General features: G+C 34.3%; 9 protein-coding genes across 15 annotated transcripts in view; 4 read left to right on the top strand and 5 right to left on the bottom strand.

Moving 5' to 3' along the window:
- LOC145945979 (uncharacterized) overlaps positions 1–3,835 on the top strand; it is a 138,726-nt gene extending 134,891 nt beyond the window's left edge. The window contains exons 5-6 of one of the 2 annotated variants that reach the window (XM_083055306.1): positions 809–1,070; positions 2,244–3,835. In XM_083055306.1, coding sequence (XP_082911432.1) covers positions 809–1,070; positions 2,244–2,314 — 333 coding nt within the window. In that variant the 3' untranslated portion in view covers positions 2,315–3,835. The remainder of the gene's footprint in view (positions 1–808; positions 1,071–2,243) is intronic. The other variant, XM_083055305.1, reaches the window with a different exon arrangement.
- LOC145945978 (uncharacterized) overlaps positions 1–5,589 on the bottom strand; it is a 216,783-nt gene extending 211,194 nt beyond the window's left edge. Inside the window, exon 1 of the mRNA XM_083055304.1 lies at positions 5,553–5,589. The gene's annotated coding sequence lies outside the window, so the exon portion shown is untranslated. The remainder of the gene's footprint in view (positions 1–5,552) is intronic.
- Positions 3,910–6,345, bottom strand: LOC145945976 (ribonuclease H2 subunit A). Of its 2 annotated transcripts, none has more exons than XM_083055299.1 (3): positions 6,210–6,345; positions 5,553–5,916; positions 3,910–5,044 (listed from the first exon to the last, which is right to left on the bottom strand). In XM_083055299.1, the coding sequence occupies exons 2-3, from the start codon at positions 5,706–5,708 to the stop codon at positions 4,196–4,198; spliced, it is 1,005 nt and encodes a 334-aa protein (XP_082911425.1). In that variant the 5' UTR covers positions 5,709–5,916; positions 6,210–6,345; the 3' UTR covers positions 3,910–4,195. The 2 variants fall into 2 exon arrangements, with proteins under 2 accessions (XP_082911425.1, XP_082911426.1); XM_083055300.1 differs by having other exon boundaries at positions 5,553–5,776; positions 6,210–6,335.
- Positions 6,346–6,528: 183 nt separating this feature from the next.
- Hmgcl (hydroxymethylglutaryl-CoA lyase) lies at positions 6,529–8,370 on the top strand. Its single transcript, XM_083055460.1, has one exon. It carries the CDS (start codon positions 6,800–6,802, stop codon positions 7,802–7,804), a length of 1,005 nt encoding a protein of 334 aa, XP_082911586.1. The 5' UTR covers positions 6,529–6,799; the 3' UTR covers positions 7,805–8,370.
- A 243-nt stretch (positions 8,371–8,613) lies between these two features.
- On the top strand, positions 8,614–11,184 carry LOC145946065 (PSME3-interacting protein). Of its 3 annotated transcripts, XM_083055464.1 has the most exons (6): positions 8,615–8,866; positions 8,945–9,019; positions 9,186–9,284; positions 9,573–9,792; positions 9,955–10,022; positions 10,113–11,184. In XM_083055464.1, exons 2-6 carry the CDS (start codon positions 8,971–8,973, stop codon positions 10,448–10,450), a joined length of 774 nt encoding a protein of 257 aa, XP_082911590.1. In that variant the 5' UTR covers positions 8,615–8,866; positions 8,945–8,970; the 3' UTR covers positions 10,451–11,184. The 3 variants fall into 3 exon arrangements, with proteins under 3 accessions (XP_082911588.1, XP_082911590.1, XP_082911587.1); XM_083055462.1 differs by having other exon boundaries at positions 8,614–9,019; positions 9,958–10,022; XM_083055461.1 differs by having other exon boundaries at positions 8,616–9,019.
- A 28,979-nt stretch (positions 11,185–40,163) lies between these two features.
- Positions 40,164–99,841, bottom strand: Acj6 (abnormal chemosensory protein 6). Of its 2 annotated transcripts, XM_083055342.1 has the most exons (4): positions 98,890–99,841; positions 68,300–68,356; positions 56,697–56,903; positions 40,164–50,768 (listed from the first exon to the last, which is right to left on the bottom strand). In XM_083055342.1, exons 1-4 carry the CDS (start codon positions 99,049–99,051, stop codon positions 50,004–50,006), a joined length of 1,191 nt encoding a protein of 396 aa, XP_082911468.1. In that variant the 5' UTR covers positions 99,052–99,841; the 3' UTR covers positions 40,164–50,003. The 2 variants fall into 2 exon arrangements, with proteins under 2 accessions (XP_082911468.1, XP_082911469.1); XM_083055343.1 differs by lacking the exon at positions 68,300–68,356.
- An 11,550-nt stretch (positions 99,842–111,391) lies between these two features.
- Y-f (yellow-f) lies at positions 111,392–117,629 on the bottom strand. 2 transcript variants are annotated; one of them, XM_083055413.1, is made up of 6 exons: positions 117,487–117,629; positions 114,684–114,948; positions 113,267–113,472; positions 112,794–113,007; positions 112,338–112,673; positions 111,392–111,842 (listed from the first exon to the last, which is right to left on the bottom strand). In XM_083055413.1, the coding sequence occupies exons 2-6, from the start codon at positions 114,943–114,945 to the stop codon at positions 111,589–111,591; spliced, it is 1,272 nt and encodes a 423-aa protein (XP_082911539.1). In that variant the 5' UTR covers positions 114,946–114,948; positions 117,487–117,629; the 3' UTR covers positions 111,392–111,588. The 2 variants fall into 2 exon arrangements, with proteins under 2 accessions (XP_082911539.1, XP_082911540.1); XM_083055414.1 differs by having other exon boundaries at positions 114,684–114,967; positions 117,487–117,539.
- A 962-nt stretch (positions 117,630–118,591) lies between these two features.
- Positions 118,592–131,869, bottom strand: LOC145945972 (organic cation transporter protein). The gene is made up of 10 exons (XM_083055294.1): positions 131,699–131,869; positions 128,090–128,160; positions 123,547–123,872; positions 123,308–123,411; positions 123,070–123,224; positions 122,430–122,740; positions 121,497–121,809; positions 120,824–121,005; positions 120,516–120,652; positions 118,592–120,256 (listed from the first exon to the last, which is right to left on the bottom strand). The coding sequence occupies exons 2-10, from the start codon at positions 128,115–128,117 to the stop codon at positions 120,202–120,204; spliced, it is 1,611 nt and encodes a 536-aa protein (XP_082911420.1). The 5' UTR covers positions 128,118–128,160; positions 131,699–131,869; the 3' UTR covers positions 118,592–120,201.
- Positions 131,870–136,007: 4,138 nt separating this feature from the next.
- LOC145946041 (beta-galactosidase) lies at positions 136,008–143,400 on the top strand. Its single transcript, XM_083055421.1, has 10 exons — positions 136,008–136,221; positions 139,640–139,812; positions 139,940–140,090; positions 140,218–140,281; positions 140,644–140,738; positions 141,368–141,598; positions 141,697–141,868; positions 142,048–142,169; positions 142,261–142,662; positions 142,796–143,400. The coding sequence occupies exons 1-10, from the start codon at positions 136,147–136,149 to the stop codon at positions 143,210–143,212; spliced, it is 1,902 nt and encodes a 633-aa protein (XP_082911547.1). The 5' UTR covers positions 136,008–136,146; the 3' UTR covers positions 143,213–143,400.
- Positions 143,401–144,179: the final 779 nt, after the last annotated feature.

Genomic DNA, 144,179 nt, shown 5'->3' with positions numbered 1-144,179 from the left:
GAATCGATAATCTTACGATTAAAAGATAATCTCTCCATTTGTAATACGCGGAGCGGCGAATGCGCACTGCAAATTACGAGCCGTTAACGCGTCGAAATTCTTGGTTCATTGAGAGAAATTGCAAAATTTTCGACGTGAAAATTATTGTGATGCGAGAAATAAAACATTGTCAATTATGCTATTAATTATGATTGGATGATATGTTGTACGTAATATACAAGGCTTTTTAATTTTTGTTGCAAACGTTTATAATAAAATGTAACGAGAGAGAGATAGCAATCTTCTGCTATTAAAAGTTTATGTAGTGCTCTCAAGGAGCTCGTGGGTCAAGAGTCAATTTTCCAAGAACGAAGTAGATTAGACAGATAATGTGGTATTTAATTCGCGGAGCACTGACGACGTTATTACATTTCGTAGAAAAAAAAAAGAAAAAAAAGAAAAAAGAAAGAGAGAAGAAGAATATTAATCTTTAATTAATCGTGACTTTGCGCATCTAGGAAGTATCGCTCATTTATTATCCTGTGTAATCCTTTACGGTCATCAAAGTTATTAAATGGAGCATTATTTTCGATCCACTGTTTTTCAGCTGCTTTTCTGTCTCATTGAATAAAACACGTGTTTCGAAAGCATAAATGACCTCTTCAACTTCGCCGGAACATTATATATGAAAATTTTGGAAAGTTATCAGTTTACCGTAAAGGATTAAAAGGGCGAGGACGACAACATTCGCGAATATCTCCGAGAATGTCGTCGTCGTCGTTCAAGCCGAGAGAGAATATACACTCCCATTTTCCCGCTCTTCGATTAGGTCGAAGCGCAGTTCTTGAAGCCGCTCTTAACCAACGTAGACCGGGAGGGTCTAGAGACCGCTACGCTCGGTCTAGAATTCCGTCTGCGCACGAAACACTTCAAGAAGGGAGACTTGAAGATCAAATGCCTGGCGACGATATATATGCTATATTGGAAATCGAATGAGCTCAGCATAGAGGGCGAGAGGCCCCTGAAGATACCGGTAATGGAGAGCAGGGAGACAAGGGCGCAAGGGCACACGCACGCCGAGCATATCTTAGGTAAGAGAAAAAAAAGAGAAATCTCTCCCGGCCAGCCCTCGACTAAGGATAGATGACGTAGCAACGCGAAGGGCGAGACGTCTACCCTATACCGCACGGATTTCTTTATCGCGTGTCTTTCAATTTAGCTGTCGCTTATTTCATATGTATAGGAAACTACCACTAAAAAATTCTCAGATTAAAAATGTTATAAAATTATTATCGAGAAAAATAAATAATTTATATTTACAATTATTATAGAATATTATCTTTTTTCTTCTCTCCATCATAATTTAATTATCTTTTTTGACGTTTAAGAACGGCGAGGGAATAAAAAGCTGAGAGAAATCGCGAATGAAAATTGAATAAAATGAGATAACAATAAGTAATAATAAAGTATAACGAGCAAACAACAGGGGGTTTACTTTATTCGAGTTTATTCCGAATGCCTTAACATTTTTTCAAGCGACGTAATATCGCGGATATTGACTCTCGGAATGACATTTTATTTACATCAATCAGAAGAATTGGGACGCGAGGGTCTATCTCGAAGAATCATTACACGTCTCTCTGTTATAAAGGGGGATAAGAATCGCTTTTCAAACCGCGAGAAAAAAACTGACGTTTTTCATGGTTCACGTCGTTAATATTGATTGCGAGTCTGCAAAAAATATAGGCTTTGTGGCCGTGTTAGAAGGGCTTAGTGGCCGAAATAACGGATCCAGCCCTCTCGGTGTTAACATCTCCAACTCGAAGCTCGCGGATAGTTTAGCAACTCGACGTCATTTTCCACCCTCAATACGTTGCATCGGTTCCGTCTGGCTTAAGCCAAAACACGCAACTCGTTTTACGCGAAACATGTGTCTCGATGACAGATCTCTTCCTCCAGAGGAAACACAGGAAGGAATTTTGAAAATTGCCGAATCACACCGATCGTTTAAGCGATCGAAAGAGATTGGGAATCCAATTTCGCGGACACGAAATCTCCGTCGATCCCTCTTAATTCAGCCGTCTCTTATAGCGCGCCTGAGCAACAAATCGCTTTAGCTAAACTCGCTTAACTGGGCTTCAGTTCCCGCTCGCGCAAAGTTTAAGCCTTGAATTTTTCCCGAATATTTATGAATTTGATCTCTCTCTTCCTTTCGGGGGAAACGGCACATGTATATATTTCTATCTCTTTCTTTTCTTTTTCAGCGAACGGAAGTGTAACGCTGGCCCGACCGTGCGTCGTTCTCGTGATCATGGGATTGCTGATGCTACGGTAAGGATCGAGGATACCAATCGCCGCCCTTCGTGCTCATCCTCTAGGCCTCGAGGAGAAGCCACCTTCACGATGTGACACGATTACGTAATAAATTACCCGTGTTGTTTATATTTTTTATAATTGCAATTAGAGTGGAGCTAGAAACCACGTAAATAATTGTAGGCAGACGACACACACTATCAGTACGTTAGACTTTACTCGGATATGCAGAGAGAATGGAGAGAGTGGAGGGGTGAAATTTCATTTTGTAAAGAAAGAAACGATGGATTTTTTTTCTCTTTTTTTTTTCTCTTAAGATACAATCCCCGTTGAACGTTGCGGCGACTTGGTCGTTTAATTTTCGCGTTATAAAATTACGTATTTCTCGTGTAGTGCGCGAGGGACACGACGAACCATGCATTATTCTCGGTGTGTATATTCATCGAAAGGGTATGCACGTCACAAATCGGTAGTTTATGTCATGGAAATTCAGAGTCGCGACTCTTTACATCGTCGCTCGCGGCGACTCGTGCGTAAAGTGCATAAATCGATTTCTTCGGATGCACACGCACGTTATACACACGCGCTTCGTCTGAATATTGCCGCTGCGCGGCTAGCAGTACAAACCGAGAACGTGACAAATCTGCATTTCATCGAATTTTTATTAACTGCCCTACGTACGAATTATATAGAGATGATAGAGTACAAGTGCACTTTATTCAATTTGCAAGACAATGTAATATATTAACGATTTCAACATATATGTATGAAAAATTCTCCACAGATCCTCAAACTGATCAAGATATATAATTCATGATACATTTTAAAATATTTCGTTCGTTACTTTCGAGCTAATTCTGTTAAGAATTTATTGAATATTTGTTTGAAAAATTTATGTAAATGTCTAAAAGTATTATATATCTAAAAATGTGTTTTGTCATTTATTCAATAAGATTAATTATCGGTGTTTTACATGGCATTTCGGACAGCGAGATGTTTAGTTAAGAAAACGAGGACGACGCGCTGTTAATTATTACACGCCGCTCCCGCGCGTATAAATCAATAAAATAAACACGAATCGGCCTAGCGCATACATACCGAGAAGAGGCAGTGAGACGCGGCGCAAACAAATCGTCGTTTCTGTTTCGCCACCATCATCCGTAGCCCTTAACGATCTAGTCGCTATTAATCGTGCGTTAACGAGATAATGTCTAGGAATAATTGTACGACATGTGTGACTTGTAGCGTGCGTTTACCAAAGATTTTTCGAACTTTTCACGCTAAGCATTCCTAATTGTTAATTATATCACGGTGGCACGGTACGTAGAGAGAAATTTCATAAGTAAAACTGCCACGTTCTTTATCTATGGTAGCTATAAGGGCACACTCATGTAAATATGTATATATTATATATATATATATAAAATTAATAAGCCGGAAGATATATATATATATACTTGTCTTTAATTTAACGTTCCAAAAGTTAAACGCGTGATGTGAAATATCGATTTATATATAAAAAAAAAAAGTATTTGAATTCTAAACGTGAGGGATATTCTCTTCAGTAAATTGCAAGTCTTTCTCGAAAAATGTATTGTACATCAATCTAAAATAAAACCTTAACGAAAGATATACAGAGAGAACAATGTTGAATAATTAAATATCTTTGATAGAAGATATTCAGAATAAAGTACATTTATCCAATCCACTTTTATTCCAAATCTCTCATATATGTGTCCCGATTAATTATAAAAAATATCGCTAAATATATTAAAGAGATAAAGTATGTACGTCTATTAAATATATAATTCCTATAAATTTTTTTCTTTCCTCAATCGTATCTTTAAAACGCAATTGTACGACTATAATGAGAAAGCTATAGAATTTCAACATGAAACATGTATCATAAGACAGTCGCGTTTGATAGACAGCGTTCCGTAAAGAAAGGGTGTTTTTTTGTGTGAACGTTAGACGATTTGGTCGGAGACTTGGCGAAAAACTTCAAAATTTTCTGCTCGTTGGGCAACTCCGTTTCCTCGGTCTCTTCCCATTCTACCGCCAGCGCTTTCGACTCGAGAATCTGCTCGGCGGTGGACCAGCTGAATCGAACGAGCTGCGGAAAACCGAATACCCCGTCCACGTTCCCGGACAGCCAGTTCTTAGTCACCGGATCGGTCGGATAGCCGCTACCGTATTCCGCTCCGATAGAGTCACCCTCGCGAAATCGCCACGCTCGTATCGCGTGATCTCGCGATACCTTGGCACAGATACTGGCCGCACTGACAATCGGATAGGTCGCGTCCGCCTTCTTCGCCACGACTATCTTCACGCCGGGAAATACGCCCTTCAGTCGCGCCTGGTAAGACTCTGGTTTGCCGACCGTGTCCACGTAAATCTCGGCGACGTTCACGCCAGCTTCGATCGCCCTCTCTATCAGTTTGGTGGCCGAAACCATGGAGACCTCGTTGAGGGAGACTTTGGTACGACGATGCATGCTGTTGGCGATAACGTTCGGCGATATCGCCTCGACTGCCCAGCCTATACTGTCCTTGTTCTTGCAGATGTCATCGAATATTTCGTCACGCTTCTTTTCCGTCAGACTTTTGGAATCGGCGCAACCTAGATCGACCAGCAACTGCTTACGCGACAGCGGAGCGTACGAGATCCCGTAAACCATCGGACCTAAAACCGGACCGCGACCCGCCTCGTCCACCCCAAGCTGGCACGGCTCGTCCCTACAGATTTGTGGAACCTACGATGAATCAGTTCCTGCGATTACTTTCATGCTTCTATTCCATTCCTCTAATTCTCATTGCTTCTTCGATATCACTTGTAGTACAATAAAATTGTTGTGCGATTACTTTCTTGTTTCTTTCTTCTATTCTTCTAATACTTATTTGTTTTCCAGTATTATTTGTAATTATGTTATGTTTATATAGTAATTACGTTTATATATGTTTAGATATTAATTATATATTTATATTATTTGTTAAAAAAACAAATATTACTTCAAAAATATAATTTCCTTGTACAGTGATATTAATATTCAGCTTATAAAATGGGAGATGTTCATAAAAAAGGAGTTAAATTGTTTTAAAAAAATGCACATAGTTATTTGTTAAAATAGCAAAAATATATCCATGTTTGTGTGTTTGACGTAGTACAAAGCTATTAGATGTACATTGTATTTTCGCATCGATTATTACTTTATTCGTATACACAAAAAGAGATTTTTCATATTTATAAAACCATGTATTTACCTCCGAAAAGTGAACCTTATTGATGCTGTGGTCGCTCTGTTCAAAAAACGGACTTAAATCTTCTTCGCAGGTGATGACCTTAATTGTCTCTTCTTGCGAACCTTCTTCTTTTTCTCGATTATCCTCTTCCGTTCCATTTTCGTCCATTTTATTCATTTTTATCGCTTTACACTCGCGTAAAAAGCTCGATTGAAACAATAAACCTCACATAACCTGAACCTGAACTTTTTGTTTACATAAATAACATGCCTTTTTTAGAAAAGGACACACCAAGATTTTACCGTCAACTCGAACTCTCGAACATTTGCGATACTCTCGCGAATAGGGAATTGATTAGGGTGCATTTTCATGTGGCGCGATGACACTAGTTGCATTGTCCAATCAGAACAAAGGAATCTTTATCCCTTTTTGTCCAAGAGTGTAATTACGTGCACAATCGAATTCGATCAGTCGACTTCTAATGCGTTTCTGCTCTACAGTTTTCTTAGTTCATGCTTATTTATCATAGAATTTTTCTCATCAAAAATCCAATGATAAATAAACATGAACTAAGAAAACTGTAGAGCAGAAACGCATTAGAAGTCGACTGATTGAATTCGATTGTGCACGTAATTCCACTCCTGATTGCTCAATCAAATGCAGTACATTTCTAATTACTTTCATATCCGGAAAACACTAGCAGTTATTATTACGACCAGTGTTGCCCAATTTCAGGTCGCGCAACACGGGACGGAAGACGAAAGAGAGAGGAGAGAGCGCGTGTCGATGTGCGCGGCGCGTTCGACTTTTAACCTTCAAGTGGCGCTGCGTCGCGCATCGGAATTCGGTGCGCGGAGTGGGGGGCGTGGTGGGGGCTGGCTGGGTGGCGCGCGCATCCCCCCACCACCCAGCCTCCCACCACTCTCCCCCCACTCCGCGCACCGAATTCCGATGCGCGACGCAGCGCCACTTGAAGGTTAAAAGTCGAACGCGCCGCGCACACGACACGCGCTCTCTCTCTCTTCAGTCTTCAGTCTTTCGGTCTTCCGTCTCGTGTTGCGTGACTTGAAATTGGCAACACTGATTACGACATCTTCTGTCTGCAATTAGAATTAGAAAGATAAACAATCTATCTCTCTTCTCTGGTTTTGTGCAATCACCTCAATTTATAAGTTGTAAATAGTGTAACATATTGTTAAAAGCACAGTTTTAATAAAGTTTTTACATACTTTTGTTATTATAAATAACTCGTGAGTTTTTTGTACATAATGATAAAAATGATAGAATTACTGCCGAAGAAACTAATATTGCAATTGAGGATTCACAATCGCATTAGAGGTTACGCATCAGGTCGATCTAGCGATTTCGTCAAAGTTGTCGAAGTTGCACCACGAGACGGGTTGCAAAACGAGAGGAAAGTGGTGCCTACCGAAGTCAAAATCGATTTCATTGACAGACTGTCGACGACCGGATTGAAGAGTATTGAAGTCACAAGTTTTGTATCCCCGAAATGGGTTCCTCAGATGGCGGACAACGCGCAAGTTTTTCAACAGATTGAGAAAAAACAGGGCACATCCTATCCAGTACTAGTGCCAAATCTCAAGGGCTTGAAGAGTGCTATCGCAGCAGGTGTGAAAGAAATTGCAGTGTTCGGTGCAGCCTCGGAGGCTTTTTCCAGGGCCAATACCAACTGCACCATCGAAGAGAGCGTGGAGAATTTCAAGGTTGTTACTGAGGAGGCAAAGAAGCACGATATCAGAATCCGTGGCTATGTATCCTGCATTGTTGATTGTCCTTACGAAGGGGAAACCAAACCAGCTATCACAGCACATTTGGCTTCAATGATGTTAGACTGCGGATGTTACGAAGTTTCTTTGGGCGATACCATAGGCACAGGATCGCCAAAGAAAATTAAACGTGTTTTGAATGAGTTACACCATGTTGTTTCGAATAACATGAGTTATTACGCATTGCACTGTCATGATACATATGGACAGGCTCTAGTAAATATATGTACAGGCCTCGAAAATGGTATAAGAGTCTTTGATTCTTCCGTTGCTGGACTTGGCGGATGTCCATATGCTGCTGGTGCTTCAGGAAATGCTGCCACAGAGGATTTATTATACTTTCTACAAGGACAAGGGCTAGAAACTGGAATAGACTTAAATAAAATAGTAGAAATTGGTGATTACATAAGCAAACAATTAGGAAGAGCAAATCAATCAAGGACTGGGATGGCTATACTTGCTAAAACAAGTCGTCAAAAATGCTAGTTGCGCGATATTGAGTCTAATAGAGTCAAGAAAAACCAAAGAATTTTACATTCCAAAAATATATTAAATTACTGTATATAATACATGTGTATATATATCTTTTTTTATCAATAATTTTTATACATAAACAGAATAATATATAAGATTTTATATATAATTAGATAAGATTTTATATAAAAATATAATTGTATATTTGATTTATAATTCTTAAAATATATATTACGCGTAATGCGTACATAGGTGTATGTGTGTGTGTGATAAAATATATGAAAGATTAATTTTTGGCTCGCTTTAAAATATTGAAAATTAATATTTTTAAACCGCGGACTCCATCGGCGCACAATTATCAGCTGATTTCTGTCAAAAAATGTTAATCGAGTTTAATATACTATAACATTTTATTTAAAACATATTATATTATAATTTCTATTACATACTATTATTTTAAAATTTAATTAACAAATTAACGCTTTAATCAGCTGATTTCTATCAAAAAATATTAATCAAGTTGAAACCAACTTTATATAAAAATATCATTTTTTTTTATGTAAAATCGAAGAATAGTGCGCACATAGCGCGCACTTGTGTGTTGTTCTAGTAATAGCAAAAAACACATCTACTTAAATATATAACCAATAAAAAAAAGCATATGTATATAAAGTGATTTCTAAAATGCTTAAAATTCCTTAATTGAAACAATATTATTCGATATATTTAATAAAAAAGTATAGTTCAAAAATGATGCTGATATATTAATTCTTTCTTCTAAAGTGTATATAGATGGCAGTCAAATAAATCCATGCTTTTCTGTATTACTGGATGCAGCTTGAGTTCTTCACTGCTTGACGGAATAATTAACATTTCTCGTAACGCTGTCAGGTCATAATAAATTTTTTCATCCTTCACAATATTACGGAGTGATTGTTATACAGAAAATGTTTTGAATACTATTTGAAATTATTATCTTTATTCAAGAGGATGCATGCGCTAGAAACATATGAGTTTTAAATTCTTCCATTGAAGTGTTGTCTATCTTCATCGAGAGGTGTAGAAAAAATATTCGTAAGTGTATTGTTCTCTGTGCTTCACATAGAAGGGAGTATTTACAAACAGTGAAAATGAGCTCGGGCTTTATATCAGAGGCCGAACTTGCCGAACAACGGCGAATGCGACAAGAGGAATGGGATCGTGTGCGAACTGCTGACCAACCTTTAGGTTAAGTCAATATTTTGTCTACATTTTATGCAGTATATATAATCATTTTTTACAATCCTATCTAAATGTTGAAAGTGTTGTATATATGCTACTTTAACAATTAAATTCAACAATCTCGAGTCTTATGAACGTTTGGAAAGTATTTCATGTGTGTAACGGTTTACAGAAGCTCCACAGGAGTCTTATGATCCTAGATCATTATACGAGAGATTACAAGAGCAGAAGAATAAAAGAGACATGGAATATGAAGAAGCGCATAAATTAAGTAAGTAGAAAAATAATATTAAGTTTGTTTTAATTATCGAGTGTTGCGTAATGCTCTCATTAGATAGCGCTTAATACAATGAATTAATTCATATTCATTATTGAAGATCAATCGTTGTGTGTAATATAATAAACAGTTTTTTGTTCTATGTTATTTATTTATTGATTTTAAAACTTACTATTTGCTAATGATCTATAATAATATTTGTCAGTATAATAGACACATTTTCCAACATTCTGAGATTCATTCTTCAGTATTACATATTTAAAAAATCTTTGTTCTTTCCAGAAAATATGATCAAAGGATTAGACGATGATGAAGTCGAATTTTTGGATTTGGTAGATAGAACTAAAATTGAAGAGGAACGTAAGAAAAATCTTGAGGAAGAAAAAGAAATGCGTGATTTTAAAGCTGCAGTTGCTTCGCTTCAAGAACAGAAATTAAATGAAAAGTTGAAACAAGAATTGAAGAACCCACCTGTCAGTAGTAAAAATGTTGTTTGTGGAAGGTATTTTATTATTACATCATCATAATTTTATAAGTTTCAAGATAATCTTTATTTATCTTAGAAGTTATAGTGCATATAGCTTCTAAGTTATAATCTTAATAATTCTTGAATAATTTAATAATTCGATAGCAAATAAAACATTCAATTTTAATTATATGTTAGTAGCCGTTCTTCACAATTAAAGCTGCCTGCAGGCGTTGTGTTAAAACGATCAGACAAGCAAAAACAAGGTAAAGATTCTAGAAATACACTGTTCATTATTTCCTATATGTATAATACATTTATACTTCCTGTATAATGTGTATAAATTTTTTGTACAGGCGAAGTACTTAAAGGAATTAAAAGAAAGTTGCCCTCATCCGATGATACAGATGCTACGAAAAAGAAAGAACTGCATGTATCTAGCAAGTCAGAAACTGATACTTCTAATCTTGAGTCAGATAAACAAAACGATAAAAATATATTAAATGAAGTTGATGAAAGTAACGAATATAGTGGACTCAAATGTATCGGCATCTTACCCGGTCTTGGAACATATGATAATTCTAGTGACAGTGATTGCAGTTCCGACACAGACCAGGAAACTGAACCAAATCCATCCATATACGACATGTTAGGCCGAAAAATAAAAACGTTGAAAGAAAAGGAAAAAAGCTGAATATCATATGCGCACACATGAACATCACATATACATATTTATGCATATACTGAAGGTAATGTTTGTGAATATAGAAAAAAACTTATTATTATGTTGCAATTATTAATTGTGTTTTAAATAAGTGAACATATTTCCACTACATTTAGCCAATATACTCGCATAGTTTATTTATATTATAAAAATTAGACACAAACTGTCAAATTATATTTAATAATTTCATAATAAGTATTTCACACAAGCGTTAATCCTGATTATCTTGATTAACCATTTCATCACAATTTCAAATTTTAATGTATATATAATTCAAGCGTAGCATAATAGGAGGATTTGTGTGAAATGGAATATTGGTGATTCGTCAATGAAATAAATAATAAGCTAACTTGCATATACTCTTTTTGCTTTTACTCGCCATTTCGACCATATTGATATTTCATCTTAAAATATGTAAAATTATATTTATATGCTAATTATTACAGTTACTTGAAATATTTCGATATACATTTTGAGAATCGTTGTATTGCTCATTACTGAATCTTTACAGAACGCTTGTGTGTTACGGTTGAATCACTTATATATCTCTATATATGTATATAATGTATGACTGTATTGTCTGAAAGTAAATTGTGCGCGAAAAGTTGTTGCGTAAAGATTCGCTAATAACATATTAATTATTGCGTGCGATTGCTATTATCTGTACCATCTTTTGTATTTCACGAATCAATTAAAGTTCTCTACACGTATATCTTTTCTACTAAAATTGAAAACAAGAAGACATGATTATTGTCAAATATTTGCATATCTGCTCTGTAATTCATTGCAACATTTGTAATTATTTGTTACACATTAGGGGCATTTTAAAAATATTAATATTTTTGAATTTTTATTGCACGTGACGTTTGCCGCTTTGACAGCGACACCTTTCGATAGATCCGTGGTCAGTTTCGCGTGGATGTATCGTGTTGGAATCGCTCCGCAAATTTCTCACGAATTGTTGTTTGAAAGCGAATCTCGTAGACGAGTGTATCGTATCATATTCATTAACATTCGCGGTATAGTTGCTGTTATCGGTATCGATGATTCCGGTTTCGTTCGTCGTGAATCGATCGAAATTCTCTGAACGCGTTCATAGGTATATCATTCTCTCTCTCTCTCTCTCTCTCTCTCTCTCTCTCTCTCTCTCTCTCTCTCTCTCTCTCTCTCTCTCTCTCTCTCTCTCTCTCTCTCTCTCTCTCTCTCTCTCTCTCTCTCTCTCTCTCCCTCTCTCTCTCTCTCTATTCTCTCTCTATTCTCTCTCTATTCTCTCTCCGAGATGCATTGAAAAGTGCAACGAAATTACCAGGTAATCGTGTGTCTATAATTAAATGCATCAATTATCGCGTCTGTAATAATTCGTGTTATATATATATATATATTTTAAGTGTTACGAATATTTCATATTAAAGTATTCCAATTTTTATTTTTTCGTTAATTATGTGAAGTTTATCGACTCGACCGTTTCGATACTTCGAGAATCGCAATATCGATCGCTTCTCGATAGATCCGCCATGTTTGCAACGTATCGTGGATCGTGTTTGCTCGCATCGCATCGTCCCGCGCATTTTCCGCGATTGTTTGTCGTCTAAAAGCGAATCTCGTACTCGAGTGTGTCGTATCATATTCATTAACATTCGCGGTATAATTGTCGTTATCGGTATCGACGACTCCGGTTCCGTTCGTCGCGAATCCATCGAAATTCTCTGAACGCGTTCATAGGTATATCGTTCTCTCTCTCTCTCCTCTCTCTCTCTCTCTCTCTCTCTCTCTCTCTCTCTCTCTCTCTCTCTCTCTCTATTCTCTATCTATTCTCTCGCCGAGATGTATTGAAAAGTGCAACGAAATTACCAGGTAATCGTGTGTCTATAATTAAATGCATCAATTATCGCGTCTGTAATAATTCGTGTTATATATATATATATTTTTTTTTTAAGTGTATGTGTATATTTCATATTAAAGTATTCCGAATTTTTATTCTCTACGTTAGCTATGTGAAGTTTACCGTCTCGATCGTTTCGATACTTCGAGAATCGCAATATCGCTTCTCGATAGATCCGCCATGTTTGCGCGAACGTATCGTGTGTTTGCTTGTATCCGATCGTCCCGCGCATTCCCGCGATTGTTGTTGACGTGCGAAAAGTTTACGTGCGCGAAAAGTGATGGCGAGTGTCTGCCGCCAAGTGTCGTACATCTGACTATATTATAAATAGTGCGTGTGAAAGAGCCCGTGTGTGCAGACAGTACATTAGACACTCTGAACTGGTGACACGAACATTCGGAGGTTAAGTTGCATCTACGTCCTGGGAAATCGTCCGAGATCTTCGCGTTTCGAGGGATTTTCTGGCCGAACTGCAGCGGAAGTGACGATGTGCAAGTAAGTCCATATATTGTCGTTGTGATTGATTAGCTACAACGATATATTGTCTCTTCTTTGGCAAAAAAATGATGTTTTTGTTATTGATATTATTTTCCGATTTAATAAGAATATTGTACAATGGATGAATCTTTTTACAATTTTTAACCTTTTGTCTATATCTGAAATGATTATTTTTTTGCCTTTATGTTTTGTCTTGGTTTTTCTTGATACTGCTGATAAAAAGCCAAGTTGGTACATAATTATCAACAATCGGCTTTATCAAAACGCTTATCCATTAAGTCGTGAAAGCTTCTTTACCCGAGGAGCTGGGTAGAGATCTGTACTGATAACATTTTATTGACAACTATTACAATTCTTGATATATCAACTATATGTGTCTATAAAAGGTGCAATAATACATAGCTACCCGCAAATATTTTTCATATATAATATGCTATATTCACAGTTTTTTTTCGGTTTTGATCAAATTCTTTTTTCTATTATATTATATTATTTATCTGTGTATTTCAATGTGTTTGAACTTCCTCTTTAGTTGATTTTGATAAAAAATTAAATTTTTTTAAATAGAAATAATATATTTTTTTTAAATAGAAATTAATTTACTTTTTCGTGTGACTTGTATGTATTACTCGAAATTTTTATATTAACACTTTTATGATAAGAAAATAAATGTCAGAGTTACTATAATATTCCAAAACATTAATTCATGTTACAAAAATCTTTTTCTTGCTTTATAAGATGACATGCGCCGATTTTTGCAAAATCCATATTCATTTAATTTATACATTCACTATATATTCAAAGATGACGCAAATAGTACACAGAGAGAATTTTCTGTTAGAATTTACCCTGAAAATTATAGTAATTGTGGGACAATATGGTACGAAAAGAATTTTATGAGAATTTCTCTGATTAATATTTTTATCACAATAAAAACAATAATATTTATCACAATAAAATATAAAATACGTTTGATTAATTTTACTATGCAGTTTAATAAAATTAATCAAACATATTTTATATTTTGATGTGATAAATATTATTTTTTTGTAATAAATATTAATCAGAGAAAGTCTCATAAAATTCTTTCCATACCATTATCCCACGATTACCAGGATTTTCAGGGTAAATTCTAAGAGAAAATTCTCTCACAAGTAAAGGTACCCAACTGTCACTCACGGATTTTAATGAAACTAGCACACTTGTAAAACTATGCAAAATAATAGACACGTATTTTTTTTATGTGCGGAGAAGCGATTTTAAGGGCAGAAACAACCCCTTGTATATATGGGGTGGTTTTCACGTTATAAATACATTCTTGACAATTTTTTTGAAAACTGAGGTATTATGGGGTTTGCGGAGAATTCGAATCTGTCATAATTTAAAAATACAAAAGGGTTGATTAAATATAACGCCCATACTTTGTGAGTACTTTGTGGCGAAAATCATATTTTTTCTTATTTGTACTATTATTGGTCGACAATTTTTAAAGGTACATGAAGTGTCTTGTTAAACAAGTTATTTGGAATTAATTTTTATTAAATTTAACAGTGCATACAATAATAGTTTCTTCAATAACAATTAGTATATTGAATTTAATTCATTAATTGTTTTTTTTGTTTCATCCCTACTACTTGTGGTATAGTCTGCCCTTAAAATCGCTTCTCCGCACATAAAAAAAAAAATACGTGTCTATTATTTTGCATAGTTTTACAAGTGTGCAAAGTTTCATTAAAATCCGTGAGTGACAGTTGGGTACCTTTCCTTGTCAGTGTACTTAATTCTCTTGCGTTGTTTTCGGAGCCGCGTATTTTCTCGCGATTGTTCTCGTAGTTTTGTGAACATTGACCTTCTTTTTTCTGTTGTACGTATACTTAAGCATCAATAATCGTACATACAAACGAGCGCAAACGAGCGTTTGAGCGATATAGAATAGCCAGAATTGTCATTAAGCCCCGTGGATGGTTTCCCATTGGGACCCGTGGGATATCCCGGCTGCGTATCGCACACTCACGCGACAATGCGTGTGGAAAATATACGCGTATGTGTCCGTGTGTACCCCGATTCCCCTGATTCTTATATCGATCCGACAGATCTGATATCATCCAGCGTTATCCCTTGGGCTCGCACTCATCTGCCGACAAAAGAGCATCTGTGCGAGCCGATCCGTAATGCTCTTGCAACCTGTTCACAAGTAGCTTGGCCCTGTACGCACAGCATGAATTCATTATCAGTCTAGTATAAACATATTGCCTGTATGGATGGGGCGCTGTCACTCAACAGAACCATAGAGTTTCTGATCCGAGTCATTTCTGTGTATCGTAACTGTGATCTTAACGTATTAGTTTTCGTTACGAACCGCGTGCACGAGTCTGATAGATTCAATGTACGCTATCGTGTTGCTTTATTTATGTTAGGCGTGAAAAAATGCGACATATATTTTGACACTTAAAAATTTTTAATATAAATAAAATATTAAGTATTTTGTAAAGTATTAATATTTTTTTATAAGTTATATATATTTTTTACACACGAGATATATGGGATAAATTGATTGACGTAAAAACACATTGATTAATTACATATTGATAAAGCATGCATCGATGCAATATATGCATTATTCAGTTTATTCGTTTTCTATCAATCTACACTGAGAGAATTTTCTCTAGAATTTACCCTGAAAATCAATCGTGGGACAATATGGTATGGAAAGAATTTTATGAGAATTTCTCTGATTAATATTTATCACAATAAAATATTATTATTTTTATTGTGATAAATATTAATTAAAGAAATTTCCTAAAATTCTTTACATACCATATATTGTCCCAAGATTACCATAATTTTCAGGGTAAATTCGAAGAGAAAATTCTCTCTGCGTATAAAAAAATAGAGTCATTAATCTAGTTTAATAGCTTCTTTGTTAAACATATAAATATATAAAAGGAAAAGATCTTCAATCTTTTTAGATATTAAAAAATATTGAAGAACTCGATTCATTTCTAAAGAAAAGAATTTATATATATATCTTGAAGAATAATGACGCGCTATAGCGAGGATCGGAAAGCGAACGCGATGAGTTTTACAGGCAATAATATTTGATGATACCTCGAGATCGTTGCTGCAACTTGTAATATATCTTAGCGATATAACGCGCGCGACTGTAATTCGCTGTAGAGACGCGATTATTTTTATCATAGGCTTAGACACGCGCACACACACATTCTTGCCGGTTGCATCTGTGTGTGTGGTCAATCCTGACCTGGCTGTGTATACAGGACTGCGGTGGCAGGTGACGGCGTGTTGTGAGCTGCATAATGAATAATGCGAAAGCCGAACCACAAGCCGTTCCTGTCCTTCCACTTGGCTGACTGAATGACAGCCAGTCTAGGAAAAACCACTGATTGGCTGTACATGCCCCCGACTCTCGTGCTTGTCACATCCTGTGTGTGTCTACCTGCGATCGAAATCAAGCTGCACGACGAGACTTGATTTTCGTATTTCTGGGACACGCTATCGGCAAATTCACGATGGATTTTGCGAAGGAGCGCCGCCGAAGCTTGTAAGGAGAGACGAGAGATGATGAGAGATGAGTATCAAAAATAACATTGCCCGATGTCTGAGACAGCAAAATTTATTAGATTTATTATCTCGGGAAGGTAGAAGAGAAATATTAAGCGCCATTTTATTATTACTGCAATGACTCGTTACTTTTATCCTCGGTGAAGAACTGCAAATAGTATACAATAAACGAAATTCTAAAAATGTGTCAACTTTTTAAATAGAAAATGTAAGAGTGATTCGTTATATTGTTAATACAACCAGAAACAAAATAATTTTATATGAAAACATATGTCAGCTATTTGTAAAAATGGTTCGCTCATTTTACCTTTTCTCGAGGTAATAATTTTAATAAATCTTGGTCTCTAGACGTCTGTGTTATTTTTAATATTCGCTATATAGTTCTTTTTTAGGATTCTTCCCGACGACGTTTTGCAAAATTTATCGTGAATTTATCAATAATGTATCCTTAAAGATGTCTCCTTAGAAATTAGTTTCGTAAGAAGATAAAATCTTTGTGCAGCTTGATTATGAGAGAGATTGTAGATAATTTTGTTTTCGAGAAAATTAAAAAATTAGTGATATGTTATTTTTCCACATTATCTTTTGTAGCTTTTTTTGACGAGTCAAAAATGACAAAAACTAAAATCGAAAAATATAATTATTGATATACTTTATACATTTAATTTGAAAACTACTTATACATTTTTTCAAACTTTTTATAATAGAAAAATACGTCGATAATCGAGCTATTTATAAAGCTATTATAAAATATCGATAGCATTATAACAATATCCATGTTATACTTAATATATAAATGTTCAAAGAGGATTGATACATATGAATTTTATTTAGATATCAAAAATTTATCAAAAATATTTTATTAAATAGATTAGAAAACGCTTTCGATATCTACAAGAAGAAAATTTGTCAATTAGAAAAAGGGAGATTATTATTCTTATTATTATTATGTATAATATATAATTCTTATTATTATTATCATATAATAACATTATTGAACAATAATTATATTTTTCATCATGTACACAACGAAGCAGTCTTTGCGACACAATAGTTTTAGGCCGATTTAAGAGGGTCTCAAAGTGTTTGGGATTTTACGAGCTGATCCCACTCGATTTAGCACTCGAAAGACATTTCTAATGGGAACGGGCAATGGGTTGTGAAACGGGTTGACCCTTTGATTGCATTAAAATAGTTTAATACTTATTCACGCGTAATCGCGATTATAAGATACATTTGGTATATGTGTTAGTACTTTTAAAGAGAAATTCGAATAGCTTTCGAAGAAAAATTGCTCCATATTTTATTTGCAAATATCTGTTTCTAACATTATCTATTTCTGTCATTATCATTATCTATTATTATTCTATTTTTTTTAATTTATCAATATATTAGTATTTTACATCGCGGATTCATTATCGGAGATTTGTTTTACGATAATCAGCTATTAGTAACCGAGAGAAAAAATATTGTGTTAAAGACATATGCTAAATCGACCGTAGCATCGGATCGCATTTAATTATCTATTCACTGACTTTAAAACTTTTCGTTCTCATCTACATAATGATGTAGGAATGCCTTTTTTGCATTCGGCTCGTACTAATCTTATCATTGTTTTTTTTAAATTGCTTTAATATTTAATTCTTTATCGGTAATTTATTAATTTAATATATATTTACATATTTTTTTAAAAATAAATTTATTTTCAATTAATTCTAACTTCTTTGTATATAAAACATTAATGTTACTTCTGTTATCAACAAGATACATTTAAAAAATTATGTTTTAATTGAATATATTATAATCTTCATATAATTACACACGCGATTGTAACATAGATTTTTTTCGCATGTTTTATCGGCAAATTTAGATTTTAATAAAATATATAAGTTAATATTTTGTTAAAACCTAAGTTGCTGATAAAATATGCGAAAAAATCGATATTATAATCGCGTGTGTAATTTATGAAGATTATAACATTCAGTTAAAACACAATGTTTTTAAATACATCTATATCTTGTTGATAACAGAAGTAATGTTTTATGCGCGAAGAAGTTAGAATTAATTAAAAATAAATTTATTTAAAAAAAAATGTGTAAATATATATTAAATTAATACATTTTAGCATATATATGTATAATTACCGATAAAGAATTAAATATTAAAGCAATTAAAAAAATAATAATAAGATTAGTACGAATCGAATGCAAAAAAAGAATGACGTAGATGAGGACGAAAAGTTTGAAAGTCAGTGAATAGATAATTAAATATGCTTATGATCCGATGATGCTACCGATTTAGCACTAATATTTTTTCTCTCGGTTTACTAGCTAATTATCGTAAAACAAATCTCCGATAATGAATCCGCGATGTAAAATACTGATATATTTCGATATCTATCCCGTATCTTACAATGGTGGATAAAAGTAGTTTTCCGGAAAGCTTTCGCGCAAAATTATTTTTCCGTATCTGCATGCCATCGTGCTTTCCGTTTCCTAGAACACTCCTTGCACGCAAATTGGGGTCAACGTGAATACTTAATGGGAAACTGTGGTCGAGCAGGAGTCAAGGTGCAGCGATGGGAGGCAGAGAGGAAAAGGCCGTTTGCCGTTCGCCCGGCGTGCCAACTTAGTTAGGCTGTCTAATCAAACGACTTCACACGGTACATTGGCGATGATGTATGCAAAATGGTTTCTCTCGTTTACAAGAATTTCTTAAAATCATTCACCTCACCCAGATATTCAAGATATTCCGCGCGGTCGCTTATTCCATTTATTGCGATATTTTCAACTGCGCGCGTGTTTGTAATTTTTTAAATACAATTTTTACATCGTAGCAGAAAGAAAAGCATTTAATATACGATTAATAAAATTGATTATATATAATTGGTTCAGTTACTTCACACAATCGAATTTTTAAAATGCAAAATTAAATATATTTAAATTACTTTACACACAACAAAGCTATTTAGAAAGCCGCTGACAAAATGAAAAATAGTTTGATGAAACAAAGACGGAATATATAAAAATGTACAGATGAGATCTCCCCAAAACTAGCCAATTAAATGAAATAAATTTGAATATAAAGTATTTGATATATATATTTTGCAATAAAGTGTACGATACGCCCAAGTCTCTAAGAGTTTATCCTTATATATCTTATATGGAGAACGGCTCTGTACACTGAAACAGAATATCAAGAGAGATTGAATTACTCGCATAATAGAGAGTCGTGAATAAATTATTTTAAAGAAGATAAAGTTTCTTTTTTACTTTAGTCAACGCCTTTATCGAATTATAAATAAGCCAACTTATATATCCTTGGCAGACCATACAACACATTACGAGGCCCCTATTAATATTTATATTAGGACAGCGAATATGGAAATAGATGCACTTCGTATTCTAGTCTTCCATGAAGATTTCGTAGCAACACTCCAGTTAAAAATGCAACATTTTTCTTCGTTACTTTTATTTCTCTCAGTTCTAACCGTATCATCCCAACATTCGAAATACTAAATTAACAAACTGCTTTGAAAAATTCAGTCTTGATGTAGTGAATTTTCCTCAAGTTACGTATATATGAGTTTTTCAATAGAGCGCGAATAAAAAAACAATAAATTATCACAGACTCAATAGACTCTTTAATTTCGTTTCATACGCTTTGCGCCTTTTGCATAAAAAAAAAGTATCCCAATTTCAATATTTATGTAAAAAGTTATTCAATTCAAAGAATATCTCATAACGTTTATAACTTATGTAAATTAATCAATCAAGAAAATGAAACACACAATTCTCGCAATTTCTCGCTAAGAGGGGATAAATGCGCGAGCTGCCTTTTTTAGACAGTTAGTTTTAAACAATTTTTAACTCTAATATATTTAATACAGACATTTTAGTATATATATCGTTCATTGAAAAAGCCGTCGAATATTTAGTTATTGAAAGAAATTTTCGGCGTTGTGCGTCGCCGGTCGTTACGAAACCGCCCATTGCCGGTGTAATCGTGAAGGAAAGATGACGCTTATCCTCTAATACAACATTCCGGCCATCCTCGCCATCGTGGTCACTGCAGTCGCATTAGTTAGGACTAACAACGCTGGCGGACAATCAAAAGCTGATGGGCCATGATTCGCTATGATAATGAACCATGAATATCGCATGAGGCGAGCGAGCTGGGGACGCCAACTCCTCGCTTCGCTCGCTAGGTTCCATACCCGTAGCCAATGGTCGGGGTTAAAGGGAACTGAGGTGGGAATATGAAGGGATGGGCAGAGAGAGAGGGAGAAAGAGAGAAACAGAGAAAGAGAGAGAGGGAGAGGGAGAGAGAGAGAGAGAGAGAGAGTCGAGGCTATCGATGCGCGGTAATGCCTCTGTTGACGCTCGGATTAAAGTCCTTTTCGACACACACGCAGAATGTCACTTCCGTGTACTGTGCAAGTATCATTATCGATATAATTTCCCGCGTGTAAATAAAAATCTTTTTGTTTGACGCATCGCTGGAACGCGCTTCTATACATATCATGTGGTTACGATTCCTAAATTGCAGTTCAGCATTATTGATCGGAGAGAGTAAAAAAAGATGAAAGACTACCTCTTGAATAATTATCTGGAATTGTTACGTTAGCGAGAGAATATGATGATATATACGTGTAAAGATAATGATTCGCGGACAGACACGCAGATCTTTATAATTTCTGCATCTCACGTGCAGCATCCCAATTATTATTTCAATCCGAGAATCGCGCATGTTCCGATCGCGAGATATATCTGGAAGCTCTTTGAGGCCGCAAATCCAAGAGACAAACGTTTCTGATTTACGACGTCGAGCCTCGGCTTTCGCGCCTTCATTATTGATCGTTCGTTTATGTTCACCCCGATGCCGGACAAGTTCGAGATATACTCGCGGCCACAAACGGACCGAAAAATTGAAGACCGCGCGCGCAAAAGGAGGGCGAGCGTTAAATAAAATAACGGGCCGGCCGAAAGAGAAGAAGTAAAGGAGAAAAATAAGGGTCAGGAAAGACCTAGGACCATCGGGTGGGTGAGGAGAGAATGAGAGGAAAGGGGAGGGAAAAAGAAAAAGAGAGGACGAAAATACGTTTACATGCGCGCGAGTTTTTGCGGATGATGAGCATACGTATCTATTTAGGCGAGGAGAGGTATTACACAGGCGCAGAAATGACATTCGGAAGAAATCACGACGTTCGCAGTGCGAGAGATGGAAACTTGGCTCTCTAGAATCTCTAAATTAGTTGTCAGGCTTAATGATAAGACACGACACGGCATGTGTTTGGAATTAAATTGTGCTGTGACATTATAAGATGAACATTATTTAAGAACAAATATAGCAGAACGAGATTGCTGCGATTCAACATCACATAGTCAAACAGAAAGATATATACATATATAGCTTGTCAAAATTTCAAATCATTATTTCGGTGTATCTGTAATCCTTTTATTATAAATATTTTTCTTTTTTAATCCATTCATCTGTTCTTTTTTTAGTTTCTGAAAAGAAGTATACTTTTAATTTTCTTGATTGAAAATGATATCAAGATGCTCTGTCTATATATTTATATGTATATTTTATTGATAAAAGCTGCGACTGGATGATTATAAATATTACTTTTTCTTTGAAAAAAAAAATTTTTTTAGTAAGAAAGCTATTTTTATCAAGCTCCATTTATTATTGCATTGCATATTCTCTTCAATTATTTTTAGAAATACGGAATTAAAGAGCAAATATATTCAAAGAAATAAGTATTTTAAATAATTTGCTGAAAATATAAATATACTTATATTTTGTAAAGATTTTTTTACTCTTGAATTTTGTAATTCTAACGCGTTGAGTGTTATATAACGGACATCGTTGCCTGCTACGATATTCAACGTTATTAAGCCGTCGATTGCCGCGTCAAATATGCTACGTATATTACACGTATAACACGTTATTAACTTATAATCTTGTAAATGTCGATTAGTAAAACTTTTCATGTTTAAGTGTCATTTATCTTCTAATCATTGTTTCTTCATTTTAATAACGTACTAATCAATATATATATATATATATATATATATATATATATATATATATGTATATATTTTAGTAAATATAATAGTAAAATATAAGTAACAGTCGATATCTCTCTCAGAAAGAAGATTAACAAAACATGAATAAAATTAAAATTTTTGTGTAATTATCGCAATATTATTGAATCATAAAATATGTTTTAATTAATCTCGATTCAAAACGGGTAACATTTTTAATTAGAATTATTAATTGAGAAAATTGCAGTAGATACACATCAGAGAGAATCTTCTCCTAGAATTTATCCTGAAAATTATGATAATTATGGGACAATATGGTGTGGAAAGAATTTTACGAGAATTTCTCTGATTAATATTTATCATAATAAAAAGTAAAAAGTAATAATATTTATTACAATAAAATATCAAATATGTTTGATTAATTTTACTAAAAGTATGGTAAAATTAATCAAATTCTTTCCACACCATATTGTCCCACGATTATCATGATTTTCAGGGTAAATTCTGTGTATATAAGAACGACATAATCGCTGATTAAAGTTAACAAACATGAAAACGCAGTCGGAATTTGCGATAGTTTACTTTGCGAAAGATGGACCATCTCGGAGAGAAAGAGAGAGAGAGAGAGATCGATCGAGGGAGGAGACGCGCATCCCTTATCAAAATATAATACAAATATGTCTTTCTCTCAGTAGTGATCCGTACTAATAACGAGACAAGTGATACGTCGAGTAGCGGGGTCGACGATGGGCTCGCGGGAGAAAAAGGGGAAAGAAGCGACGGTGGGCCGTCGCCGGCGCGGAATATGCGTGTACGCGAAGCTGCCGGGCTTATACAAAAGTGCGTGCATGCGTGCGTGCGTGCGTGCGCGCGCTCTATAAGCACCATACCACTGTTTTAGCCGCCGCGTTTCGGAGCGGCGGCGGCGGCGGCGAAGCCGAATGACTGAGCGAGGGTGCGGGCCCGCGTGGCCCGCATTGGCTGCTGAATTATATATGAATGGAGCGTAAGGGCTGTTGCCTAGCAACCGCATACACCGCGTTAAGACAAAATGGAGAAGCACGCAGCATCCGCGCGGCTGCCGCTCTGCCTCGCATCTCCCTCTCGCTCGTTCACTCTCTCCTTTTCTCTCCTTTTGGTCGAAATTTTTTTCTCTCGCTTATATCGCTCATGCGCGATCTTAGAGTGGACCTTTGGATGCCGCGATACTTGGATGAATTATCGGGATTATCAAGTTTATGCCCAAGGATTGACTCGCGAACGGTCATTGATTGCATTCTTGACTCAGCGGATGAATAATGGGTATGGTACGTTAAGTTGGCGCAAAAGATTTGTTATTCTTTCATTAAGTTCTGTCTTAAGCAAAGTTACTGATTTGTGAGTCTTGAAGATTGAAAAACTTCTTTCCAACTTTAGATTATACATTTTCTTTTTCAAGTAAAAATGTAAAATGAGAGAGAGAGGAAGAAAGAAATCTGGAACCATTACAGAAACTACTTTCTCTGCGCTCATTCGCGATTAGAAACGTACGAGTAGGTTTGATATCGGCTCGTCTTTCGCACAAATAAAAATCAAGCAATCGCGACTTAATTATCAATTATCCCGAACATAATTTTCGCGAAAGAATAATTTACTTACGCGGGAAAGTAAAATTCGCACTTCGAAGCAACGAGTACTCACAATGCATCGGTCCTTTCCTACATTAACGCGCATTGCACGGTCTTTTTTTTTGCATCCGCTATTTCTACTGTTTTACGTGCGTGACTATTAAGCTGATAAGTAGACGTATATTTGACGGGAGCAATGCGCCTCCATTAGCAAGCACTACGCCGATCCCTCCAACCCCTCTTCCCTCGCGTACTTTGCGCTCCGACCATTATATCTGAAGTTCCTATATAGCGTAGGATGAGCCAGGTATCATTATTATGCCGAAAGTGTGCATTATTCGCTCTTTTCTTCGACACACTTTTTCTCTCTTTTTCTTTTCCTGAAAAATTTATGCTAATAATCGTGAAAATATTTTAATACATGCATATATACAGATTTTAAATCTTCAGCAAGTGTCATAATATTTGTTTCCTTTCTTTGTAAAATATAAAAGAAATTTTAATCTATTGCAATTTTTTAAATATATTTTTAAATAATATTTTTTGGGGGGGCTCTACACACATATTTTTCATTATAAGTTTGCGGTCTCTGACAAGTAAGTTAAACGCACGGTGAATCACCGTAGATAAAGTTATGCTCTTTTTCGAAAGGACATTTCCTCTTACTTTTTCTCTCCTTCGTAATCCATTTGAACTGATCTTCTCGCAACCTTTTTCGCCCACCGGATCACATCACAGATCAGCGCTACGTCTTGGTGACACATATCAGAGTAGCCGGGAGTCCCATACGGCTACGCCAAGCCGATCATCTCAAATTACAAAGAGTATTGGAAACGGATTTATTTCAGCGCCCTTTTCCCATTCTATTATGGACTTAATAGTGTATAATATAAAATGCAGAGAGAGATGTATATCTCCTTAATGTCTGGTCGTCTCAAGTGAATATAAAATACTTTTCTCAGCAGTATATGTTTACGGAGAAATTATATATATATCGACAAAAATACATTTTTTTAAAATGTGTAGTCTCTAATTTTATAGGGTACGTTCAGTTTCGAAAATACGGTACACTGAGAGAATTTTCTCTTAGAATTTACCCTGAAAATCATGGTAATCGTGAGACAATATGGTATGGCAAGAATTTTATGAGAATTTCTCTGATTAATATTTATCATAATAAAAATAATAATATCTATTACAAAATAGTAATATCTATCATAAAATATGTTTGATTAATTTTACTATGCAGTTTAGTAGTGTTTTATATTTTAATGTGATAGATATTGTTATTTTTATTGTGATAAATATTAATAAAACAATGTTTATAAAATTCTTTCCATATACCATATTGTCTCACGATTACCATGATTTTCAGGGTTAATTCTAAGAGAAAATTATCTCTGTGTACACATCTTGCAAGAATAAATTTATATTAAAAAATACGTAAAGATATCGATATAATGGAACGCTTGCGCAATTACACGGGAGTATCTATTACGAGAGAAAACGCGCGTCCGCCACGCAAGTCAGATTAAAAGGGTAATAATCAAATATGGTACACTTAATTCCACTGTATCCCCACATAATTCCATGGAAAATACATTTCTCCCCCAATCTGAAGACCCCCCATCCGGGCTGTTAAATATAATCTGGTACCGCGTTTGTTACTTCTTACTCTCTTCCATCTCCTCCTCGCAATATTCCGAGTTCCCAGTTTCCTCGCGTAGGCTTTGTAGGCGCAGAACAAGGGGTTAACCTCCTACATTATTCAGCCGTTCATTATATATGAATAAATTTTCGAGTAATGCCGAGATAAAGCTGCCAAGTTTTAGGTACCTGCCCCGCTTGAATATTTAGGAGACACTGTCATGCAGTACCGTTATGCTCGGTCTTCTTCTTAACTTTCGCAGATTCATATACATATAAGACGTTTCTCTGGCCGATACGCGTTAACCGATACTTTCTATCCATATTTTTCAAAGTATATCTCGTCCGTTTATGAATATACACACACATCTCTTTATAAAATTCGCTATATATTCCATCTCGATATTTTTTAAACGCTATCTCGTCAAATCTCAAAATTGAATCTCAAAAATTAATCGAATTCTTTTTTCCCAAGATCGATTTTATGACGCATAAATCCTATTTAAATTATGTTTCTAAATTTTTCGACGGTACTATATATGTTACGTACGTAAAGCACTTGCATCCGCGCAGGGCCATGAGATACTATGTCGATAATCATTACTCCCGACTAATTTAACGTAGCGATAACGGGACGGTAGCAGACGGGGTCAATAGGAATTCGCCGATGGGAATCAAAGTGGAAACACTTAATTGTGCAGAGGGACGACAGCGAACGAGAGGTGGAACGACAAGAACGTCCGGAAGAACCGCGCGAATCGAGAGACGGAGGCGACAGGTAGGAAGTCGGGAAAGGGGATAGATAGATATACACGCGGACTCGAAGGGGATGAGAAAGTACGAGGGAAAAGACGGCAGGGATAGATGGGTCGGAGAGTCAGTTCGCGCAAGAGGACTTCACAAGCGACAGAAGTGGAAAAAGAAATCATGACTGCGAGTCCGGTGACCAAAACGGATATATTCGATGTACACACATATATAGACATTCACACACATACACAGATTCATATATACACGCGGCATCGGATAGAACATGGGCCAGGTTGGCGCTACCGCAAGTCAAGTTTCAGAGACCGAGCAACGTAGTTTTCCTTCTTCTAATGTCACGTCACTACCTGGAAAAGAAATGCGTTAATCTTTTAAGAATATTGGCTGCCTGGCCCGCGCGCAGTAATTCCCTGGGTAAACCGACGTTACCTCGTTTGACCATTCCTGCGAGTTTTATACACGTACTCCACGAGTATATCCACGTCGCGACGTTGGTTTTATTTCGGCACTGTAGTTTTTACGGCTGCAAAATTTCTCATGTGCCGCTACAGTTGATCGCTGTCATTTGAATCAAATCCATTAAAGATGTAGGGAGAGTTTGGCGTGAAAAAAATAATCTCATCGAAAATGTGTGATTATAAGAACCAAAAATTCGATACGTATTTACATCTCTATTACGCGGATATATTTAGAGGAACCAAATAAGTTAAAAAAAATATTAAAAACTATCACATTAATATTGTTGGAATTAAGTTCTCTTTCGAGAATAAATATATTTTATAATTAAAAAGAGTATTTATTTGTGAAACAATAATCGATAAATAATTATAAAGTTCAAGATTTCGATAATTATAAAAAACAATTTGTTTTCAATAATTATACATTTATATATACAATATATAGTTTACATGAAAAAAAAGTATGAAACTCAATTATTATGTGTACAGTTTAAAGATTATTTAGATCTTTCTCCATGCAGAATATCCCTATCCATAACGCGCGAAAAGTCATTAAATTTAGAATACCGTGTAATGATTATTATGGCATTTAATTGAACGCGGTTAGTTTTAAATATTACGAATAATTTTACTAACTGTATATAAATCAAGAAAGACTCTCGCCATCTATCCTACTATATCAATCAAAAGTTCAATTATTTATCCTATTATCTGTCACACAGATATCGATAGCCCGTACGATGCCAAGTAGCCTTTGACATTCGATTTCACCGAAACCAAACTTATATACGTATCGATCAGAATATTGTAAGCACTGTCAAAACCGCTGTTGACAAAAAAATGTCAATAGTCACGATTATCGCATCCTCTCTATCGATTAAAAAATAGAAATAAAAAAAAAAGTGTTAATAAGATGACGATAGGGTCGATTTGAAGTTGGTTAAAGAAATATAGGAGGGTTTTCAGCGGACATGTTATACTTTGAATACACATAAAAAGGGGGCGACAATACGAGTTTTTGCATTATACGGAGATTATCAACCTGTTCGGTCCCATTCCACGCTATTCGAGAGATAAAGGAAGGAGGAAAAAGAGGGAGAAGGAAACGAGGTAGAATATGATCGTACATGGAGACCGAGGGAGACGCGTGTGGTGAAAGTAGGGTGGATCGAGAGGGTCGCGCCGAGAAAGAAAGAAAGAGGGAGAAAAAGAGAGAAAGAACGAGCAGGGGGTTCTCTCGTCCCCGTCTCGAGTTGGCGGAACGGGGGCTCGAATAAGGCATACGAGCACGTACGCGCTGCATCCTCTTGGGACACGGCCGCTCTTTATGCTCGATATAATACCGTTCTCTCTCAAAACATGCATACTTCTCTACGGTTCTCTTAACGTGTGCGTCGCGACGCGACTGGGCGCTTCGGAGAAGAGATGGGGCGCCCCGGATCTCTCTCTCTCTCTCTCTCTCTCTCTGGTGGTGCAACAATATAAAACACTCTACCGATAGATGGATAGACGTGTGTACGACCGAGCACGTAACTCGTAGTAGCGTGTAACACGCGTGTGCACACACTCTTGTACGAGAAAATAGGCGTCTCGCACGTGTTCGATGGTATACACGGAATTATCCGCAGAAATTTATTTGACGGGAGAGGGATATAGGAGTCTTAATTCTTTAGCTTTTCGATTGCGAGCTCTATTTTTCTTTTCACGTTTCAAAGATAAGTAATTTTCTGGGAAAACACATTAATCGCGCACACACATGTGGATACTCACGGAGGATAATTAGTCTGTTTGCTTTTCGATGAGCGTTCCGGAATGATTAATCGCCTTGGTACACTTGTTAAGTCGGGAAACGAATTAGCTAATATTGTACTATATATATTATCGTCTCTCGCGATCTAAAATGCAACAATTAGAATCACTTTTAGGTCATTACGAAACAAAACCGAGCGACCGGGCTTTAGTCCGTTAAGCCGCGACATTGGGAGAAACGTCGCGGACGACCAGGAAGAAGAAGGAGGCTTGAGGGTTTTCTTGTCGATACATTATACGCTTTGAAGCGTATACTGTCAGAGAAAACTCCTCTCTCTCTCTCTCTCTCTCTCTCTCTCTCTCTTCGGTCTTATCCTATTACAGTCAAGCTTGGCACTTTCTAGCTAAGTCGAAGACAAGACCCCTTCGCTGCTCCCATTTAGTAATCCCCGACGTTGGCCGGGAGTTTACAAGGAATATTTAAGTCTCCCGCTAAGCTAGGATTAAGCGAAGGCAAACACTTTGATTAGCGAAGACGAGCTCTTGTGTTTTTACCTTACGGCGGCGTCTTTCAACCGCCACCGGCAATTGGGCCCGCGGATTAACGTTAACAATTCTCGGTAATCGTAAGAGGCGTAAGATAACGCCTTAGAACGCGCGCGGAAAAATAACCGCGTAAATTCGCCGAATGTTTAATGTGAATTATGTTTCACTCGCACGCGGATGTTTTATTAAATAATTGAGACATTGTCTTTGTTTATAAGATGGATGAATTAAAAATACTTGTGTGTGATGCATTATTTGTATTACAATTAGATTGACAAATTTTGAATAAAGAATATATATCACGAGCTATATAAATATTCTGAGATATTTGGACAAATTTTACGAATATATTGCGTGATTAAAAATTGATATTAATTCCTTTTGGCTAAAATTTAATTAAACATCCTTTTTTCACGACTCTTTAATTTTTATTAGATATTTTGGCTTTAGATAAAATATATAATTAAGATTTGAATGGAAATTCAATTAAAATCAATTGCGGAATATAATATTGTTATTTATTTCTATCCATGAAATTTAATTTGTGCTGAAAAGCTTTCCATTTTTAACTATTTGTAAAATCTGTTGTAAAATAATTATTCATTTATATAGGGCGTTTGCTAAAATGTGATAAAATCAACACGAGAAGATGATTCTTTGTGAAAAAAAAAAACAAATAAAAAATGTAGATTATTTTTTTCAGAATAACCAATGTGAATGACCAATAAAAATATTTATTTTACATTTTTTATTTATTCTTTTCACGAGCAATAACTTTCTTGTTGCTTGTACAATTTATTGGACATCTTGTATGAATGTATCTTTTATGAACATTCTGTATGAATCGAATACCCATTATTCTTACAATATAAATTGTAACTTTTCTACAACGCAGAGAATAACATTTTATGACATACTCTATGCAAATTATGCGATATGTGCGTGTGTTTTGCAAAACGCGAATCAATCATGCGATATAATTTCACAAATCTAAATAATATTGCCCAATTATTTTGCATCCGCGCGTAACCCTGTTTAAATCAATTTTTCTCTCTCGGCGAAACTGGTCTTAATTTTTCGCTTTACGGAGCTACGATGTTTTATAATAACGTGCCAACTAAGACAGCGGTGGGAAACGAGGGTGGAAGAAAGTACTCTCCTGCGGCGACAAAAAAGTTCATATTTTTTCAATTACGGGACGAGCGTGGAAGTGAGGGTAGATTCTCGTTGAGGCGAGAGGGTCTTCCAACGCCATTAACACTCTCGTAAAAATACGAAGGACCGTCATCCTCGTCGCATCAACTCTTCCATTTAAATATGAAATTAAGCACCGGTGCAAGATGGGGACAGAAAGTATCTAATAATGTTCAAAAATTCATTTTCCTCGCATTAGTTATTTAAATTAATACATGACTTGAAAATTTTCAACTATTTTTTCCCCGTGTTTTTTTTTTAACGCGAAATATAAATTTATTAAAAAATTAATTCCTTGCAAACTTGATTCACAAAATTATAATGCATCGGCTAGAAAATTTTGAATTAATTAATTTATTTTAAGCTTCCACCGATACGCTTTGTTTTAAATAAACATGATTCTGAGAGATTCTCTTAGACGGAACGCGTCAGATGTAAATGCGGTCCATTGACTGCAAACGAGCGGAGTCAACTAACGGTTCGGTGCTCCGCGATCTCGACATTTTCCCAGAGAAATCGAAGACACTCGCGTTCGGCAAACGACGAGCGACAGGCCGGGCGACAGCCGGGCATCAGGAAGGTATCCAGGAGTGTCGGCATTTGTGTCGGGCAGTTGGCGGAAGCCGGCAGGGGTGGTTTTCGAGAAGAGGGTTGTGATGGGGCCGCGTTCGCGCGCGCGTGAGAGAGAGAGAGAAGAGATATACATATATATAAAGATATAGAGAGAAGAGAGAAAGAGAGAGAGAGAGAGAGAGAGAGAGAGAGAGAGAAAGAGAGAGAGAGAGAGAGAGAGAGAGAGAGAGATGGGCGATTGTGTTCTGTACGTCATGTATAATTCACGTTCATCGCTCGGGTCTCGCGTCGGCAACTCCGGGCCCTCTCCCCGTGTGCCCGTACCCGTTATATCTGTTGCAGTGGCTCGTGGAGAACGATATATTCGACCCCTCACTGTCACGACATCTTGGAGACCCTTCCTTCGCCCTCACGTTCTCCTTTACTACTTCCCTCTCTCTCTCTCCCTCGCTCTCTTTTACGCACCGCGTCACGACGCTCTCGTTCTCTCCTCGACTCCTGCCATTCTCTCAGTGCTACTCGCCGGCCACACACATTCATTCCCTTCCCAGTCACATCCTTTTTTTTACTCTCTTTTCCTTCGGTCAATTTTGCGTGTCAGAGAGTCTTTTGTTCAGGGGTAAGGAAAGAGGAGGAGGGGCAGAAGGGGCACGTATCCGAGCGGTCGAACAATGTCACATAACTCCCGACAATTCCGCCCTCGTTTGAATCATTTATGGGGTTTGTCATTGTATCGCAATAACTTTTGTGACGTGATCGCCGGGACTAATATACTGCAGTTTCTTAGAAAAGTCGCCTGCGCTATAGTCTTCTCCACGGTTGTCATTGCCAACGGGATTGTAATGTACACTGAGAGAATTTTCTTTTAGAATTTACCCTGAAAGTCATGCTAATCGTGGGACAGTATAGTATGGAAAGAATTTTATGAGAATTTCTCTGATTAATATTTATCACAATAAAAATGATAATATCTATCACAATAAAATATAAAACATGTTTGATCAATTTTATTAAACTGCATGGTAAAATTACTCAAACATGTTTTATATTTTAACGTGTAGACATTATTATGTTTATTGTGATAAATATTAATCAGAGAAATTCTCATAAAAATCTTTCCATACCGTATTGTCCCACGATTACCATGATTTTCAGGGTAAATTCTAAGAGAAAATTCTCTCCGTGTAGGTTTAAGTATGGACGAAAGTGTGATAGAGTCTCTTATAAGTTTGCGTTGTTTAAAAATTGACCATAGTTCTTTTGATATTTATTTAGGAATCGCACTTGACAATGGCTTGAAAACACAAATTAATATTTCATATCGATAGATACAACATTGTGTTTCTAATGTAAATTATGCAGAGCGTCTCAAATTTTTCATTTATGAACTCTTTGATCAATTTGGATAAATAAAGTTTGATCGTTCAAGAATTAAGTAAAATCTTTTGTTTATGAATTATCCTAAAAATTTATAGTGTATATTATCTTTTCTACAACACACAAAACTTAATTTTTATATAATTATGGATATTTTTATATTCTCTTAGCTTACATCATGATATACATATATAAATTATTATTTATATACATATATAAATTATTAGTTATATAAATATTAATAATTTGAAAATATATAATTTGTTATTGTTGTCGTCATTGTTGGTTATTAGAATGTATATGAAATGTAGGTTTCAAATCAGCGCGCCACATATTCATAATATATTAAATATATCGTATGTGTAATATATCATTATGTTAAAGCGTCGATAACAAACAATTGTTAATAATATATAGGGATGTCTTTTTATATATAGAATCTAAATTTACCGCATCCTGTTTATTTCGCTGTGTTGCGCCGTTTTCTACAATTTCAAAGAGATTATTCTTCCTTTTAAATTTCCCGAAAATTACACTTTACACATCGACCAAGATATCACTATAGATATTTATTTATTTCAAGTCTTTTGTTACAAAATATTTAATATTTAATATACATATACAGATAAAGATATATGCGTTGAACCTTATATGCATTCAAAAGAGTAGATATACTTTGTATGAAAAAAAAATCATATAGAATTATCGACGTTTAAGCACACGACGCGCAAAACATGGAAAATGCAATTTTGTCCGAAAAGAATACATTCTGGCTGATTGGTTCTGGCGCAGACGGTTAAATGTTCCCGAATCAATATTTAACAGCTATAGTCTGTTCTACTTTTAACTTGGTTGCTAATACGGCGGTATTAGTAATTCCAACAGAGTGACGCTACACACTGAAGTAACTAATACCGTCGGATTTAAGGCCATTATACTCGTTCTTTTATCCATATGAAACGATTGCATTTCAACATTAGCGCTTATACTAGCTCAGGCATTTCACAGTGAGCGTATAATAAAATAATATTTAACTATTTTGCAAAACTCTTTTTTACACCAGGCGCGTTTATTTCTTTTTAATCTTTTAACGCAATTATATTTGTTATATATTGCTTATACGCTATCGAGATCATTTTTGACATGATATTAGAAATATCACCTTTGAAAAATATTTTTATATGTTACAATATTTTAGTATTTTAATGTTTATATATGAATATAACATTTTTATATATGTATATATCTCAGAAATATTTTATATAAACAGAAAATTATTCTATTTCACAATGAATGAACACATTGCACACAATAAATTCAACGAATGTTTTACGCATATATTCCAAAGTTAAATATTAATTTATATTCTATTCTTAATTTATACAATTCGAGATAATAAATCTACAATACGATTATATTTTCATATTAACATTTTTGTTACTTTAAACTCTTTACTCTCATTTTATCATATAATTATTTTATGTTTAATCTTATACATATGTATATGCTAAACATTTTGTATAAATTATATATAATATTTCACTAATCTATGACCTCAAAATAAAAATAAAAAATCATTTAACTTTCTCTCTTTCTCATTCACCGATATGATGCATATGTTGGCGGAATTATAGAACACAATGTTGTAAAGTACAAATCCCTGAACTTACTTCTCTTCTGTTATTCATCTTTTCAGTTGCTTTTTTATGGCACAGCACTCACTCGCGAGAACACAATTAATTGCGATTGTCCGCGCACTAATTAGTAAAATACAATTGCGTGACACTTTATACAGCATTCCTGGCATTATAATCGATACGTGACGTGAATTTTATTATATTGCGCAAATATCAAAATACTGTTAGATACAATTATTCTTACGATTATATACTTAAATACATTGCAATGCTCTTTTACTTGAATTCGGTCTGCTATTTTATTGGCGATTGAAAATGATATCGGTTATTGCTTTATTCTAATATTACACAAACCGAGTTAAAAGTTATTTAAGATGCGATTCGAGAATATATATAATCGAAATAAATAGTCATTAATAAATAGTCAATATATCACGATTGATGTATTACTTTGTCATCAAAATAATGGACAAATCATCTATATTTAAAGCCGTGTAAAATTTTCAAAGCACGACACATTACAATTATCGTTCGTAAAGATCTCAGTAAAACGATATTTTGTAACTTCTGTCGTCGCGAGTCTTATCTGAAATCTATAAGTCGCACGAACAGTCGATTTGTTTCGGCACGAAATGCACATCGCGAGAGTTAATTAATCGAGCGGATTGATAGTTGCTAATTATGATAATCAATAAGGAAATAATCACATTGTTCAGCATCTCGTAATACTTGTCGTGATAATGTTTCGAGAGATAATACGACGTCGTGAGCAAATGACAAGATTATGACGTGTAAACAATGTCGTATACTGTGCATGTCAGTGTGATTATCATTACGAAATAATGAATATTTAATATATTATAAAATAATAAAATTCATATGTGATATACTATATTTCTTGAATTTCTTAAATTAATTATAATTAATTAAATCTCATTACGTTTAAATCGGCGAAAAGTTTAATATGCGCGATGCGAGATATATTCGAATTTAAATATTATTCGACTAATTATTTGTAAAGATTTCGATAAAAAACGACAATTCATTTCGCTTGCTATTATTATTCCTAGCTCTTTTTGCGCTTTTTAAAATGTATAAATCATGCGAAATATTTACTTTGACAACAATTTTATCGCGTGTGGGTTCTGATAATCATAAATTATAATAACGTAATGATTGTAATCGTAAGGAATAATCGCGATCTCTCTCGCGAAAGTTAATCAATCATGCGGATTAATGTATAATCGCGATATAGGTAATTGTAATGATTATAGAAAAAGATTTCGTTTTTTTAGAGAACAATACTTGCTCTTGCCTGTCACCGCGCAAATGACAACAAGGTCGCGCACGTGGTATACACATATCACGCAAAATTCGCCGTTCAGGTTTTGTTATTCGAATACAATCATAATTCATTGACTTACTGTAATATGTAGTACGTATATACATATAATCAACAGACGTCAGTAGTCTCGCGCGGACTCCCGTACGCTGATTAATATTTATGACAATTTCTGATTAATATTTATCACAATAAAAATAATATCTATCACAATAAAATATAAAACATGTTTGATTAATTTTACTAAACTGCATAGTAAAATTAATTAAACATATTTTATATTTTATTGTAATAGATATTATTTTTATTGTGGTAAATATTAATCAGAGAAATTCTCATAAAATTCTTTCCATACCATATTGTCTCACAATTACCATGATTTTTAGGGTAAATTCTCTCTGCGTAAGAATCGTGTAAGATCGAGAGTGTCGCGCGATTGTTTTTCACTAATTAGTACGCGGATAATCCTAATTAACTGTCCTCGTAACTGAGTGCCATATATCGATGTTTTTCTACAGATCACAACGTTGTGTTTTATAACTTCATTATTACGTATCGTGAGTGAGAGAGAAAGAGTTATATTATTTTTTATTTTTAATAAAAGGCAATTATTATAATGTTGTTATAATTGGCGATATTTTTTTTTTTACAGATCACAACGTGGTTTCACCTCCACTATTGCGCATCGTTCCGGTGAGTGAGAAAAAGAATTGTATTATTTTTAATTTTTAATAATATATTGTTATAATGTTGTTATAATTAGCTATTATTTGCGCGATTTTTACGACGCTTAAGAATATAGCGCATTTATTCGAAATAAGAATCAAAGTGACAAATGATAGGAAATGTAAATTTGTTTAACATTATTCTGTTGCTATATTGCAATAATTATTTCTATAAATAACTACTTGAAATCTGAAATATACTAACGTAAAGGAAAAAGTCTTCTCGGCACGGATTGTGCAGAAGGTACTCTCTAAATCAGTAAAAATATCATCGGTGAAAATAAATGAGTATTTAATTCCGCTTAAAGAGGGAAATCTTACGTGCGCGCGTATAGAGTTAACATAACATTTTCTCTTCGATTCGCTTATATATACGATTAATCGACTCCTCGATTTCTCGATGACTACAGATGTAACGAATCCGAAAATCAAACTAATCGCCGCGGCCCTTGAGCTCAGTAAATTGGCTGCCTAGCCTCCTCGGGCTATTAGACTGTCGAGAATGAGTGCGCGTATAGAGCGCCGGTTAGCAGCGGCACAAGTGTAGCGATAATGTAAACATGATTTGTAACACAAAAGCTACACCGGGGGTAGGTAGGTAGGTACGCGCCTGCCACATGTTCTGGAGAACGCGCCTGTTCGTGTCAACGTGCGCTCGTTCAATACATGAACGAGCCTATATAGTCCTTCATCCTTACGCCCGACGATGTATATACAAGCAAACAAGCCTTAGGTCTCTCGACCAATGTTTACCCGCCGTGCCAATTAATCAGCAGATACCGTAAACTCATTTCCCTCGCGGCTTTTTCTTAGTCACGGACTTATCCTCGACTTATCGAGCAGATTATTCTTTCCAGATATGCAACTGATTCGCGAGGCTTTTCTTTCTTTTTTTCTTTGAAAAATAGAGAATTTTTATTTTACACAATATAAAATTTCGATATATTTATTTTATATCACAGTTGAAAAATTTGTGTTAAATTTAACAAATATCACATGTCCCAAACGGTCCACAGAAATTTTTGTGTTAATTTAACATAATACGGATATGTTAAATGATGACACGAATATTGTGTTAATATTTTAACATAAAATAAATGCAAACTTCAAGTAAACTTGAAATAAATTTTGTGTTAAATTAACATAGTTTTAATGTAAAAATTAACTAAAAAAATTGTTAATTTTACATTTTATCATCCCCACTTATATTATAAAGTAAAATTGACATTTTTTTTCTCTAAATTTTAACAGATAAATCTTGTCACTAATAATATCGAACATATTTATTGTGTAAAATTAAAAGTAAATACACATTGTGTTATTTTTACATTTTTTTTCAGTTATTTTAATAATTTAACATTTGAGTTCAATTAACACAACAGCAATATGTTAATTTAACACAAACATTTTAACGGGGATCGTTTTTAACAAGAAAACACAAATTTTCAAACTGTGTATCAATGCTTTTTCGGAATATTTGAACATTTTGTTTTAGTGATAGTGAATCTCTATAAAAGCGCTTTTTTCCCCTTGCAAGATTAGAGATGTTATAAAAATTCTCAAATTTTACACGATTTTGGTTCACGCGATTAAAATTTTTTTATTTATATTTACACGATATAGTATTCGAAGAATTGTGGCAGTTTTTCTATAGTTGAATAAAAAATTATTCAAATAAATTGTTTATCGAAATTAAGCTGGCAGAAAAAACTGCACAAACAAGTCTTGTTCCGCTTGCTTTTAGCTTCCCCTAAAATTACGTCCGTTTGTCCATTCTCAATGGACAAATATTAACCAACCGCTCGTGCCGATCTGAGTCAATAGTAGTATAATAAAGTGGTGAATGATAACTTAAGAACTTCCGCGGATCATTAAAGCTAAATTACGTCTAACGACATATAATTTTATCGTCATATTTTACGCCGCATCATTTACATAATTCGAAAAATGTAGCTTCCTTGCTTCGTCAATTTTTTTTCCACGTGAAAATTATATTTTTCCAATTATGCGCGTCGTTTGTTTTTAATAATTTTTTTCTTAATTGTTCATGAATCGCGCATATACATACGTGTAGATATTGTTGGGGCAAGGAAATTTCAATAGCTCGCGGCTATATAGGTAACTACATATCGTTTCGTCTTGCTGCCGAACACGTTGCCCCTTGTAAAATTCACTTGCAATCGAGCATGGCGAGCTGTATAATGATTTACCTGTGAAATAGATAATTATGTGATGGAATTCAATACAACGCGCTGCCACACAGCGCAACTTTGCAAATACTCGCAATTGTGCTTTGCAGGCTCAATACATGTTTGGATGAGATAAACGGATTTTGCACGCTATATAATATAAAATATTACTGTTAATTTTAATGATGCGTGAAATATTTCCTATCCACTTTTCGTTACTTTTTAATGTAATGAATTTGTTTTTCATGCTTTATATGTTGAGAGGGCTGCTCAAATAAGTCTCTAACAATATTAAGAAGAATAGAATCACGCGAGACATATATAAAGCGTAAAATCTAAGACTTATTTTTTACAAATTAAATTAATTAAGTTTTATTGCAACAACTCTTGCTCTTATGAGCTGCAACACGTTTAAAATATTTATTCGTACATGTATACATTTTTTCCCTCCGCTTTTTTATATACAGATTCATTAAACACAATTCGTCAAAATTTTGACGAAAATTGTCGTCTATTAGACAGCCATTTGATGCGTAATAATAAATTGCATTATTCGTAATGGATACATGGTATCGCATTAATTCGATATGACAGAACTGTGTCAAGCGTTGATAATGTTAGCTGCACGATTAATTATCAAAAAGCACTTTCCTTCCAGACACTTTGAACAATTCACAATTAACAGGTGTCTTACTTGGAAGCCGCGCGCGGATAATACTTTAATTTCGATTTGCGAATATATAATGTTGGAATAGAAAATTAGGCGCAAGTTGTTAACCTAATTAACGCGGAGGATGCGTAACGCGAATCACTTGGAGCGATATTTATCTCTTAGTTTTTTCATGATTATCAAGAGAAAATGTCATTTGTGCCGCGCACCATGGTATGAAATGCCACTCACGTTTTCGCGTGAAATGCGGAGTCGCGAGGAGCACGATATTCTGATTTGGATAAATAATCTTTTTAACGGCGTACACGTGCCTGCCGTATAAATTTATAATTCCACGCAACGCTATGGAGTGACACGCAATGTGCCGCAATGTCTGGATTCGGTTCAATAAAAACGTTGCATGTGCGATATACTTATTTTCCCCGGGCATAGCTATATTGCTCGTCTCGTTTGTACAATACGCATTTCACGAAACTAATAGACGAAAGGATTGTTGTACTACTGTGGATGACGCGAAAAGATGCAAATTCACTTGTGCATCTCATTAAAGTAGATTTCAAAACACTTTGCAGGCTTCTCTCCCTCTCTTTCTTTATTGATAAAGAATTATATATTTATTTAATTAAATAATTAATGATGAAAAAGGAACTTATTTGATAAAATATAATATTTTTGTTATTAAGATATACTTTATATTCAATAAGCGTGTTTACAACGAATCTACATGTTTTATAATTTATTTACATTTAATTTTTGGCCCAATTTAAATGCGCAAGTGTGCAAAAAATTGATCTTCGTATCTTTTATTTAATATACTTTTGGAATTATTATATCTTGTGAAATTTATACCTATATCTGTATCTATTTAATATTTATATATAAAATATGTATATATACATATATAACGAAAATAACTCTTAGGAACCTAATCTCTTTTTTATCGTATATAAGCTTCATTTTTTTTCTCTGCTGTGGCCGTCCGTTACTGATTTTTTATGATATCTAAAATCCTTAATATTCATTTTTCGTGTCTTTCTTCCATTCTCATTTTTTTTTTTTTTTCAACATATGCCCTTCTTCTCGAGGCAAATTTTTGTTTCCGAACGTTTAAACATTTGGAAAGTGGAAAGTGAAAGGTATATAATAAAATTATCAATAACATCAAGGTTTACTTTATTATACTATGTACTATAATATTTATAATTGAGTAGGTACTTGGAACAAAGTTGGACACAAAGTATGATAAATTAATTATGGCACATGATATGTACAGTATGGAGGAATCTTTCTCTTTCCCCTTATCGTACATTGCGCGCAATTTGGTACGTTTAAGAAGCCGATAACGCAATGATAACAAATTGATGAAAATTTTTTCTATTACACGCATTTGCGATATGTAGAAACGCACGTTATTTGTTTCTCGTTTCATTTCGATAATATGCGAAACTATGGGGAGGGGGGAGGGGGAAGGAATTAATATTGTTATTGATTAAACATTCGAGTTATACACGATACGGGCCTTAAAATGAAAATTCATTCGTTCAACGAGACCGTACAAAGGATAACGAGAACCGTGTACTTGTGTGAATTTATGCTACATATTTAGAGAAGCAAAATACAATTTAACTAACAAACTAATTGCTACATAATTTACAAATAGATTTACAATTCGTACAATATTTGTCGATTATGTACAGATCCTCGAAGGTGCCTACGAATGTAAGAGCTAGCGCAAGCGTCTGCCAAGCAAATAATTAAGAAAGATAACATCAAATATAGTTTGCTATGGGACACATGATTTATTTATACATAAACATAGCCGCGAAACATTGCTCCAAGTTGCACGCAACATATTTACATAGAAATTTCTACAATGTCAGACAATTAAACTAGTATCTTTTATGATATGTCTTTATTATATTATTATATCGTTTTTCGCGATAGTTACAGTCTTACTCATAAATAGCGTTTCACCTTTACACTGATCGCGTTTTAATTACAATTTATTTTTAAGAGATTAATGAGAATTTAATTCGCTGCGAGAGAAATTATGATTATGATTTGTCGATCGTTATTACACACATATAGATTCATTATTCTGACACTGATCTGGAGTTATTATGAGACACGTTGAATGTGTTGTACGTAGACATAGTGTAAACATAAATATGCGTTAGTACGATGTTTTATTTCTATTTCTATATAAACGACGGTTCGCGCGCGCGGGTCCGCGCGCGTTTCTCAGATTCATATTATTTTTTTTTTTTTTTTACCAGTCTGTTAAATAATGCGTTTACGCATGCTCGCGCATGAACGCGCTTGGTAAAGAGCGTATAAGAACGAATAGATGTAGAACGAAAGCGCGAAGTTCTCTCCTTAATGGAAGATAAGTATGCTCTACTTGTTCTCTTATGTTATCATTATTGATCGCTATTTAAAATAGTTTTCAAAGAGTTCGTTCTATATTATAAGTATTTACGCGTAAAAGTATCTTAACCCAACTGAAGAGCGAGGAATCGCGACGACGTCGTCTTACAAAAAAAAAAAAAAAAAAAAAAATCGGCGTATATTAGGCTTCGAAAATCGAAGTCATAGCGATTGCGATTATCAACTTTGGCAAATTCGATCGAATGGATGGAGGGAAAAAAATTTTTTTACCAACGACATCGCGCTTCTCCCTATGTAGAATTTAGCTACCTAAGCCGACCACCGTGAACACCTATGAGTAAGACTTTTAAATTTAACAATTCATTTTTTTGGCTTCTCTTCTCAATTTATATGTATAAACATTTAATCTCTAATTGCTGATATAATTATTTATACTAATTATTTTTTAATTTCCGTATTTTTCTCTTTATACAAATATGCTCCCGTCGCGTACGTGTCTTGACGTAATACTTATTCCCGATTAAACCCGACTCTGAAATCGTGTCGGCGCGGGTATATCTGGGGCGATTGTTGATGATCCGCGCAATCGCCATAAAAATGAATAAATTATACGCACGCATACATAAGAGTCTTCACACTGTTTACGCACATATCATGCGACAGTACAACGCGATCATTTTTCGCCACAGATTATCCGGTTTAGATAATTCGTGCGTTACAGCAACTCATGAAGAGATAAATCGGAAAGATTGGAATGCAATGATTGAGTCGCGTCACTTTTCTCTCAACTTATATTTTTATAAATATCTGTTTATATATATTTCTCTTTGCTATGCGCGTAAAGTATCGATTATCTCGCTTTTTGTGTAAAACTGCAGGAATCTCTTAGAACGCCTCAACATTTTACTTTTATACTCAGACTCAGGTTCTATTGCATTCGCGATTGTATATATAAATTTTATATTTATATGTATTAGTTCGTGAGGAGAAAAGTATTAAATTAAAAAATATTTTTAGAAATTGAAAACGCGCACCTAAGAAAGAGAAATAAACCATATATCTGAAATACATATACAGAAATGTATATAACACATCGCTGAATGATCGATACATAGATTATAACAAGCTATAGCGCTTGTTCTTTAAGTAATATTATATTCAGATATATTTACATTTACGCATTACATTTTTTATCATCGCGATAGTAACCGATAAGTAACCGAAAGTATTAGAGATATTAAAAAATAATTTTTATTTTTAACAATTGGTTTTCTAATTTCCAGACAGTTATATATATCAATAAATTTGATAATAAACATTTTTTTAAAAAGAGAAACACGTTCTAAAATAATAGTTTTCTCTATTAAAAGACTTTTTAAGCTAGAAGGTATACGATATTGCATAAATCTGCGCAATTTGAAAATTTACGACGTAATTTTACGTCATATTTGATCGCGTCATTTGGCAAGACTCTTAAGCGCATTTCTCGTGATAACAATTTATAAAAACATATTACGTTTGTGATATGACTTGTTACCCTGTATTAAATGTGTATATATAACATTTTGGGCCTGAGGAGCTTCTATTCCGTCTTGCAGTCTTACTCATAAATAGCCTATTTCGTTCAAACCGGGATATATATTGCAATCGAAAAATGTACGATTCGATTAAATTAAGAATCTTAAATTAAGATCCGAGATATTTTATTCATTCAATGTTTTATAATATTTCTTTTAAAGTGTCGAATATATTGGTTAACGTAAATGTTGTTCATTGAGATTCCCTTTTAAAGAAAGAAGATATATATATATATATATATATATATATATAATATATATGTATATATATTTTGTTTTTAGAGAGAATATATCTTCTATTAAATCAATTATTTACTACGAACCTGTGCATTGACGAGTTAATGCTCACGTTGCACGTGATGGCACACAGATGGGCGCGTAGTCCTTGTTTATTGCAGTATGTATCAGACTAAATCACTCTTCTCTTTGCGTATAGAAGGTCCTGAAACCACTGTCTGTCTTTTCAATCACATATTTTTTGGCTAGTTTAGAATTAAATTTTTTAGAAGAATTATTAATTGCAATAATGATTTATTACAATTATTTAATAATCTAAAAACAATGTTCTTAACCAAATAAAATTTCTCCTCGAAATGAATTAACAGAAAGCTACTAAATTTTAATATGCGAAAATCTTTTTAATTGCAGATTAAAAAACTATGTTTTAATAATGTGTTTTAACATTCTCGTTAAGAAAAAAAATCAATATCAAAATACCTAAAGAATTATTGATTAAAAGGACATTCGGTGGTTCTAGAACATCCTAATAATATAATATTGCATCGCGCAACTTTCTAAAAATTTCTTTATACGATATAGCGATGTTTGTTTAAACAATTGAAAACTTATCGTGACGTACTGTGTAAGCGTGACGAATCGTAATTCACAACCCATTAAATGTTTTATTAGTCGTTCAATGAATATATAATGTAAGATGAGAAAATTTATTTGTATACACTCGTACTCTATAACGCGATACGGTATGATTAAGTGAGAAAAGAGTAATTAATGACGCTGAGTTTGCCAAAATGCAGGAAGTATGGAATTTATTTCAGGACGTTTCTGTATTTACATCGCAATAATAATGGAATAATTAATTAATTAATTTTATGTTCATAAGTTTTTTGAATTATTTCTCAAGCTTACCATTTATCTTGTTAGTTTTTCACGAACCAATGTTATTGAAGAACGATGATTCTTTTTTTTTATATATATATAAAAAACATTAAGATTTTGGTAACAACTTAACATACGTAATAATGTGCAATTTTATATATTGTTAATTATTCACATAATACATTCCGCATACTTCCTGGGGCGTCTTATTCGATGTTCATTCTGTCCAAGTGCGTGAAACGTATTCTTAACCTAATTTATATAGAGATAATACGATCAATATTTACATAATTTCATCAATTACGTAACAATAACATTATTAAGAACGTTATTTATAATAATGGCATAATAATCGCGAGAGCTCTCATGTAACGTTCAAAAATAAGCGATATACACAAGAAAGAAAACAACATATACGAGAAACAATTAAAGAAAAATGGTAGGTTATTTCGCAACATCTCTATTTTTAATTCATCAGAGTTTGAAAATTGAAATTAAGAGAATTAGTGACTACACAAAGAGAATTTTCTCGTAGAATTTACTCTGAAAATCATGGTAAAATCGTGAGACAATATATGGTATTGAAAGAATTCTATGAGAATTCCTCTGATTAATATTTATCGCAATAAAAATAATAATATCTATTAAAATATATTTGATTAATTGTACTATGCAGTTTAGTAAAATTAATCAAACATGTTTTATATTTTATTGTTATACGTATTAATCAGAGAGATTCTCATAAAATTCTTTCCAAGAGAAAATTCTCTCAGTGTAGAAAGATTAAGACAATCCGCGTCGCCGACAGAATTGAGACATACGTTACGCAATTGAACAGTGTCGTGTAGGAAAATAAATTTTCTTTTTCTTTTTTTTTTTTTCTTCCTACGAGAGAAGAACGGCCGCGATGCAGAGCGGGTCTGCCTGCATGCGATTTTCGATGACCGTCGGTAAAGGCTGATAAAACGCGCTGATATTGGCCCGCTCGGGTGAACGCGCCATGTACAAGAGAGAAAACAATGAATAATGAACGTCTCGCTATAGACTTCTATATTGCACTAGAACTCCTTTTCCACTACCTAGGTAAAGAATGGCAAATCGGCTATTACTCTCCTATAAAATATCCTTATCCTCTTACATATGTACAATTTAAAAACCACTACTGTTTTTTTTTTTTCGTCGATTTTACCTTTAACTATTACTATAATAGTATTTTCACTTGCCTGGATGTAAGTCATCCTCCTCACAGAATAGTCTTCTAACGTTGGATACCAACGCGACCAATCATCCGGCAAACTTTCTTGCAACTTTCGGACTATATATTTCATTCTCCAATGCGGATACAGATTTCTTGCAAGACTTAAGAATTGAAATAGCGATATTTTTCTTAAATTAAATTTTTGTCAAAATAAAATGCGGAAAGAGTAACTGGTAAAGAACGATTTCGTTTAGATCTTTGAAAACTAACGTGTTTTAAAGCACTCTGCAATTAAATAAGAAGTTCCCGTATTTGTTTGAAGAAATAAAGTAAAATCGGGCAAAATAATCTTGTATGCTTTGTTGAAACACGAATCTTATTATATATTTATCACAAATTGCATAGTTTTATTCTTGATAAATAAAATGTTAAGCTAATTAATATTAGCTTAACATTTAGAACCATCTAATTAGAATTGGATAATGAAAGCACGCGCGAGGTCAGCTTGGAATCGAATTAAAATTAAACGAGGAATCAATGTCTCGAATACTTGCTCATGTCACTTGCTCGATCTTTTTTTTCTTAGCTGTCAAGATAGAGACATGTTTCTCTAATGTCAACTTTTCGGTCGACCCTCCTCGATCTGTCAATATAGAGAATGGATTTCTGATGTTAATCTAACTCAACTAAATTGTCTTTACTTTACAAAGAGTTGTGACTTAATTAATCATACTTTTCTACTTAAAAATAACCGATCTTATAAAATTTTGATAATGTATTTCTGATATTTTAAGTAACGTATATTGTCGGAAATTATCTTCTCTTTACTTATTAAAGGGAGAATTAATTCTGATCCATTTTATAAATATAAAATCTAATGTTAAAATGATCTCGAGTAATACCTAGATCAAATTTGACTTGTAAAACCTTTTTCTTCGAAACTTTTCTAGCGTCAGAGACAAAGTAATTAATAACGTTTAAGTTTACAACGCTCGTTTTCATGAAAACGAGTTCGCGTGTATCCAACTTTAGAAGGTAGTAGCGCATTTTTTATTCCAACAATCGCGACTCGCGACAGACGAGCTATTTCGGTCGTATCGAAACCGACCGCGTGCTCTCTCCCTCATTCGAGTCGCGTCTTACCTTCCGTCAAGAGGATGCGTCGAGGATCTCGCATTCGCAGAAATTTCATTGTCGTTACGCGGGAAAAACGGCGCGATATAACGACGGGGATTTCTTTTTCTCGTCGGGCGAACAAAAAGGAGAGACAGACAGCTGGATCCTCTCGATCTCGTGTCTTATTCGCGCGCGAGAGCGCGGGGTGCTGATCGCGCGAAGGGTGTATCGAGAAAAACCGAACCGGAAAAACTAAACCCTTCTTTCCCGACGTATACGCACGTCGACAGACCGCGCGTTTCCACGGCGCACGCGTTGACTCACGCGAGTGGAAACGGAGCGCGTGCAGGCGTTCGTTCCCCGCTTCATCCCTGATAACGGATCGATAAGAAGGTATCAATCGTCGGGTTCGAAAGCAGGATGTGTGTGTGTGTGTGTGTGTGTGTATATATATGTGTGGTATTGAGACTAAAACACCTCTCCCGCGACTCCCTTCGTTGCCCTCTTTCGCTGCCCCCTCCTCGAATTTTACGAAAATAGTCGGCGCATGGCGGATGCGCGGACGATCATTAAAAAATACGAACAGAGTATAATTAATTCGTTTACTACATGCTACGGTATTGCTTCAATATGATATGGTACAGTCTTTTCACTGATTGTCCAATATCACTACGTAAAACATTTTTCTTAGCTCTGTTAGTTTGTTCCTTTCTCTCTCTCTCTCGTTCTCTTTCTCTCTCTCTCTCTCTCGCTCTTTTTATCTTGTATTTCTTCCTCTCTTTTTCTAAATCTTAACCCCTTTCTGATTCTTCCTCACACGCATCTCACATTCATTCGTTCGCACACGCACATTTATTCGTTCTCTTCACTGTTTACACTGAACTGAGCGTCTCTTCATTAGGATTAATATCACTTTTTTCATCGGCGCGACGTATATCCGCGCGTCGTCTTTATAACAATACGTACTTTATATTTTATGTTTCGAGTTGTACTTTTCAAGACGCCTCGGTGGTCTTTTGCTCCTCGCCGTTCATTCATCATGGCACGCTCGTCCTCGAAGAATGAACGATGAGAAATTTCTCTCTCTCTCTCTCTCTCTCTCTTTCTCTCTTTCTCATTTTCATCCCCGTCGAGATTGTCTCCCGGCGATCGATCGTGCCTTCAATGATTATTGCTCAGTAAATTATTGCTGATGGTGAACTGGTAATTTACGAGCGTTTCCGATGTGTTATTGACTCGCCAATACTCGTCAAATATCATCGGCTGTCGTCGGAGGTGGAAAATTGTAAAAACCGTGATTTTATTAATGATACGCGATAACGTTCGCACTAATAGATAATATGACAATATTTATTGGATACATTCAATCTCATGAATATTATTGTTTTCTGTATCTAAAAAAAAAAGGTATGTAAAACGTTTTCCTTTTTTTCTTCATTTATTAATTTTTAATAATTAAAAAAACTAACGAAAATGTGATCATCGCGCAAGTTTTAACACTCAAATGTTCATGCTTGAACGCAATATTTTCAATCGATTAATTATTGACAAATAATTACAAGAGTATAATGTAATATACGCGTTGAAGGTCTTTCGTATATATCTTTATAATTTCGTATATCGTTGATATAAAATGTCAGATTTTTACATTTTACAATTTTACATTTACCCAAATTGAAGCGATATTATGGACAAAAGTTGATAAAAATATATTAAATTTTGATTTAATTTAATATTTTATAACAAAGGAATACGAAATAACATCTCTCTCTTTATTGTGGATTTATTTTGAGTCAGTTGAATTACGGGATTTCGCGTATTCGTTTACGAAAAATATGATGGTGAAATCGGCGCCAAACGGCGATTTCAGTCGCGGATGTCATACGGCGAAAGGGTCGAAGGGCAAATGGCATCGTAAACTGTTTTATCGCGATCGTTTGGTGGTGCGTTTCTCGAACTCGTAGTTTTACGGGCTGCGTGCAAGCTCGAAAGCTTTATTTCAGGGGATCGCGACAAAGTATTGTTGTAATAACGCATGTGCTATACACATTTAAATTACGAGTCCTTCGAGGCCTAATTATTCTCTTATAAAAACAAATATACTCGAATCTATACTCTTCTTTTTATTAAATCTTATTAAATCTGTTTTTGATAGTTCAGGACATTTTTATAAGAGATTATTGCTTTGTACAAAAATATTGAATAAACTTGCAGACAATATTACTTTTAATTTCTCTGAAATTTAATACTCGCGTTTCTTTCTCTTTGATATAAAAAGGAAAAATTATTTGCATTGTATTAAAATGTTTGCAATTTTTATATTTCGATTAATTGCAATGTAAGATTTATCTTAAATTTTTATAAACAGGTATTACAATGTATTTTACTTTGAAATTCACGATCTGTATTCTTAAAAGAGGTGATAAATATTGTATCCCGAATGAAACGCGCGAATATTACACACGCTATTTGTGTAATTCCATAATGTTACCGTATGTGCAATGCGAATTCGTCGTTACAACGCTTCCTGCTAATGCAAATGAAAATACGAAGAAAGCGCTGATATATTCCCAACGCATATCCTCAGTTTCCAAAAATTATACTGTTGAAAGCATCATGCATTATTACAACGACCGGTGTTTCTTTCTCGGCATTATCCGTATATATTATCCGCAGATGCGTGATTCGCGCCTTTTTTCATTACAAACAAAAATTTATCTCGCGTATTTTCGTTTGAAATAATAGAGATATATAGAATGCTTGGATTTATTCGCATACGAGTGACTCTCGACTTTGAAATATAATAAAAGTACGTGAAATTTGTTGAGGGAAAATTGATAAAAAAATTTGTCGCAACTTCTATCCATCTCTAGTCAATGATCTAATAAAAGTGAAACATCCTATGTACGAAATATATTGTCGTCAACAATTTCCGCGTTGGAGAAACAATAATACGCAATTAATGGATAAAATCGATTTTGATATCGATTTATATTTATAGGCTCACCGAGATCGCAGTACGATGATATTGTTTATCGCGAAACGTTCGTAAAATACGTCACCAGCATTATGTTGTATGCCTGCGCCGGTTATACATATACATATATGTATATATCGCCTTAACATCACATACAGCGCGATGAGAGACGTAATCGTACAGTCAAAGTTGCGAGAAAGAGAGATATTAGAGAAAGAGAATGGCGAACCGACGGGTCAAGAATAGCTCCCTGCAACCGGTGATTCCAAAATATGCGTTACACATGCATATTGCACACGCGCAGTGATAACAAGCGATTCATCCTCAGCCTGTGACAGCACGATGTACCTGATAGTGTATATCTGCCCACGATATCGAGCCATCCATTTATTCCGCGCGGGCGCGAGAAAAAACGTCCCGCGAGTGAACATCCCCGATGATGTTTCGTCCAACAACAACGACGACGACTACTCGTAATCTCTCGTCACTCGGTGTTGTCCATCAACGGTGGTGTCCAAATAACGGAAGCCCCGAAGCCTCCGACGGTTCTTGGCGCCCGCCTTACGGCCATCCCTGAAACTCGGTCAGGGGTTCGGGTTTCGGCTCGAGACCAGGCAGCTGGTACGGTCAGTTTTGCTGTCACAAGCCACCCTCGGGTCAATGTTGAGCCGCGAACTTCATGCGCTTCTGCTTCTGCCGCTGATTGCAGAACCATACGCGAACGACGTTCTTCTTAAGATCGAGCTTCTCCGCGATCGCGGCGATCTTCTCGCCCGAGGGTCGCGGCTGCACCGCGAAATACGCTTCGAGGGAGCGTTTCTCGGGCGCGGCGATGCTGGTGCGTTTCCGCTTCTTCTCCCCGGCCGGCAAAACCGAGGGCGCGTCGGGATCGCGCCGTTTGTTCTTCGCCTGCGCCTCCGCCTCCTCGAGCCAGGCCTGGAGGATCGGCTTCAGGGCGATCATGTTGTTGTGCGAGAGCGTGAGCGACTCGAAGCGACAGATGGTAGATTGCGAGAGGGCGCCGACCCCCGGTAGCTTGAGATTGGCGAGCGCCTTGCCGACGTCGGCCTGCGTCACCCCGAGCTTGATGCGTCGTTGCTTGAACCTCTCGGCGAAGGCCTCCAACTCGCGCGGATCGGTGTCCGCGTCCGGATGGAGACCCGCCGCGGCGGCCGCCGCCGCCGCGGCCGCCATCGCCGGGTGATGGTGCGCCGGATGCGGCACGCTACCGCCACCGCCGCCCAGGTTGCCGTGATGGTGGTGGTGGCTCATCATTCCGTTCATACCTCCGTACACGGACGGGCCGTGGATGCCCGCGTGGTGCCCGGCTCCGCCGCCCGTGCCCTCGGACATCGGCGTTAGGGTCGTCATCGAGTTTACTGGGTCCAGCATGTCCAGGCTCTCCATCCCCGGATGGCCCATCTGGAACACGCGAATTAAAGAATGCTCAGTTTGACTTTGAGTCCAGCACACCTCTATGTTGTTTCTTAAAGACATTTTTAAATAAGCATCTTTTTTCCGAATTTATACACTGAGAGAATTTATCCTGAAAATCATGGTAATCGTGGGACAATATCGTGTGGAAAGAATTTTATGAGAATTTCTCTGATTAATATTTATCACAATAAAAATAATATCTATACACGTTAAAATATGTTTGATTAATTTTACTAATATGCAGGTTAGTAGATATTATTATTTTTATTGTGATAAATATTAATTTGAGAAATTCCTCTTGGAGAATTTTCTCTTAGAATTTATCCTGAAAATCATGGTAATCGTGGGACAATATCGTGTGGAAAGAATTTTATGAGAATTTCTCTGATTAATATTTATCGCAATAAAAATATTATCTATACACGTTAAAATATGTTTGATTTATTTTGCTATGCAGGTTAGTAGATATTATTATTTTTATTGTGATAAATATTAATTAGAGAAATTCCTCTTGGAGAATTTTCTCTTAGAATTTATCCTGAAAATCATGGTGATCGTGGGACAATATCGTGTGGAAAGAATTTTATGAGAATTTCTCTGATTAATATTTATCGCAATAAAAATATTATCTATACATGTTAAAATATGTTTGATTTATTTTGCTATGCAGGTTAGTAGATATTATTATTTTTATTGTGATAAATATTAATTAAAGAAATTTCTTTAAAATTCTTTCCATACCGCATATTATCCCACTATTACCATGATTTTCAGGGTAGATTCTAAGAGAAAATTCTTTCCGCGTTTACGATAAATTAAATTGCTTTTTGATGGAGAAGAGTTCTGTCGACGGCGATATTTTTCAACAGGATGATACAGAAATGCACCGCTATGATTTTTGAATTTTAATATAGTACGATTATGTACGTAGGAAAATAGAACAAAGTCTTTGTAGATTAATATTTTGTCTCTTTTAATGTCGAATATTTATTCTCGTCTTTCGAATATTCTATAATATAATGAAATTTTATATGATTAAACAATTCAAGACTTCTTTCTTATCAATATTCTCGATTTATATATTTTAACATATATTTAATATTATAATTGAATGATATACATATGTCATCTTAGAAAGAAGTTTATAATTGATTTCAGTAATGATTTATAATACTTGTCAAACATTAACAATATTTGAAAATCTACAATATCTAAATTAAACACATAAAACATAAATATTTTTAACTATTTTTATTAATACATAATTTTTATGATTGATGACATTTTCAAATTATTAAATTATTAATATTATCAATTGTAACCTATAGCAAAAAGATATTTTGCTTAAAATCATATAAGCTTTATTTCCAACAATATTAATTTAATATAATTAATTGATATTTAACGTTAAAAATGCAATAGATGAATTAGGAAAAAATTAAAAAGTTAAATCATTATAACAAATTATAATAAATCGCGATAATTGTATAGGCAGTTTATTAGTAAGAAAATTTGATTTACTATTTTTTTCTCAAGTGAATATGCAAGATAGAGTGTAGAAACGTGAATACGATGAAAGGCCGCGGATACGTATCGTATTGCCGAGTTTGCGGAAATGCATTTTGATGAAGCACCATCGTGGTGTAGGGAAGGCATGAATGAAGGGGATAAAAAGCAAAGTTAGGTCGAGTGCGGCGGAGAGAGCAGGAAATATGTACAAGCTAACACGCATAATTATGCAGCACGTGCGGCCGTCGTCACGAATGCAGGACGCACCTCGCGAGCACAACTCTTTAGAAATTATATATTTATGAACTTCTTTCATATTTTTCTCCGCTTAAACTGCCATTACGTAAACGGTGTGCGTTAACTCGTTTTCTTAGGGTTAATATCAGGTGCATCTGCTGATACGAGATGTCACGAGTCGCGCGAAAATAGATTGCAAATTGCAGATAATTGTAGAGAAATTGTTTTTTTTTATTTAAATAAAAATTCCATTTGTTCGAAAAGAATGCGCGGAAAGTATTTTCTATTTTTCTTTTATTCTTCGCGGTTTTGTAATTTTTTGAAAATATTCCAATATTAGGTACGGCGATTAATTTATTCCTGTTTATTGTGTACGATCAATTTATTCGATTAATTTATTTTAATTGTAAATTTATGTAAATTTCTTGGATACATGATTTATTTGTTATGACTTTTGCCTACTCAAGTATGTAAGGTGTCACGTACACATGTAGACGATCTTGTTTGCACACATAAAATCATCTGGTCTCGCGGGAATATACTGAATTAACTAGACGCCACGGTTTCGACCGTGGGGACGGGACATGTAATTAGAATTAGTTGACGCGTATGTTTCAGAAATAAAATGTTCCTTATACACACATAGGAACACACTAATTCAACGAAAATTTACATGATAAAGGCCAATTGATAAAACGGATACGATTATATAAAATGATCGTATCGTGTCGTTGAAGAGAGGGAAAGAAAGGGGAAACGATATAAACGAATAAAGAATACATCAAAATTTATATTTGGTATAATAATATTTAAGTGCACTTTTTATATAAAGAACAAGGAATTATCTACCGAATTTATCTAAATATTAACAGGAGATAACAACGATATACAAAAATAATATACGTCCCCGAAAATCCTTCCCTAAATAAAAAATAAATTTTTCAGGAAGCATTTCCGCGCGAGTACGTTTATACCGGAATATTTTTAACAAGTGTATTGTAGTTATATATATATATATATATATATATATATATACACATATCCTTTTCAATCTCGATCTAATCCCCTCTCGTTTGTTTATACCGCACATCCGGTTACATCAATTATTCTCAGTTTTGGGATATAGGACTGCAACCACGTTCGGACAGTTCGTAATACGCGATAGCGATGAAAAAACGAAAAAAAATATCGCACTATAAAAAAATCGCACTACTCCAAAAATATCCGCGTCGTTCGCACATAACTCGGCCCATTACCTCACGTATACTACATACATACACGTGAGCGCTTATATATACGGGAACCTCGCGGGGCGCCGCCGTCGGCTTTGCACAAGTACACGTACGCGTAAGGGCACAACACGCGCATCATCTATTCTCATGAGAGCGGCAGTATAGTGAGCTAACTGGATGGCACGGTTTCGGTCGGCGGTGGTGCTATGGGATAGCGCAGTTACATCAGAAATGCAAGGGGGTGCGCGCTGCACGGACAGCGTGGAAAAGGCAGAAGGTGGAGGCTGTCGGGAGCACCACCGGCGGCAAATGTACAACGAATACGGTAGGGTGGGAAGGGGCGAAGGGTGAAAGGGGAGGAAAGCGGGGGGGACGAGGTGTAGGGCCCAAGAGACCCGCGCAATATTTCATCATTACGCTGACACGATGGTAGGGTTAGCTGGCTCCTCTATGTTTTGCTCTTTCTCCTTGCTCTATTGCCCATCTCGCCCCCTAATTTTTCTTTCCACTCTCCTTGTTGGCCTCGTGTTATTTTCCTTTTCTCTCTTTCGATCTCTCCACCTTGTTTTTACGTCAGCTCGACGCTGTTTTTATCTCTATCTTTCTTTTCTATGATATATATACGTGCGTCTAAAATTATGTCATTTTTTTGTTTTCATTCTCTCTTTTATCGGTTTCTCTTATATTTCTATATTTTATACGCTCATGTATGTTTTCTTCAAAAATGATATCTATTAAAGCTCACGGTTTCACGTTATATTATCGTTGCGTGAAGTTGCAATTGAGTAGACTCGGCTTCTCTAGCCACTGCGTATGAAATGGAGAATCATTTATACCACACTCAACGACCGTGAAATTAATCATGCGAATTCTGTTTTATCGGAATTAGATATCAGATAACTTTATTTTATTATATACGCATTTTAGCAAAAATAATCACGTGCTAACGAAAATTTTCAATTTTATGAATTTTGTGAATTTTATGAAAATGCGAAATATTTTCAATTTAATTTCCAGTTTGAAAATCAAAAAATCACAATTTTGCGAGAAACATAATCTTGGAAAAGCAGTGTCAAATTCAGTAAAGCGAGGAAAAAGTAAAAGAAAAAACATATACATATATACAACAGAGAGAATTTCCTCTTAGAATTTACCCTGAAAATCATGGTATAATCGTGGGAATGAGAATTTCTTTGATTAATATTTATCACAATAAAAATAATATCTATCATAATAAAATATAAAACATGTTTGATTAATTTTACTAAACTGCATAGTAAAATTAATCAAACATGTTTTATATTTTATTGTGATAGATGTATAAATATTAATCAGGGAAATTCTCATAAAATTCTTTCCGTATTGTCCCACGATTACCATGATTTTCATCAGGGTAAATTCCAAGAGAAAATTCTCTCAGTGTACAAATTAAAATATAAAATCCTTAAGCAACCTGTACCTCATTGTCGGAAAGCGATAGAAACGATTTATGACATATAAAATCACGTGCGCGGATCCGCGGGTGGCCGGAGAAAAGTTAAGCAAAACCCGCCTCGAACCCTCCTTATACCGCAGACACGAGTTCCCGGTACCCTTAGAATTCATCACGGGGACATTATACAAGCACACAGTCGCGACACGGAGAGATAATATACAGCACAAGCGGCAACACGCCCCTTACATTTGAGAAGATCATTCCGGGTCGATGCGCGTTGGTTGCTCGGCTTCGCCCTCGCGTATTCATTCAACGGCATCAGATTGCTCGGATTAGCATAAGGTACACTGCGGGGCAACAAATTGAAATGCAATTTGCGAGATCGTATACACATATATATATAATATACAGGGTTTCTATATAAAATCTGTCGTCACCCTTATATTTCGCAAACGGCTCAAAATTATGAAAAACCGCGAGATACGTGTACGAACGTTTCGAGGGGCTACTCTTTTTAAGAGAGTTGGAGAGGATATCCTCCCCCCCCCAAAGAATGCGTATTTCGCGGTTTTTCATAATTTTGAGTCGTTTGCGAAATATACAGACTTTATAGAAACCCTGTATAATATATATACATATATATAGACGCCTGTCTCTAACTAAGCTGTAATCACGCCGCTAAAACTGCACACGAGCACACAACGATTCGCGGTAATAAATATAATGCGGTTTATTAACCATTAAAGAGCGGGGAAATTAAAATCGTTGTCTGCATTGTTCGGGATATTAACAAATAAACTGCGTAAATTAAATTTTTCAATCCGCCGATTAAATATGAATCCAAAATTAATTGCCGCCTGTAATTAATTATTGGCAATGATTTTAACTCTGACCGTTGGATTCGTTGCATTTTATGAATGCGGGTGCGGGGGAGGGTTTACGAAACGCGGCGGAAAAGGGGCGGCCTTTATTGCGATAATTGTTCTCTATGAATAATTTTTTCTTTTTTTTATTATCGGCAATTATATTTATAGCATATAATAAGTATAAGAGAATATATGTATATGAAGAGATGCATAAGTCTTATAGAGAATTCTATTGAGGAGTGTAAAGAGTATACCCCTATTATTTTTACACCGAGAAAATTTTCTCTTAGAATTTACCCTGAAAATCATGATAATCGTGGATTTCTCTGATTAATATTTATCACAATAAAAATAATAATATCTATCACAATAAAATATATAAAACATGATTAATTTTACTAAACTGCATAATAAAATTAATCAAACATATTTTATATTTTGAATTTTATTGTGATAGATATTATTTTTATTGTGATAAAACTATTAATCAGAGAAATTTTCATAAAATTCTTTTCATACCACATTGTCCCGCGATTACTATGATTTTCAGGGTAAATTCTAAGAGAAAATTCTGTCTGTTTACACGGTTCTAATACGATAGAATAATAAATATGTATGAAAAATTCGGACTCACAAGGAGGTGTGATTGTACTTGATGATGTGGCCGGTTATTTGGATGGGGGGTAGGCATGTGTGCTCCGTGATGATACACAGACACGGGATCGTGCTTCAGTGGCATCGGCGTCCCGGCGTTGTGCTTCCCCAAATCTGCTGCCAAAGCCTCCGCTCTCGAAAGTAAGCCGTCTTGCAAACCGCTATTCAAGCCACCGAAAATATCACCCTGAAACACAAAGTACATCGTGTGTCCATTATAAATAATATATCGCTAACTACTCGACCGACTATATATTATAATGTTTGCTTTATGATTGCGTAATTGTTAGACATTTTTTAAATTTTTATGAGTTTTTTTTTATTACTTTTTCTAAACAAAAAAATTCTACATAATTAATACTGCATTACAAAGACTGAACGACTTTGGTCTTTGAATATTGATACGATTTGTTCTATTCAGTCGTCAGCAATACTTTTGATTTGTAAATAGAAATTGTCATAAATGAATAAGCATTTCAATGCTAAATTATTAAAAGATCTTTCTTATATATCTCTTTCGGATACTAAATCAATTTTTATTATTGTCTATTGCTTACTCGTTTGGACAAAAGAAATAAGAGTATATGAAAATGAAACAAATTACGCATTATAATTTGCAAGCGTTTTATGGTAAACATATAATAATTAATAATGACAGTCCGTCTCGTTCTCAATATATCAATTCTTATTGAATTTAATCCGTTCGACGCGTTGTCTGGGCAACAGCCAGTTTATGTACCGGATGGCAACATGGCTGTACGATCGATATTCCGAAAATAGTTTTGTTATCCGAGACGTTAGCGTTTTCCGAGTTTTTTTTTTTTTTTCCAATTCCGACAACATTTCTCTCACTTAAGTTGCACATTGAAGCTTTCCCAGAGTTCTCTTGAATTAGGTAAATTTAATTACGAGTCGCGAATTAAACAAATAAAGAAAGCGTAAAACTTCTTTACTTAACGAGTATTAATATCCATTAGCTGGGTATTGATTCAAAAGCAAATGCGCGACACAGAGATAGATAGATATTACATAACAAGACATTTATTATTTAAAAATATCCCTGTACGTTTTCGATTGAAATTTCAATTATAAATTGAAATAGTAGTGTTGGACGATTACAGCTGTTTAAAATTTAAAAAAATATTATTTAACGCGACGAAGTATTGCAAACGCTTTTTAGGACTAAAAATAGAAAAATTGCGCGAGTATGTAGAATAGACACGATTGTCGGTGTTGCGTATTAAACTTTACATTCGAACGTTAAATTACTTTTTGCTCGAAGGCAAGTTTACTCAAATTGCAGGTATATAACTTACAAGCGCGCCGGCCTCGTAAAGGGTTACAAGTTCGGAGAAAACGTTCAAAATACACTTTACTCGTCGTGAACTACGAACTACGAACGTGTGTCGCGAGGAAAGAGCGTTTATATAAGTTGAAAAGGGAACATTTCCGGATCTATATATGTGACTTTTTTTTTTTTTAAGTCTAAAGATGCATAGAATACGCTCCTAAAGTTTGGCCAAGCTGTTTCGAAAAATTGTCCGAAACAGCGTACGATGGAAAAATAGCAAACGCGAAACGACACTTGTGTCGTGAGACTGAAAATAATTCATGTGACCTTTTTTTTTTATGGTTTTTGGCATAATTAATACTCGACGCTAAAGATACAGATGGGGTTTGCGTTTACGAATAATTTCGGAGCGCAAAGCGATATATAATTGGAAAAACGACGATATTTGCACGGATAAACGGGCATTAAGTTACGATCCCCTCGAGCCCGGCAACGTCACTGTATTAGCGCGTACACATGCCCTATGATGTTCGGTAATCAAATTCATCCGTTACACTGGAATCGATCCGAAGGATGGATACTTGACCGAGTCTCCCCGGGGACGGTGGACAGACATATATCCGTCAGTATCGGCGGCGAAACTCGGACGAGTCAGGGAGGAGGGGACCATCCTGATTTTCCCTTTCGCGTGTTTGGAGAGAGCCGATCCCCCTCGGCCAAGTCAACATTTAATGGTAACGAAAATAGCTTAAACTACGCTACGGCGAAATTTATGAGCAACGCGGAACGGAATAACAAGAGGGGCGGGGTGTGATTCCATTTCATGGCGCGTTAAGGGGGCTTCGCTAAAATATACTTTTTACATCCCGTCGATGTAAAAAAAAAAATTTGTGTAAAAATTAGGTACTGCTCTTATTAATATTATTTTTTACTGTATTTTTGAATCAATCTTTTCCGTCAATCTTTGTCGTTTGTTTTCCGGCTCGAAGTTCGAATTGTATACATATATTGTTTTGTTAAAAAAAGGAGAGACAGGCAGATGTCAATTTTATTTGCACGCGATTGTATTAGTTTGAAATTTTTAATAATTTGTTATTTCCGATATTATATTTACACTTTTCGTTTTTTTCGGTACATACACAGAGAGAATTTTCTTTTAGAATTTACCCTGAAAATCATGGTAATCGTGGGACAATTTAAAAATATGTTTGATTAATTTTACCATACTTTTAATAAATTTTATTATGCTTTTAGTAAAATTAATCAAACATATTTTATATTTTATTATGATAGATATTATTATTTTTTATTATGATAAATATTAATCAGAGAAATTTTCATAAAATTCTTTCCATACTATATTGTCCCACGATTACCATGATTTTCAGGGTAAATTCTAAGAGAAAATTCTCTCTGTGTAGCATAAATATATGCATCATCATTTTAAAACCACATTATGTGCGATGAACCGACGATAAATTTCTATTAATGCAAACTAATTTGAATTTGCGTAACTTAATATCGATTGTTGTCAACTTACTGTGGCTGCGGTCAATTTGTTATCATCTATACTCTTCCTTATTGATCAAGGCGACTCCTCTAAGAGGATATCTTAATGAAAGCTATACGTTACATTCATAGCCTCATATCACTTAGACTTGCCTGTACACCCTGGTGATCGATATTATATGGGACATTCCGCATCAACTACATCTGTCACTTGTGCGACATGTTACTAGGTTCGTTCTACACGTTCAAAGAATATCGCGGTTATAAGCTGCATATAACTTATAACATGCCTTTGAAACCATTTCAACATGAAGGCATTTTTTAAACCTACGAACATTCAAACAAAATCTTTCAATATTAATAGGAAATGTGATTGTCAATTCATTTTATTTATTAACATTAATATGATCTTACATATCATATCAAGGAATTGTATAATATATAACAACAATCAAACACATTTAGTATAATAATAAGAGACAATCTAATAAGAGAGACATTGTAATGTGATTGTATTATCATATTAATTTATAGTAGCATAAATATGAAAAAATGATATAAATTTTTCATATAATAATTATGAAGAATATATCAGTGTTAAAAGAAAGATTTGACATTTAAAATTGCACTGCAATTAATATTTTAGCATTAAACGGTGCGATTTTATTCATTCAATGATTTTAATGCAATATTATATATAATACCTTTTATACACAAAATGAAGCGGATAAATTTGCTGTTTCTATTAGTTTCTCATTGGCGCTAATTCGATATTAATGCCGCGTAAACTCTTAATTGAATAAAGTAATTTTCAAATTTAAAAAATTTTAACAACATACTGTATAATTTATTATTATAATTATAAATAAAGAATATTGTGGTTAAGGCGAAAAAAAATTAATAAAAAAGTTTAATGAATTTTTCCCACAATAGAAATATCGAATGTTTAAGAATATTCGTGTATAAATCTCTGCGCGACACCCACGTTTTCCGGTGAAAATATACATAATATCGATTTTTAGTATTCACGTGATATCTAACATTGATTAATACATTGTTCATTAATATAATATAATATTACTATTGATGCTAATAATGTTACTCTAATAATTTTCAAAATCGGAAAATATAAAATTTTATTAAATTTTACACACAATGTACTATTCAATATGCATATATTTCGGGAAATTGAAATAAATAGAAATCTAATTATCATTAAAGATCTTCCAATTAACCAAGATAGTTTCAAAATTTTTTGTTTGGATAAAATAATTTTTACTCTTCATTTCTTAAAAATTTCTTTTTCTTTTCGGTAGTCCTTTATTTTTCGTAAACCGAGCGCGTCGCGAGATTAATCCGGGAGAGTTATCAAAATATCGTTAACCGAGGCCGAGGCGGATAAAACTAAAAGTAATTCAATGCCCACTTATTTCATTATGACCTGTAATGTCCGCATTGCCCGATCAATGTTTCATGCGGAAACCACTGGCGTGTGTGTGTTCTAACGTTTCGATTATTTATGAACTCTTCGTGTCTTCGTCGGGTACGGCTGGCTTACCCACGGCTGTCTCTAGGTTGCTGAACTGCCGTTACTCTTTTTAATCTCTAAATTTTCCTCTCGCCGTCTTGTCGCTCGACACATTTTCTCATAACGAAATACACAGCCGTATTTCCATCAAACTTGATATTTAATATACGTATATTGGAATGTTGGGAATATACACAAATAGAATTTTCTCTTAGAATTTACCCTGAAAATCATGGTAATCGTGGGACAATATGGTATGGAAAGAATTTTATGAGAATTTCGCTGATTAATATTTATCACAATAAAAAATAATATCTATCACAATAAAATATAAAATAATTTTACTAAAAGTATAGTAAAATTTACTAAAAGTATGGTAAAATTAATCAAACATATTTTTAAAATTCTTTCCATACCATATATTGTCCCACGCACTGGCGAACCCTTGCAAATTAAAAGAAACAGTTTTGCTGAATTTGTTTAAAAAATATAAATAAAGAAAAATAAACATTAAAGAGATATCGACGTCAGAATCCGCTAGTGTATATATATAAGTATAAGATACACTGTAAATTATACTCATTACGCATTCAAGGAGTTAAGTATAAATTAAGTCAGACATAGGACGAAATGATTAGATAATTTCATTGCACGAAAATAATTAGGTGAAATTCTTTATATCTATATAATATATATTATATAGATACAAAGAATTTCGCCTAATTATTTTCGTACAACAAAATTATCTCATTATTTCGTCGTATGTCTGACTTAATCTAAACTTAACTCCTTGAATGCGTAATGAGTATAATTTACAGTGTATCTTATACTTTTATATATATATATATATATATATATGTAATATATATATAAAAAAATATATATATATGTAATATATATATAAAAAAAATATATATACATATATAAAAGTATGAGATACACTGTAAATTATACTCATTACGCATTCAAGGAGTTAAGTATAAATTAAGTCAGACATAGGACGAAATGATTAGATAATTTCATTGCACGAAAATAATTAGGTGAAATTCTTTATATCTATATAATATATATTATATAGATACAAAGAATTTCGCCTAATTATTTTCGTACAACAAAATTATCTCATTGTTTCGTCGTATGTCTGACTTAATTTAAACTTAACTCCTTGAATGCGTAATGAATATAATTGACAGTGTATCTTATACATACATATTGTATATATTATATAGATATAAAGAATTTCGCCTAATTATTTTCGTGCAACGAAATTATCTCATCATTTCGTCCTATGTCTGACTTAATCTAAACTTAACTCCTTGAACGCGTAATGAGTATAATTTACAGTGTATCTTATACATACATATTGTATATATATTATATATGTATATGTATATAAAGAATTTCGCCTAATTATTTTAGTGTATGAAATTATCTCATCATTTCATTCTATGTCTGACTTAATCTAAACTTAACTCCTTGAATGCGTAATGAGTATAATATACAGTGTATCTTATACTTTTATATATATATGTATTTTTTTTTATATATATATTACATATATATATATATAAAAGTATAAGATACACTGTAAATTATACTCATTACGCATTCAAGGAGTTAAGTTTAGATTAAGTCAGACATAGGACGAAATGATGAGATAATTTTGTTGCACGAAAATAATTAGGCGAAATTCTTTATATCTATATAATATATATAATATGTATGTATAAGATACACTGTAAATTATACTCATTACGCATTCAAGGAGTTAAGTTTAGATTAAGTCAGACATAGGACGAAATGATGAGATAATTTTGTTGCACGAAAATAATTAGGCGAAATTCTTTATATCTATATAATATATACAATATGTATGTATAAGATACACTGTATATTATACTCATTACGCATTCAAGGAGTTAAGTATAGATTAAGTCAGACATACGACGAAATGATGAGATAATTTCGTTGCATGAAAATAATTAGGCGAGAAATTCTTTATATCTATATAATATATATGTATGTATATATATATATATATATATATACATACACTGGCGGATCCTGGGGGAGGGGGGGGAAGTTAACCCCATCCCTTGCAAATTAAAAGAAGCAGTTTTGCTAAATTTGTTTAAAAAATATAAATAAAGAAAAACAAACATTAAAGAGCTATCGACGTCGTTGATCCTGGAATAAAAGCTAATCATGAAACCAAAAATATTAAATAAAATAATTTTGCAAAACCCCCCCCATTATCGACGTCAGGATCCGCTAGTGGTCCCACTATTACCATGATTTTCAGGGTAAATTCTAAGAGAAAATTTTCTCTGTGTACATTTGTTCAATAATAGATATATTTTTTTGTGTAAATGAACAACATTTCTCATCATATAATAATATAATGAGGAATATTGTTCGTTTACACAAAAAATATATCTATTGAACAACGTATATAATAATGTTACTCGCATGAGAACGAAGAAAGAAGAATATTTAGAATGATAGCAAAGTAGATATTAATGGAACATTTTTTTTCTTTTCTAAGAAATAGATATAGAAATGATTTGTATTTGATTTGTAACACGAAATTTTCTTTCATAGATTTATAAATTGTTATGTGTACTATTTATTAATTATATTTTTTATATATTACGTATTCTGAATTCCTAAACAATTTTTATTAAAGCAGACTAAAATAGTTTGAATATTAAAGGCAAGTTGCTTCTAAAAAATATTACTGTCAAAATAATTTCTCTCTCTTTCTCTCTCCAATATATTTAAAAATTTATTAAACTTTTTTAAACATAATTTTAATAAAGTCTCATACACAAATGAGACAAAAATTACTCGTAAATTACATTTGATTTCTTAAAGGATGAAGAAAAGCAACAAGTTTAAGAGTAAGCTTGATAAAACAATTTGTTATACTTAGTGTGTTGCACGTGTAAGAGTAAGGGTGAAATAACTCACATATTTTTACGCGAAAATATTAATATGTGTGGTAGTAACTTTTCGCAGTGACCTGCACTCAATGACGACGTTTTTCACGCGGACGTGCTGCTTAATCGAAGCATTAGGAGGACGATAAATCACGATTCACGGCTAAGGGGCAACGCGCGCGATGGACCCTCTTTTAACGTAACACTTGAACAGTAGTCACTCGATCTTCGTGCACGTAGGTGTACGTATATGTATAAGATTGCAGGAGTCGAAGTTACTAGAGAGTTGGAAAGGTCCTAAAGTATCTCTCACATTTTATTCCTTTATCTCTATTTATAACGATGAATCGCGCGTCTGTTTTATTGATGTTTATTTGATTCAACTGAGATTATAGTTAATATATAAATATATCGAGTTTATGTATCTAGAATCACATCAATTAATCAGCCACATATTATCGCATAATACACGACTATTATAATTATTTGATAATTTTTAAAATTTCTTTCTTTTCTTTTAATTCTTGTATTCACGAGATTTTCGTTTAAAAGAAAATAAGGAGGATCCTATACATTATATTTTTATAATACACTTATATATATTGTGAACGAAGCTTAACGGAGCTACCGAGGATACGGATCGCTCTTATTAGCCACATAGTTAACACTTCCCGCTGTTGTTTAGCAAAGTTTCTTCCCCTTCGCGCGATTCTCTACGTCGTCGCGGTTAATAGAGTCATTTTTCGACGCGGCCGACCCCACACGAGGATACGTCTTCTGGAACTAAAGTATTATGAGGATTAGCCAATTACAATTGAATTATCAGACCCCACGGTCCCTCCATGTAATTTATCCGAGAGAAGACGGCGGGTGTGAGATTAAGTGGCTAACATAACTGATAACAAGGTGGCCTAGCGCAGGATCACATCGAGCGTCAGGTAGCTTCAGGATTTCGGAGGGCGATCCTCCCCTAAAAACGAACCAGCAAATGAATGGCGCTTATTAATTTACTTATTCGTCTTTTCGAACATTATATTTACCTCTTATTATAACCTTTATTGTATATTGTATTATATTAATATTATTCTCCAAAGAGAAGATATAAATTTGCCGCGTGTGTAGTTTTCTAAATATAATTCGGGTATACCTTTCTCGCGGCGCGAAAACAAACTTAAGCCGATTACGTTCGCGCGCGGCGTTTATCTTGAATAATTCAACCGTATCAGATGCGCAGAATTGTTTTGTCTATCGAGAGACACGGTTTTGTTCTCCGGGAAATTGCATTCCCAGAAAACCAATTCTCTTAATTCACTTCGAGTTTCGAGAGTGCAGACGAATGCAAAATTAGATGTCGCCCGGACACATCATCAATATATCGTACATAAACCGCCGAGCATGTGCACAAAATCAATTAGCAATAAAGCCCAGCCGTGTCTGAGCCAAGCGGTTAGCCGGTACAGAGAGAAAGAGAGAGAGCGAGCGAGCTTATCCGCGGGATTCGATCGATAAACGTCGGCCCTAAGCAGGGTCCGTCGCGTTCGATAAGATACGAATAGCATCGACATCAATACTAAGAGAGAGAGAGAGAAGCGCGCATCGATAGCGAATAAAAAAATAAATCTCGTCACGCGCGGCGCGGCGTGCGGTTCAATTACGTATCCGTCCGTATATGAGATTAATTAGCGATCGGCTAGCTCTCCTTCTCTCTTCCTCCTCCCTGATTTTTCCCTCTCTCTCTCTCTCTCGTGCGCGCTTGCACTCTCCGGATTCGAATGCAGAGTCGCACTCTCGGACCCGTCGCGGCTATCGGATATCGTAAATTGGGACAATTACGTTATTTCCGTCCGATAACCTACATCACGGAGTAGAGTCTGACGGATGAATAAGTAATATCCACCAGAAAATCTGACGTCTGACACGAAAACGGGGAGACTGTTCAAATTATCACTTGCATGGCGGAGTACCTACTGTCTAGAGTAAAGAACATTATATTATTCGCGCTCGCGCCGGCTTTTGCCTCTCCGTAAAGGCTCCATCAAATTCAGTTTCGTTCGGTAGCGCAGACGCGACACCGACCCCGTCGCCGTCGCCGTCGCCGCCACCGTCGCGGGGTATCATCGATTTATAATAGCGCTGTTATAACGCCGCGCTCCCCTTACGACGTTAATATTAACCCATTGTCGCTAATACCGTTGCATTAGCGTCTTTTTCAGCAAAACCGAGACGCATCGCGACACCGATTCGCCTTTACCTCCCCCGATTCTCCAATCTTATCAATTTTATTCACTCATCCGATATTATTTATTATTATTGCGTTTATTACACCCTCAGCAGTTGAAAGATTTGTGTTAAATTTAACAAATATCACATGTCCCAAACGGTCCACAGAAATTTTTCTGTTAATTTAACATAATACGGATATGTTAAATGATGACACGAATATTGTGTCAATATTTTAATATAAAATAAATGCAAACTTCAAGTAAACTTAAAATAAATTTTGTGTTAAATTAACATAGTTTTAATGTAAAAAATTAATTTAAAAAAATTGTTAATTTTACATTTTATCATCCCCACTTGTATTATAAATTAAAATTAACATTTTTTTCCTGTAAATTTTAACAGATAAATCTTGTCACTAATAATATCGAACATATTTATTGTGTAAAATTAAAAGTAAATACACATTGTGTTATTTTTACACTTTTTTCAGTTATTTTAATAATTTAACATTTGAGTTCAATTAACACAACAGCAATATGTTAATTTAACACATGAATGTGTTAAATATTTAACACAAAAATTTTAACGGAGACCGTTTTTAACAAGAAAACAAATTTTCCAACTGTGTTAATATACCACTCCTTTCTTTTGACGTTGTCTTAAATTGCTACATAGAGAGAATTATCTCCTAGAATTTATCCTGAAAATCATGGTAATCGGGTATGGAAAGAATTTTATGAGAATTTCTCTGAATATTTATTTCTCTTAATATTTATAACAATAAAAAATAATATCTATCACAATAAATTATAAAACATGTTTGATAAATTTTACTGAAAGTATAGTAAACTTTATTCAAAGTATGGTATAATTGATTAAACATATTTTTAAAATTCTTTTCATACCATATCGTCCCACGATTACCATGATTTTCAGGGGAAAATTCTAAGAGAAAATTCTCTCAGTGCATGGACGCACATTATCGCGTTGATTGTTGTGTGAATGACAATCTTGTACGGGAAGGATCCGTTCTCGCGGGGGTGAAAAAATGGACGAGAAGCTCTTGAGGTTCTGTCGCAGCTGCAGCGGGGGTTGCATCTGTTGCATTCGCGGTTGGGCATAAGTGACACATAGCTCTTTTTACGGCACTCGACTATCCTACATCGCCTCTCATCTCGTATATCTAAATAATCAATTTACTACTGGCCATAATCGTAACCACGAGTTAGCGAGTTTATATGCGGGCCCGCCCACCGTAACTACGTCGCTCCGTAAAGCATAAATATTATGAGGCATTTCGTATACAGCAACAGTCTCATAATCTCTCTCTCTTCTCCCTCTCTCACGTTCTTCTTTTTTTCGCTTTCTTCCTGTCGATTTTTTTTTCTCCTCTTATTACCTCTTCTTCTCTGTCTCCAGAGAGAAGAAATCTAATCAAATTTTCATTAATGGAAAATTTTCTTCGAATTTTATAAAAAGAATCGTAATATTCTATTCAATATCTGCCAAGTATCGATATAAAAATGATATTGTTTAATTTTATAATTAATTATTTTTGTTAGAAGTATAGTGTGTTATATAATGTTAATATTTTTAAAACAGAGAAACTAATTAATAAATATAATTAATTAAAACAGATATATAAATATAATAAATGTCGAAAATTTCATCATTTATTACATTCAAAATATTGCTAATATACATTATATAAGGATGGATATGCAACGCAACAAAATTGTCATACAATTATGTATCTAATTGGACAATCTAGATGGCACGGGTGATGTATAATTACATTGTCTCGTCTGAGAACGTTTCAAGTAATCGAATTGTTCTTAAAATGATATTATGGCGATGTGTCTCTCGTTTCGTAAAGATAGAATTAATTCGTTCAAGTTCTTCACATCATCTAAATAAGTTTATAATTAATAAAACGATTAACATATCGCGTGAATTGTACTGCGCATATCATTATTACTAATATCAGTCATTTATCAACATTGGGAGCAAAATCGTCGAATCAATCTCTAATTACGTGCACAGGAGAAAATGAAGAAAAAAAAAAGACAAAAAATGTAATTTTCTGTACTCACATTATGCCTCGGTGACCAAGAATTGCACATAATGGATGCATCTTCCAATATACGACTCTGCGAAAGGAAAAAAAATGCCATTTTTCATCGCAGTCAAGATTTTCTTACAATGTGTATAGGATACATTCACAATTATTTGTTTTTTAATTTTAGAGAACGTTAAATACATTTCTCTCTTCTCACATAGAAATGGCAGCGTACGCGAGGCGAAAATTTAAACTAAACTGAAAGACGAAAAAGAGGGCGAACTTTCAAGTATCGATTCCCCGAATGCAAAAATAAAATTTAAATAAATGTTATCTGTTAAATTTTATTATATATATATATAGAATCGTTTCACAGTTTGAGAATTTTGCGTTTATTTTGATCGCGCAGCGTATTTAATATTAACAATTAATACATTTTTTTCAAAAGTATTACATAAAAATTATATGATTTTTTAATATTACATACATATATATACATTTTTTTTCGAATTCAATCTTGTTCAATCCTTGAGATAAAATTCTAATGTATTCTGTCTTCTTTTGCAACAAATTAAGCGTCATCCGATAATATATTATTGCCATCAAAATATCGTTTCGGTAAATATTTGCGAAAACAGATTTTCACGTCGGATTATCGCGTTATCGAAAGTACATATATGTATATTCTCTTAGCAGGTCTCTGTTCGACAAGAGACGTCACGCGGCGATTCCACAGTTTCACGCAAACAGATCTCACAATACACGGCTAATGAACGAAGTGGAGAAATATTTTCATCCGAATGGAAATCGAACATATACGCCATTTACCTGTCAACGGCGCTTAATATTTATCTCATCTGCATAGTTTATTTTTGTGCCAATCACCGTGCGCGCAGGACACGCACGCGACAATTGCATACGATTCTCCACACGTATTATACATGTATACCTATGTACGCGATATATATACTACATGCAGATACGTATATAAGTATATATATATATTATACATTTATATTATATTTAAAGCGAAGTCGAAAGAGAGAGATTGACAGAATCGGGGCATACCGGCGTCGCGACGCCGTCGCAAATTAAATGAGTCATTTTGGGATTCGCTCGCAGAACTAGGTAATTCAATATCGTCCTTATTAAAGCGTCGGCCAATTCTGCGCGCTCGCGCGTTTCTTGATGACAATGATTATGTCATTATACTGGGCACCGAGACTAATATGAATACATCACTCTTTTAAAGCGACGTACTTTATTAACGTGTCACACGTCTCTCGATGTGTATGTATGTATGTATGTGGGGCGATACTTTGATTCGACGTATACGCACGATATATTATCAAGCTTCGATTGCAGATATACAGGCCGCTCAACGTGCATTTGATATGATTTTTCAGTCATTTGTCATCTTTCGTCTCGGCGAGAATATTCATCGGGAAAATTTTAATGGCTGAAATCTTTATGTTTTTTCGAATAAGCTTAAATGGAATCACTTAACGGAGTATCTTGAGACTCGAGTTATTAAAATATTCGTAAGAAGTGTGAAAAGATGCGGTGAATCATCAATGATTCATCGAAATCAGTGAAATATCAATGTCGCATTTTTCCACGATCGTCAAATGTTCATTATCCCGTCTCCTGATCCAGTGTCATCCGTTTGACACTTTGGACAAGATATCTCACGATTCGGTGTTGTTCGTTTGACATTTTCGATGAGATATCTCGAAGATCTGATGAGGATAATCTTCTTGGCTATGATTACCGTTATCATCATCAAATTTAGCTTTAATATTTCTCGATAACTGATAACCATGAGTAGAAATATAGTTACATATGTGTTTTGCGTCAAGAAGAAAAATGAATACAAGAAATATTTTCTTTTTCGAAATATTATTAATATTTGTCTTGTAACATATTTTGAAATTTAGTATCTCGCACAAAAATATTTGATAAATTATAATATATAAATATCGTTCGATATATTTTAATCCAGGGTTTGAAAAAACCCGGGTTTTTTGGGGTTTATTGGGTTTTTTGGGGTTTTATTGAGTTTTTTGGGCTTTTGTTGGTTTTTTAATTTTTTTAATTTAATTTTTTATAATTCGCTAATGATTAAGAAAATTGGCTATTTAATTGGCACAATTCCTTATTATAAATTAATTTTTATTTAATTTTTTTTATTTATTAATGTAATAGACCTTCTATTACATTAATAAATAAGAAAAATTAAATAAAAATTAATTAATATTAAATACTTCATTTATAATATATTATTAAATTTTTAGCATTTTTGGATGGGTTTTATAAATGGGTTTTTAAGTAAGTTTTTTAAAGTGGGTTTAACCCAATAAAACCCACCGGGTTTTATTGGGTTGGGCCCACTTAGTCAAACTCTGTTTTAATCAGAATTCAAAAATATATAAGTAGTATTATCGATTATTTAAGAGACTGCAGAAAGGAGTATAAAGTTAAAAAAAAAATTCTTTCGGAGAGTTCTTTTGGAAAATGCAAGAGGGGTTAAAAACTATTTATTATAACTCATCATATTTCAAGCATCTAAACGTGCCCTGACATTCAGGAGACTATCTCCACCACATATTCTTGCTGAATTTTCTCAACCGCGTAAAGGGATTAATCTAAAATATTGGTTATAGATATATTAATGAATCTTTCGTGCTGTGCACTGATTAGAAAGCCGAATTCTCTAAACAACGATAATACGCTTATGCAACGACATGTTACACTGCATTAGGCATCTCTTAAATTCTACTCACGCTCCTGTATATGTATACGCAGATTAAAATATGTATCCGTGCGGATACACATACAAACGTGCCTACACTGCATATATATATATATATATATATATATATATATCAAGACGCATGTATGCATCGCGCGAGCGTGTTTCTCGGTGCATCGGAACACAAAAGCCCGCGTAGCCGCGTCATACATAGACCTATACTACTCGCACGCATGTTCTGTATATAGCGCAGCTCTATGCGTGCGTATTCGTTCTTCGCATGTGTGTGCGTATACACATGTACATATATACATACATATATATACACACACACACATAAATATTTATTGTGCGCGCGTGTGGGACGGAAGCGCTTGTGCTACGAGGCGTAACACATTGCGGACTCGCACGAGTAAACAGACGCAGTCGAATCAGTTTGCCCGGCTAATTGATTTTCCTTCACATGACCGACGATGTGCCGTGTGCGCGCGCGCGTTGCGTGCGCAGCGCGGCCCGAATATACCTATACGCATATATGTGGAGAGACAGTGCAACGCGCCGTACAAATCCAATCCGAAACTCTCGTTTGATTATCAAGCGAATTCCCGCGACCGATTGTAAATCAACTGCTGTGCCGTGTGTGCGCCGGTGGATCATACTGATGCGTTGGATTGGACGGTATCGCGCGGCGAATATATCGGAAATTTAACCCTTTTCGCGTGACGCCAGGATAGATGGTTAAAAAAAAAAAAAATTTGATTGAACATTGTCTCTCGTAGCGCGAACGGTATTTTTAGCGAGAAAATCTTTAATTAACTATATACAGGGTGTTTCTAAATAAATGCGAAAAATTTTAGATGATTCTTTGTCGAAAATTAAGAGGAGTTTTTCATACGAACATTTACTCCTGTATTCCTGAGGAGTTTATTTTTTTCTTGAAAACTATTAATTTTATGAAAAAAAGAAATAAAAAAGTTTCTAAAGGAATCGAGTTTTCCAACACATATTTTTAGATGAACACATTCTGGTCCTTTAAAAAATTCTAATAAATTGAATATGACTTGTTAGTTCCATCCCCTTATGATATGAGAAGATTTAAAAAATTAATAAGTATCCTTTTTACTAGTAGGAAATATCCATCAAATTTCATTTCTTTAACTTGTCCAAAAACTTGTTTGAGAAAAAAATTAAAAACCTAATTTTTATCTCCCTCTTTAGAGGAGTTTAACTCTTCAAGGATATAGGAATACATGTTTATATGAAGAATCATCTCCTAAAATTTTTCGCATTTAAAAACCTTGTATATATTTTTCTCTCTTTTTCGCGATAAACTTGTAAAATGAAATAAATTATTCAAAATCGTTAATTTGAATTGCAATGATCACGATGATTATAAGAAGATAACACTAATCTCTACAAACAAACAAATATTTCTTCTACATGAACGCTTATGTAACTTGGGAGTTTTAAAAATATCTGTCAAACTATAGTGTTGTTTAGAAAATATAATTATGTTATTAATTGCATAAACGTGAAAAGGAATAAATCGGAATAAAACAGCCTTACTTTCTTGAGTATAGAAAATCTGTAAAATGACAAAAAAGAGTGCAAAGTTTCGATATAATAATTTTGACAGTAGAAAGTTTGGCGTTAAATACAAAAGCAGCAAAAACATTAAGAAAGCGCGAGATATATAAGTTAGCTGTTTAGAATGCTACAAATGAATTCACTGAATAATGCAGAATGGTAGACGGTAACTGTGCGAGGAGGGGCAAGTGTCTCCGATTATAACAAAAGTGAGGGGGCTCACAGCCCGGCTCATTTGTTATTAACCGGCGCGAAGGAGCGTTGAAGTGCAGAAAGACTTCGAACACGACTTCACACTTTGACTCGTAGCCGTTGGTAACTTTAGATAATTACCGGCGAAACTTCCACGAAGAATCTTACGTACTTTCCAGCAATATTCTCGGAGAATGTTTTCTCGCGATTCATCATTATCGATAACTTGTGTGAAGTAAATTTCCTTTTTTTTTTTTTTATCTTTTTATCATAAGATAAAAGCGAAGAGAAGCATTTGTTTTTAAATACAAAAAGCATCGAAATGAAGAAATTTATCTTGCATTTCGCATAAATAAATTCTTTCTTTTATTTGAAAGAGAAATTTTTTTAATTATTTATCTGTATATCTTACTCAATAACAGCATCAGTTATTCAAGTAATTATTTACTTGGAGGTGTTCCGCGGATAATCGATAACGTATTAATTTATCTCAAGTCTTGCTCGATCGCCCTCAACATTGTTTTCCCAGAATTAATCGCGGTATGAACGAGGAGATGTGAAATACGCGTTGGAGAAAGAAGCTGGCGCCGGCGCCGTCGTCGCGCAAAATATGGAACAGATAGGTAGCTATGTAGATTCAGTCTGACGCGGCTCATTACGATTTCAGGCGAAAAACACGGGTCTTGAAGCGCGAATCGTCTAAGAGATCGCTAAAGGGAATTTATGAAATTTCCTAATTTAATATTCCCTCTTTCTCTTCCTCTCTCTCTCCCTCCGGTTCTCGCTCAGCCACCCCGTTAACTCTTTCCGTGGCAATTTTTTGACTCTCAATGCGAAACCCGATTAAGCGACTTCTTGAAGCGACATTTCGCTGCAGTCGGCGCCAAACGAAAGGCGGAATAAATTAATGCGATTTCTGACAAAATTCGGACATTGCTCTTGTGCGATCATCAGCGACGTCGCGCCTTCCCGTCTCGTTTCTAATATTATTTCGCTTGATTTCGCTTCCCGACGAATATTAATGAAACTGTAATATCTCGAAATCGTCTCTCTGAAATTCACATGCGATTTTAAGCGCCAATCAGATAACGTTTACCTTACGCACGTAACGTCGCGTTTCTTAGTTTCTATTTTAACAGAAACATTAAGCCATTTAAAAATCCACTGCTGGAGATGAATATATTTATATATACATTTGCCTTATTCAAATTTCAAAACGTTGCCAGATATTAACAATTTAAATTTGATTATCTATTGATAGAGAATATATTGTTTGATTAAATTTCGCGTGACAACATATTTTTCAGTTTAATTTAGACATGTATGTATATAGATTTGTATACAACGCATCCGTGTAAATTTTTTTCGACAAAAAAACTATATATTTCTTTTAATTAAATGATAGATATTGATAGATTTATGATATTTCTCAATGGATTGGTTATTTTTACACACATTCAACATATTTACAGTACCGGCCAAAATTATATCACCTTTATGTTTTTTTAATATAACTTGTTAAAATGCGTCGAATGCGCTCAAAATTTTATAGTAGATTTTTGGTGGCAAGTGTACCTTGTACCTATAGTGTAATGAGATTTGACAAAATACATCATGATTTTCGAATTTTTTATTAATTTTCCCAAAATCGCATTTTTGTGCGTTTTTTGTTTTTCGCGCTGCAGCAAGCTGTAATCGATGCCAAAGGTTTTGATACAAAATATTAGAGTTATACAATATAAATTATGGATTCGTTATTCATTTTCAAAGCACTTATACTTGTTATAATAATTCAAAGGTTATTATTAAATTTAACATATTTCAAATTAAATTAATTTTTCATAAGTTATTGTTCATTAATTGATAAAAAGTTATTTGTTCAAGAAGCTATACCTACCATCAAAACATATTATAATTTGTTGATCCGTGCACTTTAAGACAAATTATGTTAAAAAAATCAAAAGGTGATATAATTTTGGCCGGTACTGTAATACACAACATAATGCATATTAGAAATTGAATTTCAATTTTATGATAATCATTAATAGATATCGCGGATTGAATTGTGCATCTCGATGGAAACAGCGGCTTCTATCGCGACACATATATCCCCGTAGTAAATTTAAATTAAATGTGTAAGAAGGGGGCGACGACGTGCGGTGGTAAAATTCGGGTCGACGCAATTGACAACTCTTGCTTTCGCGAGATCAATGGCCGAAGTCGTGGCGGTGAGGTCAGACGGAGTTCAACATGCCTGTCAAGGAGACTGTTAAATCAGTGAATAATAATCAATTATTGCGCACCTATGACACCGAAGATAGCTTCACTCGGCGGCGAGACTCCGAGCGCTCATCGAGCTCTTTTTGTCTAGACTGTGTCTATAAACAAATGCGACGCTTTCCGTCGCGTAAAAATTTCATTAGCTAACGTTCCTGCATAAACAATGAAAGCGCTATAAATCACGTGGTGATCTTATTTAGTATTCGCGCAAAGTGTACGGTTAAAAGTTTTTTGACACATTGCATAGAGTTTGTAGATTTAAAAAAAATCTTCTTCGAGTTCCTTCATTTTCTCGACAATAATCCGACTCTTTTATGCGCTTCGATATTTTTTTTTCTCGCTCGCGGAACAAAATTATTGCAGCTTCGCAAGTTGACGGAAGCAGACAATATCGATATTTGACAAACAATAGTATCATATTATCTTCCCTCCCCTCCCGTGATTTAATGATACTATGCTAATTCGACAATAGATAATGCAAGATATATGCCAGAATTATCACCTGAATCAATACGCGCTGGTCACGTTTCGTCGCTATCTCATAATCGGCACTCATCACGTGACGCACGGAAAGAGTGGCAGAATAATTTAGTAATATGTATGTCTATAGTTTATTTTTCCTGTACGTCCCACAATGTGTACGCGTTGCCCATAAACCAAAAGCGACCTCTCATGCGCTCGTTAGAGAGAAGAAAAGCGAGATAATCTGACAGCCATTATCATTTGTAAAAAGAGGTATATCAAGTGGTATATATTTTAAGACATAAAAAATAATATCGCGCGCAAAAAAGGAAAGAACACACGCCGTATCTCATTCACATCGCGGTATATCGGCTGCGTTCAGCAGAGAAAGTTCTAATTGCTGTATGCTCTTAGATTTAGCCAGGATTCACGAATTTTACAACAGTTGCGAGCAACTCTCTCTAGCAGCCATAGACACGTCGATCTCGCGTAAATATCGGGCCGACTTATCTCGGCGCGGCCGGATAGCGGGATACCTAAATTGCGCGGCTATCCGATTTATGGTATTTACAACGGAGTCGAAGTCGACGGGCGCCGAGCGTAAAAATCAGTGATTTCGTAACCGCTATATGTCGGGGATAGCCACGTTCATTGGCTACGTCCTGTTCCGCCCCCGCGGCCCCGCCAATCAGACCGGCGGCTTTCTCTCATCGATCCAAACCATCCACACTATACTCAGCCGCCATGCTCAGTTCTCTTGCCCGTGTTTCCCCTATCCTTCTCCGACCGTACAGCGATCTAGTGTAAGACATCGGCGATGTGTAAAGCCGAAGGAACGCTTAGGGTTGTTGCCGCGCGACCCCGTCGTTGCAACCCCTTTCCCACACATTCCGCAGTAAGACGGCCGATTCGTTGGATAACCATAATGAAAGGGATATGTAGAGTTAAGCTTATCGTTTCTCGGAAAGACCGACATCATCGTCATTCTCGTTACGTTAGATTATTCATTTACGAGACTCCTAAGGCTTGGCTAATCAATATAAAATATATATAAATGTATATAAATGTTGAAAGTTTTTTTATCTTTGATATATACTCTCTTAAACTGAATCGATCAGAGTGTCACTGATTAGCGGTGACAAGATTTCACCGAAAATCAGTGAAACACTCGCACTTTGCTCCGCCGTCTTCTAATTCACTCTGTGATTTCACTGAAAAATTAACCACAATTGATTCTTATTTTGCGATTGTCTTCAGTGTTATAACTGCTTATCAGTGATAATAAACTGATTTTATTTAAGAGAGCATATCGATCTTTGTTAAGCAATAGCTAAATAAATTGATATCAGAATCAATGACTTTTTATGAAATCGCGACGGCGAAAGAAATGAGTCATGTTTCACCGAAAATCAGTGAAACACTCGCACTTTGCTCCGCCGTCTTCTAATTCACTCTGTGATTTCACTGAAAAATTAACCACAATTGATTCTTATTTTGCGATTGTCTTCAGTGTTATAACTGCTTATCAGTGATAGTAAACTGATTTTATTTAAGAGAGCATATCGATCTTTGTTTAGCAATAGCTAAATAAATTGATATCAGAATCAATGACTTTTTATGAAATCGCGACGGCGAAAGAAATGGGTCAAATATGGAAGATACAATAAATGAAAAGTACAAAAACAAGTATTATTAATATGAAGTTACATTTAAAATAGATACACGTGTGCGTAAACGATCATGAATTTAGCAATTCATTAGACGCCTTAAAACATCAAAGTCAATTAGTTAGAAATTATAATGGACTTGAAATTCTCCGTGCAGAAACAAACTCATTAGTTTCTCATCACCCAATTATGACCGGTCGCGTTGAAAATGGACGGTAATTTTCGTCGGCGAATTTTATACATACGTATACATATATACGCTACACTTTCGGCCACATAATGATACGTTGAGACGAAAAATATTATAATGGGGGCAAAAAATTTACAAACCAATTCTCCCTTCGCGCACACGAAACATTTGCGTGTGTCTGGATACGACTATATAATTGTTAAAGCGCCGAAAACTGCCCTTTTTTTAAGCTTCTTGCAAAATTTATATTCTACAATCGTCGTTCATTATTTATAAAGCGTCAGTCGAGATGCAAACGCGATAAGCAACAAGATATCGTGGGAGAATCGTCTTCTCTATCGAACAGCTTTAATTCTCTTTAAATGCCGACTCTTCAATTTCATTCTCATGCGATATCACTGTGTCCGGTATATATATATATATATATATATATATAAAAGAGCATCATACGACGTTCGTCCTTGCACATGTATGCATCTACATACTTGCCACGTGCACAAGCGCAGGTGCGGACGCAGTCGTTAATTTTTTTTCCTCTCGTTCGCATCGTCGACTCGCGACGATTACACGACTATAAATCATACGTTTGCTTTGCCTTCATTTTCGTATACACGTACGATACACACTGCCGCGACATTTTATTGATACGATCAATATACGGAGAATTACGCATATTCATCCCGTTATTATATTTTCTAATGGCTTTAATGCTGATTACGTATAATTAGATATTATTCTCTCGATAAAAAATAAATAACATTAAGTTTTTTTATATATCTCTCTTTTCTTTTATGCAATTATTTTTCTTATATACATATACGGCAGCGTGGTCTCTTTAACGTCGGTCTCGTTTTTTTTTTATTTACGCGAAGGACGCAAAGAAATAATTATTACTCGAGCAACAAAGGCAATCGAAAATCATCGATAACGTGATTATGATCGGACATTTTCGCGAAAACGAAATTATTGCACGGCGCTGTTAAACGCCGCGTGTGATGAAAAATTGATGCGCCGTCGCATGTTGTTGGAGAATTCGCTAATTTGCAGCATTATATTCTCGCCTGCTTTTCGCGAACGTGCAAATTTTCGCCATTACATAGAGATCGCGTTGATATACTTTTCATTTCTGCCTTTTGTTTAATTACAAAAAAGTTGGATATATTAGTGGATTATACACCTACACACATATTTACATATATATATATTTTTTATATTTTGATATTTTATATCTCTGGACTTTTAAAATTACAACGTCGTTTAATACGTGAACCGAAGATATGGAAAAATTGCACGAAGCCCGAAATATTTGGCTTGAAAGTTTAACGAGATATGAATGTTTGCAATAGATTGAAATTTAATGTTGCCAATTCTTTTTTTTTTTCGCGAAATAAATCTCGATAACGGGAAGAATTATAACGAGATTATAACTAAATTTCTATTTATTCGTCGCGGAAAACAGTGTCATTCGCGACGTGACATTTCGCACGATGGGCAATTCTGGGAATTCGCTTCGATTGTGTTGCTAAATATGATAAAGTGATATTCTTGCGCAATCATTCCTCATCCATCACATGCGCCGTTCGTCAAACGCGGGTGTTGCTTTCCCAGACGAAACGATAACACTTTCGACAACGTAAGAATTATGAACGAATCGCTGAACAGGGATGAAGGGAAGAAAACATAAACACAAGAACCTGTGCACTTGTAGTTTTTATATTTAGGTATAATGTAAGTTAGCTTTTTCATGCACAATTGCATCTCATGTACGATCGACAGTTTCAAAGTTGCAGCAGTTTTCCGAGTATAATATATGTCAAATAGAAAATAAAATTTTTAATATTTTTTTCTACCCAAAATAGAGCAATCTTGTGTCTTTTCAGATCCTTGAATATTTTAGTTACATAGTGCATATTATATCTACTCCACTTGATTTAACCGATTATCCTTAATCGATTTGAGCTTGATCATACGTGGAGAAGTTTAGTTGGCATTTTTCATTATTTTGCGAACTGATTTAGAGCATCATTTTGCCATTCGAAGCATTAAATTGCAAAGTGGTAGAGGAATTACAGCAATTCGGCGTGAATTGGCTTAGGGATGAAAGTATGCGTGCGCAGAACGGAACGTAATTGTGTACGGGCTTTCCGCCTGGTTAACACGCGGTCGCAATAATGTGCCGCATATATGGCGACGGTAGACATCATCTAATGGAGGCTTCTCTCCCGGATCGACTCTCCTCACAGACGAGCCGTGCCTCCCTAGGACAAAATTCGAGTGTCTGTCTCCCTCCGTCCCTCCTTTCCTCTCCTGTCTCTGTCGTTTCTCCCACTTTGTGACCCCGTCCATTTCGTCTCGGTCCTTCTTCTTGTCTAGAGCAGTCGGGACCATCTTTCGCGCGCCCCTTTCATCCCTCCGGATCTGCCTGTCTGTTATGCTTTCACTGATTTGCACTTAGGAACACTCCACCGTGTGTCCGTCCGTTTCCGCGCCCTTCTTCCTCCTCTGTACTTTACTGTAGTTCTCGTTATTCCTTCATTTTCCTCGGCGCGAGGCTCGTTCTCCATGCTTCTCTCTTTGCGACATCTCAGACCGCGTGTTTTTGATCCTTATTTTTGTTAAATTCTCTCTAGTGTCCTCTCTTCCTGTCAACTTCATCATCTATGCACATCTCGCGTTCGTATTTTGTTATTTTCTTCATCTCGCGAAGCTTCTCTCTCTCTCTTATTCTCTCTTTTTTCTTTTAATTTATTTTAAGAATTTTTATGTATTTTCTCTCTCTCTCTCTCTCTCTCTCTTTCACGATCTCAATATTTTAAAACCTTAGGGTAGTTTCTTGCTCATATTCTTATTTGATGATAATTCTTCCTTTCTTTTTATAGAAGTCTTTAATAAATGTTGGTCTCTGATCTTTTTTGTTTTGTTTTATTTGTATTAATTAATTTACTTTTATTAAGATATTTTATGTATAAAATCTTCGTTTTATACATACACAATTATTATAGAATTGTAATTATAACATAATTGAGAATTCGTTCAAATTAATTCTTTTATATATTGTGAAATCTCACCACAAGTATATAGTATTAATTAGTAATAATAATGCGATGCATCGTGCAACGGAAAACACGAGATTTTTAGCATAAAAATTATTTTTTTATTTATTAAAAAGCATGAAATGTTAAAAGTGCACTCTATGATCGAAAATACATTACCTTTTACTGCATCATCACGTATGTTAATACAACTGGATATTTGATAAAATCATTACGAATAAAAAATGTAAATGATAAGTAATTGATTTACATATTTAATGTTAGGTGACGCACGAATAATCGGAAAATATGGATGAAATTTTATATTTACGCATAATAGAGTTCTGCGGCGGTACGATTGCGATTTAAAATATGCAATTAGTGTTTTACGGGAAAACACTGTGGGGTGGGAGGATACGGTACCGATCTCATTTTACCGGCGTTATCATTACATATACGTATAAAATAAAATACATGATCATTAAATAAAGGATATATAAAATTCATCTCTGATTGCATTTCATACCTAAAACCGAAATGTAAAGAGAGAGAGAGAAAGAGGGAGAGAGCGATCTCTCTCTCTCTCTCTCTCTCTCTCTCTCTCTCTCTCTCTCTCTCTTTGTAACAGTTATATTAAATAAAATTATAAGCTGAATAGCATATATGTTACCGTGATTATAAAACAAATCAATTCGTCATAGGCAATTTTCATATACATTAGTAATTCGTGCTGTTAAAAAATTTACCTTAATTTACGTTTGCGTTTGTGTATTACAAACGTACTTAATAGAGAAGGAAATGTTGTTATTTGCAGGCATTAATTTAACGCAAGGTTGCCGAAAGCTAAGCGGAAAGAAACGAAGAAACGAAATGCGCGTAAACATTTGTCTCTCATTAATATACAATATAATAACATGTAATATTATCACTATAACTCAATTGCTAAGAGTTATTATCGCGAAACACAGGGCGATTTAAACAGCTCTTCGGCCAGACGAGGAGCCCGAGAGCGGTTGGTTAATCTGTTATGACAAATCAAATCCGTTACGCGTCGAGCATCAGGGAACGGACAGCGAAAGGGTGCGAGACGGAATACTGTGACACGTTAATTTACCACCCCTATAATTGGAACAGTAGTAATGCACTTAAGGAAGGATGAGAGCAAATAGCGCGTAGCAGCTCGGTCACGTGCAGGTCGCACGTGGCGGCACGTGTCGCCGACACTCGATGGCTCGCGCAACCATCTCTCTGTCAAACTTCGTAAAAAAACGATTGCGGTATAGCGATTCGAACGTCGTGAAATATACGTTTTTTTTTTTTTTCCAATGTTGGTCTCTCAGGATCACGAAGATCATCGACGTCTCGTTGTAATTTTTTTATTCGAGGGCAAATTTCGTCCGCTCGCGTTTAACTTCGTCTGACAGTTCAATGAACTGCTGAATGAAATTATATCAAGCTCGAATCGGCGACTTTTTAATCTCGAAAATTCTAAAGCGCAAAAGACGTAGATCCGGAGGATTTAGGGCTTTCGGACTTTGCGCCCTCCTAGTAGACCTACATATAGTTGGTAATCCAACCCTGGATCCTTACGTAGGTATACCTATATATACCGTCAGGACCATATCCTTCCTGCCCGCGCCGGGACTCGTGCGGGCATATCCCCATTGGGGAGATGAGCGCATTAAGAAAATTGAAACGTCGATTTGTCCTCGAAACTCGGCCTGACGATAATTTTATTAAGACCGCCATTTCTCCGAGGGAGAGAGAAAGCGAGGGCCACCGAGAGCGCGTTTGCAGGATATCTCGCGGTCGATTTCAGTTATCCGCCGATGATGCTAATTTAAGCCGACGCAGCATATCCGGTCGTCTCTCTAACCTGAACGTCCCTAACCTCGGAACCTTTTTTTTTTACGATATCACCGGGAGATGAGGGAGCACGTAAGTATATTAGATTTCTAAACGATCTCATTTGATACTCTCTACGAACCTGTCACTGTCGATTTCGTCGGGAGGAGGGAGTTGTGGAAATTTTCGCACGATAGAGAAAAATCGAGATTTTTATTGCAGTATTATTTGGAGTTTCAACTGTTGTCTCCGACAAAATTGTAATTAAAAGCAAATTGCAAATTTTATAATTCTCTTAGAATTTACCCTGAAAATCATGGTAATCGTGGGACAATATGGTATGGAAAGAATTTAAGAAAAATAATATCTATTACAATAAAATATAAAATATGTTTGATTAATTTTATTATGCAGTTTAGTAAAATTAATCAAACATGTTTTATATTTTATTGTGATAAATATTAATCAGAGAAATCCACGATTATCATGCTTTTCAGGGTAAATTCTAAGAGAAAATTCTCTCACAGTGTATAAAAAACAAGAGAGAGAGAAACATTTTAATACTCGAGAAATATTACATCAAATAATTTTTTAGCGAGAGAAAAATATCGAAATTATGGGGAGAGCGGTAAAATTAGACGCGTATTAGGATAATCGAATCTTTGCGTGTCCGACGCACTGGAGAGAACACAAAAAGGAGGATTTTTTCAAATGCGAAACAATCGACAATGAATAGCGCGACGCGGGCTCTATCCTGTTTATAGAATGACACATATTCGTCGTCGGGTGTTTGCTCTACCCACGCACCATGCGCTCTTATCCACATGTTGTGCTCGAGCAGGTGCACGATCGTGCCCCTTCACCCCAACGCGCTCGTCCCTCTCTGTCAAGATACAATCGTGGCGTAAACATATGGTCATAATAATAGACTCTTGATTTTGACAAGGGGTGCTCTCTATAAGTGCCCCGTGATTGTTTTTCGAGCGTAAACGTAAAACGCGTAGTATACTGGTCGTAGACATTTGGTCTTAGCGAGCGAAATAAAAGATAGACTCTAATGTGACTGGTTAAAAACTTTTATTTTTTTCCACGTTAATTTGTAACAATCTCATTCTGTTGCGCCAATTAATCATCATTTTTCAGAGTCGAGAAAAATGGAAAATATAACATTGCTGTTGAACAAGTACACAGTTGAAAAATTTGTGTTAAAGTTAACAGATATCACATGTCCCAAACGGTCCACAGAAATTTTTGTGTTAATTTAACATAATACGGATATGTTAAATGATGACACGAATATTGTGTTAATATTTTAACATAAAATAAATGCAAACTTCAAGTAAACTTGAAATAAATTTTGTGTTAAATTAACATAGTTTTAATGTGAAAATTAACTTAAAAAATTGTTAATTTTACATTTTATCATCCCCACTTATATTATAAAGTAAAATTAACATTTTTTTTCTGTAAATTTTAACAGATAAATCTTGTCACTAATAATATCGAACATATTTATTGTGTAAAATTAAAAGTAAATACACATTGTGTTATTTTTACACTTTTTTCAGTTATTTTAATAATTTAACATTTGAGTTCAATTAACACAACAGCAATATGTTAATTTAACACAAAAATTTTAACGGGGACCGTTTCTAACAAGAAAACACAAATTTTCCAACTGTGTAATGGATAATTGATAGAAAAAAACTTGAAATAAAATAATATTGAAATTAAAAAAAACTCCTGATGAGGACGCGAGTAATAGAAAAAGCTGGTCAATAAAAATCTGCCAAATTGGAAATCTGTGATTGTATGTAAAATGAGAACTTTCGCAATACGTATCGATTGTGCGAAACAGCTATCAAACTTTCTCATATATGGCTCCGCTAACGATTCGTTTCATTTTAATGAACCAATAATTGTTTTTCACAATGGTTTTGCGCGTTTTCGGTTATTCACTAGCTAACAATCATTACTTTCGACGAGAAGCAAATTATATACGAAATAACGTGACGCGCGGAATGTAGAAAATTACTTGTCGTCAATTTAGCAGCTATCATATACATCGATTAATTAAGTAATTACAATTATGAATGACGCGTAATGTAATATGCTGAATATTTCGCGAACGCGAAAGGATTGACGCTGTTAAATTTTCAGCGCGACTTTTTGCGAAAAAGAAATTTTACGCGGTACAATTTCCATATTTCATATTAAAGCAGATTGATTATATTTTTTCGTAAAAAAATTCGTTTGTCATTTTCTCCGTTTGTCAATTTCTCTCTGTATTTAATGTTTAGAATCAACAGTAGTGATTGAGGTCGTTGGGTAAATGGAACAATATAACAGAATGTCTGATTTTGCAATGATATAAAATTAATAATTACTATACGCATTAAAACTATGCACTGGATATTCAGTTGCAGTTGTTTGGCAACTTCTAACAACTTCGTTAACTAGAAGTTATTCGTGCTTAATCTTATATCGCGTTAAAGTACCTCTATAAGAGGGAAAAATCAGACTATGTATCGTATTATATATAGTTTTCTCTCTCTCTCTCTCTCTCTCTCTCTCTATATATATATATATATATATATATATATATATATACACACATATATATAGACGTACGCGCAAGTTCATTTCGTTTGCGAAAACGCGAACGGATAAACGAAGAGTGATTCAACGAATAATACGAGGCAGGCAGCGCACGAATCGGCTGCCAAAGCCGCTCCGGTTAGTTTGTTATTCAGGGAACGTCTTGGATTGCATGCTGCAAGACAGATCGATTGAATGTCCTCTTCAAAAATTGATTGTACGTTTTATATGATGTGCCGAGGCAATAGAGGTAACTTCGCATAGGGCATAAACTATACTCCGACGACGGTATATCAGGTCCGAATAAAGTGATAACGCTCAGTCATTACTCCCGAACGGGAGCAGCAGGAAAAAAAATTGTTCTCAAAAAGAACGCGATACTACGCTTTTTTTTAACTCTTACGAAGACAGATGCGAAAGTCGAAAGGATGTTTTCGCATCGTTCATTGAGGTTCATTCAGACCAGTATTTGCATATATTTCAGATACGCAGTTAAACTGTTGCAATCCTCTGATATTTTCGCAAAGATGATAATCTTATATATTTTTTTGACATCTCTGAAGAAAAAATAAATTAAAAAGGCTCCGATATACAGGGTGTTTCTTAAACATATGTCAAAAATTTAAGGGATGATTTCTTGGAATAAAAATTTAAGCGATGATTCATTTTATGAATAAATTTATATCTTGATGATTTTTTGAAAATTGTTTTGTTTTGAAGATATAAAAGGCGATAAAAATTTATAAGAAAATAATTAATATCTGTAAAAGTTATGTAGTATTCAAAGAACTGCTTTATTGTCGTTATCAGTGTTGCCAGAAAATATTGTATTAATAAAAGTAAAAAATATAATAAAAATATTATATTTCTTGTAATTTTTATCGCCTTGTATCTTCAAAACAAAGCGATTTTCGAAAAATTATCAGAGGTATAAATTTTCATAAAATGACCTCAGAAATCATCCCTTGTATTTTTGACATATGTTTAAGAAACACCCTGTATATATATATATATATATATAATAAGATATGAAAAGGGTTAATAAGAGCTACCTGCAGATATTAAAATAACAAACTTGTTTTCAAACTCCTCTAATTATTCTAATTAAAATATTTTTGAAATAATTAGCCTAATATCTATGCCTGGCTCTTATTAGCTCCTTTAATACCCGTTTAACTGTTGCTATCGTCTGATATTTTCACAAAGATGATAATCTTATAAATTTATTTTACATCTCTGGAAAAAATAAAACAATAAATTAAAAAAGCTCTGATATATATAATGATATAAATCAAATATGAAAAGAGTAACTTGATTTTGCATTTAGAAGAAATAAAATTGTAGAAATAGGCTTTCTTCGGTTCCATTGCTAAATACATGGTAATAATTTTGATATATCGAGATTTTTTTTTTTTTGTGGATGTTCCTAATCTATATAAAACGAACGTGTATCGGGAACGCGGTTATAAAAGATAAGCAATTCTGCGGTGTGTGCGTTTGAAACACGGCGCGGCGTTGTACGTGACTGAATTCTTAAACGGGCGAATTGCGAAGTTTCGGGTGGAGTTCAGATGGGGAATGGGATCCGTGTTTGTACCGCGCCGTTACGCGATCATTTCGTTCGGGGGGAAGGGGGCATCCGGTACACGTACGTGTCTCGTCCTTTAAACCATGTACATGACACGACACACGCGGGTCACACGTGCGATGTGTCCCTTGGATCAGAACACCGTTTTACGGCGTGTTAAGCGCAGTCGAAACAGTGCGCGCTGCATTCGCTTACAACAATTTCCGCTATAACTCTATCCGAGCAACATCACCTGATATCCGAATCGATTGTGCAAATCGCAGTTTTTTTTTTATCAGGGTGTATACTTCCGGGAAAAACCTGCTGTTCTCAGGGAATTTTGTTTTACCTTGAAAAATCAGGGAATTTGATTGGGATTCAGGGAATTAAAAAAAAATTGTCCTTTTGATAATTTTACTCCTATTTAACACTTCAGAAACATATGATGTCTAACGCATCTTTGCAATATTTAAGTTTTTATTAAAATTTATTAAAAGACGATCTATTTCAGTATCAAGAACTTATATAAGTTTCATAAAAAATTGTTCAATTTTTTAACAGGTAATATTAAAAAAAATTAGTACTTCTTATTTATTTAATAAATATATAATTAAATAAATAATTTAATAAATAATTAATTTAAATAAATTAATATTTCTTAACACGTTTATAATAAATTATTTTTTGTTTCCTATTTTTATTTTATATTATATTCTTGCATATATTTTTAGCGTTTAGATATAATGATATATCGCACTTTGTTATTGTTGAAAAAAAACTGCATTCTTGATGACTTTCCAATGAATGAAAAAAATTAAAAAGCGTATACAGTAAAGGAACTTTTAAAAAGCTGCATCTATACAAATTTTTTTATTTTACCTGAAATTTTAAACAAAAATACCGGGAAGATCAGGGAATTTTTTTACAAAATTTGAGTATACACCTTGTTTATATCAAACGAAAAAATGAGAAAAAATTAGAAAAAATCTGCAGATTGCGTGAAACTTTGGAACTTAAAAATTCTCGATTCTAGAATCCCTCTTCGGAAGGACTTTTGCGCTCATCGCGCGTTCATCTTTCGAGATCTAATCGCGACGAGGGGATCAAGACTACCCCGGTAAATTTAGTACTCGTTAAGTTTCGCCCCTTCGGTATATTGCGTTCGTAGATACACGCGTGCGTGTATCTATACACATACACAAAGCCACGTTTAATCACGAAGGAAAGAGACGGAACAGAAAGAGAGAGAGAGAGCTTGTAGGAAGGAAGGAAGGAAGGGTATGTGGAAGGGAAGAGAAACCCATGGAGGGTGCCCCGATAAGTATTATTGTAATTATACACTTAGGTTTATTTCCTGCGAACGCGCACTCATAGGGGTTGATGGCATTATATACCACGGCACCCTAATAAAAATAATAAGAGCGTTAAACCGCGAGAGAGAGAGAGAGAGACCTGTATGAGAATAATGTTCGCCTTTCCGTGCGGCCAACCGCGGACGAATCCTAATAATGCGTGTTGTACAAGTTGTTGTGGCAGTGTTGTACAGTCCCATTACGCAAAACGAGTACGTTTACATTTATCGGGTTCGTCGATATTTTTCATATCTTGCCGATAGATTCTATCTAATTCTTTGCGAAAACAAATAAAGACGGTAATCAATGAAATTCTTCCTCGAAAGAGATCAATTCCGTAGTGCATAAAATATTCAGGGATGAAGAGTGATTTATGCTTTTTCTAGTAATATATATATTGTATACTTTGATCGAAAATTTAATTAAATTAATTATCTAGCAATTCTGAGTATTTGTAAGACGTAAATTTCTAGCTCTTGAAAAAATCGAGACGCGCGATGAAGGTATAAGTATTATATTGTATCTCTCATGTTCGAGTCTCGCGCGGCGTAATCTTCATAAAGTAGGGAACGATAAAAACCGGAGAGAGGCAGCGGAGAACTTTGAGAGACAAGGCGGAAGTGTCGTTCGTCTATCTAACTGTCCATGTTTCTCACTGATATACAGAGAGCAAGAAGACCCTCTCGTGTGGTGTCCAGAACTCGTGGTTTACGCGCGTGTGTAGGTTTATTTATAGATGGAAGGCAAGGTCTCTACATATAGATTTACGTGTGTCGAAGCCTGGCGCGGCGCAAGAACACATCGCGAACCCCTATATAAAGCTACATTGCGAGGTTTTGCGCAACATTTCGTCAACACCGCTGTTAAGGTGTGCATATTGTCTGTTCGAAAGTGGCTCCTAAAATATACGGTTCGATCATTTTTGCAGTTATATTAAATGTCAAAGATTTCATTGGTGACTATTTATTGATTAATAATTTTTAGAATACATATTTTTTAATAAACATATATTGTATTTATAATTCTTTTCTTCTCTTAAAGAGGGAGAAAAAGAGAGACGAATAGAGAGATTTGTTGGGCATAAATTATTTTATACAATTCATTGAAAAAACTCTTTAACAGTCTCGTTTATTCTAGTTATTTAAACGTATTAGAAATGAATTTAAGCTGATATGACTGTAAGCAATTATAGAAATACGTCGAAATACGTGGATGCGAGATTTATGGACATATATGGCCAAGAAATAAATTGGAGAAACCAGCTTCCTTTTATCTTCCTTTAGCTTTTCTGCGAGAATCGCACTTTCGAAGAGTGTCTCACCCATGGTGGCCCGCCATAATTTTCAATTGCGCAAATTAACATTTTCGTTCTGCGCGTCTCCGTGAAGCGCAATAAATAAGGGGGGGCCAAGTGAGTAGTAAATATAAATCAGGAGTGATTGGATGTAACCGGGGGTGTTATGTGTCCCCAGTGTCCCGTGTGTGGGATCGTCCGTGGGTCTTCTACGACCAAGAGAGACGGAAAGAGAAAGATACACGGTATATCCGGCAAACGTAGGTGAAACGATCGTGAAACGATGAACTATCTCCGTGTAGCGATGGGTCTAAGCTGTCACCTACTTTTCATATCTTTCGAACAACTTTAATACACACTCAATCGATCAATTTACTAGAAAAACCAGTAAGAAATCTGTAGACAGACTTTTTAACCGTGAAAAATAATCCATCGATTGTACCAACAATTCTTCAGATATTAAATCATCAGTTTCTAATATGAATTAATTTATATTCTAGCCAGTATTAATTAATTTATGAATCAATCACTTTTTTTTAAAGAAAATCGGAATAGATTCATAAATTATTTCAATTGTTGGTTGATGCGGAACAAACTAAAAAATGATCTTTATTATAATTAGTATTTTATATTAATTGTTATATACTTTTTAAATAAAGTCGGTTCCTCGTTTAAAATTGCCGTGCATGTAAATAATCACACGTTACTTCTTCGAGCAACTGGATATGTTTTTTCGTACACAGTTGGAAAAATTGTGTTTTCTTGTTAAAAACGGTCCCCGTTAAAATGTTTATGTTAAATATTTAACACATGCATGTGTTAAATTAACATATTGCTGTTGTGTTAATTGAATTCAAATGTTAAATTATTAAAATAACTGAAAAAAAGTGTAAAAATAACACAATGTGTATTTACTTTTAATTTTACACAATAAATATGTTCAGTATTATTAGTGACAAGATTTATCTGTTAAAATTTACAGAAAAAAATGTTAATTCTACTTTATAATATAAGTGGGGATGATAAAATGTAAAATTAACAACTTTTTTAGTTAATTTTTACATTAAAACTATGTTAATTTAACACAAAATTTATTTTAAATTTACTTGAAGTTTGCATTTATATTTTATGTTAAAATATTAACACAATATTCGTGTCATCGTTTAACATATCCGTATTATGTTAAATTAACACAAAAATTTCTGTGAACCGTTTGGGACATGTGATATTTGTTAAATTTAACACAAATTTGTCAACTGTGTATAGTCTGATAGCGATTGATATCCGGCATCGCTACCCTTATCCTAGTTTACCTTTACTATTGTATTGCAGACGACGTACTCGCTCGGCGTCGACGTGTCTCGATACTTGGAGGTATGTATTCCGCAGCAAGTACGAACAATGCACCGTCGGCAGAGTCTCACGCCGCCGCCCCCTATCATTTTAATTTTTTTCCCTCCCCGTTTATATCCGTCACTGAGAATTTAACCCTTTGCAATCCAAAGTGAACTGAATAACGAGTACGTTAGAGTACGATCCGAATTCGTAGGCTAACACGTTTCGATTTTGCTCTAGCGGAACGATTATTAGATTATTCAGATACAAACTGTACAAGTGGATAGAACTGACTTTTACTGTTGATCTTGCGAGCTTTTTTTCTTTCGTTATGCTTTCACTCAATTGAAATTGTGTTCCTTCCTTTACGATAATATTATCATCGGATAATATTATATCTCTTTTAGATAATTGTGATCTTAGATTAAACATTTCTGTTCAAGCAAAGAGTTTAAAAGTAAATAAAGAAATCGGTTTTTCGTTGTACACAGTTGGAAAATTTGTGTTTTCTTGTTAGAAACGGTCCCCGTTAAAATTTTTGTGTTAAATATTTAACACATTCATGTGTTAAATTAACATATTGCTGTTGTGTTAATTGAACTCAAATGTTAAATTATTAAAATAACTGAAAATAAGTAAAAATAACACAATGTGTATTTACTTTTAATTTTACATAATAAATATGTTCGATATTATTAGTGACAAGATTTATCTGTTAAAATTTACAGAAAAAAATGTTAATTTTACTTTATAATATAAGTGGGGATGATGAAATGTAAAATTAACAATTTTTTTAGTTAATTTTTACATTAAAACTATGTTAATTTAACACAAAATTTATTTCAAGTTTACTTGAAGTTTGCATTTATTTTATGTTAAAATATTAACACAATATTCGTGTCATCATTTAACATATCCGTATTATCTTAAATTAACACAAAAATTTCTGTGGATCGTTTGGGACATGTGATATTTGTTAAACTTAACACAAATTTTTGTGTATATTTATTTTCATCTCTGCGGTTGATTTGCGAAAATGTGTTTTTATTTTCAAACACATATACGCATATATACAACTTAAGGAAATACTACATAATCTCAACACTTTCGCTCGGGGCAAATATAAACCAAAGTTTGGCGATCTATTTTCAAGCAGCCCTGCATATTAACGATCCGTCTGTTTATATCTGTCCTTATATCAAGTGAGTCAGTTTGGTTTTTCGACACAGGCCGCCGTATGACACGAATACAACGAGTAATTTCTCTCGAACGCACACGCGCTTCGCTTTTTTTTCCCCCCTCTTCATTCCCCTTCCTGTACACAGGTGTGTGTGTGTGTGTGTGTGTGTGTGTGCTCAGTGCTGTGGAGAGACACAGGTGTAGGCCGGATATCGATTATGTAATCTTGCGGCCGTGCGGGGAGCCGTGGCACGTATACGCCGTAATGCACGGACGGAGAACGTCCCTTCACCCCCGGATGGTGGTCGGCGAAGGGAAGAAGAGGACGATGGGGGAAAACGACGCGAGCCGCCACCCCCGCGCGCATAAAATAGTCCGAGCCCGCCCCGTGAAGCACTTGTGACGTTAATTGTCGCCTTACTACCGTCGCCCACCGACAATCTCCCTTGTCACGACGCTACATACATATGTCGTTTTTCAGATTTTGACGAGAGCGACGACGCGGCGCGATCGGTTCGTCACCGACTATCTAGATTTCTTTAGGAAATTCGCCGGAACGGGCGAATGGACGCAATCTCTCCTTTATATGATTTTTAAAAAGATATTAGTCAACTCTCTTCCCATCAGAGTTTATATAGCGTCGAATGAGATATAAAATATCCAATAAAACGCTTATTTTTATTTAATATTTTTTCTCGACAAAAAGTAAGGAGAAAAATTGTGTGTGAAAAATTAGACTTTACTGAAAATGGATAAATCTATGATATTATGAATTGATATCGTAATCTTCTCAGTATGACAGTATGATGTAGAAAGAATTTTATGAGAATTGCTGTGATTAATATTTATCACGATAAAAATAATAATATCTATTACAATAAAATATAAAATATATGTTCGATTAATTTAACTATATGCAGTTTAGTAAAATAAATAGAAGATATGAAATGAAATAAAATGCGTCGATTAAGGAAGCAAATTTAGAAACTCCAGAACATGTGTATATATAATTTGAAATTAACTTTTACCTCAAATTCTTCGCACAAATTGACGTTTCTTAGTTATTAATAAAATATATATTATAAGATTACAATTGAAAGTCAAATCTCTCATCACTACTGTCCGACAATCTCGCGATGCGTGGTGTGCTGTTCTCCGATAGGAAAAGAGCTTTTACTTTCAACGGTTAATGAGTAATGACACGCGCGCCGAATATAGAGGACTAATCGATAATCGCTACTAGCCGTGGCTCTTTGCGCGATGTTTATCGCCTGTCGCTCCCTTTACCGTACAATTTTCCGAAGAAATTGGTAACAGCTTTTTATTTTTTGATTATGCAAATCACACGCTTCTTTAACGTTCGTTTAGAGACAAAGCATCGAGCTTTTTTTCTCTATTAGTTGTATAATAATAATTAAACAACATAAGAAGTAATGAATAACATTTTTATCTCGTAAAAAAGATTAAATATATCAATCCTGATAGTGTTAATGAATTAAAATTGTTTAACTTTTGTTGCTTTGTAGGGAACTACAATTATTTTTCGTATTCCCGATTAGTGTTATATTAGTAGATATTAAGCATTTAAATTATTTCAATATTAAGATTGATATTCAGTAAACAAAATTATTATACCATATCCATCCGTTTATCCATTTATTCGGGAGGGATTTTCTACATAGATAACAATACCGATATCAATAATATTAATAATGATATATGAATGTCGCTATTATTAATTTTGATTTGAATATTTGAATATATATGCTTTTTTAATATTATATAGATGTAGTGGAACATTATTTCAAACAGTAGCGTTATTATATATGTATAATAATTATATAATATAATTATTTGTGAGAGAGAAGCGAAAGAAAAAAAAATAGATAGCCATAGATTGGAGACAAAATCTTGCATTTTGTTTTTTTACATATTATTATTGCCACGTATTAATTAAATGAGATTGTAATTTGTGTCTTTGATAAGATAATTTTATATTATCTTAAACTACATACACAAATTAATATGCTAATTAACGACTTCAATGCAAGCCATCTGAATTTACCAAATTAGTATTCGTCAGTCTTGCTTTAAAATTAGTACGAATTAGTACATGTTACATCTGATCAGTATAAGACTCTATCGATAGAGCCTGAACTGAAAGATTAAAGGATCTTAATCGAAGCAAAATGTTTGAGTTTAAAAAACGATATGCATAAATATAAATATTAATCAGTTTCAAAAATAGCAGGGAGTCTGCAGAGAGAAATAGAACTGCGCGAAATGAAATTTTCTCGAATGGTTATTACCTTTCCACATACACACACACACACATACAATGTGAAGAAAAATTAAGTCATTGCATAAAAAAGAGCTTCGCTCATCTGCCATCCGATGGTCGGATAATGAATAATTCGTGACGCAGCATCCGAATGTTTGATACCGAAGCATTCGACTGCGCTGCGGCGAAAATTAAAAGATTAATGACGTGTAAAAAAAGTAAAAAAAGAAGAGTCGCCGCGCGTTTCATTAAGCCGTGTCGTTAATATGCCACCGGGCTATAAAAGGGTCGTCGAAAGCCAGAAAACGTGCAAAGTAAACGTCCAACGAAGCGTGAATAATTACCATCAAGCCGATGAATACGTAATACGGTACTGTATTAATTATCATAGATAATTAACACCGTAGGTGAAAACCGCGCCTGATGCTCATAGACAATTAATAGCGATAGACAATTAACGAACCGACCTTCGTCGATATACCTTCTTTTGACCGCGAGCGATCTCGCGCTTGCGCGAGGCATCGAAATAAAATCTACACCCGAATATGACCATCGTAATCATCGATCGATCGGCAATATTTGCAGACAAACTTCTCGCGATTTCTTCCCTTCGAATTGATTTTACAATAATATCACGCCGCTTATCGTGCCGAATTTTTACATCTTCGCGAAATCTGGTGCTTCCATATCGCTGTCAAAATACAAGTATGACAGCGAATATAGTAGTATAGTTGCGAATATTATACACTTGCATTTTTATATAAAAATTCTAACTTTTTTATCGTTTTCGAATGAAAACGTGACGAGAAATTACCAAAAATGCGGCAATAAAGACACCTTTTTTCGACGATCGGCGATTTGAGGCGCCTATGTCTTAATGCAAGTGTTATTTAAAAACGCAGATATTATTAATAGAATTCGGCATTTTCCTCTTCCTCGGCTTAATATAGCCCGAGGAAGGAATGCGCCCTATAAAAGTGTACGCTATCTGTGGGTGTTTCCGGTTCGGAATTACCATTTTACCAGAGCATTAATCGTCTGTAGAATCCGCACTCGGGGAGGAAAGAAAAGCGCGATAAAGCATTAGAATACGAAAGGGGAAGGAGAGAAAGACACGGGGATAACACGACGCGTCTCTCTCGCGCGCGCGTTATCGGGAGAGAGAACCGGAGAGAAAAATCAAAGGAGAAGAGAGGGGCCGATTACATCGGATTCGCGTTACCGGGCGTAACAGTACGGCTGTAATCTCATCTAGGCACTCAGCTCGTAGCGACGGTTTTTATCCTATTACGTCACATGAATAAACTAAAGACTGCGGAGCCCGCGCGCGCGATGTGTAGCCCGGGGAGAAACGCATCGCGCCGTCGGGGTGGTACTCCGCTTCGGATCGTTCGATATGGTTTGGTTTCCGACCTCACGATAGTCGGAGTAGTCTCTACCGAGGGATCGGAAAAGCGAAGGACAAGGCGAGAGAGGGAGAGAGAGAGAGAGGAACGTGGCTCAACTGTGATTGATTCTGTTTAGATACCTGCTACTTTTATGAGCTTTATGATTACCGTGAAATGCGGCGAATAGGATCGAATGGGATCAGAACTCGTGCGCTCCCTCGTTTTCTTTTTTACTTCATTATCGTCGTGCGAAAACAGCCAATTCTTGATTAAACCCACATTAATTCTTTGTGTGGGCAGCTATTTTTTTTTTTTAATTTGAATTGTATAGAATTTTTTGTGGTTTTTGCATCTTGCAACGCTGAATATTTGAAAACTGTCAGATTTCTTTAGCACTAGAAGCGCGCAGGAAAAGCTGATGGTGCTGATAAAGTTAAAAAGTTGCGACGGACAAAGTAGTATAGATCGTTGAGAATTTGCCATCGTAAAGGATAATATCGGGGATAAATCCAGGTTTGAAATAAAGCATTTAATTCTAGCTCCTTTTTTTTTTACATAAATATATATATATATAAGCTTTGCTTCTTCCACGATTGTGCAGATTATCAGAAATGTGACGAATGGCTTTCACGTCTCTATCCTGTTAAATTCATGAAGACTAACAGCGTAAGGTAAAGTTGGCCGCGTATTCACAACTAAGTAAACTCGCTGCTGGGGTCGTAAGACATTAAAAGAATCGATATTTGCTCAGATCCTAGTCTTTACTCGGTTTTAATCCGCGTCATTATAATATCGATTTTTTTTTCTTCATTTTTTCCCGACATATGTATATATATATGTATATTCTTTTAGAGGAGAAAGAGAGAGAAACTTTTCCTCGCGCACTCGTGCGTTTCAGTTTCTGCGCTTCTTTCTGACTCGTCAGATTTCGGGGCAGCATACGATTTTCATACATATACGTTTCGCTTTTAACGATGTTTCGTTTGACCTTAATAGAAAAACGGCGCTCGATACGATAACGATAACATACTCTAAATGCGGCGTTTCGCCGAACAGCGGAATATGATTTAAATGAAACCTTGAGACGTTTAATTTTAAACCTTGCAAATCGAAAGTTATTTTTATTGAGCTCTTCACGCCGGACAAATTCTATCGCCCGTGGATATTTCCCCGACCAATTTCACTTTTGCATCGACCGTTTCTACGACAGCTCGATAATGCAATTTACCGTGTTTAGATCGCCGCGATTGATTGTCATGCTCACAATCGTATTCGGCCATAAATAATTGTTTAAATTCAATTATGACATTTAGTTCTTCGATTAGCTTCGATTCGAGACAAACTCATCAAGAGGAGAATTGACATAATTTTCTGATAAACTTTTTTGTATCGGAAATCAAACTCGCATGAACAATAACATGTTTGTAAGCTGAAAACTATATTATACATTTTTTTCACAATTTTTATTGATTTTTCAATTTATTAAATATGATATATCGAATTAATTATTGTTACGCTATCTTATTTTTCATAAAAGTATACTTATTTTTCAAAGTTTTGTTTTCTGGATGATAGCTTATTAATGCATAAATATCATTATCGTTCGTAGCAAACATTATTGTCGTTTTTAGAAGAATAAATATCTTGAAACATAAACTTTATTTTAAACCCCTTGATAAAAAAAATCTAATTGTATTAATATAATCGAAATATCTATTTATAATTTCTTAATTCTATTTTCGTTCTATCCAATGATTTTTAAATACTCAGATGCTAGACTACCATTGTTTTTTGATGAACAGACAGAAACATGTTAATATTTTATGATAAATGTAAAAGCTTTTCCAATAAAAATATTTTGTTTCTTTTAATAGTCCAACATGCTTCACATAAGAGTCTATGTAAAATATTTTTATTTTTTTTTTGCGCTCGTTATTAAACAGGTTATCTTTTTCAAACTTTAAATGCTTGGATTAATCTCTTTTATTTTGTATTGTATTGAGATAAAAATTTTTATTTCGGCAATTGGCGATCTCGGCGCAACTTTAATGAAATATAATTACAATTATTTATACTTTTATATATTTTTATTTTAAACATTAATATTATATGATAGAGTTCTCTTAATTTAGCAAATGTATAGGGGTTTCAAGACAGGATATATAATTTTTAACAGATGTATTTCGTCGCTTCTAAAATTAAAATATGTATAAAATGAATAAAAGTGACATTTATTCTTTAGAAACATTTATTTCGTTAGCTAAATGCAATGCAATACGATTCTGAAAGAAAAAAACCAATTCCAGACTCGAGAAGTGATGATTTATAAATATAGACGCAACTTGGAAGAAATATTGATCTTTTCATGAATAAAGAAACATGGGTTCATACGCGTATTCTTGATATTTCTCATACACACATATACACAGTTATATTTATAGATATATTCGCTTTAAAATTGGGTGTCTACATGTTGCCTGTAAGTATAAGAAATATGAGCGTGCCGACGCGGTCAAGTGTCGGGCAATGAAAACGAATGAAGAGAAACTTCAACGACACCCCTCGCCATCCTACGTCGCCCCTTAAAATGTTCCACGGTGTCGTGTTCTTGCGTTTATCCGATCCGCCATTTCAATCGTATTTTAAACGATCGCAGATACAAAATTGTCCGCGTCCCATGCAATAATGCACGCAATATCGCCTACGGTAAATAATAATCACGAATATACATTGAGCGAATTAAAACTAAAATGTTATATGCTGTGTTTAAGGATGTCAGGTAATATTGACACTGACAGATTTTTCAATTTGATTACGGTAATAAAAAATTAATTAAAATTTGATACATCAACATTTATGTTAAATTAATTCCATTTAAATTTTTGATAAAAACGATTTATTCGAGATTAAAGATTATTGTGTTTTATATATCTTTTAGTTGTAATATATCTTTTATAATTCTTAAAAAATATATTATAAATTAAATTACATCTCTTTAATTAAAATATTATGATTTAATGTGTGTTATTATAGTTTGTTTGTGAAATATTTTCAGTAGTAGCAGACTTCTTAAATTTATCAGATAAATTTTTGTACCAATAAAAATGAAAATCTCAATTTGCTAACAAATTTTGATTCACCGTATGTTCTTCGAAATAGAAAGCGTAATTCACGAATTAAATTAACTAATTGTAAGTTAGATATTTCTTCCTTTAAACATTAAAATATTCAATATATAAATTATTCATAGTTCTACGATTACATTATATTAATCAAGTTTTCAATTTTATTTTGACATCAGTTATTAAATAATCGACAAAAAATATTCGAATATTTCAAGTTTGTATATATATTTAGCAAGATACGTTTTTTTTTCTAAAAGACTGTGAAGAGTCCTTGAAACAAGTGTGAATTACGATTTCTGCAAAAGAGATTGAAAATCATATTCTAGCATTGAACATTTACTAATAACTCATTCATCGGTGCAACACGCGGGTTTGCATCGAACGAATGCTGAGCTCTCGCGGTCCGAGATGGACCGCGCGAAACTGTGTCGCAAAGTGATTTCGGTGCGATTCTCGACTTTGAGAAATCGTCTACAGGGAACGGATAATTTCACTCACCGTAGGGTTCGGCATACATCGCCTCGGTGGCGGCGGCATCGGGTCCGGCGCGGCGCGATAAGGCGGGGGCGAGTATCTCCCCGAGGGAAAGCATCCCGGGGCGGTGATGGGTGCCCCGTGGAGCCCCTTGCTCCCCATCATCTTGTCCGGCGAGTACATCATCTTGCGTGCCGGCTGAGCCTGCCCTTAGGCCTGCCTCCTCCGCGTTTTCCGGTTCTCCTGGCTTCCGGAATCGGGCGGCACTCTCACACGAGACGTAGGTGATAATACCGGCAGCGACGGCTGCGTCTCTCGGTTCCAAGATGCATTCGCATCTGTGTTATCTGTCTGATGTCTTGGTCGACGTCCAACTAAATTCAAAGTACCTTTCACCGGTTCACGTTCACCGAGCGGAAGCGGAAGAGAACCAATATTTGTTAATAATATGTATATTCCGCGAAATCCCGACACTCTCACCTAATATGATGCACCCACCTAATCGAGATCCATCAGTATATAAGCGTGGATGCGACGGGCGCCAGAGACCCGCGGTCCCGCATCTCGATCGTCAGTGTTTGAACGTCATAGGGTTGCACAGTCGAGGAAAAAAGCGCGCGCAACCCCGAATCCGATAATCACGAGCACCTCTTTTCTTTCGGGCAAAAAATTGTAAAATCGATCGCACGCTCTCTACTTCACTTCACTTTGGGTTTTCACCAGCGTGTCCCGCTATACAAGGATAGAGAAAACGGGAGACTATCATCCACCGATCCGTGCGACGAAGTCACCGGATTCTTCGTGTCCCGCGAGGCACTCGGGGATTAACTCGGAGTGACACTGGGCTTTCGGAGGGAAAAAGGGAGGCGCGAGAGAGAGAGAGAAGTATATATACCGGCTCTCACACTGTCATATACACACAGGGGGTTGAAGATACGCGCGGGGGTACAGTAATACGCGGACTCTTGTCCCGAAGCTCTGCACTTTTTGGCGCTGACTGGCCGGCGAGGAGCGCCTCGCGGATGAACTCTTCCAGGGGGATGGCAGGAGTGCTGCTGTCCGTCCGGGGGTGCAGGTGGAGGGGAGGATCGGCGGGTCCTGGCGCGATGCGGCGCAGCGTGGCGCTTGCCCACACGACGGGAGGGTTCGCTCCTCGTTTCGCGAGGGGGTGAAAATCCGCCGCGGCGGGGGTGAGTTAGCCAGCGGAACGGAGAGTCCCGGTGAACCGGGGGCGGAGCCACGCGCGGTTACGCTTGCGCCCCTAATCTCATGCACGTCGGCCATCTTTGCCGTTGCTTTCAGGGGTTGCTCGCATGGGTGTCGCTAACCGCGACCACCCGTTTGTCCATCCTTCCCCGTGTGCGTACGTCTGTGTGCCGATGTGTGTGTGTGTACGCGCTCGTGTATATCTCCGACGTCCCTTCACCCTTCCGCGTCTACGTTTTGCCCGCCGCCGCCACTCGCGCGCTCGATCCTCTTTACACCCTCTCTCTATATATTTCTAGTTGAGCCGAGTCTATCCTTTTCCATCCCTCTCTCTAGCTTTTACATCTTGCCTGTCTTCCCGCCCGTACATCTCTGTAACCTCTTCCGGCGCGTCTTCCTCCTCCATGGCGAATATCAGCTCTATTTTACACGCGCGCTCGGTCATACGCAAACGTCATAACGTCGCGCGCGCGTTATCGTTATATCTCGATGATGTATAAATATCTGCGCGTGCCTATTGTAATCTTTATCGTCGGGATTATAAATCCCTTCTTTGTCACTGCCTCTCTCTTTCTCTCACACTTTCTCTCTGTCTTTCTGTTTCAACCCCTTCGCACTTATTACTTACTACTACGCATATTTTATAGTGCGCTCCTCTTGATTCCCCATCTCGCTCAATCTACTCGCTCCCTGCACCCCTTTCCACGTCGAAAAGTTGTCATTCGATGCGAATTTCATCCCCAAGTAAGTCTCGCCGTCGCGCGTCTCTGTACAGACGCTTCTTTTTCTCCTTTACATCGCACTTTCGTTGACCCAAGCGAAACTCGCTGTCACTTGTCATTGACGTATTAGTAAAATCAGATTCCTCTCCATCATTTTATATGTTTCTCTTCCTAACGAGACGCGCTTAAATCTGACATTATTCTCAAAATGAGCGATGGGCGAGCTTATCTTGCTCCGATCCATGAGAATCACGCGTATATATAAAGTCTACTTTAAGTCATCTCATATATGACGGAATTGACTGACAGAATAATTAATAATAATAACAATTAAAATCCATTAGACCGCGTTGCGTTGTAACATTTACATTGTTGTGAAAAATTGGTCGGAATATTCTTTATATATAGGTGCGCGTAACGCGGGCATATATTCATTCCCCCTGTTAAATGTTCATGAGTGCGTACCGATCGCAGAAATTGCGCATCGTGAAATTTATTTGAAATGTTCATTATGAGAGAGAAACTTCGAAATATAAACTGAAATTCATTAATCCGTATTAATATAATATATTTATATTGTTATCAAATTAATTAAAATATTCTTAATATACCAATGGACAAAGTGCACATGTCGCATGTTCTCACGTTAAACGCTTATCTCTCCACGTAATTCCACATAATATAACATCGGATGCAATTTTCATATGAAATATATAAATTTTAAAACTCAGGCAGAGAGTTACATACGCGCACATACGCTTTATAACGCCGATTACCGGGCTGTAAATATGGATTAATGTTTTTTGAACTTTATTTGAATTAAATTTATTCATCTCATTTTATTATTTATTTTATAAGTATAGAATTCGTTTTAGCAAATATGAAAATTATGGGCGCTTGATAAATTTCTATCTAATATTGCAAATAAATAAATAAATTAATAAATATATTATATATTTTTTTTATGAAAGATTGCGTTGAAACTTTTAAATTCATGCCACATTTGCACGATGACAAAGTGGGACTAAAGAAATACGTGCGACGACAAAGTACGAATTATGTTAAAAATAGGTATCTCATATGCAATTGGTATTATAATTATATAGTATATAGTTCGTTCAATTCGTCCCGTCCCTGGAAATACTCAAGTCACGCAAAAGCATTACGCTATCATTAAAACGGCCTTGAAGCACATGTTGTGGTCAAAACTGTAATTAAAGAGACAAAAGGGTAAAAGGAGCAGAAACGCGTCATTTGTTTTGCGTTATATTCCATATATTTCAACATTTCTTATCTTGTTTCTCAACATATTTATTAAACATATTTATTTTTCAATCGATAAAAGATAATAAAACTAGCGTTTGTGTAAATATGACGGGTAACTAGTTCATAATTCCTATTCTCTCTTATCTTGAAAAAAAAAAAAAAAATACACAATCTATAAGAAGTAAATGGCGCGTACTTGATTATATCCCACGATAATATTAATTTAATTACAAACGCTAAATAAAATTTCTAAACATTTGTCTCGGTATTAACGCGACGATTTTAACGACCACGTACACGGAAATTTGAGCAAGCAAATCTTCGCAGTAAGTGCAGACTTGTGTGAGCTGTTTTATAGTAAATTTTTAACGTACCGTGGACCCTCTGTAACCCAGGACCCCTCTGTTAGTCCCGCAAGGCTTCGGGATTTCGGTCGATCGAATAAACGAATAAAGCTGTTTCCTATATATGATTCTCCAAGATGCCAATGAAATTGACCCGTACACAAAGATTGACCCTTTTTCTTGCGTGTACATAATATATTAATCTCGCAGCTTATACATATATTTTATATATATATATATATAAAATATAAAAAAAATATATATATATATATATATATAAAAGAGATTAATATATTATATACACACAATAAATATATGCATATATTTATATTAAGGTATGTGGAGTGTCTTTCTGATTATTCGAAATAATAAAAATTCCAACACGCTTTTTTACTATTTTTATTAATGATTTGATCGCAAGTTCAATCAATTTAAACAGCTGTACACAGTTTATTCCATCGATGAAGTCGATATCGGTTATTTTGCTCCTAGTTCGCGCTCAATCGTCCCTTACATCGCGAGACGAAAACGGATGCATGAGAAACACCGGACGAGGAGATAACGCTTCGAGAGACGAACTCCGGTATAGGAAAAAAAAAAAGAAGAAAAAGGAAAAAAAAGAAAAAAAATAGAAAAGATAGAACGAGGTCGGTAAGAGACGGAACGGACCGTTGGATGCGGATGAGAGAATCGCGGGAATACGGGGGGGGGGAGGAGGGAACGAGGGGGTGCAGGGCGGAGGGACACTGCGAGTTTGGCGGCAGTCGTTTTCCGAGGGATGTTGGGCGGAAGGTTCCCGCGGGGCCTGTGTTATCGCCTCGGCAGGATGACCAGCCCGCGTTATCAAATATTAAACCTACTTGCACCGGCAGCCTATCCTCGACAAGATATCCAAACCTTCCCTGCCCGTTCCTCCCCCGCGCGAGACCAACCGGCCCCTGCCCTAACCGACCTACCTACCTATCTACCCCACGTATACCGCATCGCCGTACACACCACCGGCTACCATCAAAACCTACGCCTAGCCCACTACATCTCTATCTCTCCCCGCGCTTACGTTGTTTGTTCGTATAACGTCGGGATATTCGTGGCCGGGTCGACGCGGGGTGCGCAATTCGCCACCGCGCGCGGCCATTTCGTACTCGTGCTCGTAGCTCGGGAAAAATTGTTTCCCGACGATATTAAGAAGCTGCCTGCGAGAAGGAGAGAGAGCCGAGAGCCTGCGAGGCTCTTCGATACATCTTGGCTAAGTACGTAGCTAATTTCGAAGCACGAAATCGGAGTAGCATCGAGATTCTGCGTGATTCTTACACACAATCTAATGCCTCTCTGCTAAAAATTTATTTATTTCTATTCCACAGAGAGAACTGGTTAGAACCTGAAACTAAATATGGACGAATAAATTTATCGAAATTGGCAATTAGACTATACACCAATATTTCGATTTATTTTGAATTATTTTCATATATATGTATATAAAAAATTACAAATAATATATACAATACATAAATTAATATATAATAAATTATATATGTATATAATTTATTAAGTTTAGCCTTGTAGGCTAAAAATGCCAGGAGAAGATATTTTTAACAAATATTAATCCATGCAGACGATATTGTAAAAAAGTAATTAGGAAAAAAATGTTGTTATTCTAATTATGCATAAAAATACAGAAATGGCGCACTCTATACAACGTCGAGTCCGCTTGATAGTTACAGTTTACACAACATCTCGTCATATATTTTTGCCAAGCGTAATAACAGCTTTATTAATATTTCGCACGTGTAATTACGTTTTGTACCGAGGGTTAAAGTGGACTTTTTAATAACCACATTTTTATCAGAATACGACGTGTTCTATTTCATGAATGTGTTTTGTTAAACTTAAGAGGTTTGCGATTAGACAAATACAATAATAAGTTTTGTAATAAATCTTTAAAAATGTATTATTCATTTGTTGATGTAATAATTGGCATGTAAATGCAAATTATTAAACTAAACAAACATGAATGCAAATTATCAAATTTAATTATTTTAATAAAGTGATAATAGTTCGAGAAAAAGAATGATTTTTATAAGATGTATGTATGTGACAGAAAATGTTTTATTTATAATGAAATATTTTCTCCATCTATCTCATAAATATTTGTCAAAATATATCTTACTGCATAAAAGACATTTATTTCTATTTGTCCGTCGAAATCATAACGGTTTTTTGTTCGTTGGAATAGAATATTTTGTAAAATAGAGTATGACACAAGTTATCATAGAAATTGAAAAGTCGAATGCAATAAGTCAGAAATACTGTTTCAGTCAACTGAACGTAAAGTTAAAAAAAAAAAGAAAAAACTTTTCAACAATATAAACATGGAATAAAATATAAAATTATTACAATATATAAAATAGAATTTGCAAACAATTAGCAATGTCAATTGCCAATAATTTATCTTACATGGTTTTTCATTGAACAAATATTGAAGTTTAATTAAGCCTTTACGCCGATTTATCGTATATTCCTCCGATTGCAAATTAATCATGACAAATGCGTACGCTTAGAGAAAACGCGAAATAAGGACGCGTTATAAAAGAAAATTATTTCAATAGATTTTGTTTATTGGTCTTTCCTGTCTTATGAAATAGACTCTATACTGCTGTGAAAAACTCATTACATGGACATCCTACAATTTTCTGTCATCAAACGTTTCGTTCACGTTCGTGAAATTTAAAAGTAAGGGATATAGATGTTGGTTTAAAAACACGGTGCTCTGACTTTCCATACAAAGTATAACCCTTTGCCCACGCCCCTTCTATTCTCGTGTAATTATCCTGATGCGATATTCTCTTATTAACAGGTCGACGATTACACTCATTAGCTTGATAAGAAATATATCGCTGCACAATTCCATGATACCTGACATTTACCGCGCAATAAAACCAGTTTTATTTCATACATTAACCGCACAAGAGTTATTTTTTTCGCTAATAAAATATTAGCAATGGGACGTACAATTACATAATATAGAAACTTTAAAACTCTATTTTTGCAGTTTTCTTAAAAATACATTTTAACATTATATCAAAAATAATTATTAAATAACGAGACATGACTAAGTCCAAATTTTTCAAATTGTTTATTTTTAGATATGTTTTATAATGTTACAAAAATGAATAAGAAAGTTGTCCCAACTCTGGAGCAATTTTCTTTAATTGCGCATTTCATAATTCTATTCAATTAAAACGATTATAAAGTCTTTTATAAATAAGAGGAAAGTGTGCTCGATTGCCATCTAGTAGTATAGCGTAGAACTAGTCAGCCAAATATAATATCGTACGTATGTTCAATAATCTTAACGCGATTCTCAATCTTTCTCATTTGAAAATATTGTCGGTAGGTCATTGATTTCAATCATTTCATTTCTAAGTAGCTTATCAATATTTTTCGCAATTTTTTGACGTTTGCAACAATTTTAGAAATTTCTCCTAAGATTAGATATTATTGTAATTATATGTTGTGTAGCATTTTATTTTCTGACGCGAAGATGCACTTTTTTATCCGAATTTGTAGGAATATAATGAATAATATTAAATGATACTTCATGATCTGCAAAAATCATCGATTCGATCGATGAATATTACATAAAACAATTGTATGAAATCGCACATGTTGGGCGAAAATAGAAAATTATGGAGTCAATTGAGAATCTAGGGTCCCTCAATCGTCGTTTTTGCCGAAGCATTTCCGCACAGTGTCCGTTCGAGAGAGAGACCCCGTACAATATTAAAAACTTTACAAATTACCGCAGCTGAGATCCACAGAGCGGTTAAATCCACCGCCCTAGATCGTAGATTACAGCAATTGTGGCGGAGAGATAGAGGAACGCGAAAGAGTGCGCGCGGCGGGGATGGAAATACGAAGGAAGAGTCCGAGGGTGGGAGGGAAGGGCTGTGTGTGTTCGAGACACGAAAAGAATCCACCGGGAGGAAACGCGCGGATCTTACGCTCTCCCTCCCTCTCTCTTTCTCTTTTGTAGGGAGTCCAAATACACGGCGGGAGAAAACGTAGGGCCACGTTTCGCCATACAATACACACGTACGTGCACGCGCGACGTTACGCGTGTGTAGCACGTTCTCCGTCTCGGGGATACTACCGTGCCGCTTTCACGCACACACACCAACGTGCACATACGTACGCAGACGTGCCACTAACACGTGCATCCGCGCGGGCCACACCGACGCATAGATTGCATACTTATGTCGGCACTGTGCACATAAAGTTAGGGGGGCGCGCGCTCTCCTTCGCTGCCGCACAAGAATAAGAAACACGGTAGCATACATAAACAAGAAGGTTGGGGATGCAGCAATTTAAAACGTACCCCGGAATTCCTCCCAGCGGAGTCGTAGAGCCGCCCTCCGTATTACGAATTCCTCCCCTTCCCCCCTCGCCCTTCGCTCTTTCTCCCTCCCGCCCCCCCTCCCTTTCCCTGCCGGGTGTCCTCCTGCATCTTACTGGGAATTTCGGTCGTATAAAGTGGTACTATGGGCGCGCGAGAAGCCGTGTATTAGCGGATATATCTGTCCGACGATCGTATACCTACCGCACGAGGAGAGACCCTACCTCGCCCCATCGTGGATTTCGATGACGTGTAATCGGTCCTATACGCGGGGAGGATGATGTTCCCCTCGCGAAGGATATGGATGCCCGCGAATGCGGGTGATTTTCGAGTAAATTTAGCCCTTCTCAGATATAAGAATATCCGCGAAGGTTCGCGGCCATTTTCGCGCCCTCGCAAATTGCATCTCCGACATTCCTTCGTTCACCCTCTCGTCACAAACAGAAATACGTATTATTTTTTATTTAACATAACAGTTTCCAGGAAGTATTGAGAAAAATCTAAACTAGTGCATTATCTTTTATAATCTGCGAGCCTCCACAGATGATTCAGTTTTACGGTTTATTAATATTTTGACTCACTGGCGGATCCTGGAAGGGGGGTGGGGGGTTAAACCCCTCAACAATTTTTCAAAAAAAGAAACATTAAAGAGCTATCGACGTCAGGATCCGCTAGTGTATATATATAAGTATAAGATACACTGTAAATTATACTCATTATGCATTCAAGGAGTTAAGTATAGATTAAGTCAGACATAGGACGAAATGATGAGATAATTTCATTGCACGAAAATAATTAGGTGAAATTCTTTATATCTATATAATATATATATAATATATATATAATATATATTATATCTATATAATATATATTATATAGATATAAAGAATTTCGCCTAATTATTTTCGTGCAACGAAATTATCTCATCATTTCGTCGTATGTCTGACTTAATCTAAACTTAACTCCTTGAATGCGTAATGAGTATAATTTACAGTGTATCTTATACATATATATTGTATATATTATATATATAAAGAATTTCGCCTAATTATTTTCGTGCATGAAATTATGTCATTATTTCATCCTATGTCTGACTTAATCTAAACTTAACTCCTTGAATGCGTAATGAGTATTATTTACAGTGTATCTTATACTTTTATATATATATATAAAAGTATAAGATATTATATATATATATATATATATATATATAAAAGTATAAGATACACTGTAAATTATACTCATTACGCATTCAAGGAGTTAAGTTTAGATTAAGTCAGACATACGACGAAATGATGAGATAATTTCGTTGCATGAAAATAATTAGGCGAAATTCTTTATTTCTATATATATATAATATATATATATATATAAAAGTATAAGATACACTGGAAATTATACTCATTACGCATTCAAGGAGTTAAGTTTAGATTAAGTCAGACATAGGACGGAATGATGAGATAATTTCATGCACGAAAATAATTAGGCGAAATTCTTTATATATATATATATATATATATATATATATATATACACTGGCGGATCCTTGGGGGGAGGGGGTTAAACCCCCCCTTGCAAATTAAAAGAAACAGTTTTGCTGAATTTGTTTAAAAAATATAAATAAAGAAAAACAAACATTAAAGAGCTATCGACGTCGTTGATCCTGGAATAAAAGCTAATCATGAAACCAAAAATATTAAATAAAATAATTTTGCAACCCCCCCCCCCCATTATCGACGTCAGGATCCGCTAGTGTTTGACTACTTTGTTCGTTTATATACATTTTTCATTTGCATAAATCTACATGGGACGAGTACGAAAGTTTGTTTTTCGGACAACACAAGTTTCTCGGCGAGCTTATTTAGATCGCTTTCTTTAACTGATGTGAGCGACAAAATGTGGCTCGTACACGAGGAAGCTGTACGTTTGTAATTTGGAGTTAGGTATAATGTTATTTAACACAGAATTGTAAGGAATGCGGATATCTCTTCGTGAAATTTTTACGCGAGACTTTATAAATATTCATAAATGACGCACAAAGTAGCGCCTGCGCCATACACATGGGACTGAACATTTCGCGGGATAGCGTTCGCACGATACGTGGAATGCAACAGTACTGGGAAAAAAAAAGGGAACGAAAAAATACAATATCTCATAGTGATATTATTCTTGTTATACGTGAAACTTTTAGACAACTTCGATATTAGGGACAATCTTTAAACAGTTGCTTTAATTTTGCTATTATTATACACATAATTATGCGCGGCGATCGATTTTATCTCTCTGTAAATAAAGATGAAACTTATATCTCCCGGGAGATATAAAAATAAACTGTAATATAAATCTTTAAATAGCAAAAAGAAATACAACAATATATAGGCATTTGTGAAAAATTTATGTACATGTGTCAAAATACCAACGCAAAATGTAAGATTTCACGTTTTTCCCCGCGATTTATCGGACTTTACGATGAAGCGCAATATTTCGCAGGGAATAAGGAAGAATTTGAGGCATTTAAATTTGCAAAATCGCGCATCGGATATTCCATTATAAATTTCCTCGTGCGACACACATATTCCCGGGGATATCTATATAATCTGGGGGGTCGGGGCCCTTAATCATAGCTCGCGCTCGCGAAACTTAACCGGAACAATGCCCGCGCGAATCCTTTCATGAGTATTACCTATTATGGAGATCAGCGCCCGGTATCAATGCGTATAAGTCAAATAACGTTGACAATGGAGAATTGCAAGTTACTTGAGCGTCGTGAATCGAGCGATTGAGTGTTTGAGCGGCGGTGTCGCCTCGGGCGGCTGTGTTTGCAGATATAAGGGTGGTTCGTGCCGGGGGTTCTCTCTCTCTCTCTTTCTCTCTCTTTCCCTCGGCGAGTTGGGGGAGTTCAATTGGTGGCGGCAATCCTAGTAATGTACCCGTGGGGCTGTGTCAAAGTGCTTTCTGCAAGAGAGCACGACATTGCATTCTGCATTCTACACCTTCATTCTTGCACGGGGGGTGAGCGAGAGAAGGTGTTTGGCGAACGATACTCGAGAGCCGGAAGCGGCTCTCCTCCATCGCGATCCATTCGTCCTCTTCGACTTATCGGTGAGATAACAAAGATATACCTTGACGGTAAGAAGGGGGGGGGGTGAGAGGGAGGAATGAATAATTCAAACGAGTTGACAAATCGTGAATATTTGAGCGATGGAACAGAAATTCGGGGGACGGGAAGGGGGAGGAGGATGATATGGGGCGCGCGTGGAATCGAGCCCTCTTCGATACGAGTAGCTGTGTAAAATGGGCGACGAGATATAGGTATTGTTTATACAGACGGCTACGTGAATCGCGCACGAATACGGGTCCTCTCATGACTCGCGAATAATTCATCGAAAGTCGTTACTCGCTAAAAAATGTCGGAGGAGGAGAGAGCGAGAGCTAGGTATACATATCGTTTGGTTTAAAAAGAGATTGCATTGTTTACATACAAATCATTCGCGGGGGAGAAGCTCCAACGGGAGCGATCGATACCATTACAGTTTGATTTATATTAAAGCGTATCCTCGCGCGAGCTCCATTTCTCGCGCATTCGCGGGAATCCGATCGGGACGAATACCGAGGTTTTGCTTGTATAAATCGGACAAGGGTGGAAAAGAAGCAATCTGCGATTGCCGTTCTTAATTCCGCTAAGAGATTACTCTCGCGTCTCCCCCCTCCGCGTTAATCTCCGCGGCGTCGACATTTAGCCGGCATACATTTTAATTCTGCAGAGAGATGCGCGGCAGCCGAATAGACCTTTCGGTCTTTTCGCACCTCCGCGGCGACTCTCCCGGCGACTTCGCTTTAAAAACCGACGGCTAAATAATGTATATCACGGCGGCGAGAGCGGGCGGTAAAACAGTTATAAAAACACCGGCAACTACGTTAGGATCAATTATTTAGGATGTACAGCTCCGTAAAGAGAGAGTAGACCAGTCGTAAAGGGGGCGGAAGAAAGTAGCGCTCCTAGGACGGGTTTGTCGGGGAGAAGAGGAAGAGAAGGGAAGGGAAGCCACCGCGGGGCGGAAGCTACCGCGGGAGTTATAAAGGTTGCAGTTAAAAGTTCCGTGAATTATCAAGGGATTGACTGGCTGAAGAACGTGGCTGGCGCTCATTTTAAAAATGACACGCGCGTTGAAATTTCAATTCTCCGCGATATATGTATATATGTATTCCACCGCGAACGATAATACGCCGCTACCTAATTGATAGCGTTGCTTTAATTCCCCTCCTCCCTCCGAACAATTGATTTTCAAATGGGCCGCGTTTATTTATTTATCGCAAGCTGCGAAATAATGGATCTCATTTTTCTTCTTTTTTTTTTTTACATTTTTCATATTTAAAATGTAAAGAATGAAAGAGAGAATGCACACGCGCTTGTCTGTTTGAGAGAGAAGGAAGACCGCAAGTTTATATAACATCTCCTTTTTTATTTATTAGAAAGATATTTCCATTGTTCTCTTAAACATATTTACGAAAGGTTATATAGGTATTCGTCTTTTATTCAATCGTGTAATTAAAAGAACGCGACGTGTCAATCACGATAAATTAAAAAGATGGCGTTTAATCTCTCGAGAGAAACCTTTATTTATATAGTCGCGTTTTATAGATGTGTGTTAACATTTATTTATTTATACATTTCATACATTTATTTATTTGTTTCTTTATTTTTTAAAGTAGTATAAGTACTTGATATACACTTAACGTTCCTTAATTTATATGATATAAAAGTACTAGTCTGTACGATAAAAAGTACAGTCTATAAATTATAAACATAATCGGAATTGAAAAATGTCTTGCGTGATCTGTCTTTGATTGGTGTATTATTTTTGCATAGATGCGTTAATGTCCGGAGATTAGCTGAAGTAATGAAAAAGTTTGTCGTCGACGGATCGAAATCGCCATTCAAAAATTCCTGAATATTATCAGAAAGCACATATAACTTTCCACGTTTATGATCGATAGCTATATCTTGAGGAAACACTAGTGTTGCGTTGTCCTGCGCTACCAAATCTGTAATGAAAATTTATGTTAACTTCAATGCTCCTAATAATAGCTTATAAAATAAAGCAGATTGTACTTTATTAATTTAATTTAAAATATTTTATTTAAATTAATTTATTTGAAAATTTTGAACTATTGTGCCTCTTCTAAAGATCGACATTCTTCCGAGCATTTCAACATCTCTCTGCTGCTTTTGTAAACGTGAACTTTAGAGACATCTCTGATGTAATGTATGAACTACAGCTTTATAGATCGCTGTAATATTATGACATTTTGTCGAATATAAACAAATTAAAATTAAACTCCTTCGCGACTTATTACTTATGTTTTTGCAAATTATTTTTCAATAATGCAGAAGATAAATAAGTAATTTCGGCAAGTTAATTAAAGTTTAATAAAACTTCTTATCATACGCGGGAAATTCTATTGTCCGAAATAGTAGTAAACAACATATAAATATAAATGCATGCAGAGCTAATAAGTACTGTTTCGTGTAATACTCACGGAACGTTTTCGGATTTAATTCCACCGTAGTATCCCAACACGCGATACCATTTCTATTTACTTGAGTAAAATAATCGATACACGTCTCTGAATCGATGACGGAGGATGGTCCTTGAGTCAACGGTCCCTTAGTACCAACAATATGGAAATTGTAGTAGTTCTCCGATTTTTTCAACGTACTATCTTGCAGAACGTCCGTAGACACGGAAAATTCCGTGATACCGGACATAGCATGGAAATAGAGCGTTCTGTTTCCATTTTCACGGATTGGTGACAAAGACATTCCAAAAACACCGTCGGTCCATTGGAAATTATAGCCGTTAACGTTGTAATTACCTATCGACAGTTAGCAGAGACTTATAAAAATATAATATAAATATGTAAGATAAAATAAATCTTACTCTTCTCTGAAAAAAAACGTGGAAAAAAAAAAGAAGCATATTTCAATATAATTACCATTCAATGGATCGAAATGGAAGAAATGATGAGTAATTCGCCAAGAATCATTCTTTTCCCAGCTGTACACCACCATACCATATTCGGCGAAATCACTCATGTACGCGTAGGCTTTGTCGCATTGTCCAGGTACAACATCGACCACAAGATCGGCGATTAAGCTGTCCGATGAAGGCTTTACATCGGTATCCTTCAAAATATACTTGCGTATAATCTGCAACACATAAGTGGGTACATTTGTGCCGGTGGCCTTGACAAGCGCAATCAAAAAGTAATTTGAAAATATTATTAACACGTAAAAATTCAATTCAAATTTTAATTTTATATTATACGCGAATATTTAAAGGGCAATTTATATTCTTTATTGTATAATAGCTCAGATTAATAGATAAATTATTGCGATATACATATAATAGAAATATATATGCAATGTAATAATTAAAAAATAATATGCAAACGTCGAGAAATTATACCTTATCTGTTTTCAAATCGATAACAATAAGCGTCATCGGTTGCACAACTGTGATATTTCCCAAAATATCATTTATTCCTGTATCGAGACCCCACATGCGATCGCAAGCATCGATTCTGACGCGGAAAATGCTTACGAGACCGTCGGGTGAATGAATGTTATTTGTCTCGAGATCAGGATACGGTGTTAATATCGGACTGTCTTCCTCTGTTACACAAATATATACAGGGTGTCCGGTAATAGTCACGCCAACCGTCGTGTGCAGATTCCTGGGATCATTTGGAGACGATTTTTCCTCAGCAAAAATGTCGAGACACCAATAATTTTCGAGTTATAAGCGATTGAAAATAAAGGGTTTTTCGCAAACTAAGCCTTGTGGAAATAAAATAATAATAAATTCACATTCTTCAGTTAATTTTAGGTAGAGTTTACTTTAATAGAATTTTAATTTAAGGCTTAGTTACAAAGATACATGATGGCAAAAATTGAAAACATGCAAAAAATAATGACCTCCCTCGACATTTTCGCTGAGGAAAAATCGTCTCCAAATGATCCCAGGAATCTGCACACGACGGTTGGCGTGACTATTACCGGACACCCTGTATAATAATGAGAAATTAAATATATTTTTTATCAATCAGAAATATTTCTTTATTTCGTACATAAGATATAAATGTACTTTGGATATTGAATATTCTTTACGGATTTTTTATGCTTGATATATGAAATTTTCACTTTCACAAAACTTGTCTCATTAAAAAATTTTCTCTCATTATACTTATTATCTGAGCGTGAAAGAAGCTTTTCAACGTTTACTTTATTAGTTCTTCTTTTTTTAAAATTTTCTTCTCAAAATTCATTTCTTTCTCATGCGCAAGTAATAAATTCTATTATACCAGGTGTCCCATTTTAAAGGACCCACTCAAATATCTCATTGTCACTGCGTTAAATCGAAAAATGTTTCCTACAAAAGTTGTAGGATTTCGAGGGGGACATAACATAGTAATATTCATTTGACCTTGGGCGGCGTCTCCAAGGTTAGTGAAGGTTAACCTTAAGTGAAGGTGAGAATGAATTTTGAAGAAAATAAAAAAATGCTTCAGATAAAAGTTGTTGAAATTAATTAGTAGAAAAATATGTTATAATAAAAAATATGGGTTTCCATTTAAAAAATTTATTCTCACCTTCACTTGACCTTGGAGACGCCGCCCAAGGTCATATGAATATTACTATGTTATGCCCCTCTCGAAACCCTACAACTTTTGTAGGAAACATTTTTTGATTTAACGCAGTGTTTCTGAGATATTTGAGTGGGTCCTTTAAAATGGGACACCCGGTATATATAAACTCTTCTCATGTCATAAAAAAAACTCGTAATATTATTAGTAAATTTTATTAAGTTATATTTGTTTACTTACGCGAGACGTCGTTCATTGCGAAGCTATTTAAAGTCGCTAAGACGCCACTTTTCCACCGCGGTACTGTGACAAACATTTTTTCATTCCAAATGGCCAAGCCTACTGGCATATTATTATTCGGGATGTAATCGCCGGAAGCGATGTATTCGTTTCGGATGGTACTGTTTGGAAATTCGAATTCGACCTGCTTCCACGAGTAAACGGTATTGAAGGTGTTGCCGGTTGCTGTGGCCAGGCAGGCCAGGAGTAGCAAGTGGAACATAATCTACGAAAAAATCAATTCCCTCGCAATGCGATAATATAACGGTAAATAATTACTAAACGGAACAACGTCAGTCATTAAGGAATGCTATTAAAATAAAATCTATAACAACAGACGGTTTTATTAAATTTTTTATATCTATTAATTGTCAAATGCAAAATTGAAAAAATATATCAAGTATTATATTTATGTAATACATTATATAACATAAGTGGAATCATCATTCTTAGAAATGTTGAATACAATAGCTAATAATTTATACTTAAATATTAATTGAATCCCCTCGCATTAAATCACTACAAGACAATTTATATAAAGAATGTGATGATTGATGATAAAAACAATTATTCATTAGAAAATGAACACGAAATGCCGATGTGTAAATATTTGTTTTTATTTTAGCATATATATGCATATATTTTATTATGCGGCATAGAACCGGTTCCAATTTAGTTAGAATTGTTTCCGTCAGATGTAAATGAGGATATTTATTGCGGTTCACAGAAATCCCTATAAAAATATCTTAAGATATTTATTAGATATTATAGTTTTAACTCACAAACATTTATTTATGCATTTAGAACAAGCTTTTGAATTTGTATAATGAGTGAAAGTTTTTGTGTTTACAAAATGCATAAAATTATCATATTCGAAAGAAAGCCACTTTTATTATAAAGATACGTGGACAGTTCTTACATGTTTTTCGCAGATTTCTTTTAGTGAAAAGATTCGGTTTACATTTTTAAATCTAATCTCCTTGATTTCTCAGCGTTTCTTATCTTCCGCTCGTTTCAACACAAATTGCCAAGTCCTTAGAATTATTTAAATCGGTTATTCTGTGTTCATAAAGTTAATTATAATTCTCTCTCTCTCTCAATTCTCAACTCTTTATGTCATATATTTATTGGAAAACAATGAAAACTGCACGTATTTCTGTAAATTTTACAATATTCCAAAGTACGAAAATATATATTTCTCTCAATTCTTTATACTTACTGTAGGACATTGGAAAGTGCACACATCTCTATGAATTCTTAATTGTTCTAAAGCAATAGAAATATATTGTGTAGCATAGTTACAACAATAATCAAGTTACGAACAAAATAGGCAGAAAATAGAATTAATAAGATAATAAAATTATTAGTGTAATGATAGCTCTTTGTGTTGTATACGTTGCATAACAAATCTAAAAGCTTTTACTGCTTCATCTATGTAGTTTTCATTATGTATACGTATGATTCAAAATGATTAATGACCATGTTTGAGAGAGATTCCTAGATGCAGTATATTGTACAATTTAGGAGCGAGAGATAACCTTGACTGATACTTTTATGAATATATAATGGGAATAATATAATTAAAATTGTGTTCGTGATTAAAAAAACTTGAAATAATCCGGATGTAAGCGGTCTAATTTAAGAAATATATATATAAACAGAAAGAGAAAAATATTTATAAATTTTTTAAATTGACAAATAAATATATTTGCAATTACAATAATTAGCAAACAAGAGTTGCTAGAAAACTGACGTGTGAACAGGTAAATTTAAATACATATAATAGAGCATATAAATATATATAATAATAATTCCAACATATGTATATATAATAAGATTCATCTTAAAATTCTATATCAAATTTCTTCACATTATATATTACAATTAGATAAATTACCACAATGTTGTACAGAAAATTTGCAATTTTATTTAATTGTATTGTTTATAATTATTTGTTAAATCTACAAAATAACTTGCATATATACGAAGAAAGTAATTGAAATAATCGATTCGGCCTTGAGAAATGCCAATATGGTAAATATATGGTGGTAATGAAGTGCCCGAATATTCTCACCGTTAATATATGCCTTCGGCAAGATATTCAAAATGGAGCAAGTTTTTACTTTATAGGAACCGGATTTCTGAATTCTTCATTTGCTACAAAGTTTTCGATGATGAAAATATTGAAAGGCGAATTTTTGCATTTAAACATAAATTCTTCCGAAACTAAGTTTGACAAATGTAAACAAATAATGAAACTCAATTCTTTATGTAATTTTACGTGAATTTTACTTAAATAAAACTTTATCATTTAAAAAAACAGTTACAAGTGTCTTTAATTATTAGTTATTAAAAATTTAAATATTAAATATCATTAAAAAGCATGAGAAAATATGATTTATTATGTTAGTTAAATTTTAATTATAATCATATCGATGTTATATTTGATCTTTGTAAATTTAAACATAAAGTAGACGTAATATTCTCACACATATAGATATATGTAAATATAATAAAATTAGATAAAAGAAATTATTCGAATATATTAGTACATAAAAAAATATAAATTTATATATAGATAATAATGGCAGATATAAAAAATTAACAGAAATTATTTTATCGAAATATAACTAAATAATAATTAATATAGAATAAATGTATCGAATTTTGCGTTATTAATAAAAGGACAGATTTATTAGGTACTCCAAATTTATATTTAAAAAAAAATTGCCTCAAGTGATTAAGTGATGCAAAAAATACTCACTGCTTAAACTGGTACACTGGTCTTCCGTGGAGCGATGTAAAGTGGAATGGCATCTGTTATAGACCGTGTCACCGGCTTTTATATGCCGATACCCTCTTCCAATCAGGGATGTGCAAAATGGGTGTCCAAACCCATTAAAAATAGAAAATGCAAAATAATTGAAAACTTCCTATTTGAAAATGCAAAATGCAAAATGCTTCTTAGATACCCATTTAAAATAGGAAATGGAAAATAGGCATTTTCAAAATGGTTTTTTCATGTATATATATTTAAATTCTTATTTTTTTATTTACTTCTTACAATTTTATTTACTTCTTACAATGATTACTTATATTTATAAATTCTTATTTCTTTATATATATTAAATTTTCTTTATAAGCTTTCTTTATAAACTTCTTTATAAACTTTCTTTCATAAACTCTTTAAACTTTTATAAATTTTGTATAAATTTTATATATTTTTAATATAAAAAAAAATTTAATACAAAAAACCAAAAATTACATAAATATATTTACATATGGAATTACAAAAAATTTTTATTATTGTTTACAGACATTTACTAATGACTTCTTTAATAACATTTTGATTGTTATACATACATATTATTGATATCTCGATTAATTTTTAGTTTGCAAAAAAAATGCATTTAAAATAAAAAATGGTAACAAAAACCATTTAAATGTAAATATAAAATAGTTTTTAAAAACATGTATTTTAAATGCAAAATACAAGATAAGCATTTTATCTTCTACATTTCCTGCATCTATTTCAAATAATGCACATCCCTGCTTTCAATGACGAGTATTAACGAGTCTTTGTTAAAAATATATACATAGCAAATGTAGGAAGAAAATGCACATGAGATATGAATGGAAATCAATTTCTTATATTATTACGAATTAAGCTTTAGAAAATTAAATTAATAACAAAATCACATATTTTTGAATTAATTTTTTAGCTAGATTTTAACAAAAATTCCACCTTGAAATATAATATTATAAAATAAAATAATAGTTGTTTAATAATAGGAAAAAACTTTTGCCTTTTTTGTCAAACAAAAATTGACTTTAAAAAGATGAAAAAAGTTTTCGTTATATTTTGTAATTCTTAAATCATCCGTACAAGAACTTATTTCAATACTATCTCAATTATTACTTGTATATTATCTAAATTTCTTCATATATTTTTAATTATATGTATATTGTTCAACTACGTTGCAAAAATGTAGAACGTGAAATTATTTGTTATACTTTAGTTTTATTATATCGGCAAAGTTAATTCTTTTTCTTCCATCGTTGATAATTGTTATTGTACCTGTGCACGTATACATCATTTTATTTTTAGTTCCCGGACTAAAAGATTATACGCGTAACACGACGATCGTTAAGCTATCTGCTATTTGCTTACTTATGCAAGTTGAATGGAGGAATTATCTCACGCAAAGCGTTGCTCAATTACGAAATAACTGTAAACATCTCAAAGAATTATGCACGACAGAAAAAGAGCCGGAAAAATTAATTTCATGTAATATATTTGCCTAACCTTTAAACTAATGAGAAATGAGATACACGCATTTTTTGCAAAGTTGTATCTATATTTATAATATATTATATACATGTACCTAATGTGCGAAAATCGCTGACAATACTGATATCAGAGATTCGTCTACAAAGCTGACATGAATGTTTGTAATGTTCGAAAAGTGGAAGACAAACATATCCTTAAGCTAAATTAATTAATTAATAAATAAAGAAATTCACCTTTTTTCTACAAATCTCTATCCATATATACATCCGGCAACTCTTGTAAAATAATCGCATATATTTATTGTGTTTGGTATATATTAATCAATATGTATATTTTGATATTTTTTAAATGAGCTTGAAAATCTTTCGAAATCTTTTGTGACGTGATACAATTATGTATCATGTATAAAAATACTTTTTATTATATATAAAAATGTCAGAGCTTTGAATTTTGTATATAAAAAATTTATATATATATTTTATATATAAAATGTCAGCTTTGATTTTTTTGTATATTATACCGGGTGTCCCATTTTAAAGGACCCACTCAAATATCTCAGAAACACTGCGTTAAATCAAAAAATGTTTCCTACAAAAGTTGTAGGGTTTCGAGGGGGACATAACATAGTAATATTCATATGACCTTGGGAGGCGTCTCCAAGGTCAAGTGAAGGTGAGAATAAATTTTTTAAATGGAAACCCATATTTTTTATTATAACATCTTTTTCTACTAATTAATTTCAACAACTTTTATCTGAAGCATTTTTTTATTTTCTTCAAAATTCATTCTCACCTTCACTTAAGGTTAACCTTCACTAACCTTGGAGACGCCGCCCAAGGTCAAATGAATATTACTATGTTATGTCCCCCTCGAAACCCTACAACTTTTGTAGGAAACATTTCGATTTAACGCAGTGTTTCTGACAATGAGATATTTGAGTGGGTCCTTTAAAATGGGACACCTGGTATAAGTGAATCGCAAATGTGATGAGATGACACAATCGTGGTAATTTTGTCAACATTATGAAAATAATATAATAAATAGAATTGCGCTAAATATATATGCACGATTGATCGTAAAATGTGGCTTGTTTGATCAATAACGAATTATTTTATCACACAACTTGTCATAATAATAATTCGATATTGTTTCGGAAATATTTAAAATCTTATGGCGATCAGTTTTCCTTTAAAATTTCGCTTCTGCTTCGAGATCTCCATGTTTTTCTTTCGACTTACACTTCCTGCACGTAAAAAAAGCAATGTGTTTCATAATTTATAATCAAGTTAAATTTAATATAAACGGTTTATACTTTCATAAACATTCTATTGCATTTTATTTATGAGCATATGCATTATATTACTTATTTGTATCTAACACATATGTGGAAAAAATTCTCAATAATATCTTTCCACGTGTTATTTCGTTGAATTTGCATCTTTTATGAAACACAACAATTTTTTAAAAAGGATATCGGGTGGAAAGATATATTTTATACTCACTTTCCAAATTCCTCGCCGTCTTGAAGGGTTTCCGGCAATGTACATCCGGCAGTTTCAGGCAATAATAGGCACAATGCGGCTCCGACCAACGGCAAAATCCCGAATATAGTTGGCGGTAACCACAATTCGATGTCATTCTGTAATAGTATCAACAATTGGTAATCTAGGGAACTAATTAACGCATTCATAAATATACTTCTAGTTCAAAATTTTAGTCTAAATTTCGCTCATGCTTGAAATTGTCTACGACTCGAAGTAATGCTATTCGAGTTTACATAATTGGCTCTAATTAATACGTGTAAACTTACCAAGGATACCACAAATGGCGCCAAAATGGAGCCTATTCTAGCACACATGCTGCTCGCGCCAACTCCGATGTTCCTTACGACTGTAGGAAACAGTTCGCCGGAGAAAAGGTAGACTGTCGTAAACGACACCGACATGCCGACAATACCGAGGCATGCCAGAAGCAATCTTAACCATGACATATCTATAAAACAGAGATGTAAAGATGTATTACCTACCAATATATCGATTTAAACAATTGTTTAATAGTTATCGTTCGTAAACATTTTATTCAGAGTGATAAAACGAGACGTTTCTCGATATTGATTAATCTCAATTTTTAGAAACATTGTTTCAATCAATAAATAAAGCAGTTTTGCGAGAAAAGAAGATTCTCTTCGATTATACGAGCGACATCCTTCAAAACTGCGAACTCTCTTATTTCACAAAGATTTGAAAAAAAAAAAAAAACTTTCCTCAAGTTTAATTTATTTAATATTAAATTTAATATATTTTCCTGAAATATATAATATAAAAAAAATTGTTTAAATACTAAAGATAATAACAGTATTCAGATATATAGACTTAAATAATAATTTTAACAAAGCTCACTTCATTATAAACGTTACTTAAAAATAGTAACATAAACCAAGAGGCAATAGCATTGAATTGTATGCACATAGTACAATTTCTTACCATTTGACACGACGATTAAGAGCAAACAGGCCAAGCCAGTTATGGAATTGCTGCAGATCAGAGTGATTCGTCGACCCAGTTTGTTCATTGCCCACCACGCGACAAAGTTTCCTGGAACCTGTATAGCACCGGACAGTGCGAAATTAATGAAAATATCGCCACCGACCTGACCGATGTACTGCGACATGCCAAACAGACCCATTCCGCAAACGATCCAATTGAAGAAAATCGAGAGGGATTTCATTCGCATGTTCGGTGTGCGAAACAGATCCAGAAACGAAGCCTTGTGGTCCAGCGCGGATTTCTTAAAATTCTGCAATACAAAAGCGCGAATTAAGGCTCCTGGCTCCTTGCCGACCATGTCGAAATCGTGACGTCAGAGGCGAGAAAACACACGCTAAAATTTCTTAGATGCCATTTCGAAATAAAAAAATATTTCGATGAAACAGCACTTCAGATGGCTTTAGCACACTCTTAAAAAACCCCGAAAACTATCCTTTCCCCTTTATAATCAATCAACACCTGTAAAATGTAATATTATGAAGCCCAGTCCGTCTGGTCTTTGCACATGCGCAGTCATTCCGCGTGTCAAAGTCTGATATCTCGATCATTTTACAGATGTTGATTATAAAGGGAAAAGGATAGTTTTCGGGGGTTTTTAAGAGTGTGCTAAAGCCATCTGAAGTGCTGTTTAATTAAAATATCTTTTCATTAAAAAATGGCATCTAAGAATTTTCAGCGTGTGCTTTCTCGCCTCTGACGTCACAATCCAATATGGCCGCGGTGAGCACCCAGGAGTCTTAATACTCCCTGAACCGCGTAACAACGTTTGAACTCTGAATTATATATTTAATTGTCGTGTAAAATCACGACGATTATCTATTATACGTATCGCTCGGATTCATCGGAATACTTTGAACGATTGTCTCTTACTTGATGCAAGCAATGTTTCCTGACTATTTCGGGAATATCCACATTCTTCACTTTATTAACATTGGCCGCCCTCTGCAATATTGTGCACGCTGCTCTCTGCTTTCCCATGGCTAGTAACCATCTCGGCGACTCGGGCACTATCCACCAATAACTTAAAAGAATTATAGATGGAAGTGTAATGGCAATTTGTAGATGCTGCCAATGTCGGAACCAGAACGCGAGTCCTGCCAGCGACATGTGGCCTAAACTGAACGGAATTTGATATAAAACGGTGATGGCGGCACGCCATTTTGTACCTACTATTTCCATACCTGAAAAAAATACGCAAAAAGAAATAAATCGTACAAGTCAATTGCAGTCTATATCGGTTTGTATTGTTTGTGCAGATAAACTGTGATGACTAATAATTTTAATTTACGCGCAGAGAGAAAGACACAAACAGTAATAAAATTATATATATAATAAATAATTTAAGACTCTAACAAAAAAGATAAGTTTTATTATTATTTGCTTTAATGTAGCATTAAAAAATATTAGTTACGAAGTTAATTGCATATTGCAATTTTATTTTGTTATTTATCGTTGAAAAAAAAGTCTTGGCGAATAACAGCTTCGTATATTTGAGGATTGAGACACTTACAGATAACGTAACTAGTAACCATCGTGCCTCCAGTGGCTAAGGCACTTAACAGCTTCATCAGCAATAATACTTGAAACCAAGGAACTATCGCGCACCCAATACCCGATAATAGTTGGAGAACAATGGAAATCATGAGCGGAATTTTTCTACCGTACCTATATATAAGATATACAATATTTTTTATTCCTCCCCGTTTCACGGTTTCGTGAACGGTTTATTAGTCGTTATATGGACTTGCCTATCTGCCAAGCTGCCGAAGATTATGTTGCCAAGAAGCACCCCGAACATAAGTATAGACTGCTGGATGTTCGCGTAATGCGTCCTATCGCAGACTAGATTCCACTGAAACGACACAATATAGCTTTGTTTTTTCTTTTATACTTCGCGAGATAATTTTTAAATAAGCACGCTCATGTTTTTTACGCATTTACAAACTAAAGATATTATAAGCGGCTTTTAAACTCACGTAAAACTCACTTGCGATATGATGGTCTCGCGGAATATTCTCCTGTCGTATTCCCATTCCGTGCATTTTGCCAGAGTGCCGTTAAAATCGACCATGCACTGATCCTTGGAGTCGACGGTAGCGGGCTTCGTGCAATTGTAATCCTGATGAGGCGCCATGAAGACGATCGCCAATTGATGCCACGCTACCGGAAATTTGACCAGAGAAATCGCCAGGCAGACGATGATCTGCCATTTGCCGAGATTGCCGATCGCGATCTGCACCGCGTCGACATTATTCGCGCCGGAATCGACATGATCGTCCTTACCGTTGGAAACTTGCTTCACATTCACGCTAGCTGTAATTTAACAAGATCTGCACATTTGTATAAATTCGTGTTAAGAATTTCTCCTCTTAATTAATTAATTAAGAGCCTTTAACTTACAGCCTGACCCTATCTTACAAGATCGTGACGCCAGTCACGATTATTCTATCTTGAAGAAAGAGTCATTTTCATATATGTATGTATAGAGAGAGGAAAAAGGGAGAGAGAGAGATGTAAATTAATTATTCTCATATTTTCTCGTATATTAAAAATCAAGTGACAGCAAAAAACATTTGACAAGGCATTTAAAATCGCGAGACGTATTGCCGTATTGTTCTTCCCATGACGAAATTCGCGTTAAGACCTCTTAATTAATTAATTAAGATCCTTTAACTTACAGCCTGACCCTATCTTACAAGATCGCGACGCCAGTCACGATTATTGTATCTTGAAGAAAGAGTCATTTTCATATATGTATAGAGAGAGGAAAAAGGGAGAGAGAGATGTAAATTAATTATTCTCATATTTTCTCGTATATTAAAAATCAAGTGACAGCAAAAAACATTTGACAAGGCATTTAAAATCGCGAGACGTATTGCCGTATTGTTCTTCCCATGACGAAATTCGCGTTAAGACCTCTTAATTAATTAATTAAGATCCTTTAACTTACAGCCTGACCCTATCTTACAAGATCGCGACGCCAGTCACGATTATTGTATCTTGAAGAAAGAGTCATTTTCATATATGTATAGAGAGAGGAAAAAGGGAGAGAGAGATGTAAATTAATTATTCTCATATTTTCTCGTATATTAAAAATCAAGTGACAGCAAAAAACATTTGACAAGGCATTTAAAATCGCGAGACGTATTGCCATATTGTTCTTCCCATGACGAAAAGCGTGACGCAAATCTATTATCATACGCAGAATCTGTATATCCACGTGATATATTGCTTTCCAGCTATTTTTCTTCGTTACGCATGAGACTTAATTGCGCTCATTAGTTATGATTCTGATTATAAATTCATTGCGTTATACAATAAGTGAAGAAGATGCACATGACACGTGCATTGATCTATCGCTCCTCCATTTATTTTGTATAATTGAGCGCTAACTACGCGCCATCTAATAACGTGCATAATTGGTCGTCGATCTTTGTAAAAAAAAAAGAAAAAAAAGAAAACCAATGCACCTACATTTTACAATGGATGTAATTATAACTGATCTTTTTAAAAGACTATTTGTTTTGTTTTTTTCTATAGACATTTAGTTTGTTTTTTCTATGAGACATGTTAATGAAGTGTTGATGAGAGCGATAGAATGTAGTAATAACTCAGATTTTTCCTGTTAGATCGATAAAATAGTTTGTCGTGGAACATACATTTATATGGAAAATGCACACATTTGCATACACATATATGTTCACATAAGTTATATTTGCACAGCTGATAATTTACGACGTGTAATGAGGTTTCCAGAAAATGATGATACTGCGCGAGAACAGTCGTATGAAAACAATCGCGCATATGAAATCTAACGAGGAATTAATAAAACGGATTAATAAGAAGAGTCTATTATAAAGGGAAAAAAAAAAAAAAAATAATCTACGTTTCTTTCCTTTATACTACACAATCGAAATTAAATCATCGATTATATAGTTGCAATTGTCAGGCACGACTGCATAATAAACTATTCAACCTCGCGTGTCTGAGACAAATGATTCATAAATATTCATAAATACTCAAAGCGTATTCTTACATATCTTTCCGAGTAACGAGTAATCTGTAAGCTAGCTAAAAAAATATAATTCATAAGTTAACGCGAGATAAAAATTTATCCAAAAAATGTATAGTACGCAATTAAATTTCTATCATTGAAAATTAAAGGAATAATAAATCGATAAGGATAAATCATCGAGAAAAGCTAACCAATGATCCCCTTTCTTGTTCCTTTTTGTGCGAAAAAAAATTGCACAAAGATTTTTAATATATAAATTAAGATTATCGATTCGCGCTTTGTATATGATTTGGCTGTTTTCTCATACAAGCGAATTTTAGAAACACATGCAATTCGCAAATTGTACACACTATGCGGTAAACAAGGAGCAAACCAGTTCGTAGAAGAAAAAACGCTAGACAGTGCGTGTGAACCGTAAAATGCGTGCTTAACCTCGAGACACCAAGAAGACAACCTTCGATCTCCGACTTACATCGGCATCCTTCTTCGGAAACTCGAAAGGTCAGTCTCGCCTTTCAAGCTGTCATGTCGATACAGATTTATCCTAAGATTGTTACATGCTATACGCGGCAAAATAAATGCGATAAATCTAGTCTTTTGTGGACGTTCGAGAATAGACTCTTTCGAGGATAAAGTCTTCTAAAACAAATCTAAAGTCGATTGTCGCGAAAATATAGATCGGTCGATCGCTGAGATTTCGCCACTGCATATATATTTGCGATTAAAATTTTATTTCAAGAATCCACGTGAAATTAACTTAATACTGGTTTGTTCTTTGTATATTCGCTCCCCTAAATTCTCCAAAATATAAAAAAGTATTCTATTATTAATGGATGTTTGGCGCGTATTTAGTATTTGGGATGACATGTCAAAATATTGAAAAGCATAGCCACACCTATTGGAATTCCTCAAGGGGTGTCTCACTGTGGCAATACATGTACACTTTTTCTGGAATTACGCATTACTTCGCATTACTACGCATTACTTCGCATTACTTCGCATTACGTCGTATTATTTCGCATTACGTATTACGTATATTCGCATTGATTTACAATTTTTTTGAGAGTCAAATTTATGATTATTTATTAATATTTCAGATAAATAGGGGTAATAATCGCAGAAAAATAATTTTTTTAATTTAATAAAATAAGTTTTGTATGTGTTTGTGTGTGTGTAAAATCAAAGTTTATTCTTGTATGTACTGCGTACATATGCACTCAGTGCTTCGGTAGTAGTGCACATGTTCTCGCTTCTTTTATTCGTCTCTTTTTCCATCACGCGAGGAAGAGACAGAAGACTATATAAAAAAAATTAATTGAAAAAAAATACAAAGAACTAAAGAAAATATATAATGACTAACTCTGTAATGACTAACTATGTAATAAAAATATATAATATATAAGCTAACTAATATATAGACCTACCTATAACATGCTACCTAACTAAAATATATATATGTAAAGACAACTCTATACAAATATATGTATAACAAAATATTATAATTTATAAAATCATTAATAATTGATCAGATCAGTATTAAAAGTTTGTATTTTGTGTTTAAATTCGTATAAAAGAAATAAAAATTTAATATAAACATATAAATAAATTTTTATTAAAAATGTTTTTAGTTGACTTTTTAAAAATTTTTGAATTTTTTAGTCACAGTTTAAAATAATTTTTTTTCATTTATTTTTATTTATAATCGGAAACGTCTTGTTATATATTAAGTATTATACATATAGGGATATCTTAATTTGGGTGTTTCAACTAAAAAATATTTGTATGATAAAAAATATTAATTTTGAATTTTTTGCATAATATGTATATCGATTACATAATTAATAATAATATCTTATAAATTTATTTCTCTTAATATCTTTCTCCATTTTAATTGCATTTTTCTTTACTAAATTAAAGTTTCAGTACTAACATTTGAATATATTGTATTTTATTTGAAAAGAGTTGATATTATTTTCGATGAAATCAGAAACGATACATAAAATTTTATAAAATGTTATTACATATCCTATAATATTCTGACATTTTGCAAAACTTCTAAATAATGTTTATTTTAGTAAATAAAGAGGAATATTTAATTGGAAAAAACTGCAAGATACTCTATATATTACTTACTGTATTTGTAAAACAAAAAATGATAAACAAACATATCGAATTACTTTAGAATTACATGGAATTACTTTAGCATTACATGGAATTACTTTATATTATCTTATATTGCACAGTATTACATGGAATTACTTTATATTGTTTAGTATTACACGTAATTCCGCCGCATTACTTATAATTACACGGCGCATTACATGGAATTACTTGGAATTCCCGATAATTCGCAATACGTGTACAAATTTTTGGTGAGTGAGACACCCCTTGGAATTCCTAATCTATATTCTATTGGTTATTTTGTCATTACATTTATTCGCAAACACTATTAATCATATAATATCCTGATACATAATTTATCATATATTATCCTTAGAATTTATTTTCAACGTACCATATTCGTTGGTTTTCGTATCCTTCATATCACTGCTGCTTGCACTTTCCTCAAGCTACTTTCCCGGATATCTGTAACATGGATAGTAAAAGATGTAAATGCGACAGATCCAAAAACAACGATCATTACCGATCATCTATTTGTCACATATTCGTTATTGATTCCATCTATTTATCGAATAAATAAAACGCGTTTCAAGGTACGCGCATATTAGTGTGTGTGTGAGATTGCACATTTTCTCGGTAAAAAAAATAATCTCCCTTCTCCTATCTCTTTCCTGCTCCTTTCACCTATTCTACTTCTTTTACCTCTCGACAAGAAATTGTTTCTCGCGGACATTCCGCGTATACAAACACATATGCACACACAATACCATAAGAAGGCTAACTGGATTACACGATGGTCAATAATAATTAACGAAGACAATCATCGTTGATGATTAATCATCATTAAGGACTGACCCGTGTAAACGCGCATGTCAGAATAGTAAAAGATCTCCACATCCGCGCTTTTATTATTATGACTCATCGTGATTATACGCATCTTGACTTATCTAACGGAATTGTAATCAACTTGTCCGTAAAATCGTAGATCCGATGACAGGTTTTTTATTTCACGTATGCGCGTATAACGCTTTGATATGAATAATTAATCGGTACTGTCTCTTATCTAATTAAACTAGTGAGGCTAATTGCTAGTCTCTCACGCGTATCTCATAATCAGATAGATGACATGAGTATACATAAACAAAGAAGATAGAGAAATCGTTATCTTAAACAGCCTAACAATAAGATTGAATTTTACCGAAATAAGACTGTAAGAGTAATCTAATTTTTTATTTTATAAAATTGTGAGAAGATAATTAGATCGAAATTAAAATGTTCATATACGTATTAATTTCTAAAAGTGATCAATGATGATCTATTGATCGAGCAAGAATAAGTTGAGAAAGAATTAATTGATCAATTTTGCCGTCTAACAATAAGTAAATGATAAATTTATTTGTACACGCGGTATGATATTTTTTTCAATGACCTTATTATTGTAATATTACAAGCATATATAAAAATCGATTTCTGTAAAAGTGGAAATAAATTGAAATGCATTATTTTATATTTAAATAAATCTGTAAATATATATATATATATACATATATTTTTTTTAATTCATTTATATAACTTATAACTTTACTTCAACGAGATGACGTGTCGATTACAGTATCCATGACTGTTACTTAAGCAGTGATCTCACAGTGCTAATCCGTACAACAAACACAGATGTTACAAATGTATATATATATGTATATACGATAATTATATATATATTATATACACAATTTTGAATTTCACAATTTTGTGTGTTAGAGTTTATCTTTATTTCTAGAGGTTATAATTATTTTCTTCTGAAAGTAATGAATGTAAATTTCGCTCACATTTCTTAATATTATACAAAATTTCTCGAATTATATGTATATCTCGGATTTATATTTAATTCACATTTAAATATAATTAAAATAAAATAATTAAAAAATAAAATAATTTTATAAAATAAAATAATATTAAAATAAAATAAAATATTTTGCACATTTAATAATAAAGTTAATTTACAATTATTTTGAATGTAGAATGTAATATATACTGTTTATTTAAACTTTTACAGTAATTGATTTTCTGTAACAAATTTGTATACATATATATATGTACAATTTTATAATAGATTTACTTATCAAATACCGCGTATCGAAAATACGAATAAATTTATTCGGATCAAAACATTTGCCAATCAATTCTTTTTCATCGCTCCTTCTTGTCAATGTGTGAAGCGCAAAACTTTTAACGCGTTGCGATTTTTTCTTTCTTTAATATGTTTCATGACTTTAAATTATCCAAGTAAATCGACGATAAATATTGTTCGGATAATCTCATAAAAGAAAAAGAGATTTTGAGAAAAATTTAAGTATCTAAGAAATCGCTTAGATAAGGATATTGAAAGTGTGTCAGTTGACCACAATAATACTTAGAAGCGTGAGAAATCGATCAACTCATGCCGTGACGATGAATCGAATCCAATTAATGAGCGAAATGAAATTCATTGATTTCCATCTTATCGATCTTTCTAAATTTCGACAGCAGACAATTAAGAGACTATAATTTGATAAAATTAAAAGACAAAGTTTGACTATATTCGCTCAGTTTAAAGTTCTCTTATCTCTGACATTTGCATAAATGAGTTTTGTTGGTTCAGCTTTTAAAACATATCATATCCTCAGCGTTTTACATTATCTTTTATTATGACACATTTGATATCGCGATTAATATGCTTAATACTCGCAATACATCTTGCCAAAATGGACCTTGACAACTGATGAAATCTAGCGACCGATGCAATGTTTGCTTAGACATTTAATGATAGTTTGCATAGAAAGATAGGACATTGAACATTGAACCGAAACGGAGAGAAAGAGGGGAAAAGAAAAAACGGAAAGGTAAGATTGAAGGCGAACGCCGTTACGAAGGATAGAAAATATCGGCACCTAAAATGACTCTCCTCGCAACTTTTCCTCACTGTTATTACCGCGTCATTACAGTTATCGTGCCTGCTGCGGCTTAATTATGATTGGGGTTGCGGAAACCGCGCAAATGGCAGCGCGCAGTCACACCTGGCAATTTAAGCGGATTTTTATAGACGATCTTAATTCTGCACTTTGTGCTACCCGCCGCCAAGGCTGTAATATATTGCTGTAATTCTCGGGATATGTGCATTTTTCTTTGCATTTCTCGACTTAAGAAAGAGACTTACCGCTTATATCGCGAACTTATCTTCAGGGATTAATATAGGGATGCAAATAAAAAATAGAACTGTATTCTTCCGGTTTCAAATGGACTTTAATAGAGTTTTAATTTATAGTTTGATTAGAAAACGTTGGTAAAATTAAAAAAATTATAATGATAATGCATATCTCACATATTTTCGCGAAAGAAAGATTGAATTTCCAAATATGTATCTAGTAAAGTTATCGCGAGTTATTGGTAATTACAAAGAACATGATATATTTGAATGATAAATTATACACACAGAGAGAATTTTCTCTTAGAATTTATCCTGAAAATCAAGAGAAGAAAGAATTTTATGTGAATTTCTCTAATTGATATTTATAACAATAAAAATAATAATATCTATCACAATAAAATATAAAACATGTTTGATTAATTTTACTAAACTGTATAGTAAAATTAATCAAACATATTTTATATTTTTTCTAATAGATATTATTATTTTTATTTTGATAGATATTAATCAAAGAAATTCTCATAAAATTCTTTCTTTTCTTGATTTTCAGGGTAAATTCTAAAAGAAAATTCTCTCAGTGTACACACAACGTACATAAAATACTTTCACCTTGTCATGTTCCAAATAACTGATATATCGAAATTATCGATATTATATAATTAATTTCGGAATAATCTCCAAGAAATTTTAGCTTATCGTCGAAAAAATCGAGAAGACTTCTGAAATGAGCTGAACGAATGGTGTAAAGCGTAAGATCACTTAAAGGCCGATCACTAATCTATCAATTAATGAGAATCTACCAGAGACACACGTGCTTACAGAAAGAAAACTTGGGCCGGCTCGAGGGAGGAGACGAGCTCGAGAGAGCTCGAACTCTCTTCGCGTCTTCGCACTCGCGTTACGAACTTGGAAAATGCGTTTGCTCGTGCAGAACTGGACGGCTCGGGCGTAACGACTATCGTATTGCTCGAAGACGCAACTTGGATAAAGTCTTTCGAGCCGTCTTGTTCTCCACCAGAGAGGAGAGAAGGGATGCCGGCGCCAAACGTTACGTCGCGAGATCGCGGCGCCGCTACGTAGAACTGAACGGAAAAATGATCATCCGCAACCTGCAATTTCGTGCGCGAGAGATGAGATGACAAAAGTAAATCGACGGCATCTACCTCTTCTTCTTCCAGGAACGGATCGGCCGTTCAAAGTTAATCCTAGGAATACCAATTATACGGCTCTCTCCGTTCGCTTTAGTCGCATTTTCCATACTTCGCGCCTCTTCTTCCGCTTCTCTCCTCTCTCGCCGAAGCCTGAATACTTATTTCGTTGGAAAAAAAAAAAAAAGAGAAAATACAGTTAGAAGATAACTTGTGCGCAAAACTGACGCGTATCTATCTTGTGAGAAGGCATCGTATTATTCAGTAGAACAATAATTTTTTTGATAATTAAGTTGTATAACAATTAACAATACGTTGAAATCTCTTCTAATGGGCACATATTTGTATGCGAAAATATTATGGAATCGTGATTCATGCTCAGTAACATCGCATCGTGTCAGCAGGTTGTTTAATTATTCAGAATGTACACAGAGAGAATTTTCTTTTAGAATTTATCCTGAAAATTATGGTAATTATGGGACAATATGGCATGCAAAGAATTTTATGAGAATTTCTCGGATTAATATTTATCACAATAAAAAATAATAATATCTATCGCAATAAAATATAAAATATGTTTGATTAATTTTACTAAAAGTATGGTAAAATTAATCAAACATATTTTTAAAATTCTTTCCATACCATATTATGTCACAATAATTTTCAGGATAAATTCTAAGAGAAAATTCTCTCTCTTCTGTGTAGAGAAAAAATATCGGGACGGCGGAATATCTCGAAAGGGTGGTCTTTTCTGAAAAAAATGTTATATACAAAAATTATAAGGTTTTATACACGAATATGTAATAAAAATGAGGATTTCCAATTAAGAAATTGAAAGTGACCCTTACGTGACCTTGACAACGCTATTCAAGGTCATAATAATATTAAAAAAATAAAATCCTACAACTTTTGTATATAACATTTTTTTCAGAAAGCGCCATCCTTTCGAGATATTTTTGTCGTCCCGGTACATTTTCTAACATCGCGTATATGCAAATTATTAACACTGATGAAGCGATACGTCAGTTGGAATATATTATTTTATTCGTTATTATTTCGAATATTGGTTCGAAAAGGAATATGTTTCGTAGGTTTCTCGATAAGAGCAACACACGGTCATCGAAGACTTGGGTGAAGAATCGTCACCCATTTATGTCTCGGAAAACGCTCGGATACCTCGATATATGTGTCATGATGATGCATGTCATGTTTAAAAGATCGAGCTGCTTTCGAATGTAGCATACGAAATCATCAAGAGCGAACTCTTTATTTAATCTTTTCAGATAAAAAACAAATTATATACCTATACATATAATATAAATTTCTTTTTGTTTAATTATTTCAGCTACGTAAATCATTAAAGTATAAATATTCGACTTTATTCTCACAGCTGTAAACAAAGAGCGTGCTTGATCACGAATTATACGTCGATATCATAAGCCCGGTTAGGCATAAAAGCTGCTACAGAGCACAATCGTCCCTCCATTAACCCTGGTTAACTTAGTCCTTAAAAAAATACGCGCATGTCTGCCGAACGTGCATCTGCATTAAGTGGCTTAATTGTCACAAATTTGTTGACCACCGCACGTTAATCAAAGGAATAACGCGGTCAGTGTTCTTAGAGCGTCGTGAGAATGCGATTTGATTGTTAAAATTCTTACTGATCACTATTAGTAACACACACAATTTTTAGGACCGTGTAACAATTCTAGATGCCGCACAATTTTATTCTCTTCTCCTTAAATTTCTGACAGCTATATAACTTATAAAAGTTTATCAAAAATGATCTCACCAATTTGTTTGAATATTTAAATAACAATCTATATATTAATTATAAAGAATAATTAATTATGAAGAATAATTAATTATAAAGAATGAGGAAAATCTCTAATTGTTAAAAATTGCTGATATATCTTTATATTGGTAATTCAATTAGCTTTTATTACGACAAATGCTTAATGACATCAAAGTTTCTGAATCACTCGTGTAATCAAAAAATGAGTTTATATAATAGTAATGTCTGAATTGTGTCGTTAAGATATATAATTTGCGTCGTTAGTTATTACTTAAAATTGCATGGAGCTTAATCGGTTTCTTTCCGTGATGTTATATATACGAAGTAAAGTGAGTAATGTATATGGTTTAAAAAAGATAAGGTTTATGTTAAAGTATATTTCAAGTTTAAACTTATTTAGATTATTGAAAAAAAAATATTTCATGCATAGATCCTTTCAATCACCATAAATGTTGTTGCATTTGTGCCAGAATTACGAAATCGCACGAGTATCGAAATCAAAGCAAGGAAAATCAATAATACGAAGAAAAAAAAATATAAAAAATAGAGTTAAAATTATAAAATAAATTAAAGTTAGTGAAATAAAATAAGAGAACAGACTGCATTTTTTTTATGAAAATGGCAAGAGATACAACATTCCTGTGGCAAATAGAAATTAACAAAGATAAGAGCTAGGGTCTAGGTTTTCCGCGCGAGAATTAATATTATATGAATTAATAAAATTAACTTAAGTCAATTTATATAAATAAAGATTCAAGATAATAAATTATATCTTCCGGTAATATATCTCTTTATAAGTGAGACATTCTCGTGAAATTTCTCTCATCAAATTAAACTATTATAAAATCGAATCCAATTTTGATGTAATAAACACACGTATACTTTCCAAGCTTTAATTATTATATCGCGGACGATAACAAATTTTAATTACGAATGGAAACTCAATGTGCACGCCACACAACGGCATGGAAATGTATCTTGCCTTTCGTTGCAGTTTATCTCTAAACGATAATGTATATTTCGTTGCTTGATCGGTATAAAACGATAAAGTTATTAAAAAATTATAATAAAAAATTGTCGTTCGTAATATTTACTTCTAGCAGAATCATATGAGATTGAAACAAAGTGATTTTAACTAAAAGATTACACTACATATGACAATTTTTAGTTAGAACGAATTATTGGATTTTTTTCTTTTTTACTCTTTACTGACGACTTTATGTCGGTGAAACACGGTATTCTGCTTTTAAAATCTAAATCTGCTTCTGAATTTTTTAAATCTATTACATTTTTATTTTTCTTACTGCTTCTCTCATATATCTGTGGTTGGAAAACTTAAACTAGGATATTTTGTATATTGATGATAGTCTGTGATTTGTACAATTTAACACTTTGCGTTGAAATAAGCTTTCAAAAATAAGTTAATTCTGTTAAATTGATGCATCGTCGGTTTATATATCTTCATCTATTTTTCTCAAGATCATACATTAATCTTCTTTTCCATCAAAAAAAATATGTTATCGTGATGCGAATATCTCAAAAAAAGTAAAAATAATTATGAACGACAAACAATTAATGCGATACAAATTGTTATTTTATTAAAAATAAAAACAAGATTTTATCTATATTATGATACTTGACACCGTGATATCCGACAAAACATTTTATAAAATGTCATATTGATTAGATAAATCTGACTGGACGCTCTCTTTTTTCGATCCCTTTATCAGAGAACAACCCTCTCTCTTCCCCATGTCGATAATATTTATTAATTTTATTATGCAAATAAAAAATCGTGATCTCTCTTGATCTGTTAGAATTATTAATAATTTTGCTGCACATAGATAAGCGATGGAAATCCCATCTTTCATGCCGAAAAAACATCATAAAATGAAGTATCCTTTTTTTAGCGAATGCATCTTAAACAAGAATATAAATATGCAAGATGTAATTTAGAATAATTTGTAATATTTCACACTTTTGATGTTTAATATTTCTATATTAATGATATATGTATGTGACACTTTGCTCTAGTTTGAACGCATTGCCCTAACATTCGTCAAACAGAGCAGATTTCGAAAGCATTTTTTTCGGATTCTGAAACACGCTGAGCCATTATCACGCGAGTACCTGCAGCGATAATGAAGCAGTACTTGAACGTTGACATGACCAGATCGTGCATTGCATCTCTCCGATGATAAACACTAGTACTTTGTCTTAGGCATGCCGTCGAATCGTCAGTAACGCGCGAGCGGTCGGCGGAAAGCGAGTTGGATAGCGTTAGCTGAAAGAAGCGCGACGTGAAATTAAAAATCATTCGGAAAATGTGGTCGTCGGTGGTCGTGACCATCCTGGCATTGAGTGCTGCTCTAGCGAAGACTATAAATTTACCGAGTAATGTATGTATAAGTGCTATGTAGCTAGCTCGTAGCTCATACATAATTATTGTGAATGTATAATGTGTTCGTGACTGACGTTACAGATTTATAATATATATTATATTATATTATATATATAATATATATATTATATTTATATTGTATATTATATTAATATATTATACATATATATTATATTATATATATAATATATATATATTATATTTATATTGTATATTATATTATATTAATATATTATACATATATATTATATTATATATATATAATATATATTATATTTATATTATATATTATATTATATTATATATATAATATATATATTTATATTGTATATTATATTATATTAATATATTATACATATATATTATATTATATATATGTATATATTATATATATATAATATTATATTTAATATATTATATTTTTTTTTACTAATACATATAGAGCTTCCTTTTTATTAAATATAGGAAAGATTTTTCTCGTTTCTGGTTTTTCGCTCGTACAAAGAATCGAATCTTTATAAGATTTTTAAAATATCTTTACCTTGTTTTCTTACCGAAAGATAAATTTAACTATATGAAAAGTTTCTCTGGAAATAAAATTCTAAATTTATGGAACATTTCTTATCATATAGTTTTTACATAAAAATACAAACGCATACAAGTGAATAAATGCAATCTACAAGAAAAATGCAAAGATAGTTTTAGAAAGAGAGAATTTTGAAATGATCTCTTTAACGCTATTTTCAAGAAGATAATGGGACTCTGGATTATTTCTTACAGGTCAATTCATTAATCTTCTTACTTGAGCACTATTAATTGGAATCTTTAAAATTGTCGATTTCGTTCTAAAAGTGGTTCTGAAAGAGATAACGTGTTTTGAATAAAGAAGAATGCATTTGATTGAATAAAATAAAACGCGCGCAATTTGTATAGTACATTCATGCACGATATATTACGTTCGCGTAATTCGTAAAATTTGAATGCAAGTCGTAAAGCAGATAATTTGATTCTACCGATTATCCTCGACCTCGTATTCTAGATAGAAGCATCGTTGATTGAATCGAAAGCTAAAACGTTACTTGAATTTAAAGCCACTTTTCTCACGTAGGTACTTTAGATAAAGCTGCGCTCGTATTTTCAAAGCGCAATTAAATCTTTTCAATTAAACATCGCAATTATATTATGTATAGTGTAAGAAGTCTCGTATAGAAGAAGATTCGCATAAAATGTAATTCTTAATGTAATCTAAATGTAATCTAAATGTAATTATACCGGGTGTCTCATTTTAAAGGACCCACTGAAATATCTCAGAAACACTGCGTTAAATCAAAAAATGTTTCCTACAAAAGTTGTAGGGTTTCGAGGGGGACATAACATAGTAATATTCATATGATCTTGGGCGGCGTCTCCAAGGTCAAGTGAAGGTGAGAATAAATTTTTTAAATGGAAACCCATATTTTTTATTATAACATCTTTTTCTACTAATTAATTTCAACAACTTTTATCTGAAGCATTTTTTTATTTTCTTCAAAATTCATTCTCACCTTCACTTAAGGTTAACCTTCACTAACCTTGGAGACGCCGCCCAAGGTCAAATGAATATTACTATGTTATGTCCCCCTCGAAACCCTACAACTTTTGTAGGAAACATTTTTCGATTTAACGCAGTGTTTCTGACAATGAGATATTTGAGTGGGTCCTTTAAAATGGGACACCTGGTATATACAGATACTGCTTAATTTTATTTTACATTTATTTATGAGAAAAGTGGTAAAAAAATAATCGTAACATCTCTGTTGTGTCGTGTGTGTTTCTACGAGACGTGTAAATTTATCTTTATGGTTAATCTATCAAAGACGAACGTAGGAATGACGATAGGATTAACTGATGGGAGATGAGGAGAAGATGGGAATCAACTGGTTGCATGTGATAACCGGCCTCGAACACATACAACATTTCCGTTAAAATTCACTAACCAGCTCGTAAGAATGTAATAAAAAATATAAATACACAACACGAGAAGGTCTGTAACTTGAAAGCGTCTACATATGCAACACTTAGATGCATATGCAACACTTAGATTAAGAAACTGCAGGCCAATGTTAATTCGATAACAGAATCGATATTAGAAAAATATTTTTTGAAATAAAATCAGGGACCCGGACCGAATCGGAACCAAAATTGATAACCGTTCCATAACCATTTTTTAGTAGAACCGAAACTGTAAACCGTATTGAAATTCTATTAAATTTATAACACCGGAACCATAACCGGACCGTTAAATTATTTTCGGTTTACGGTTCTTTTCGGTATTTTTTTCTATTATTGCGTAAATGACGGAAATGTCATGCTAACTGTCTCCTCAAACTGCAATTATAATTATTTTTTAAATGTTCTGAAATCTGTATGTATTATCGCAATAATGATAGTTGTGAGGATATTATATTTTCCGTTTTATATATACAGGGTGTTTCTTAAACATATGTCAAAAATTTAAGGGATGATTTCTTGGGTTATTTTATGAATAAATTTATATCTTTGATGATTTTTTTGAAAATAGTTTTGTTTTGAAGATACAAGGCGATAAAAATTTATAAGAAAATAATTAATATCTGTAAAAGTTATTAATGTAGTGTTCAAAGAACTTCTTTATTGTCGTTATCAGTGATGCCAGAAAATATTGTATTAATAAAAATAAAAATATATTAAAAATATTGTATTTCTTGTAAATTTGTATCGCCCTGTATCTTCGAAACAAAGCGATTTTCGAAAAATTATCAGAGGTCCTCAGAAATCATCCCTTATATTTTTGACATATGTTTAAGAAACACCCTGTATATATATATATATATATATATATATATATACATATATATAAAGTATATATAAATTATATTACTTTAAAAAATTATTATTAATTTTTATGACATATGAAAATATATATATGTATCTATATTATATATACCTATATCTAAATATATTTTCATGTATAATATGAAGTGTTGTTTATTTATATGTCATAAAAATTAATAATAATTTCTTAAAGTAATATAATTTAGAAATTAATTTAATTAAAAAACGAAGAGTAAAAATTTTAAAAAACCGGAACCGTAACCGAAAAAATCATAATTTAAACGGTTTCGGTTTTTTTATTTATCAAAAAACCGAAACTGGAACCAGAACAGTTATTAAATATTTTATTAAACCCCGAAACCGAACCCTAATTTTGTTTCGGTCCGGATCCCTGAATAAAATAGATAATTGAATATAATGAAAGAATGTATAATAAATGTAGTTAAGAATTGCGTGAAAATATGATGATTGAAATAAGCGACGTCCTAGAAATTTTCAATTACTATGCCATATTACTCTTCATAAATATTTTTGCAAGAGTATAGAAAAAAATATGAATACAGGAAACAGTGTGGCAGTACAGTTTCGAGGTCGATTACGAGAACAATCAGTTCTTGTTGGACGGAAGACCCTTTCGATATGTTTCCGGCAGTTTTCATTACTTTCGAGCGCCCAGACAATATTGGAGGGATCGTTTAAGAAAAATGCGAGCCGCCGGACTTAACGCGGTCTCCACGTAAGTCTTAATCTTACATCGACGTGACATAACGTTCCTCTGGCCGTTTATTAAATTCGATACGGAATAAGATTGACGGGATGCGATCGACATTAAATCATCATGTTTGTTTCCGAAACATACGCAGTTATGTCGAATGGAGTCTTCACGAACCAGAACCGGGTCAGTTTAACTGGGTCGGCGACGCGGATCTAGTAGAATTCCTAAATATCGCTCAAGAGGAAGACTTACTCGTATTGCTAAGACCGGGTCCTTACATTTGCGCGGAAAGAGATTTGGTAAATATATATGCGCATTTTTAGCTAAAATAATTAGCGGTTTAATTAGATGAAAAATTTCAATTTATTTCCTATATCAAGTAGATGAAAATTTTGATATATTATTTCGATACGAATCTTTTCTTAGGGTGGCCTACCATACTGGCTCCTTCGTGAAGTACCGAATATAAAGTTACGTACAAAAGATGCAGGTGAGACATGTAACTCTTTTACGCGTCGTAAAGGTGTATGAAACGCTGTGATATTAGAAATTGCGAATCTTTCCGATTCAAAAAGATATTTTTTCTTCAATTACATATATTTTACAATTACATATATTTTAGTTTCTCTGCTATTATGCGTGATTTAAAACCGATGTCATGTGCAACGACCCGCTACTTCCGTGATAAGAGATAAAAAGTCTTTCACTCTCTATAATGAATCTCTCTTCTCTTTCCTGCCATTTGTCGCCGCTCAAACACACTGATAATACCGGAATAATTGAAAACGACACGCTACTACACGAATCAATTAAATGTAATTTTATCGTCTACTGATTTTTCTGCTTTCGTAGCTTACATGAAATACGCCACATCGTATTTGAATCAGGTGTTGGAAAAAGTTAAGCCCCTTTTGAGGGGCAACGGGGGACCGATAATCATGGTTCAGGTAATGAATTTGCACTTTTGCGCAATAATAAATATTATTAAGTGCGATTTATGTAACATCAGAGGTTATCTATTAAAATGTTGCTTGCACTTTCCGAGATAATATATTTAACATGCGTTATCTCTCCGCTGATGTTGAATTACGACCTCTTGTATCGATCAATATTATACATGCTTGAAGATTATACGATTAATATCTTAAGCGTAATTAGTAGTGATTATGATGCACTTTTGAGTTGTGAAAAAAAAAAGATTGCGATAATTTTCTTTATAATTAATAATAAGTGTGATATAATTATGATTCAAAATTCAATATATTTTTATATATTATTATATATTGTATAGTATTATAATTATAATAATATATTATTATAATTAAAAAATAAATATATTATTATTATAATAATTATTAATATATTATATATTATATTTTATATTAATATTTTATTAATATATTATATATTATATTAATGTAACATTAATACATATAATAATAATAATAATATATTTTTAAATATTTTAATATATTTATTTTTAATATACTTTTTAATATATATTAATTTTTTAATATTTTTACTTTAAGAAACGCGTAAATCTGTTAGTCGTCAATTTCATTGTTTGCGTTAACAGATAGAGAATGAATATGGAAGCTACAATGCTTGCGACACCGAATACACGGACTTGTTGAAAGAAATCATTGTCGAGAAAGTGGGAAGTAAAGCTCTCTTGTACACGACGGACGGTGCAGCCGCATCTATGCTCCGTTGCGGTTTCGTACCTGGTGCATATGCCACCGTCGATTTCGGGACGTCCGTCAACGTGACCAGCAGTTTTCAAACCATGCGTCTCTATCAGCCACGAGTAAGCAGTCATAATATATCGTAATACTTACGAAATCTTGAAGAAATCTCGAGAATCTCGGCGCTCTTTGACTACAGTTTGTAAAAAAAAACTCATAGGGTCCCTTGGTGAATTCTGAATTTTATCCAGGATGGTTGACTCACTGGGGCGAAGCCTTCCAGAGGGTGAAAACCAAAGCTATCACGAAGACGTTGAGAGAAATGCTCGCTCTGGGCGCATCGGTTAATATTTACATGTTCTACGGCGGTACAAACTTTGCTTTCACTTCCGGTTGGTAAACTTCTTTCTCATATTTCGAGCGAGCCGATAGTTAATAAAATCTGCAAAAATAATATTTGCACAGTTATATAAGATCAGATTAAGTTATATAAGATTATTTAATTATATAATTATATATCAACGAGAATGGATTTTACTCACAATTAACGTAATAATTATTATACTGACAGGCGCCAATGGCGGTGTAGATGTATATAGTCCTCAACTAACTTCTTACGATTATGACGCTCCTTTGACCGAAGCCGGAGATCCGACAGGCAAATACTTTGCTATAAGAGACGTCATCGGTCAGGTATATTTTTCCTTGATGTTACTAGAGAAGATGCAATAAATATTGCACATTAATTTCGAACAAGTCAGTTCATTTCCTGTTGAAATTACAGTATCTGCCATTGCCGAACATGTCCCTTCCAACCGCATCTCCGAAAGGCAATTACGGTTCAGTATTATTAGAACCGGTGCAGAAGCTGCTCGATAGTCGATCCTCGTTTATAGTGAGCTGGGCAACCGGCGACAAACCTGAAACCTTCGAGCATCTATCTGTGAATCAGGGATTCGTACTCTACGAGACGGATTTACCGAATTCTAAACACGATCCGGTTATACTGCGTGCAACCGCAAAAGATAGGGCGTTGGTTTACGTGGACGGTCGATTATCCGGCACCCTGAGTCGCATAGATAAGGTATTTACTATGCCGTTGGAGAGTCCTTACGGTCGCCGTCTGAGTCTGCTGGTGGAGAATCAAGGACGATTGAATTTCGGCAACGAAATCCACGACTTTAAGGTATTATATGAGACCTTAAGGAAGGCGTTTAAATATAGGTGTTAACGCAGAATGAGATTATGAGGTTTAGCGGTCGTTTTTTAGCGTCCAAAATCGTAATACCAATATTTCTTCCTTGCATCGTCTCTCTCAGGGTATATCGGACGTGACTATAAGCGGAACTCCATTGATTAATTGGAATATGACGGGCTACGCGTTCTCCGACGTGTCGTCTCTTCGAGATTTGACGATCATGGACATAGAGAGCGGAACTCTAAATAACGGTCCGGTATTTCTGCGCGGACGGTTCACGATCACCGGGCAACCTTTGGACACATTTTTGGACACTACCGGTTGGGGTAAAGGGGTGGCTTTCGTGAACGGTCACAATCTCGGTAGATACTGGCCGTTGGTCGGCCCGCAAATAACTCTGTACGTTCCGGCTGTCTACCTTCGTACAGGCGAGAATGAGTTGATTCTGCTGGAACTGGAATATGTGTCGCAGACGAGGAAGATGAAGTTTCAATCCGCGCCGAACTTGGGTTCGGGATCGCGGAACTTGGATGATTGAGCGAAACTTGTACGAACAATTTTAAATGTTGGAAATAAATAAACGCGAAAGAACATGTTTCGTTATCGTAGAGATTTTATGTCCACTACGAAATATATCCTCAAAATATATTTAGAGATGTATGATTGTCGCTCAAATACTGTAATTAACGAAAGAGAGCATCAAAATAAATCCTACTTTATACCCTATTAATTAATTAATTGTTTTGTTTTGCATGTAACAATTAAAATTACGAATGATGAGCAATATTATACGCGAATATATTCTACAATAAAGTAGATTAATTTGGAATATTTTATATACACCGACATATTTTCTTAAAAAGATTTTACAATAGTACAAAATTAACGATCCGAAATTATAACTTTTTGCTCATCTTACTTGATCTATCAGGAGTTTTATCGCTGAAAGGGAGAGAGAAAGAGAGAACGCGCCATCCGGATATCCAAGACGTGAAAAGAACATTACAGGAGGAACATTAAACGACCGTTTCTACGATACAGAAATCGATCAGCCACGATAATATCGCGGCTACACGGCAAAAATATGCACATTGTTGTCTATGGTCGATGAAGAACCGATTTGTAAAGATCCCGCCGGAGCATTCAATGGCTTTAATATCCTTTGCGTTGACAAATGAGGGGTTCGCACGGTAGGACGTCCGATAGTCCGAAACGACGAATTATCCTACCTCCGTTCCGCGTGTCGTTTCAGACGAATATCACGGATAATAATGAGTGTACGATGACAAAGCATCACCGGCTATCTGCTTCATAAACTTCATCTGTACGATAGAGCCTGAAAATCTAATAAACACATATACGCGCGATTGTAAAATATTTCTAAACAGACAAATATTAAAGACGGAGAAAAATATTATGAACATATATAATCAACGAAGAATATATCTTCGTTCAAATAGCTATTCACATCGCCCCATTTCTTTGTTCAGGATTTAGCCATATCG

The sequence above is a fragment of the Prenolepis imparis genome, unplaced genomic scaffold, assembly GCF_030444845.1.
Source record: "Prenolepis imparis isolate NDT839.2.m4 unplaced genomic scaffold, iyPreImpa1.0 SCAF_15, whole genome shotgun sequence".
Taxonomy (NCBI): Eukaryota; Metazoa; Arthropoda; class Insecta; order Hymenoptera; family Formicidae; genus Prenolepis; species Prenolepis imparis.
Note: the sequence above shows the minus strand (reverse complement) of the source record. Positions and strands in the feature narration are given on the sequence as shown.

Excerpts from the sequence above, each read along its gene's own strand:
- LOC145945976 (XM_083055299.1), bottom strand. The coding sequence starts at position 5,708 with ATGAATAAAATGGACGAAAATGGAACGGAAGAGGATAATCGAGAAAAA. Across the intron at positions 5,045-5,552 it reads ATAAGGTTCACTTTTCGGAG|GTTCCACAAATCTGTAGGGA; the intron begins GTAAATACATGG and ends GATTCATCGTAG.
- Hmgcl (XM_083055460.1), top strand. The coding sequence starts at position 6,800 with ATGATAAAAATGATAGAATTACTGCCGAAGAAACTAATATTGCAATTG.
- LOC145946065 (XM_083055461.1), top strand. The coding sequence starts at position 8,923 with ATGAGCTCGGGCTTTATATCAGAGGCCGAACTTGCCGAACAACGGCGA. Across the intron at positions 9,020-9,185 it reads AACTGCTGACCAACCTTTAG|AAGCTCCACAGGAGTCTTAT; the intron begins GTTAAGTCAATA and ends AACGGTTTACAG. Across the intron at positions 9,793-9,954 it reads AAAAATGTTGTTTGTGGAAG|TAGCCGTTCTTCACAATTAA; the intron begins GTATTTTATTAT and ends ATTATATGTTAG.
- Acj6 (XM_083055342.1), bottom strand. The coding sequence starts at position 99,051 with ATGATGTACTCGCCGGACAAGATGATGGGGAGCAAGGGGCTCCACGGG. Across the intron at positions 68,357-98,889 it reads GATGTATGCCGAACCCTACG|AGTCGTATATTGGAAGATGC; the intron begins GTGAGTGAAATT and ends TTCCTTTCGCAG. Across the intron at positions 56,904-68,299 it reads CTTGGTCACCGAGGCATAAT|GGTGATATTTTCGGTGGCTT; the intron begins GTGAGTACAGAA and ends TTTGTGTTTCAG.
- Y-f (XM_083055413.1), bottom strand. The coding sequence starts at position 114,945 with ATGTTCCACTTGCTACTCCTGGCCTGCCTGGCCACAGCAACCGGCAAC. Across the intron at positions 113,473-114,683 it reads CGCAATGAACGACGTCTCGC|AGGAAGACAGTCCGATATTA; the intron begins GTAAGTAAACAA and ends TTTGTGTAACAG. Across the intron at positions 111,843-112,337 it reads ATTAAATCCGAAAACGTTCC|ATTTGGTAGCGCAGGACAAC; the intron begins GTGAGTATTACA and ends TTTTCATTACAG.
- LOC145945972 (XM_083055294.1), bottom strand. The coding sequence starts at position 128,117 with ATGAAGGATACGAAAACCAACGAATATG. Across the intron at positions 123,873-128,089 it reads TACGAAAACCAACGAATATG|CTAGCGTGAATGTGAAGCAA; the intron begins GTACGTTGAAAA and ends GTTAAATTACAG. Across the intron at positions 120,257-120,515 it reads GACGGCGAGGAATTTGGAAA|GAAGTGTAAGTCGAAAGAAA; the intron begins GTGAGTATAAAA and ends TTTTACGTGCAG.
- LOC145946041 (XM_083055421.1), top strand. The coding sequence starts at position 136,147 with ATGTGGTCGTCGGTGGTCGTGACCATCCTGGCATTGAGTGCTGCTCTA. Across the intron at positions 140,282-140,643 it reads GTTACGTACAAAAGATGCAG|CTTACATGAAATACGCCACA; the intron begins GTGAGACATGTA and ends CTGCTTTCGTAG. Across the intron at positions 142,170-142,260 it reads TAAGAGACGTCATCGGTCAG|TATCTGCCATTGCCGAACAT; the intron begins GTATATTTTTCC and ends TTGAAATTACAG.